At 42.8% G+C, this 140,814-nt stretch overlaps 2 protein-coding genes across 2 annotated transcripts in view; both read left to right on the top strand.

Annotated features, from left to right (window-relative positions):
• LOC120023430 (cytochrome c oxidase subunit 7A2, mitochondrial-like) overlaps positions 1–16,346 on the top strand; it is a 33,219-nt gene extending 16,873 nt beyond the window's left edge. The window contains exons 2-4 of the mRNA XM_038967447.1: positions 8,089–8,178; positions 15,822–15,906; positions 16,119–16,346. Of these exons, the coding sequence (XP_038823375.1) occupies positions 8,089–8,178; positions 15,822–15,906; positions 16,119–16,174 (231 nt within the window). The 3' untranslated portion in view covers positions 16,175–16,346. The remainder of the gene's footprint in view (positions 1–8,088; positions 8,179–15,821; positions 15,907–16,118) is intronic.
• A 4,212-nt stretch (positions 16,347–20,558) lies between these two features.
• LOC120023418 (collagen alpha-1(XII) chain-like) lies at positions 20,559–90,409 on the top strand. Its single transcript, XM_038967437.1, has 65 exons — positions 20,559–20,628; positions 26,508–26,624; positions 26,744–26,887; positions 27,296–27,352; positions 28,357–28,620; positions 28,888–29,052; positions 29,226–29,399; positions 29,579–29,869; positions 30,027–30,629; positions 31,614–31,892; positions 32,113–32,388; positions 32,515–32,790; positions 45,402–45,671; positions 47,986–48,252; positions 48,552–48,744; positions 50,030–50,151; positions 54,160–54,309; positions 54,475–54,594; positions 54,973–55,137; positions 55,417–55,563; positions 56,295–56,434; positions 57,087–57,216; positions 57,919–58,064; positions 58,758–58,887; positions 59,096–59,232; positions 60,984–61,113; positions 61,274–61,413; positions 61,577–61,709; positions 61,840–61,863; positions 62,058–62,197; positions 63,882–64,011; positions 64,286–64,425; positions 64,651–64,780; positions 66,388–66,530; positions 68,187–68,316; positions 68,423–68,565; positions 68,729–68,858; positions 69,434–69,553; positions 69,727–69,873; positions 69,966–70,082; positions 70,795–70,947; positions 71,146–71,220; positions 71,339–71,478; positions 71,641–71,764; positions 71,972–72,115; positions 72,414–72,578; positions 72,701–72,739; positions 72,906–73,044; positions 74,093–74,235; positions 74,741–74,850; positions 80,086–80,244; positions 80,610–80,687; positions 81,539–81,625; positions 82,183–82,236; positions 82,765–82,860; positions 83,217–83,270; positions 84,554–84,607; positions 85,050–85,103; positions 85,582–85,653; positions 85,992–86,027; positions 86,113–86,179; positions 86,280–86,462; positions 86,990–87,067; positions 88,419–88,589; positions 89,020–90,409. Exons 1-65 carry the CDS (start codon positions 20,559–20,561, stop codon positions 89,028–89,030), a joined length of 9,216 nt encoding a protein of 3,071 aa, XP_038823365.1. The 3' UTR covers positions 89,031–90,409.
• The last annotated feature ends 50,405 nt before the right edge of the window (positions 90,410–140,814 follow it).

The raw sequence follows: 140,814 nt of genomic DNA, 5'->3' as shown, positions 1-140,814 counted from the left end.
GGGGTGAGATCTTGCGTGGAGCCCCAGATCGAGGGAGATTATCAGTGGTCTTGTATGTCTTCCATTTCCTAATAATTGCTCCCACAGTTGATTTCCTCAAACCAAGCTGCTTACCTATTGCAGATTCAGTCTTCCCAGCCTGGTGCAGGTCTACAATTTTGTTTCTGGTGTCCTTTGACAGCTCTTTGGTCTTGGCCATAGTGGAGTTTGGAGTGTGACTGTTTGAGGTTGTGGACAGGTGTCTTTTATACTGATAACAAGTTCAAACAGGTGCCATTAATACAGGTAACGAGTGGAGGACAGAGGAGCCTCTTAAATAAGAAGTTACAGGTCTGTGAGAGCCAGAAATCTTGCTTGTTTGTAGGTGACCAAATACTTATTTTCCACCATAATTTGCAAATAAATTCATTAAAAATCCTACAATGTGATTTTCTGGAATTTTTTTTCTCATTTTGTCTGTCATAGTTGAAGTGTACCTATGATGAAAATTACAGGCCTCTCATCTTTTTAAGTGGGAGAACTTGCACAATTGGTGGCTGACTAAATACTTTTTTAGAAGTATTTGAGACACTGCCGATTTTGCAGGTTTTCCTACTTACAAAGCATGTAGAGGTCTGTAATTTTTATCATAGGTACACTTCAACTGTGAGAGACGGAATCTAAAACAAAAATCCAGAAAATCACATTGTATGATTGTTAAGTAATTAATTTGCATTTTATTGCATGACATAAGTATTTGATCACCTACCATACAGTAAGAATTCCGGCTCTCACAGACCTGTTAGTTTTTCTTTAAGAAGCCCTCCTGTTCTCCACTCATTACCTGTATTAACTGCACCTGTTTGAACTCGTTACCTGTATAAAAGACACCTGTCCACACACTCAATCAAACAGACTCCAACCTCTCCACAATGGCCAAGACCAGAGAGCTGTGTAACGACATCAGGGATAAAATTGTAGACCTACACAAGGCTGGGATGGGCTACAGGGCAATAGGCAAGCAGCTTGGTGAGAAGGCAACAACTGTTGGCGCATCTATTAGAAAATGGAAGTAGTTCAAGATGACGGTCAATCACCCTCGGTCTGGGGCTCCATGCAAGATCTCACCTCGTGGGGCATCAATGATCATGAGGAAGGTGAGGGATCAGCCCAGAACTACACGGCAGGACCTGGTCAATGACCTGAAGAGAGCTGGGACCACAGTCTCAAAGAAAACCATTAGTAACACACTACGCCGTCATGGATTAAAATCCTGCAGCGCACGCAAGGTCCCCCTGCTCAAGCCAGCGCATGTCCAGGCCCGTCTGAAGTTTGCCAATGACCATCTGGATGATCCAGAGGAGGAATGGGAGAAGGTGATGTGGTCTGATTAGACCAAAAAGCTCTATTTTTGTCTCAACTCCACTCGCCGTGTTTGGAGGAAGAAGAAGGATGAGTACAACCCCAAGAACACCATCCCAACCGTGAAGCATGGAGGTGGAAACATCATTCTTTGGGGATGCTTTTCTGCAAAGGAGACAGGACGACTGCACCGTATTGAGGGGAGGATGGATGGGGCCATGTATCGCGAGATCTTGGCCAACAACCTCCTTCCCTCAGTAAGAGCATTGAAGATGGGTCGTGGCTGGGTCTTCCAGCATGACAACGACCCGAAACAACACACAGCCAGGGCAACTAAGGAGTGGCTCCGTAAGAAGCATCTCAAGGTCCTGGAGTTGCCTAGCCAGTCTCCAGACCCGAACCCAATAGAAAATCTTTGGAGGGAGCTGAAAGTCCGAAACCTGAAGGTCTGTATGGAGGAGTGGGCCAAAATCCCTGCTGCAGTGTGTGCAAACCTGGTCAAGAACTACAGGAAACGTATGATCTCTGTAATTGCAAACAAAGGTTTCTGTACCAAATATTAAGTTCTGCTTTTCTGATGTATCAAATTCTTATGTCATGCAATAAAATGCAAATGAATTACTTAAAAATCATACAATGTGATTTTTGTTTTAGATTCCGTCTCTCACAGTTGAAGTGTACCTATGATAAAAGTTACAGACCTCTACATGCTTTGTAAGTAGGAAACACTGCCGATTTTGCAGGTTATCAAATACTTGTTCTCCCCACTGTATATATACACACACACACACAAGAAAAAAATTAAACTCTGTACGTAATCAGACACTGGTATCGGTTTCAACAAAAGAAAGAAAAGTTTGCCATATCTTAAAATAAAGTTGTGGATCCACGTAGGGTACATTTAGTTTTCTCCAAAGGGAGACTTTGTAAAATGCTATTGACCCATTGATTGTAAGCTGGTGAGTTTGGGTTTTTCCAGTTGGTCAAAATCAGGTTTCTGGCAATAAGCCCAGCATATGCCAAGGTATTTGATTCCACCTTTACTATTCCAGAACTACCAACAGTTGTCCCAAAGATGGCTATCAGTGGTTCAGGACTTATACACACGTCGCTATAGCCTTTCGGACACAACCAGAACATATGTTTATGAGTTGCAGTGTTATATTGGCATCATTCACATTTGCTGTCAACTTGGTGTCAACAAGTTCTATGTATCACTTCAAAGTGTGTAACAACATGCCTGTTACATATAGAAGGAACTTTGATCCCAACTATCAGTTGAAATTTCGATTCCTAAATCCTCTTACCAAGTTGGTCTCAATGATTGTAGGCATGGAGTGCCAACAATTAATAATTTTGAGTACACAGTTGATAGACATCCTTTTGCAGATGTTGGTTTTACTTTTGACAATATCATCCAAAATGATGTGAGATGGGACCTGTGGGAAATCAATTGGGCTCAAAAAAATGACAATCTCTGGCTGGTAAGTACATAAATAAATAGTTATTTGAAATATTTAATTTATTTAAAATATATTCAAATCAAATTTGATTTGTCACATGTGCCGAATACAATACAGTGAAATGCTTACTTACAAGCCCTTAATCAACAATGCAGTTTAAGCAACAAAAAAAATACAAAAAAAGAAATAAAAGTAACAAATAATTAAAAAACAGCAGTAAAATAACAGTGGTGAGGCTATATACAGGGGGTACCGGTACAGAGTCAATGCGGGGCACCGGTTAGTCGAGGTAATTAAGGTAATATGTACATGTAGGTAGAGTTATTAAAGTGACTATGCATAGATAATAAGAGAGTAGCAGCAGTGTAGAAGAGGGGAGGGGGGGGGCAATGCAAATAGTCTGGATAGCCATTTGATTAGATGTTCAGGAGTTATGGCTTCGGGGTAGAAGCTGTTTAGAAGCCTCTTGAACCTAGACTTGGTGATCGGGTGCCACTTGCCATGCGGTAGCAGAGAGAACAGTCTATTACTAGGGTGGCTGGAGTCTTTGACTATTTTTAGGGCCTTCCTCTGACACCGCCTGGTATAGAGGTCCAGGATGGCAGGAAGCTTGGCCCCAGTGATGTACTGGGCCGTATGCACTACCCTCTGTAGCGCCTTGCGATCGGAGGCCGAGCAGTTGCCAAACCAGGCAGTGATGCAACCAGTCAGGATGCTGAAAAGGTAGTGTGGAGTGCAATAGAGATTGCCTCATCTGTTGGGGCGGTATGCAAATTGGAGTGGGTCTAGGGTTTCTGGAACAATGGTGTTGATGTGAGCCATGACCAACCTTTCGAAGCACTGCATTGCTATAGATGTGAGTGCTATGGGTTGGTAGTCATTTAGGCAGGTTACCTTAGTGTTCTTGGGCAGAGGGACTATGGTGGTCTGCTTGAAACATGTTGGTATTACAGACTCTGACAGGGAGAGGTTGAAAATGTCAGTGAAGACACTTGCCAGTTGGTCAGCGCATGCTCGCAGTACACGTCCTGGTAATCCATCTGGCCCTGTGCCTTTGTGAATGTTGACCTGTTTAAATTATGCAAATGCAGTGGTGTAAAGTACTTAAGTAAAAATATTTTTAAGTACTACTTAAGTAGTTTTTGGGGGTATCTGTACTTGACTTTACTATTTATATTCATGGCAACTTTTATTTCACTACATTCCAAAAGAAGATTATGTACTTTTTACTCCATTTTCCCTGATAACCAAAAGTACTTGTTACATTTTGACAGGAAAATTATCAAATTCACACATTTATCAAGACAACAGTCCTGGTCCTCCCTACTGCCTCTGATCTGGCGGACTCACTAAATACAAATGCTTTGTTTGTAAATTATGTCTGAGTGTTGGAGTCAGCTATCCCTGGCTATCCGTAAAAAAAATATATAAATGAATGGTGCTGTTTGGTTTACTTAATATAAGGTGAAATTATTTATACTTGTACTTAAGTATCAAAAGTCTAAGTAAATTTCAGCAATTACATTTAATTGAGTACTTTTCCCACCACTGTGCAAAAGTAACACCTTTGTAGAGGTCATAGTAATTTCACATCATTTTGTCTCCATATATCATTTTGTCTGCAGGGGATGGTGGAAATAGATGGTTACAAACTAAAGGGGAGTAGGGAAGAATCTCTCTAAGTTCAGCCTTACATGCTGACTACACCGGGCACGTGGATGGTGATTTTTGTCCATCCACACTAGTTGCGATCAGGACACGCAGGCTGTAATATCAAAATGAACTCTGAACCAACTATACTGAACAAAAATATAAATGCAACGTGCAACAATTTCAAAGATCATATGAGGAAATATTTTCATTAGCCCCTAATCTATGGATTTCACGACTGGGAATACAGATATGCATCTGTTGGTCACATATACCTTTAAAAAGATGGGCCTCAGGATCTCGTCACGGTATTTCTGTGCATTCAAATTGCTATAGATTAAAATGCAGTTATGTTTGTTGTCTGTAGCTTCTGCCTGCCCATACCACGCAATGCGGCCGATGAGGTCAGCATGTTAGGTTATTCAATATCTTCAGAATTTGTCTGACCAGGTAATTCTTTCCAAAGGCAGTTGCAAGGGGAGAGCATACGATAGCTCTTAACGATGTGGCCATACAGCATTTGGATTCTACGATTGCCCACTCTGGAGTTAGAGTCATGAGGATGAATCCAAAACATATTACAAATGTTTGCAGCCCCATAATATTTCTGAAAATGAAGGAGCCCCAAACCCCCTAGTTCTTTTGGTTTTTGCAGTATGGCTTTACGGATTCGTGGCTTTTTATTATTCCATATAAACTCTGAGCTCATTGTGTCCAGCATCTTTAAAAATAGTTTTGGGTATAGCAATTGGGATACACCGGAAAAATGTAGGAATTTCAGTTGGACGTTCATTTTTATAAAATGTATTCGACCCATAACTGATATTGGTAGGGTTGACCATTCTATCAGGTCTTTCTTAGTCATTTCCAATTGCCGCATGAGCTTTTCCTTTAGGCATGACGAGGTTGGCTTAACGGTAATTCCTAAGCATCTAAAATGATCTGTAACGATTTTAAATGGGACATTTAAGAGTAGTATTAGACAGTAGTCTTTGTAATTGGGTACAGTTAACTTTTGCTTTAATTTAGTATGTATCCTGAGAGAGTAAAAATGTTAAGGACCAGTGGAATGGAAGCAACCGGTTCTGAAATGTATAAAAGCAAGTCTTCTGCACATACACTGCCTGTTTTGTCCTCTCTTTTCACTCCACTAATATTTATTGGCCCGGATTGAGATGGCCAGAGGTTCTATCGCAATGGCAAATAGGAGCCCCAAAAGTGGGCACACTAGCCTAGTTCCACATTTTAGTGAGGGAATATTGTGATTTGTGGCCATTCATTCTTACTGAAGCACATGGTAAAGCGTACAATACTTTTACCAAAGGAAATGAAATTGCAGCCAAATCCACATTTTCATAACGTTGCAAAGCGGTAATTCCATTTGTTGTTGTTGTATAAGTCAGATGGGAACCCGTCAGGTCCAGGTGACTTATTAGTTTGCATTGATTTAATAGCTTTTTTTTTCATTGACACTTAGCTCTTTGACAAGTGTCTCTCTATCTCGAGAATCAAGAGTGTGTAATGAGAGTTTTAAAAAAATAATTAAAAAAATGATTCAATTAAGGGAGTGTTTCCAATAGATTCTGATATAAATTAAAATATGTTTTTGAACACTCGGTTTATTTCATTGTCACAGGTGGCCATACCATTACTGTCATTTATTTGTGCAATTGTATGCGATGCGGCAGATCGATGTAGTTGTTGAGCTAGTATTTCACTGGCTTTTTCTACCTGATTCGTAATGTTAATGGGTCTTTCTATAAGTAATGGGGACATTGTGAGACATTGGGGTCAATGTTTCAAAATGTTTTGAAACAATAAGTGATATATATATACAGTGGGGCAAAAGTATTTAGTCAGCCACCAATTGTGCAAGTTCTCCCACTTAAAAAGATGAGAGAGGCCTGTAATTTTCATCATAGGTACACTTCAACTATGACAGACAAAATGAGAAAAAAAAATCCAGAAAATCACATTGTAGGATTTTTAATGAATTTATTTGCAAATTATGGTGGAAAATAAGTATTTGGTCACCTACAAACAAGCAAGATTTCTGGCTCTCACAGACCTGTAACTTCTTATTTAAGAGGCTCCTCTGTCCTCCACTCGTTACCTGTATTAATGGCACCTGTTTGAACTTGTTATCAGTTTAAAAGACACCTGTCCACAACCTCAAACAGTCACACTCCAAACTCCACTATGGCCAAGACCAAAGAGCTGTCAAAGGACACCAGAAACAAAATTGTAGACCTGCACCAGGCTGGGAAGACTGAATCTGCAATAGGTAAGCAGCTTGGTTTGAGGAAATCAACTGTGGGAGCAATTATTAGGAAATGGAAGACATACAAGACCACTGATAATCTCCCTCGATCTGGGGCTCCACGCAAGATCTCACCCCGTGGAGTCAAAATGATCACAAGAACGGTGAGCAAAAATCCCAGAACCACACGGGGGGACCTAGTGAATGACCTGCAGAGAGCTGGGACCAAAGTAACAAAGCCTACCATCAGTAACACACTACGCCGCCAGGGACTCAAATCCTGCAGTGCCAGACGTGTCCCCCTGCTTAAGCCAGTACATGTCCAGGCCCGTCTGAAGTTTGCTAGAGAGCATTTGGATGATCCAGAAGAAGATTGGGAGAATGTCATATGGTCAGATGAAATCAAAATATAAAACTTTTTGGTAAAAACTCAACTCGTTGTGTTTGGAGGACAAAGAATGCTGAGTTGCATCCAAAGAACACCATACCTACTGTGAAACATCATGCTTTGGGGCTGTTTTTCTGCAAAGGGACCAGGACGACTGATCCGTGTAAAGGAAAGAATGAATGGGGCAATGTATCGTGAGATTTTGAGTGAAAACCTTCCATCAGCAAGGGCATTGAAGATGAAACGTGGCTGGGTCTTTCAGCATGACAATGATCCCAAACACACCGCCCGGGCAACGAAGGAGTGGCTTCGTAAGAAGCATTTCAAGGTCCTGGAGTGGCCTAGCCAGTCTCCAGATCTCAACCCCATAGAAAATCTTTGGAGGGAGTTGAAAGTCCGTGTTGCCCAGCAACAGCCCCAAAACATCACTGCTCTAGAGGAGATCTGCATGGAGGAATGGGCCAAAATACCAGCAACAGTGTGTGAAAACCGTGTGAAGACTTACAGAACACGTTTGACCTCTGTCATTGCCAACAAAGGGTATATAACAAAGTATTGAGAAACTTTTGTTATTGACCAAATACTTATTTTCCACCATAATTTGCAAATAAATTCATAAAAAATCCTACAATGTGATTTTCTGGATTTTTTTTCTTATTTTGTCTGTCATAGTTGAAGTATACCTATGATGAAAATTACAGGCCTCATCTTTTTAAGTGGGAGAACTTACACAATTGGTGGCTGACTAAATACTTTTTTGCCCCACTGTGTGTGTATATATATATATATATATATATACAAATTAACCCATAACTCCACCCTAAACAACAACATAAGTCTAGGACTATACATCCTTTAAGCAGGACTCATCTACTGTATCTAGCAGAAGAAGTATTTATAGGCCACTAGTTGGTCCACATATTATTACTTCAGTAATCATTGACAAACATTTATGTATCTTTTCCTGATCACCTGTTTTTTTTCAGGGTCTTCAGCAGCTGTCCATGCGGACTATCTCCAGTAGTGCCCGCAGACAGGTGGACAACATGGTCAAAGAGAAGCAGAAGCTGTTCCAGGTAAGGCCTGGGTCGAGGCAAACGGGTGACGATGCAGCTGATGGTTCCCCTGAAGAGCAGTAGAAATGTGGAACTGAACACCTGTCTACCGAAGCTGAAATACTGTTTTTAAAAGTTAACAATTCTATCCTGGTTTAGTTTTATTTACCTAATTTGACAGTCAATGTGTGTTGAATCTTGTTTGACCAGTAATGGTACAGTAATGTTAAGGTTAAAGTTTGCACTTTATTCCCAGGTTCTGGAAACAGAATCTTATTTCCCCCCTTTGTAGCCTGAAAGATAAGTATGTGTTTGCTCATAGGGTTCACTCATAGTTTGGGCTGGACTAACACATTTTTGCATGCAGTATGATACGTTAACAGGCATCAGTCAACGCAAAATCAGACTTATGATATCCAATGCTTTGCTGATTCTTGTCTAACCTCTATGGTGTCCACAGCTGGCACTCACACTGCCTTAAAAATCATAGAGCTAAAGCAATGACTGCTTCTCGGCAATTTGTTGTTGAAATGCATTTTAGCCTAAGAAATTCCTGACCCTTTTAAGGGCACATGTTTATGATATGTGTTTCCGTTTGTATTAGGTTCAGCTATAACATCTCCCAAGCAGCACTTCGCTCTCCAAGAAGTAGCCTTGTTAAAACCATTTTAGTTGTTTTAATTGGGGTTATACAGTGTCTTTCGAAAGTATTCACCCCCCTTAGCATTTTTCCTATTTTGTTGCTTTACAACCTGGAATTAAAATACATTTTTTGGGGGGGGTTGTATAATTTTATTTACACAACAAAATAAAATAATTATATTCCCCACCGTCATTTTTTTATATTTTTTATCTTTGACCATCATACTATTTGTAGTCTTGCCTGATGTCTACTTTTATTTTAATTAGCATTTTCAAATCTGATGGTAAATAGATTTTGAAGATGCTAAATATTTTTTCTGAAACAAACAAGGAATAAGACAAAACTATTCACCCCCCCCCCCCCCCAAAGTTAATACTTTGTAGAGCCACCTTTTGCAGCAATTACAGCTACAAGTCTCTTGGGGTATGTCTCTATAAGCTTGGCACATCTAGCCACTGGGATTTTTGCCCATTCTTCAAGGCAAAACTACTCCAGCTCCTTCAAGTTGGATGGGTTCCTGTTGGTGTATAGTAATCTTTGAGTCGTACCACAGATTCTCAATTGGATTGAGGTCTGGGCCATTCCAAGACATTTAAATGTTTCCCCTTAAACCACTCGAGTGTTGCTTCAGCAGTATGCTTAGGGTCATCATCCTGCTGGAAGGTGAACTTCTGTCCCAGTCTCAAATCTCTGGAAGACTGAAACAGGTTTCCCTCAGGAATCTCCCTGTATTTAGCACCATCCATAATTTCTTAAATTCTGGCCAGTGTCCCTGCTGATGGAAAAACATCCCCACAGCATGATGCTGCCACCATCATGCTTCACTGTGGGGATGGTGTTCTCGGGGTGATGAGGTGTTGGGTTTGCGCCAGACTTAGCGTTTTCCTTGATGGCCAAAAAGCTCAATTTTAGTCTCATCTGACCTTCTTCCATATGTTTGGGGAGTCTCACACATTCCTTTTGGCAAACACCAAACGTGTTTGCTTATTTTGTTCTTTAAGCAATGACTTTTCTGACCACTCTTCCGTAAAGCACAGCTCTGTGGAGTGCATGGCTTAAAGTGGTCTTATGGACAGATATTCCAATCTCCGCTGTGGAGCTTTGCAGCTCTTTGATCTCTTTGTTGCCTCTCTGGTTAATGGCCTCCTTGCCTGGTCCGTGAGTTTTGGTGGGCAGGTTTGTTGTGGTATCAAATCAAAGTGTATTTGTCACGTGCGCCGAATAGAACATGTGTAGACCTTACAGTGAAATGCTTACTTACCTTTTTTGCACTATTGGTTAGAGCCTGTATTAGGTGAACAATAAGTAAGTAAAGAAATAAAACAACAGTAAAAAGACAGGCTATATTCAGTAGCAAGGCTATAAAAAGTAGCGAGGTTACATACAGACACCGGTTAGTCAGGCTGATTGAGGTAGTATGTACATGTAGATATGGTTAAAGTGGCTATGCATATCTGATGAACAGAGAGTAGCAGTAGCGTAAAATAGGGGTTGGGGCGGCACACAATGCAAATAGTCCGGGTAGCCATTTGATTACCTGTTCAGGAGTCTTATGGCTTGTGGGTAAAAACTGTTGAGAAGCCTTTTTGTCCTAGACTTGGTACTCCAGTACTGCTTGCCATGCGGTAGTAGAGAGAACACTCTATGACTGAGGTAGCTGGGGTCTTTGACAATTTTTAGGGCCTTCCTCTGACACGCCTGGTGTAGAGGTCCTGGATGGCAGGCAGCTTAGCCCCAGTGATGTACTGGGCCGTACACACTACCCTCTGTAGTGCCTTGCGGTCAGAGGCCAAGCAATTGCCGTACCAGGCAGTGATGCAACCAGTCAGGATGCTCTCGATGTTGCAGCTGTAGAACCTTTTGAGGATCTCAGGAACCATGCCAAATCTTTAGTGCCCTGAGGGGGAATAGGCTTTGTCATGCCCTCTTCACGACTGTCTTGGTGTGTTTGGACCATTCTAGTTTGTTGTGGACGCCAAGGAACTTGAAGCTCTCAACCTGCTACACTAGAGCCCCGTCGCTGAGAATGGGGGCGTGCTCGGTCTTCCTTTTCCTGTAGTCCACAATCATCTCCTTTGTCTTGATTATGGTGAGGGATAGGTTGTTATTCTGGCACCACCCCACCAGGTCTCTGACCTCCTCCCTATAGGCTGTCTCGTCGCTCTCAGTGATCAGGCCTACCAATGTTGTGTCATCTGCAATCTTAATGATGGTGTTGGAGTCGTGCCTGGCCATGCAGTCATGGGTGAACAGGGAGTACAAGAGCGGACTGAGCACGCACCCCTGGGGAGCTCTAGTGTTGAGGATCAGCGTGGCAGATGTGTTGCTACCTACCCTCACCACGTGGGGGCGGCCCGTCAGGAAGTCCAGGATCAAGTTGCAGAGGGAGGTGTTTAGTCCCAGGATCCTTAGCTTAGTGATGAGCTTTGGGGGTGCTATGGTGTTGAACGCTGAGCTGTAGTGAATGAATAGCATTCTCACGTAGGTGTTCCTTTTGTCCAGGTGAGAAAGGGCAGTGTGGAGTGCAGTTGAGATTGCATCATCTGTGGATCTGTTTGGGCGGTATGCAAATTGGAGTGGGTCTAGGGTTTCTGGGATAATGGTGTTGATGTGAGCCATTACCAACCTTTCAAAGCACTTCATGGCTACGGACGTGAGTGCTACGGGTCTGTAGTCATTTAGGCAGGTTGCCTTTGTGTTCTTGGGCACAGGGACTATGGTGGTCTGCTTGAAACATGTTGGAATTACAGACTCAATCAGGGACATGTTGAAATTGTCAGTGAAGACACCTGCCAGTTGGTCAGCACATGCTCACAGTACACGTCCTGGTAATCCGTCTGGCCCCGCAGCCGTATGTATGTTGACCTGTTTAAAGGTCTTACTCACGTCAGCTACGGAGAGTGTGATCACACAGTCGTCCGGAACAGCTGATGCTCTCATGAATGCCTCAGTGTTGCTTGCCTCGAAGCGAGCATAGAAGTGATTAGCTCATCTGGTAGGCTCGTTTCACTGGGCAGCTCGCGGCTGTGCTTCCCTTTGATGTCTGTAATAGTTTGCAAGCCCTGCCACATAAGACGAGCGTCGGAGGCGGTGTAGTATGATTCAATCTTAGCCCTGTATTGACGCTTTGCCTGTTTGATGGTTCGTCGCAGGGCATAGCAGGATTTCTTGTAAGCTTCCGGGTTAGAGTCCTGCACCTTGAAAGCGGCAGCTCTACCCTTTAGCTCAGGTCGAATGTTGCCTGTAATCCATGACTTCTGGTTGGGGTATGTACGTACAGTCACTGTGAGGACAACGTCCTCGATGCACTTATTGATAAAGCCAGTGACTGATGTGGTGTACTCCTCAATGCCATCGGAAGAATCCCGGAACATGTTCCAGTCTGTGATAGCAAAACAGTCCTGTAGTTTAGCATCTGCTTCATCTGACAACTTTTTTATAGACCAAGCCACTGGTGCTTCCTGCTTTAATGTTTGGTTGCAAGCAGGAATCAGGAGGATAGAGTTGTGGTCGGATTTACCAAACGGAGGGCGAGGGAGAGCTTTGTACACGTCTCTGTGTGTGGAGTACAGGTGATCTATAATTTTTTTCCCCTCTGGTTGCACATTTAACATGTTGATAGAAATTTGGTAGAACTGATATGTTTCCTTTGCTTATTTCCTTATACAGCTGACTGAGTGCGGTCTTAGTGCCAGCATCTGTCTGCGGTGGTAAGTAAGCAGCTATAAAATGTGTAGCTGAAAACTCTCTAGGCAAGTAGTGTGGCCTGCAATTTATCACAATATTCTCTACTTCAGGCGAGCAAAATCTAGAGACTTCCTTAGATTTCGTGCACCAGCTGTTGTTTACAAATATGCACAGACCACCCCCCCTCGTCTGTTCTATCTTCCCTGTGCAGCGTATATCCCGCTAGCTGAATATCCATGTCGTCATTCAGCCACGATTCCGTGAAACATAGGATATTACAGTTTTTGATGTCCCGTTGGTAGGATATTCGTGATCGTACCTCGTCTAATTTATTGTCCAATGATTGCACGTTGGCGAGTAGTATTGACGGTAGCGGCAGCTTTCCCTCTCGCCTTCTCCGGGTTCTGACCAGGCATCCGGCTCTTTGTCCTCTGTATCTGCATCCTCTTGCAAATAACGGGGATGTCGGGCCTGTGGGGTGATTGGAGAATGTCTTGTGTGTCCTCCTTGTTGTAGAAAAAATCTTCATCTAATCCGAGGTGAGTGATCGCTGTCCTGATATCCAGAAGCTCAGTCTAATCCGAGGTGAGTGATCGCTGTCCTGATATCCAGAAGCTCAGTCTAATCCGAGGTGAGTGATCGCTGTCCTGATATCCAGAAGCTCAGTCTAATCCGAGGTGAGTGATCGCTGTCCTGATATCCAGAAGCTCAGTCTAATCCGAGGTGAGTGATCGCTGTCCTGATATCCAGAAGCTCAGTCTAATCCGAGGTGAGTGATCGCTGTCCTGATATCCAGAAGCTCAGTCTAATCCGAGGTGAGTGATCGCTGTCCTGATATCCAGAAGCTCAGTCTAATCCGAGGTGAGTGATCGCTGTCCTGATATCCAGAAGCTCAGTCTAATCCGAGGTGAGTGATCGCTGTCCTGATATCCAGAAGCTCAGTCTAATCCGAGGTGAGTGATCGCTGTCCTGATATCCAGAAGCTCAGTCTAATCCGAGGTGAGTGATCGCTGTCCTGATATCCAGAAGCTCAGTCTAATCCGAGGTGAGTGATCGCTGTCCTGATATCCAGAAGCTCAGTCTAATCCGAGGTGAGTGATCGCTGTCCTGATATCCAGAAGCTCAGTCTAATCCGAGGTGAGTGATCGCTGTCCTGATATCCAGAAGCTCAGTCTAATCCGAGGTGAGTGATCGCTGTCCTGATATCCAGAAGCTCAGTCTAATCCGAGGTGAGTGATCGCTGTCCTGATATCCAGAAGCTCAGTCTAATCCGAGGTGAGTGATCGCTGTCCTGATATCCAGAAGCTCAGTCTAATCCGAGGTGAGTGATCGCTGTCCTGATATCCAGAAGCTCTTTTTTGCCGTAAGATACAGTTGCAGAAACATTATATACAAAATAAGTTACAAATAACGCGAAAACCCCCCACATAATAGCACAATTGGTTTTGTTCGCCCGTAAAACTGCTGCCATTTCTTCCGGCGTCATTTTACTGCCACTACCAACTAGAGGTCGACCGATTATGATTTTTCAATGCCGATACCGATTATTGGAGGACAAAAAAAGCTGATACCGATTAATCGGTCGATTTATTTAAAAAAAAATATATATATATGTATATATATATCATACACACACACACACATTTTTGTAATTATGACAATTGCTACAATACTGAATGAACAATGAACACTTTTATTTTAACTTAATATAATACATAAATACACACACGCACACAGCTCTGAAGTGACAATGATACTGAAGAGTCTGCTTAGGAGACAAATACTCTCAACTGTTTGAATAAAAATAGAGTTTAAGTTACCTGTGATGAATGTTGAAAACAAAAACCTTAATTTCTATATGCAGGAAATCCTATTTTAATAATGGGCATGGTAAGAATTGACAACCAAAGTGCGAGTCATAATTCCCATGACACCTAGCAAAATCTGAAAAGCGGTTCCTTCATTTATTCCATAGGATATTTTTAGATTCACTTAAAATAAGGTCTGTGTTTCGTGTAGGCTTACATCACCGTGCCAATTTTATAACTGTGTAGATATCCATAGGACAAGGTAACTCTGATCAATATTGGCTAAATATAAGCGAAGATAAAAAAAATTGTAGAGTGGATTTATGAAAATATGTTGACAAACGTTACCTTATCCTAGTGAGATTTACACGGGTATCAAAACGTCGAGGCGGTTTAAGTCTGCACGAAACACAGACCTTATTTGAAGTAGATGAAGACATTCTCTATGGAAGACATGAACGGTAAAATAACGAAGGAACCCCTTTCAAATTCAGCCGCAAGTTATTACAGGAATTATAACGCGTCGACTATTTCTCTCTAAACCATATAGCTTTGACTAATCCGGAAACTATCACCTCGAAAACAAAACGTTTATTCCGTTCTGTATTTTATCTAACGGGTGGCATCCATGAGTCTAAATATTCCTGTTACATTGCACAACCTTCAATGTTGTCATAATTACGTAAAGTTCTGGCAAATTAGAAAAAAAAAGATTCGGCAAATCGGCGCCCAAAAATACCGATTTCCAATTGTTATGAAAACTTGAAATCGGCCCCGATTTAATTGGTCGACCTCTACTACCAACAGACCTGTACTCAGGTGCCATATTCTTTCAATGTTTTTAATAATGGATTTAATGGTGCTCCGTGGGATGTTCAAAGTTTCAGATATTTTTTTTATAACCCAACCCTGATCTGTTCTTCTCCACAACTTTGTTCCTGACCTGTTTGGAGAGCTCCTTGGTCTTCATGGTGCCGCTTGCTTGGTGGTGTTGCAATCTCTGGGGCCTTTCAGAACAGTTGTTCTGTAATATACTGCGATCATGTGACACTTAAAGTCCACCTGTGTGCAATCTATTTGACTAATTATGTGACTTCTGAAGGTAATTGGTTGCACCAGATCTTATTTAGGGGCTTCATAGCAAAGGTGAATACAGACGCACGCACCACTTTTCTGTTTTTTATTTTTTGAAACAGGTTATTTGTTTCACTTCATTTCACATGAAATCCAAATAAAAATCCATTTAAATTTCAAGTTGTAATGCAACAAAATAGGAAAAACGCCAAGGGGGATGAATACTTTTTCAAGTCTCACTGAATATTTGGGGCTTTGCCAGGTCTAATTATAGTGCCGTGCTGATGAATGAAATGCATCAACCAACATATTCAGGTGGTGCCATTTAAAATACTACTGCCACCACCAGCAGACCTGTACCCAGGCAGAATCATTTAGCTTTTGGTTCATTTGTTGCCCTAAAGGGCTTGTCAGTATTCTGAATGCCGGATGATAATTTCCTCTTTGTGCAGGCAGATAACGGGATTCCAGTCCATCTGAAGGGAGGAGCCAAGGATGCTATTCTGTACAGGCTAACAATGGCCCTTACAGTCTTTGGTAAGTGCATTAACCTGAAATTGGGTATGTGAAATTGTACAGCCCTGATATAACCCTCCTTGATTGTAAGTGTTAATGGCATCTTTACGGCAGTTGATCAAGTAATCTTGACTGGAGTCATGTCTAACCACAAACAGTGGAGTCCAATGCCAGTTTCACACACATTTCTTGCTTTGCCTGTTATTTTCAAAATCTTTCCTATCTCTTCACAGGAAGTGGATTTGTCGTGTATGAACTCCTCAATGCAGCAATGCCCAAGAAGGCATGAGTGCCCTTGTCCATGTCCATCTCTACATTAATGCTCTCTGTTGTGCAGATGTATGATCTGGGAGATTATTTGTCCTGTCAGTAATGCCAATATGTTTCATGCCTGGGATCAATATTTATTGATTGTACAATTAATGTACCATAGATAATAAAACAACTACAATACAAAGTCATATCCATGTGTATGTCTTCATTTTAAAATCTAAATTAATCTGATGTTGTCATAAACAGAGAGCTTAAAATAAAAATATATAAAGCTTTGTATATGACAATAACGTTTTTAGCTGTGATTGTGCACATGAACCAATAAATTAACCGTTATATTGGATTAAAAACCCCTGGGCCTATAGCCTAGTGGTCACTACTGCACGTGGATGACTTTCAATGTGCTGTCCTATATGTATGTCCTGCTTTTAAACACTAGAGGGCCTCACTGACCAAGAAATGAGTGACATAATCTAGATTTGGTTTTAGGAAACTGGACTGACCATTTCTACTCCACGAAGATCCATTCAAAACGTTTACAATGAAAGGCAACACTGCCTCAATAATACCCAAACTATTCAAGGCTGTTCACATGGCCTACCTGACCTGTAATTACTTAATCAAGCGAAATGGTACTAAATAAGTAATATATTTTATTGTTTGTAATTTTCCTTAAATGTAGGACTGTTAGTGTGTTTTAACATTGGTGGCTCAACTTGGTTTACTACAATTTTCAATGCGTAAAAGTTGCCTGAGTGAGCGCATCTCGAGATCCACAAGAAAATCCACAAACGGATCTTTGGATGGTAAATTCAACAGATTTTTATTGATTGAACAAATACTTAAAATGAAATATAAAAAATATAGTTGACACCTATTTGACCATTATTTATTTATATATACACTAACGTTCAAAAGTTTGGGGTCACTTAGAAATGTCCTTGTTTTTGAAAGAAGAGCAAATTTTATTCAATTTTAAAATAACATCAAATTGATCAGAAATACAATGTAGACATTGTTAATGTTGTAAATGACTATTGTAGCTGGAAACAGCAGATTTTTAAAAATGGAATATCTACATAGGCGTACAGAGGCCCATTATCAGCAACCATCACTCCTGTGTTCCAATGACACGTTAGCTAATCCAAGTTAGAAAACCCTTTTGCAATTATGTTATTATGAAAACTGTTGTTCTGGTTAAAGAAGCAATGAAACTGGTCTTCTTTAGACTAGTTGAGTATCTGGAGCATCAGCATTTGTGGGTTCGATTACAGGCTCAAAATGGCCAGAAACAAATTACTTTCTTCTGAAACTCGGCAGTCTATTTTTGTTCTAAGAAATTATGGCTATTCCGTGCAATAAATTGCCAAGAAACTGAGGATCTCGTACAATGCTGTGTACTACTCCCTTCACAGAACAGTGCAAACTGGCTCTAACCAGAATAGAAAGAGGAGTGGGAGGCCCCGGTGCGCAACTGAGCAAGAGGACAAGTACATTAGTGTCTAGTTTGATAAACAGACACCTCACAAGTCCTCAACTGGCAGCTTCATTCAATAGTACCTGCAAAATACCAGTCTCAACGTCAACAGTGAAGAGGTGACTCCGGGATGCTGGCCTTCTAGGCAGAGTTGCAAAGAAAAGGCCTGATCTCAGACTGGCCAATAAAATGAAAAGATTAAGATGGGCAAAATAACAGACGCAGGACAGAGGAACTCTGCCTAGAAGGCCAGCATCCCGGAGTCGCCTATTCACTGTTGATAGTCCCACTAAGCGCAAACCAGATGGGATGGCATATCGCCGCAGAATGAAAAGCACCATCACACCTCCTCCATGCTTCACGGTAGGAACCACACATGCGGAGATCATCCGTTCACCTACTCTGCATCTCACAAAGACACTGCGGTTGGAACCAAAAATCTCAAATTTAGACTTGTCAGATCAAAGGACAGATGTCCACCGGTCTAATTTCCATTGCTCGTGTTTCTTGGCCCAAGCAAGTCTTTTCTTCTTATTGGTGTCCTTTAGTAGCAGTTTCTTTGCAGCAATTCGACCATGAAGGCCTGATTCACGCAGTCTCTGAACAGTTGATGTCCGTTACTTGAACTCTGTGAAGCATTTATTTGGTCTGCAATTTTCTGAGGCTGGTAACACTAATGAACGTATCCTCTGCAGTAGAGGTAACTCTGGGTCTTCCTTTCCTGTGGTGGTCCTCATGAGAGCCAGTTTCATCATAGCGCTTGATGGTTTTTGCGACTGCACTTGAAGAAACTTTCAAAGGTCTTAAAGTAGTGATGGACTGTCATTTCTCTTGCTTATTCAAATCAAATCAAATTTTATTTGTCACATACACATGGTTAGCAGATGTTAATGCGAGTGTAGCGAAATGCTTGTGCTTCTAGTTCCGACAATGCAGTAATAACCAACAAGTAACAACCAACAAATAACAAGTTATTTGAGCTGGTCTTGCCATAATATGGACTTGGTCTTTTACAAAATAGGGCTATCTTCTGTATACCAACCCTACCTTGTCACAACACAATTGATTGGCTCAAATGCATTAAGAAGGAACGAAATTCCACAAATTAACTTTTAACAAGGCACACCTGTTAATTGAAATGCATTCCAGGTGCCTACCTCATGAAGCTGGTTGAGAGAATGCCAAGAGAGTGCAAAGCTGTCATCAAGGCAAAGTGACAACTTTGAAGCATCTCAAATATAAAATAAATTTAGATTTGTTTGACACTTTTTTCATTACTACATGATTCCATATGTGTTATTTCATAGTTTTGATGTCTTCACTATTATTCTACAATTTAGAAAATAGTAAAAATAAAAACCCTTGAATGAGTAGGTGTCCAAGCTTTTTACTGATACTGTATATATAGTATGTATATATATGTATGTATGTATGTGTATATTTATGTATATATTTATATATATATATATATAGCCTACATGTTAAGTTCCTTAGGGTTGCCCATTAGGCACTTGTATAGGCACTTTAAGATCAAAGTGCCAAATTAATTCAGAAAAGAATGCAGTTTCCAGAAGTGTATTCCCACTTTGGGGGATGTTTCATATATCAAACCATTGCGAGGTTTACCAGTGGAGCTTCGTAAGAGCTTATTGTAAAATGAGAGTTGGGAACAGCCCCCTATTAAGTAGCAGATTGTGGAAAGATTCTTCCCACTTGGAAGGAGACTTTCTTTCTGGGACACATGCTGTTGGATCTTCCAGTAGCCAGCTAGAGAGAAGAGTCCACCCAGAGCTCCTGAAAGTTCTCTATCAGTTTCTAGAAGGGGGAGTCTTCAAGGCGGGTGCACCTACATTTTTTGATTTTATTCTGTTAAGATTGACCAGGTGAGCAACATATTTTATTTTCTTCTATCCTGCTGTGGGTTAGAAATAATATAAGATTTCTACAAAATAAATGGTTTTCAATTAATCAAACATTGTGCTTAGCTGTATGTGCTATATTTATGAGCTTTCTCTAATGAAAGGACTGATTTATTCTTTTTCTGTGAATAACTGCCAGACAATTGGAAGATTTTTTTGTGCTTGGTTAGTTCTTCAGCCTGTATTTTTCCCATAAAGGAATATATATGTTGGATTATGACGGTACCCCTGTGTGGAATCAATAAGTATACTGTATTAGAGTATGAACATTGAATTAGAATAGCCTAGCCAAAGTAACTAATAAATGAGTTGATTATTAGTAATTTGCTAATAGGCACATTGTTTTGGCAAAAGTTATTTATACTACATTGTTTTTCAAAGTTATCTATGGGCCTGATGTATATTAAGTTGACAATCATGATAGGATATATAAGGGCCAATTCTGAGGGTCTTGGGAGCTAAATGGGATAACTGAATGAAATGTCCTTCCAGTTTCAGTAGGCCTATATGAGCTCCTGTGCCACTAGGCGGGGTGCACAACCTGTAGGACCAGTAGCCTATTTCTGATATTCCAGGCAGGTTTGCTTTTGACGAAATTCTCAACCGTTTTCAATGTCGAGCCTATACGACAGGTCGAATTATGATTAAATTATTTACTAAAAGTACGTGATTTTTTTTTTTTAACTAATGGTTATTAACGAATAGAGTTATGATAATTCTTGAGACCATCATTGTAAATAAGAATGTGTTATTAACTGACTTGCTTAGAGGAAAAATGAAAAAATGTAAAAGTCAACGCATGCATGAGGTGACAAAAATTAGGTCGTTACTTTCACTCCTTTGAACCAAATTTTGCCTCTTCAGTCACGTTAATTTAATATATTCCCTTTCAAAGGCTCGTGACTTTTTGCCCATTCTCTTCTCAAAGCTAAACCTAATGGGTTTGAACGCAACTCTCTCCTCAGATTCATGAATGTGCAGCTGCTGACCCATAACTTCTAAAAATGAAGATAAGGCTGTCATTGGCCGTGTCGGCTTTCGTTGCAGTGTTATTCGCCTCGGTTGAAGCGCAAGGTAAATGTGCCTCCCTCCTGCCCTTTTCACATACCCCCCCCCCCCCCCCCCCCAACTCTGGCTCGCTTTCTCTATCTCTCTCCAGTTGTTTGATATAAACCTACAGGATTTAGGGTATTTATTGTGTGAGAACCATCACATGGAAACAACCATAATGCATTGTACAGTATGATTAATAAAATGATACCCAGTTGTGAGTATTTTACTTGATTTGACTTGCCCTGCACCCAGGGGCACCATGCACCCCCAAAATCTGAGGGCACAAAGTACATGTTGTAGGGGGTGGTCGGGAGAATTTCGAATTTTTCAAATAGCTGAAACAGCTTTTTCCTGGAATCAAGAGACATAATCATTATGCCTAATTTTATGTAAAAAAAGAGAAAGGGATAAAGCTATATTTTCTGCATAAGTTATCTAAGCATACTGCCTTCACCTGTTCAATTGTCATTTTAATAAACTGTTATGCCTTTAGTACAACTGCCACATGGGTATATAGTATCATTACACAATAATTAAAGCAATTTTATTCAATTGTGTATCTATTTGTCATTAGAGTGTTGAAAATAACAATCTAAATATCTGTCAATCTTTGCATGCATAGCTCTGTCTATTAATTTCAGTGGTTACATTTCCCCAGCCCCAGCCTGCATCTTTGCTAAAATATGGGTAAAATAATAGAATATGAGTCTTATTCAGTACATTTAGTAATTGCTTGCTTTTTTAAAGTCTAGCAACCTTGCCAGCAGGCATGCAATTGCCAGCTAAGATAGTTAGGCAAGGTAGACAATCTTGCTAAAACTTGATTGATAGCCTGAAATGGCTTCTTGGTAGCTCGTTATGAGTTTGGGAGATTGGTAGCCCATTTATAGATGGGCTACCAACTTGGCTAAAGCCAACTTGATAAAATTGCTAGCTAGCTGGCTAGAATTACAGAGAAACAACAAAACATATTAGTTTTATTTATTAATCAAGAGGGAATCTTGATCAAATTAATTTACAAACATACCTCCTGCGAGTTCTGCCCATTACATACAACGGTATGTGGACACCCCTTCAAATTAATGGATTCGGCTATTTCAGCCCCACTCATTGCTGACAGATGTATAAAATCGAGCATACAGCCATGCTATCTCCATAGACACACAATGGCAGTAGAATGGCATTACGGAAGAGCTCAGTAACTTTCAACGTGGCACCGTCATAGGATGCCACCTTTCCAACAAGTCAGTTTGTCAAATTTCTGCCCTGCTAGAGCTGCCCCGGTCAACTGTAAGTGCTGTTATTGTGAAGTGGAAACATCTAGGAGCAAGAACGGCTCAGCCGCAAAGTGGTAGGCCACACAAGCTCACAGAACGGGACCGCTGAAGCGTGCGGCATGTCCTCGGTTGCAACACTCACTAAGAGTTCCAAACTGCCTCTGGAAGCAACGTCGGTACAAGAACTGTTCATCGGGAGCTTCATGAAATGGGTTTCCATGGCCGAGCAGCCACACACAAGCCTAAGATCACCATGTGCAATGCCAAGCGTTGGCTGGTATGGTATAAAGCTCGCCCCCATTGGACTCTGGAGAAGGGGAAACGTGGTCTCTGGAGTGATGAATCACGCTTCACCATCTGGCAGTCTGACGGACAAATCTGGGTTTAGCAGATGCCAGGAAAACACTACCTGCTCCAATGCATAGTGCCAACTGTAAAGTTTGGTGGAGGAGGAATAATTATCCGGGGCTGTTTTTTGTGGTTCGGGCTAGACCCCTTAGTTCCCTTAGCATTACAGCATACAATGACATTCCAGAATATGTCTGTGTTTCCAAGAAATAGACTGGCCTGCACAAAGCCTTGACCTCAACCCCGTCGAAGACCTTTGGAATGAATTGGAACAACAACTGAGAGGCAGGCCTAATCGCCCAACATCAATGCCCAACCTCACTAATGATCTTGTGGCTGAATGGAAGCAAGTCCACGCAGCAATGTTCCAACATCTAGTGTAAAGCCTTCCCAGAAGAGTGGAGTCTGTTCTAGCAGCAAAGGGGGGGACCAACTCCATATTAATGCACCTGATTTTGGAATGAGATGTTCGACGAGAAGGTGTCCACATACTTTTGGTCATGTAGTGTGTGTGCGTGCAGCGTGTCACTATAGTCTACAACAAAGATGGTGGATAGTATACTCATACTCAGAATCACAACAACTTGCAGACTTCTGGCCGAATGAAGCGTCTGCATTGCTTTCGTGACGTTGTCAGCTAACCCATCTATAGAGAATGATAGAGAAAACATCTCTATATAGTTCCCATTATGGTGTATGTGAACACATGGGCAGCGCCATTGAGGCAATCTTCATTTTGAAGTCGTCAATTTTTTTCTAAATGATTAGGTGATCCCTTCTAATGACCCAGCTGGACATGACTCCAACAGGGTCATCAGGAGGGATCAGACAATAAAGTTGGAAGTCCCACCCAGTTGACTACATTAAAATGGTGGAAGCCCTCAATGGCACTGCCCATGCTAAAACTGCCTTTTGGCCACTAGATGGTAAATCTTTATTAAGTTTAGTAATTAATTTATAGCAGGACAAATCTGAGACGGAACGTGCCCCTGGGCGTGACGCTTCTGTCTACACCTCTTTCCTTTCTCTGTGATGTAATATGATGCCCCATTCTAGGAGTCCCATTCTAGGAGTCCCATTCTAGAAGTTATTTCAGGATAATTACAATTTTATTAATTTATTTGACATTTAGTCCATATTGGTATATGTGTGTATATGTATATATATTGGTACTGTGTGTATATGTATATATATATTCTCAATTTGGTTTTTTAAATGTCATATCCCAAATTTTGGAAGTGTTTTCCAACTTTACCAATGAGAAAACAGTGACTCATGTTGTCAACTGTAACAGTTGGATCTGACTCTTACATTGATGTCAGTGTCTTCACAAGGGCAGGTAACAATGTGTTACCTTAGTCTCATTGACGTTATTGTTTGGTAGAAGAATCCAGGACCCAATAGTCAGTCCTTTAAAAATTGGATATGATTGGGGTTTTCTTTCAATTATGTTTTCTCAAACAAAAATTAAGTAAAACTACAATTATTTCATGGTTTAGCTATTCCCCTCTGTAACTATGTTGTTACATTGACGTTACGGTAGCTGTTCTAGATGAGATTTTTTCTCATATTTCAATATCCAAACAAAATTAGTGGTCTTGATCATTTGTAGAAATGTGACATCATAGTTTCAATATCCTTGATGTTCAAAAACTGGAGCATTCAATTGTTCTCTTTTTTGCCCTGAAAGCTTTTTGGGGGAGTCCAATGTTTACTCCCATATATCTTCACTAACGGAATGGAAAGATGTAATATGAGAATCGCTAATTAATCCTCAGACAGGGCAAAGACAAAGAGCCTTTTTAGGCTTTTTACGGACATTCTCAAAACGCTGAGTTGCAATCCATATAGAAAGTTAATATGCAGAAATGTTTAATGTCAGCACATGTTGCGGAATTACTTTGGCATCTGTTCTGCCTTTTTGGGAGAGTCAGAGCTCTTTCTTTGACTGGCTGGCCTGGCAGTAGAGCAGGCCAGGATGAATGGCTGACTGGCCGCAGACTGAGGTTACTGACAGTAGCCAAAGTCTGGCCATGGGTAAGGCAGAGGTGTCCTCTGGTCGGGCAGGGTGCTGTGATGTGCATCCACCCCTGGCATAGGGAACGAGACTGAAAAGATATCTGCTAATGTTTATTATGATTATTTTATATCTTCAATGTATTTGTTTCAATATCTTGTTTTAGAAAATTACATTAAAACGCAACATGAGAAGACTGAAAAGAAAATGTGTGAAGTAACAACTCTGTCATGAATGATTCCAACTACTTGCGACTTTTTGTACAACGATGAGCGAGGTGACACAGCTCTTTGCTCTTGTGAGTGAAGACAATCTCCCTACCCAACTTTCCTCCCCACTGCCCCTCCCAACCCCCAAGTGGGTTTATTGATTCTTGTTCGAGAGACTTTGTTGGAGAGGAGGGCAGCTTACCCGGGCCCCTAAATTGATGTGGCAGGTTGGTGATCCTCCTTTACCGTGTACCAATACCAGCTTGGCTCAGGTCCTAGATGTTGTCTGCCTGTACATTCAGTGTGTCCTGAGCTGTGGCTTTTCTCAGCAGGTATTTTACAGTGATATTCTTGCATCCCATCCCAATGCCCCTCAGCAGCTTGCATGCCGTCCACTCGCTAACATAGTCTGAAATGCCAGCCTTTGTATGTATGTCTTTATCACATCCTCATCATCATCCTGGACTATAGTTTATAGCCATGAGAGGTACATATACAGCCATAGGCTACAGGAAGAATAGAAACTCATACATCACCTCATAGATATTAAGACTTTCTTATATTCTACGCAGTTAAAGCTTGTTATGCTGTTTACCCTTAAGTACACATTTGTCTGTCCAAAACAAAAAATAGTACTTTTTAAACACTTTGTTTCCACTCTCCTTTAACTGCACTCACATAAAGGTGAAAGGTCACCCAACACTCTGATCTAAATAGGTTGCATGTGAAACCCCAGTGAGGAAGAATATCATTGTAAAATACATTTATTGTCTCTATGTGTGGTCCCTCGTGTACATGGAAATACTTTCACCCAATTTGTCAAGTTGTTCTGAACAACTTTCTCATGTACACATGCATGGTGCCGTGGCAACCTGCTCAATGTGGACACGCCTGTTGTCGGACTGCATCTGTCGCAGTTTTTGTTTGTTTATTTTGAATGTGTACACTATTTTTCCTCTGTATCTTAACTCTCTCTTCATTTTGACTGTGTACGCAGTGTGCCTTCACCTCACGCCATCTTGTGCACTCTGCCAATGAAAAGAACATACACAACAGTCTCCTGTGACACATTGTGTATTCTTTTTGCAAGGTTTGCAATGGATCTATGCCAATGACTTGTGCTAGTCTCTCTCTCTCTCTCTCTCTCTCTCTCTCTATATATATATATATAAATATAAATATACATAAACACTTCATTTTGTCAAAATATGTATATATACTCTGTATTTTTATTTATTTAAACAGGGAAATCCCATTGAGGCCCCTTTTACAAGGGTGCCCCACACACAATCATACAAATTCACAATATTTACAATTCCAACACAATAAAAGCATACAATATTTACAAGTAATTTAAGATAGGTAACTTACAAAACACCATCATGAAAAACAAACACATTTCTCAGTAAAAAAAGTAATCAACCAGCTGTCTGAACTGCTCTAGCAAAACATCCATCTTTAGAGTATATATATAACATTGGGTGTTAAATTCAGCAAATGCCACCCTCAACTTTACCTGGCAATCTTGACTCCATTGTATAATCAATAACGTTGGAAGGAAAATGTTGCTGTACTTATGTGTTGTTCAAGTCAACGTGTTGGTGCTGGTTGGTTGGGCATGCGTGGTAAGGACTGCACTCAGCATGTATTGGATGGTTCACTCAATGTTTGCACTCAGGGGAGTTTTGTGTGGAGTTGGTCTGTATTAATGTTGTGTACTCCAGACTTCCGGTGCTTGAGTTGTTGACTAGGGTTACCTGGTTGTGCAACTCAAACAAATGCCATTTTGTTTTCCAAAATGGCTACTCACACTTTTTAAATGTTGTTGTGTGTTTCTTTTTTTGTCACTTTTACCATGGATGTTGGTTCTTCTTGTCTCCCTCAACAATGAACGTCTCAACTTCAGTCATGAAGTGTTTATCGTTGGGCTAAATGTGAATGCTTGATATAAAATGTCTTGCTGAAATACTTGATCAACATTTTTAAACTCATACACACGTTTTGTGATTCATGTATGTAAGTTAACATCAGTTCCTCTTTCCTTTGCAGTGGAGCCCCCCTCAGACTTGAAATTTACAATTCTAAATGAGAACACAGTGCAAATGTCATGGAGAAAACCATCGCACAGGATACGGGGCTACAAAATACAAGTTGTATCGGATACAGGTTTGTATTTATTGATCTCATTAGTTCATTGATGTTTGCCTGACTAGTTATAGCTTTTCATGCCAACCCGAATGATCATTTGCACCAATTCTAATAGCAACCCATTCTCTATATCCCAGATGAACCAGCCAGAGAGTTTAACCTCCCAGCCACTGCTACAAAGACGTCTATTACAGACCTGACTCCTGATCTGGACTACTCCGTGTCCATCAACTCCTATGATGGCACAGAGGAGAGTATACCCATCTTTGGGCAGCTCACTAGTAAGTGTTCAAGATTCTGATGCTGTTACAAGGTTAAACATAACTTTGGGAAAGTCTGATGGCTTTCTCAAAAGGCTGATATGGACTGATATGAAAAGGGTTTAATCTCAGATCAGATTCTTCTGTCATAGGACCCATAGGATCCACAAAGGACCCATTACATGGTTTCAAACCTCCAGCTTGTCTGTTAGCTTCTAGCAACATTAGAATCAAATAAATATTTTTTTGAAAACTTGAATCACACTCTGTTTATCGCTGATTAACCAGGACAAATGTGTTTATATGTCTGTGATTGGTATCCCATTGAAGAGGCTTGCTGATTTGTTGAATGTCTTGGATTTATTCCCCATACATGGCACATGGCACACAGGATGTCATGATAACAGTCCAAATTATTTTGTGTTTCAGTTCAGTCCAGTAACACAAGTGAAACAGAAAGGAGGCCACAGACTTCAGATGCAATCAGTAAGTATATTTACATCAATGTCAACCAATCTGCGCTATGCCCATTGCCTGTCCACATAGCTTTATGATCTTACCAGTCCATTTTTTGTGTTTTTCCAATCTAATCATAATATTGTTCCCTGGAATAATTTCCTCAGACTCAAATACCCCATCTGTACTGCTGAGTTGTTCATATTTGAGCAGACAGGTGGTTCCGACAGTGGCTGAGAATTAGTTTGCGATTGAAAACAGTCTTTACATCAAAATCTAAGAATGAGAGGTTTCTGTTATGCGTATAATCCAAGGAGAGTGATGACGTCACTGTCGTGCCAGCTCTGTGCATTTCCTTCTTTTTAAATGTTGAAAGAAGTGGAAAGGATTACTGCTCTGACCAGAAGTCCTTTTACTGGAGTTCTGTGCCTCTCTCTGTGAGTTCAGTCTGTGGATTGACAGGGAGACATGCTCACTTTTTCCCTCACCATGTACGCTTTGGGTGGAAATTGAAAAGTTCCTGATGGTCCAAAAACCTTTGCTCCTAGAAGCTATTTCTGGTGGAACGCTCATAACACTCTTTCACATTTGACCTAATTGGCCAGATAAATCCATAGAACTTGATATTTGATGTTTTGTCAAGAAATCTTCAAAAGACGTAATAACAAGATGTGAGAAGCGTGGAAGGATATTCAGTCAAGTGGACCTACGAGAGCTAAGATTTGAGACATTCACAGAAGTCCGGCCAATCATCTTGGATGTTCCAGAGAAACTAAACTATCCATGATAAACCAAAAAAATCACGGGGGTTTGAAAACATAAAACCAAACAATGCCGCTGAAAGTTTTAGTGATTATTTGGTCTATAAAAACACATTTTTGTCATCATGTCTGTTGAAATACCATCTGTCAGAGACCGTCTGTCAGATATACAGTATTCATTAGAGTACCGAAAAGTTGTGCCAATCTGCCAGATTGGGTCCAGACAGTTGATTGTGTTCCTGCTCTACCCCATCCCCCTCTCCACCCCTCCAGAGTGTTCAGTCAATGCCATAGCAGACCTGGTCTTCCTGGTGGATGGCTCCTGGAGCGTTGGCAGGGAAAACTTCAAGCACATCCGCAGCTTCATCAGTGCTATGGCTGGGGCCTTTGACATCGGAGAGGATAAGACCAGGGTGGCTGTGGTCCAGTACAGCACAGACACCCGCACTGAGTTCCCCCTCAACCGCCACTCCAAACGAGGAGAGCTGCTCAGAGCCATCAACACCCTGCCCTACAAGGGAGGAAACACCATGACAGGTATACATGATAGGTGGGACTAGACAGCATGGATATACAGTACTGCCGATATTTTGTAAATTCTTGCTGGACTGAATCCTAACTTGAGATCTGTGTGTGTAACTAGAACATTGGTGCAAGTCTTCCGTTGATTGAGGTACATGTTTTGGTTACGCGCTTGTTCTCAAGGTAGGCTTTCGCCCACAGACAGTAAATGTTATAATAAGCAACAATGTTTTAAGAAACGCTATTTTCTTAAAGGTTAAATATGTTACACTCTGTGTCTAGGGGACGCCTTGGACTATCTGCTGAAAAACATATTTACGGAGGCGGCCGGCGCCAGGAAAGGCTTTCCAAAGATAGCCATGATCATCACAGATGGAAAATCCCAGGACCCAGTGGAGGAGTACGCTAAACGACTCAGGAACATTGGAGTGGAAGTATTTGCCTTAGGTACTGTGTGTTTTACTGCTGAATGCTACTGCTGAATGCTTACTCTCTCTTGAGAACATCTCTATAATGCTTTTAGTTTTTGAATGCCTGGAAGTTCTGGAGATACCGTATTGGCTGATTTCCACAGTACTCCATTTCTCAGGCTAACTTCTGAGATGTTTTTCACCATTTAGGCATCAAAGGAGCAGATGAGGATGAACTGAAGGAAATGGCCTCAACTCCCCACAGCACACATGTCTACAACGTACCTAACTTTGATATGATCAAGGCAGTGCAGCAGAAGCTCATCATTCAGGTGTGCTCCGGTGTGGAAGACCAGCTCAACTCTCTAGTGAGCGGAGATGATGGTAAGACATTATAGATGATGCATTACATCACATTTCCGTTGTTTGAATTAAATCGTCACTTATTTCAAGTACATTGTCTATAGGCGGTATGTGTAATGAATCGACAACAACTATGTAACTGTAAATGTATTGTTAAAGTGTTTTCCAACCTCAACCGTGTTTATTTTTTGTGTCTCTAGTGGTGGAACCGGCTTCTAACCTCCAGGTGCTTGAGATCTCCTCAAAGTCCATGAGGGTGACGTGGGATGCCTCTCTGGGGGAGATCACCGGCTACAAGCTGACCCTGATGCCCATGATGGCTGGGATGAAGCGCCAGGTTGTATACGTGGGGCCCACCCAGACCACTGTCAACATCCGGGACCTGTCCCCAGAGACCGAGTACGAGATCAGCCTGTTCGCCCTGAAGGGTCTGACCCCCAGCGACGCTGTCCTGGCCATGGAGAAGACTCAGCCCGTCAAGGTGTCATTGGGTGAGATAAAGCTCTGTAACAGCATATCAGCGATCCAGTCCCTCACTCACTCACTCACTCACTCACTCACTGAAACATTACATTGTTGCTATAAAAACAAACAAAAATCACGATGTAGACCATATACAGATGGTATCTAATGTCCTTCCCTCCCCAGAATGCTCTCTTGGAGTGGACGTACAGGCTGACGTGGTCCTGCTGGTTGATGGCTCCTACAGTATCGGATTACAAAACTTTGCCAAGGTCAGAGCTTTCCTGGAGGTCCTGGTCAACTCCTTCGACGTCGCGCTCGACAAGATCCGGCTCAGCTTAGTCCAGTACAGCAGAGACCCCCACACAGAGTTTGCCCTGAACACTTATAATGACATTGCTTCAGTAGTCAAGGCTGTCCGGACGTTCCCCTACCGAGGAGGCTCCACCAACACGGGCAAGGCCATGAACTACGTTCGAGAGAAGATCTTTATCCCCACCCGAGGGTCTCGCGACAGTGTCCCGCGTGTCATGGTCCTCATCACTGACGGGAAGTCCTCTGACTCCTTCAAGGACGCTGCCACCAACCTGAGGAATGTAGATGTGGAGATCTTTGCTGTGGGTGTGAAGGACGCTGTGAGGTCCGAGTTGGAAGCCATTGCTAACACCCCGGCGGCCACCCACGTGTACACTGTGGAGGACTTTGATGCTTTCCAGAGGATCTCCAAGGAGCTCACCCAGTCCATCTGCCTGAGGATCGAACAGGAGCTCCTCAACATCAAGAAGAGGAGTGAGTAGCCATTTAACATACCCTTATAACAAAAGGCCAGGGTTTTCTTGGTCTGGGCATGTGGTCAACTCCTAGACCTACTCATAACACATACCCCTGTTTGAAGTTGAGCATGCTTACCATGGACCGTACATGTGCCTGTAACTATAGCTACATAGCCATACATTCTGGTTAACTTTAGTGGCAGCCGCTAAATGACCTCAAACTCCAGACAATCTATTGTAATCAGTTATTTGCGATGTGGTACAGCAGGTCAAACTGAGCTGTGCTACTGAAATAGTGATGTCACGATGTAACTACATCTGCACAACACAAAAAGGCTGAGTAATTATCTTCATCTCTTATTTCCCAATGCCTTGGGTCTGTTTCAGGCAGGCACAAGCGAGACATATTCATTGTTTTAACTTTCCCTGACTGATCACACTGCCTCAAATACCACAGAACCATATGCCTGCATCTCAGGGGAGCCCGTTACACCATTTGTTATCGTTTACTGTTTTTAAACACTATAGTAACTGACTGGATACTTTTATTCTGACCTAATTGTCCTGCTAATTTCAAAGGCCACCTGTCTCTGAAAGTCAGCGGGACTGTGGATGGTTTTCAACACCATGGTAGCATGACATGAGTTTCTCCGCTGCACATATTGGTAATGATCCCCCTGTCACAAGAACACAGAACATTTAGGCATTGGCGATGTCCAGGGGTTTGTAATATAAATGTGTTGCAACCCTGTCAACTGAATGCATACTGCTAGCATACGAGGAGTGTTTCCTATGGCTAAGACACTCATGAAAAATAAATGTTCAGAGATGGAACTGTGAACAAAGTTGAATGAGTTCAAATAATTGGTTCCATTCCAGCTTTTCTGAAGGAATGAGATATACAGCTCGGCTTAATGTTATCAAAAGCCATTATGATGACATTGTCTATGAGGACAAAACACAAACCGGCCATTTAATTGTGTTTTATCCCGCTCGTCAGGTCTGATTGCACCCAGGGACCTGGTGTTCTCTGAGGTGACGTCTAGAAGCTTTCGTGCCACCTGGGCCACCGATGCCACCAACGTCATGTCTTACCTGGTGCGTTTCCGTAAGGCCGAGGACATCACTGAGGATTACATCTCCCTGGCTGTGCCAGCCGACACCACCAGCACAATCTTGCCACACCTCACTCCCCTCACCACCTACGAGGTCAACGTATTCGCCCAGTACGACAAAGGAGACAGTTTCCCTCTGTCGGGGGAGGAGACCACGCTGGAAGGTAAGGGGTTGAAGGCGTACAAGTTCAGGGGTTTCACAGCATAAGCAAGTGAAGAGATTTATGTTTTAGTGCTTTTGTTTTTTCACAAGAAACTTACATGGCTTCTTCAAGTTGCCTCCTTTAGATGCATAATCATTCAATAGGTTATCTAGAATATTTATTCTTAAAAGTTATATTGACAAGCTACTGCTAAACAAAGCCTAAACATTCTCCATTCCAGAGCAAGGGACTGTGCGGGGACTGAGTGTGTCTGAAGAGACCACGGATAGTTTCCGGGTGTCGTGGCTGGCGGCGCCAGGGCCCGTGGTGAGGTACCGGTTGTCCTATGTCCCCTTAACGGGGGGAGGAGAGAGGCTGGAGGCCCAGACCAACGGACCTGACACCACCATCGTGCTCCAGGAGCTGTTCCCTATCACCACCTACCGCGTGTCTGTGTCTGCAGAGTACACCTCCGGCCTGGGGGACGAGATGCAGGTGGACGGAACCACCAAGGAAGGTCAGCAAGTTAGCCAGCATGGCTGCTAACATTTAAATTCCTTACCTGTAACTAATGCAGTTTTTTACTATACAGTACATAAGTGAAGATGCAGTAATTGGTTGACCCCTGTCTTTTCCCCCTCAGTCCGTGGTTCTCCCCGTGATCTCCGCGTCTTCAACGAGACCGTGTCCAGCATGATGGTGTCATGGCGGGCCGCTCCCGGGAACGTCCTCCAGTACCGCGTGGCCTTCAAACCAGCCGACGGCACCGGGGAGAGGAAGGAGATAGCTGTGAAGGGAGACACCACCGTGGCCCTGCTGAAGAACCTCCAGCCTGCTACTGAATATGAGCTGTTTGTCAGTGCCCGCTACACCTCTGGGCTGGGAGACCCCCTCCTGGGTACAGGCACCACCCTGGAAGGTACAGGAACAACTTTCTTGTGTCTGTCTTTATTATGACTGTCTGCTCTTTGGCTGCTTTGAAGAATGGGGTTGTGTTTCTTTGACAGCTGATGTGAGCGAGAGTGTGAAAAATAGCTTGAGGCCATCTTCAAAGGGAGTGTCTATACTGGCCATCTCTGTGTACTGCATTGTGTCCTTCTCCACTTTAAAGACTGAAAGAAGTATAGTGCCATTAATTGTGTATGCCTCTGTTTCTTAACCTTCCATTTTTTGTAAAGGGAAAATTGTCTTTTTTTATGTTCTTTGTTTTCGGAGTGCGATGTGAAAGTCTTTAGAAAAGCATACTGCCCTATAAATCCTTCCTAGATATCTCAGGATCCCTCTTCTCTGACTCAGTGTATAAGGGAAACTGTGCAAAAGCTGGAATGTGGAGCTTAATGTCATTCCTGTGGCACAGACAGACTGTAGGTTAGTTCTGCTTTACCGCCCATGAAGCTGGAAGAGATGGAAATGAGTGGGGGTACTCTCGTAAACATAAAAAATCTCCTGGAACAGCCAACACATGCCATGCTAGGCTAGCTCATGCAGTTTTATAAACTCCGGGGACGTATGGTTTATTCAAGATTATTTTATTTGGCACATGGGGAGTTGTTTAACAATTCTTCGATATCACTAACGATTTGTAAACCATTTGGATTAGCAATGCTGCTGAGCAGAGACCTCTGCTATTCTGCTAACTAAGATCCTCAACCATAGGGTTTGATGCATGCGTAGGCCTACGTCTTCAAGAATCTAAATGAGCAACATTAGCCAACATTTACCAAACCCTTTGAAGACTATACCACTCTCTCTAACCCTAGGGGATAGTGTTAGGAAACTGACCATTATTCAGGACTGACATGTAGTCAATTAGTGTGAGGGACATCTGTTAGTGCTATATAGGCTTTTCAGTAGGCAGCCCTGCCTAGAGGAAAACCTTCAGGCCATGGCAGCAGGAGGTTATGGTCCGGGTCACGCTAGCTTGGTTCCCAGGGCGCCCAACAACCACAAAGACCCCTGTATCCTACAAGCCAGAACTTACACGCCCCCACAATCCATTCTGCTCACGGCAGCCCAACCACAGGTCTCTGGATAGCTTTATGACATTAGTGGAGTTCCATCCTGAGGGTGGTCTAGGAGAGAAAGCTCTGGGGAGGGGAGGCTCAACTAGGACTGGGGTCAGGCACTCAGGAGGCTGTTGTGCTTTAGTTTGGTTTGGGGATCAGTAGTATGTAATGTTTGGACTAGAGATATATAGTCCTTGTCACTGGACGAATTAAAGATCACTCGAATGGAAATTAATTGAGGGCAGAGAGGAAAAAAGATTTAGCAGTGATATAACTTCAACCCTAACTGGCTCTGATCAGAATCCAGCCTTCTCCCTTTAGTGTCCCCTCTCTCATTCAGAGGCCAAGTTGAATGCAGGTAGTGGATACCAAATTTGACCCATTTCAGGAAACTGGGTGTATGTCGCAGGTCACAACTTCACAGGAGAGCCGCTTGAACATAAACTTTATTTTTTTAAATAAAGATGCATTTTTTGGGGCAGAAATGCCTTCTTGAACATGTGAACTTTCATGTGCCTTAATAACAAACGTGTATGCCATTTGTAAATATAAATACAATTGTTAAATTGCGAGCCTAGTTGGTCTAGCCAAAGAAAAAATCAGCAACCTTTCTCAGCAACCTTTCAGCCATGATTGGCTGAGATAATGAGTGGGCTGGACATGCCGAGAGATGAGTTTGGATTGGTCTGCCATATAGGGCTCTTCTGTCTATTTGAGCTGGTCAGTATGTCTAGGTAATTGTCTCTAACGAGGCTTTTTTTATGTATCGCGTAGGAAAACTGCACAAGTCTAATGTCAAGTTAAAGTGTACTGTTAGCTAGCTAACGTTATGTGTATGCTCTCCACTTTCTGGAGGACTGAGTTTTGAAATCAGTGGAATTCAAGTATGATAGCTAAGGAGATGGAAAAAACACCAGTCTAGCTTGGGTGCTTGACTGCCGTTGTGAGGTCAGAACACTTGGAACAACCCTACTCCTCGGCCAGAGCGTCCAGTGTGCGCGTAATGTCTTTGAGCTCTTCTTTCATATGTGTCTGGAAGTAGCTAGCAAGTTAGCTTGGGTGCTTGACTGCTTTTTATTTTTTTTTGTTATTATTATTATGAACAAAACAAATACAAAACAGAAATATACAAACAAGAGTAACTAAACCTAACAGACAGGGGTATTACATATCGAGATACATTTTCAATTTGTTAAAATTTTTTATGGTACGTATTGCTTTTTAATTGTTTTTTGCACTTTTTAATTGTTTTACACTTACTGATTATTTCAAAATAATATTTCAATTTTATCTTAAACAATGTGAAGAGGGGTTTGTTCTCCACCCACTTAATTTTATGGATAAAGAATCTGCCATGAAAAATAAACAAATTAACAATGAAAGTTAAATCAGGGTCCATTTAATTTGGATCAAAATAAAACATAATATCAGAGTCTTTCAAATTAACATTAATATTAGTTCATTCTTCTAACTCACATCTTCTTGCATAAGAACAGTCCCAAAATAAATAGTCAAGAGTCTCTGGGTCACAACCAGAAAATACACATTTGTTGTCAATAGCTATTTTGAATCTGTGTATAATAAAGGTTTTTACTTAGGTGCTTGACTGCTGTTGTTAGTACAGAACGCTCTGATCAACCCTTAAAGAGATGGGTGGGGCAAAAGCTTAAGATGGAGTGAACGATGCTGAATGGGTGTAGACAAAGAAGGTCTCTCCAGTAGTAGTACCAAAATATTCAAAGGCCATTTTCTCACAAGTGAGTTTATCAACCTTCAAAGCAAAACTACTTTCCCATTGTTCCTCAACTGTAGTGTATGATTTACCATTTTGTAGCTCTGAGTCTCTACTTTTATCCAATGTAAAAAACACAATTTCAAATTTTGTTTCATAAGACCAATTTGAGCCGGTCGGTCACAAATGGTCTCTCCTCTCAAAAGCAGTTTGAGCCCTCGACACATCAAAGCTTATATCATTCATCATGACCAAACTGTGGAGTCCTTGTCTCTCAATGTCACCTCCTACCTAAATGACAACATGTCTAGCAGATAAAATGGCTTCTACACAAGGGAATATCAGAAGCCTTCTCCTGCACTGGAGGACAATGGAGAGGTGTCCCGTGTGGTCCCGTGTGGCTCAGTTGGTTGAGCATGGCGCTTGCAACGCCAGGGTTGTGGGTTCATTCCCCATGGGGGGACCAGGATGAATATGTATGAACTTTCCAATTTGTAAGTCGCTCTGGATAAGAGCGTCTGCTAAATGACTTAAATGTAAATGTGTCCTGCTATGAAGTATCATGTAGCTAGTTTCAGTTCACATGCTGAATGGTGCACATTCATTCTTTCTCCATGGGACTATCCTGCTTGAGGCTACCTTCTCCCCCTTCTTTGACAACAAAACTGACCTCATGTGTCCACCTCTGGACCTCCAGCCTGGGAATGGTCAGAAGGTCAGAAGTCAGATGCTGAGATTCCATGACATGGTCAGTTATGCTGAGTCATTAGCCTTAGCCTCCCACCAGAATAGAACCAATGTCTGGGCTCCTCTCTGTGCTCCGTGACAAAGCATTTGGTCTGGTTACAGCAGCACAGCTTGACGTCAGAAAAACAGGCCAACACTGATCTCATTGTTTAGGGGGCCACAGACTTCCAGTCATCCACTGTGTGAGTTATCCTATGTAGGCGGACCTGGAGAACCCGGAGACACAGTCAGGCTGTATGGTAGAGAATGCTAACGGGCTGATGGAGACAATAGCGCCCCCTGTGGCAAGCTTAAGGTATGTTGAGCCTACCATATCCTGATTCCTGACCAATAAAGATTGGCTTGATTAATGGAGTCAACTCTGGCCCCGAATCATGTAAAGTGGAGCTGAGTAATTGCTGAGATTCATATTCCAAATGTGAGCCTTTAGAAAACAATATGGTGAGAATATGTATTAAAGCAGGGAGTCTTTCTCAACATGTGTTAGGTTTTACCTAGGAGATGCGTTACGTCAAAGCTGTGAGCGGTCGAGTACTGGCTGGTTCCTCCAGCAGATAACTGACTGTTCACTTCCTCCCAGGCCAGTGAGGGGCCCGAAGAGCATGGGGAGAGAAAGAGCAGATAGAACCCACTCCACACTAAGCGAAGCCCAGTTTGAAGAACAAAGAATACAGTTGAAGTCGGAAGTTTACATACACTTAGGTTAGAGTCATTAAAACTAGTGTTTCAACCACTCCACACATTTCTTGTTAACAAACTATAGTATTGGCAAGTTGATAAGGACATCTACTTTGTGCATGACACAAGTAATTTTTCAAGAAATTGTTTACCGACGGATTATTTCACTTAGAATTCACTGTATCACAATTCCAGTGGGTCAGAAGTTTACATACACTAAGTTGACTGTGCCCTTAAACAGCTTGGAAAATTCCAGAAAATGATGTCATGGCTTAAGAAGCTTCTGATAGGCTAATTTACATAATTTGAGCCAATTGGAGGTGTACCTGTGGATGTATTTCAAGACCTACCTTCAAACTCAGTGCCACTTTGCTTCACATCATGGGAAAATCAAAAGAAATCAGCCAAGACCTCAGAAAAAAATTGTAGACCTCCACAATTCTGGTTCATCCTTGGGAGCAATTTCCAAACGCCTGAAGGTACAACGTTCATCTGTACAAACAATAGTACGCAAGTATAAACACCATGGGACCACGCAGCCATCATATCGCTCAGGAATGAGATGCGTTCTGTCTCCTAGAGATGAACGTACTTTGGTGCGAAAAGTGCAAATCAATCCCAGAACAACAGCAAAGGACCTTGTGAAGATGCTGGAGGAAACAGGTACAAAAGTATCTATATCCACAGTAAAACGAGTCCTATATCGACATAACCTGAAAGTCCGCTCAGCAAGGAAGAAGCCACTGCTCCAAAATCACCATAAAAAAGCCAGACTACGGTTTGCAACTGCACATGGGGACAAAGATCGTACTATTTGGAGAAATGTCCTCTGGTCTGATGAAACAAAAATGGAACTGTTTGGTCATAATGACCATCGTTATGTTTGGAGGAAATAATGGGGAGGCTTGCAAGCCGAAGAACACCATCCCAACCGTGAAGCACGGGGGTGGCAGCATCATGTTGTGGGGGTGCTTTGCTGCAGGAGGGACTGGTGCACTTCACAAAATAGATGGCATCATGAGGAAAGACAATTATGTGGATATATTGAAGCAACATCTCAAGACATCAGTCAGGAAGTTAGAGCTTGGTCGCAAATGGATCTTCCAAATGGACAATGACCCCAAGCATACTTCCAAAGTTGTGGCGAAATGGCTTAAGGACAACAAAGTCAAGCTATTGGAGTGGCCATCACAAAGCCCTGACCTCAATCCTATAGAAAATTTGTGGGCAGAACTGAAAAAGCGTGTGCGAGCAAGGAGGCCTACAAACCTGATTTAGTTACACCAGCTCTGTCAGGAGGAATGTGCAAATATTCACCCAACTTATTGTGGGAAGCTTGTGGAAGACTACCCGAAAAGTTTGACCCAAGTTAAACAATTTAAAGGCAATGCTACCAAATACAAATTGAGTGTATGTAAACTTCTGACCCACGGGGAATGTGATGAAAGACATAAAAGCTGAAATAAATCATTCTCTCTACTATTATTCTGACATTTCACATCCTAACTGACCTAGACAGGGGATTTTTACTCAGATTAAATGTCAGGAATTGTGAAAAATGGAGTTTAACCTTTTATGGCTGCAGTCCCGTTAACGGACTAAGCCATGAGGTCGAAGGATATGCTCTTGGGGCAGAATCCGATCCAAGGAGATATTACGATATCTCGACACATTCCATCAGCCAACCTGATTGACCATTCTTTTCGTGATTTCGAGCCAGCTGTCTCTGTTAAATGTATTTGGCTAAGGTGTATGTAAACTTCTGACTTCAACTGTAAACTTTTGCTTATGTTTTGGGTCGGAGGGCGAAAATATGTTTTCGATAAAATTATTGAAAACATGCCCTTTTAGTGTAAGAGCTGTTTGAAAAGACTGCCTGAAATTTCAGCCTGTTGAGGTGGGATGTTTTGGCCTGCCTGGTGACATCCCCAGGTGCTAAATTAGTTCATAGTCCAAGAAGAAAGAGAGTTCAAAACCTCTCTACCAATAACAGCAAGTTTAACATTTTCCTGTCCCCACTCAGACAACTCCCAGACAGTCCTAGCTAAATTATTGCTTGAGAAATTGCTTGAGAAATTGCACTATATACAGTGAGCTCCAAAACTATTGGGAGAGTGACAATTATGTTGTTTTGGCTCTGTACTCCAGAACGTTGGATGTGAAGTGTGACAATGAGGTTAAAGTGCAGAATGTCAGCTTTAATTTTAGGGTATTTTCATCCATATCGGGTGAACCGTTTAGAAAATACAGCCCCCTTTGTACATAGTCCCCCCATTTTATGGGACCAAGATTATTGGGACAAATTCACATACAGTGCATTCGGAAAGTATTCAAACCCCTTTGACATTTTCAACAGTTTGTTACATTACAACCTTATTCTAAAATGGATTAAAATAAACCATTGTCCTCATCAATCTATACACAATACCCCATAATGACAAAGCGAAAACAGGTTTTTAGAAACTTTTCCAAATTTATTTAAAAAAAATTATTTAAAAAATTACGTACAGTATTTACACAAGTATTCAGACACTTTGCTATGAGACTCGAAATTGAGCTCAGGTGCGTCCTGTTTCCATTGATCATCCTTGAGATGTTTCTAAAATTGATTGGAATCCACCTCTGGTAAATTCTATTGATTGGACAAGATTTGGGAAAGGCACACACCTGTCTATATAAGGTCCCACAGTTGACAGTGCATGTACGAGCAACTAAGCCATGAGGTCGAAGGAATTGTCCGTACTGATCTGGAGAAGGCTACCAAAACATTTCAGCAGCATTGAAGGTCCCCAAGAACACAGTGGCCTCCATCATTCTTATATGGAAGAAGTTTGGAATCACCAAGACTATTCCTAGAGGTGGCTGGCCAAGCTGAGCAATCGTGGGAGAAGGGCCTTGGTCAGGGATGTGACCAAGAACTCACTCAGGTTCACCTTCCAACAGGACAACGACCCTAAGCACACAACCATGACAATGCAGGAGTGGCTTCGGGACAAGTCTCTGAATGTCCTTGAGTGGCCCAGCCAGAGCCCGGACTTGAACCCGATCGAACATCTCTGGAGAGACCTGAAAATAGCTGTGCAGCAACGCTCCCCATCCAACCTGATGGAGCTTGAGAGGATCTGCGGAGAAGAATGGGAGAAACTCCCCAAATACAGGTGTGCCAAGCTTGTAGTGTCATACCCAAGAAGACTCAAGGCTGTAATCGCTGCCAAAGGTGCTTCAACAAAGTGCTGAGTAAAGGGTCTGAATACTTATATAAATGTGATATTTAAATGTGAAATTAGCAAAAATATCTAATAACCTGTTTTTGCTTTGTCATTATGGGGTATTGTGTTTAGACTATATAATCAATTTTAGAATAAGGCTGTAATGAAACAAAATGTGGAAAAATTCAGGGTGTCTGAATACTTTCTGAATGCACTGTATGTGTGTTAAGTGAAAGTTTAATATTTGGTCCCATATTCCCAGCACACAATGATTACATCAAGCTTTTGACTCTATAAACGTGTTGGATGCATTTGCTGTTTGTTTTGGTTGTGTTTCAGAGTATTTTTTGTCTCTGTTATTTTTTTCACTCATCATTATTCACGATTCCTTCAGGACTATCCATAATCATGGTAGCATCCATATTAATGTAGAAGTGTTTAGAAACATATTCTGTTTTTATTTACAATAAACGTCACTCCAAAATGACACAATACATTATTTACCATTAATTTCTGTCTGGGCACAAAATAATCTGAAACACAACCAAAACAAACAGCAAATGCATCCAACAAGTTTGTAGAGTCACAAGCTTGATGTAGTCCTTGTGTGCTTGGAATATGGGACCAAATACTAAACGTTTACACCTAAGTGAATTTGTCCCAATACTTTTGGTCACCCAATATGGATGAAAATTCTCTCAAATTAAAGCTGACAGTCTTCCCTTTAACCTCATCATCATTGTATCATTTCACATCCAAAGTGCTGGAGAACAGAGCCAAAACAACAAAAATGTGTCACTGTCCCAATACTTTTGGAGCTCACTATAGGTTATACAAGCTTCAAAGCATGAAAGGACATAGCTAGCTGGTGTGCAAGTAGCTGGAGAAGCATTTCATGGGCCACAGAGTGTGGCGTGAAACCAGGTGAATTCCTAGCCATTTGAGTTGATTTCCTTTCATGACGATCCCTTTGGAAACTGGGCTCTTGGCGGAGCGGTGATTTGCCAGGCTCAGTGTCGCAGTGGAGCCAGTAGCGGCTGTTTTCCTCCAGACTGAAGGTCCTTCGAGGCGAAAGGGCAGAGCAGGGCATCCCTCACACGCAGGTGAACCCTGTGTCTTTACCATGGTCTGGCCTAGACAAATTCTAGTTGGACCAGGCTCCAGGGCAGTTACATGAAGGAACTGTAAATGGGAGTGCCAGGCCTAAAATGGCACTTTGGAGGAATAGTGGGTTTGATGGATCCTCTTTAGACCAGCCATCTGGAAAGAGCTGTTCTCAAATCAGACTGAACTAAACTGCTGATCTCTACATTTCAGTGAATATCTCCATTTCCAGTGGCGTTTCTTCTTTACCTGTGTGCTCAAGAAATAGAACAGTCTGTAGGCTGTTTGTCGGGCAATAAATCATGTACTGTATGAATGCAGTCAATGCATGCTATTATGTTACATTGACAAGACCGCTATTTGTGTCCACATGTGAGCGGAGAGGGTGAGCTTTTTATGAATGCTCAGCCTCATAGCAGGTAGCACACATGGTGTACTTTTCCTAGCACCTGACTCATCCTCTTGACACATTCCAATTCAAGCCCAAACTCACAAGCCTTTTGGCAGTCAATTTGAAGGTTAGGTACATCAACAAACGTGCCTTGGTTACAGGAAGCCCCTGGCTTGTCTACTCCTATACTTCAGTTAGGGAAGTATACAGATTAGGCTCTGTGTCTCAATGATATAGTGAAGACCCATTGTGTTTGTCAGATCTGTTTCCGTATTGGGCTATTGGAGATTTGGGAGATTACGATGATAACTGTTTAGCCAATTTGCTGATGACTATGTGCTCTAAGTCATCCTTGGTTGATGGCTCCTTCCTCAGTGCTTCCTTAAAACTTCTTGCCACTATAGGGGGTGCTGTTTCGCATTAGCATAATTTGCTCTACAGATTAAACTGCCTAGTACTCAATTCTTGCTCGTACAATATGCATATTATTGTTATTATTGGATAGAAAACACTCTCTAGTTTCTATAGCCGTTTGAATTATGTCTCTGAGTGGAACAGAACTCATTCTACAGCACTTTTCCTGATATGGAGTGAGATTTCAGAAATCTTGGCCACTGGTCCCAGGTCAGTTTTAAAGTCCCTGTGAATCCTATGAGGATACAAACACTGCCCACGCCTTCCTCTAGATGTCAGTAAGAGGTGACAATTTGAATGGAGTCGATTGCGCAATCAGGGCCTGTATAAAAGAGCACAAGGCGGAAGTGGCTTTCTTTTCCTGCTGCGCCTGACGCACGAAGGACGTCGGACTGGCTCTCTTTCCAAGCTTTGGTTTAGCCACTTATATATCGCCGGTCATGTTTTTACTCGTTATAGGTGTTAAAAACATCATAAGGTAGTTAATTTAAACCGTTTTATAGCAATTTATATCCGTTTAGTGCGATTTTGAGGCATTTCTTTGTGATGCACTTTGAAGCGCCGGGCACGTTTCCAGTACCGGTCGAACGTTAGTGGGCATTTCGACGGACAAGAGGACATCTTTCGACCAAAAGAAGATTAGACCCAAGAAAGGATACATTGCCCAAGATTCTGATGGAAGATCACCTCATAGTAAGAAATATTTAAGATGATAAATCGTTGTTCTGTCGAAAAATTTTAAACGCATATTCCGCCATTTTTTTTGGTATAGCTTCGCTTGGCGAACCCTGTATTGCACAGTAAGGATAATTTTAGAAATGTAATTCAGCGATTGCATTAAGAACTAATTTGTCTTTCGATTGCTGTCCACCCTATATTTTTTAGTAAAGTTTACGATTAGTTATTCATTACGCCAGATCACTGTCCAAAATGGCGCCCGACATTTTCAGGCTAGTTTTGCTAGTATTGTCATTGTATAACCACGGTTTTTTGTGGCTAAATATGCACATTTTCGAACAAACTCTATATGTATGTTGTAATATGATGTTACAGGAGTGTCATCGGAAGAATTCTGAGAAGGTTAGTGAAAAAATTAATATATTTTGGCGATGATTACGTTATCGCTCTCTTTGGCTTGAATCAATGCTCGGGTAACGTTTGCACATGTGGTATGCTAATATAACGATTTATTGTGTTTTCGCTGTAAAACACTTAGAACATCTGAAATATTGTCTGAATTCACAAGATCTGTGTCTTTCCATTGCTGTGAGCTGTGTATTTTTAAGAAATGTTTTATGATTAGTAATTAGGTAATACACGTTGCTCTCTGTATTTATTCTAGTCGAGTTGTGATGGTGGGTGCAATTGTAAACTATGATTTCTACCTGAAATATGCACATTTTTCTAACAAAACCTATCCTATACAATAAATATGTTATCAGACTGTCATCTGATGAGGTTTTTTCTTGGTTAGTGGCTATCAATATCTTTATTTGGCCGAATTGGTGATAGCACCTGATGGAGTAAGAAACTGATGGAGTTAGAAAAGTGGTGTCTTTTGCTAACGTGGTTAGCTAATAGATTTACATATTTTGTCTTCCCTGTAAAACATTTTAAAAATCTGAAATGGTGGCTTTATTCACAAGATCTGTATCTTTCATTTGGTGTCTTGGACTTGTGATTTAATGATATTTAGATGCTACTATTTAATTGTGACGCTATGCTAGCGATGCTAATCAGTGTGGGGGGGGTGGGGGGTGATCCCGGATACGGGGTTGAGGTTCGTGAAAGGTTAATGCTTTTCTTTGGTTCGCTACACAGAGGCTAGGCCCAATTATGTAGTTACAAATCTAAGTTCCGCTTGCAATTGTTGGTTTCAAATGCAAGTTTAGCTAATTCCAACTGATTCAACTTTGATGATGAACTCAAAATGGCGCCAGCTAGCTGTCTACGTCTGTGTTCCATGTGTTTCATGTGTGTGCTTTAGTGCTTGGTCAGACAGGGCCCTGTGACTGTGCTGTTCTCAAAGTACTGAGGGAAAGTGGGCCATTGTCTGCAGAAGTGATTATTGTGTGATCCGGTCCCTCTTGTGGGAAAGTCAGTGGCCTCGCTCCTCAGCGCTTGACAGCAGCTCGCTGCACACTGGATAGAGGGGACTTGGCATCTACAGGGGCCACAGCACATTATCCTGGACAGGTCCTCCAAAATCTATAATTCTCCGTTCATTCCTTGTTGAATTCATTACTCCTCATATCTGGAGCAGCTCTTTCTCTCTCTGTGCAACCCAAACTGCCTCGTTGGTGAATAGCGGTTGTATAGTGAACCCTGGATTATTCATTTAGATTTATGACGTTTGATAACACAGAGAATCATGCTAGCTTCACAGCCAAACCAGTCACTGAGGTGTCTCTTTACTGGCACACATTAACTACCTGATATCTGATTTGATATCTCTAGCTGTTCCCTCATTAGCAGTGTTAGGTCCAGGCTGTGTGCAGGTTACAGCAACAGCTCTGTCTTCTCCTGTCCTGTTCTGAGGTTGTGTGGGAGAGAGATGTGAGGTGGTCTTTCTCCCTGTGGTGAGTGAAACTTGTCTGCGCAGCCAGGCTGTGTTGAGAGAGCCCATCTCAGTAGGGGCGCCCAAAACAGCCAAAGATCTGTTGGCAGACAGCTGACACAGCTAACGCCACCACAAATCCTTCTCCCGTAACTCAGCGTCTGCTACTTCCCACCCACCCCAATAGTCTCTCAGGAAAGAGAGAGATGTAGAGAGACAGAGAGCGAGAGAGAGCAACATCTGCGATTGTAGCAAACACACTTTAATGGATCAAATTACTTCTGTTTCGATGGAAAATGAAAGTGCTGCTAGACGCTCTAAGCTGAGCTGAGGGCTGTAATCGTGTGATTGGTTTTGCAGAGCTTTTTCCAAACCCTCAGATTATGAATAAGGTAAATCACTGGTTTTAAAAACACCCCGAGGGGTTAAACAGAAACAGATCAGTGATTGTTGGTGGTTTATCGCTATACCAGCTCATTTCTCCTGCTCAATAGAACACAGTCCCCCAGACTGCATCTGTCTGCCTTCAAATCATCAGCACCCACATGCAGACAAACAACCACATCAACTAGCACCCTTGACACAAACTCTGCTGTGGTTCATTTGTCAAAGACTCTATGTACTAACACTGATATGTGAGATGATGTTTCCCAGCTTCCTAAGGTTTTAACTCTGTCCTTCTACCTTCACAGTCCTTGGCTCCCCTAAAGACCTGGTCACCAAAGACGTCACAGACAACAGCTTCGCTGTCTCTTGGACGGCGGCGCTCGGTAACGTGCGCTCATACCGGTTGAAGTGGAAGTCGCTGTACACGGAGGAGACAGGGGAGAAGTCCGTCCCCGGGGACGTAACGACCACTGTGCTTGAGGGGCTCACTCCGGAGACGCGCTACCAGGTCTCTGTGTACGCAGCCTACGGCAGGGGAGAGGGAGAGCCGCTTGTGGGTGCTGAGACCACAGATAGTAAGTCACTCCCTAATGTTTCCACCATACACACACTTACTGTGGGACCTCTCTCTCTCTCTCTCTCTTTCTTTCTTTCTTTTCACACCCCTGGGTCAATACTTTGTAGAAGCACCTTTGGTAGCGATTACAGCTATGACTCTTTCTGGGTCAGTCTCTAAGTGCTTTCCACACCTGGATTGTGCAACATTTGCACATTATTCTTTAAAAAATCTTCAAGCTCTGTCAAATTGGTTGTTCATCATTGCTAGATAACCATAACATGATGCAGCCACCATTATGCTTGAAATATGGAGAGTGGTACTCAGTAATGTGTTGTATTGGATTTGCCCCAAACATAACAACACTTCTTTGTTTTCAGGACAAAAAGTGAATTTCTTTGCCACATTTTTTGCAGTATTACATTAATGCTTTATTACACACAGGATGCATGTTTTGGAGAATTTGTATTCTGTACAAGCTTCCTTCTTTTCACTCTGTCAATTAGGTAAGTATTGTGGAGTAACTATAATGTTGTAGATCTATCCTCAGTTTTCTCTTATCACAGCCATTAAACTCTGTAACTGTTTTAAAGTCACCATTGTCCTCATGGTGAAATCCTTGAGTGGTTTCCCTCCTCTTCGGGCAACTGAGTTAGGAAGGACGCCTGTATCTTTGTAGTGACTGGGTGTATTGATACACCATCCAAATTGTAATGAATAACTTTGGAAAACCCCCCTGTTGGAAAACCCCCCTGTTCTTTGTGGTTGAACCTGTTTGAAATGTACTGCTCGACTGAGGGACCTTACAGATAATTGTATGTGTGAGGTACAGAGATGAGGTAGTCATTCAAAAATAATGTTAAACACTTATTGCACACATAGTGAGTCCATTCAACTTATTATGTGACTTGTTACGCACATTTTTACTCCTGAACTTATTTAGGTTTGCCATAACAATGGCGTTGAATACTTATTGGCTCAAGACATTTTAGTTTTTCATTTGTAGTTCATCTGTAAAATGACATTTGACATTATGGTGTAGTGTAGGCCAGTGACAGAAAAATCTGAATCGTATTAATTAATTTAAAGTTCAGCCTATAACACAACAAAATGTGGAAATGGTGTGTGATTACTTTCTGAAGACACTGCAGGTCATTATATAACTGGAATGTGCCTATGTAGAGCACCAGGAATGAAGATTTGGGTACAGACCTTATTTCCATAAATAAACCATGAACGTATGTCTTTCATAGCCCGTATAATCCACAAATAGAACCTAGACATGGTAAGAAAAAAAACATTAAATGACTTCACTCCTATCGCCTTCTTGGGCGTGATGTGGAAAAAGTGAGATACGGTGACAGTTACGGCTCATTCTTTGAGCTTGCAGATAACGTCACCGCTTCTGGCAGTCACCTGATCCATCTAAAAGGCCACTGAAATGCTTTTGTAATCAGGGTGACGACGTGTGTATTATATAGTATATGGCCATGACGCAATACGCCACACCTGCTACCAGTTATCAGGGGAGGTTGTGGATTCAGTTAGACACAGGAGTAGACAGTGCTTCCCCTCTCCTTGCAATACAGCAATACAGTGAGAAAAGCACATTGACGGAAACTTGCCCCGATTGGGGAATTTATCCGCTGCTTAGCGAGACAAAATGTGCTAATGGAAAAGTGTGTCGCTCCATCGTTGTGCTTATTGATTCTGGGAAGCGGGACATGTGCAATTTACACCAAAAACAACCTTCAGGCACCTCCAGAGGCTTGTATGGTTTATATCCGTGGTCACTTCACCCTGCTGGTTCCTCCACCAGAACCACAAGCTCTCTCTCTGTCTGTGCTAACAGGGCAGGTCCATTTGGGTTGAGCCACACACTGAAAACTTGGACAGGCTGCTTTTTTTCCATCCATAAAACTCCTCCCTCTGAAGTCTAGCTGTCTGAATATTTTCCTGAGCTCGTTAAGGGTTTTGACAATTCACACTTGTCCTTCCTGCACCAAAAACATACTGGGGTCATAGTATGGAAATCTGCACAGTGGGTCTGGTCAGTGTATGTTCTGACTGGGATATAAAACAATGTTTGGGTGGATCTGTGTTCACAAGCGTATGAAAACTGAACCGATACCTCAGTAAAAATCTCAGAGCTAACCAAGCATGTCAATGTTTAGATTGCCCACAAGCAGTTATGGCTTTGTACCATTTGGAAATGTCGGCAGCAATTTGGCATGCATTTCAATTCTGCTCTCTGCTCAAACTCAAACACACCATGATACCGTTATCAATCCATCAAGCATTGGTGTTTAATTTTCCTTCTTTTGTGCTCCCAGTGTCTGCAGCCGGAAAAGTTGTGGTGGTTTCCGAGGAGACGGAGAAGAGCATGAAGGTGACTTGGCAACCTGCACCCGGAAACGTTGTCAACTACCGGGTGACGTACAAGCCAGCGTCGGGAGGGCGACAGCTGGCCGCCAAGGTGCCTGGTGGTACCACCAACACCATCCTGAGACGCTTAACGCCCATGACAACCTACGACATCACGGTGCTGCCTGTGTACAAGCAGGGAGAAGGAAAAGCAAGGCAAGGAGTAGGAACCACACGTACGTTGGTTTGTCATTAACCACAACTGAACTGTGCTCTGTGCTGCTTGCGTTAGCTTAGAGGAGTCCTGTGCAGTAGCTAGTCGCTGGAGGGTTATGCAGACTTGTATCATGTACTCATCATCAATCATCATCAACTACTAAATCTACGATAGGCCAGGAGAAAATGTGTCTCCAGAGGCCGCTAAGAACTAGCATTTTACCTGTAATAATCTAATATTTAGCCTAAAGTTTAGCCTAATTTTACTTTCACTTTATAGTCATCTGTTTATATCAAATCTTCATGTTCTCTGTTCCAGTGTCACCGTACAAAGCCCCTAGAAACTTGCAGACCTCAGAGCCTGCTAGGACCAGTTTCAGAGTGACCTGGGACCCCGCTCCAGGGGAAGTCAAGGGCTACAAAGTCACTTTCCACCCCATTGGAAATGATATAGACCTGGGAGAGCTGCTGGTAGGACCCTATGACAACACTGTGGTTCTGGAGGAGCTCAGGTAGGTCTATCTTTGGAATGTAAAGTACAGTGCATTTGGAAAGTATTCAGACCCCTTGACTTTTTCCAAATTTTGTTAGGTTACAGCCTTATTCTAAAATGGAGTAAATTAAACAGGTTTCGCAAATTTTAGCTAAGTTATAAAAAATAGAAAACTGAAATATCACATTTGCATAAATATTCAGACCCTTTACTCAGTACTTTGTTGAAGCACCTTTGCCAGCGATTACAGTCTTGTTGGGTATGACGCTACAAGCTTGGCCCACCTGTATTTGGTGAGTTTCTCCCATTCTTCTCTGCAGATCGTTTCAAAATCTTGTTTCTCATGGTCTGAGAGTCCTTTAGGTGCCTTTTGGCAAACTCCAAGCAGGCTGTCATGTGCCTTTTACTGAGGAGTAGCTTCCTTCTGGTCACTCTACCGTAAAGGCCTGTTTGGTTGAGTGCTGCAGAGATGGTTATACTTCAGGAAGGTTCTCCCATCTCCACAAAGGAACTCTAGAGCTCTGTCAGAGTGACCATTGGGTTATTGGTCACCTCCCTGACCAAGGCCCTTCTCTCCCGATTGCTCAGTTTGACTGGGCGGCCAGCTCTAGGAAGAGTCTTGGTGGTTCCAAACTTCTTCCATTGAAGAATGACGGAGGCCACTGTGTTCTTGGGGACCTTCAATTTTGGCACCCTTCCCCAGCCTTGACACAATCCTGTCTCGGAGCTCTACGAACAGTTCCTTCGACCTCATGGCTTAGTTTTTGCTCTGACATGCACTATCAACTGTGGGAGCTTGTATAGACAGGCATGTGGCTTTCCAAATTATGTCCAATCAATTGAATTTACCACAGGTGGACTCCAATCAAGTTGTAGAAACATTTCAAGGATTATCAATGGAAACAGGATGAACCTGAGCTCAATTTCGAGTCTTATAGCAAAGGGTCTGAATACTTATGTAAATAAGGTATTTCTGTTTTTCCAAAAATCTGTTTTTGCTTTGTCATTATGGGGTATTGTGTATAGATTGCTGACAAATTGTTTTTATTTAATCAATTTTAGAATAAGGCTGTAAATGTAACAAAATGTGAAGAAAGTGAAGGGGTCTGAATACTTTACGAATGCACTGTATGTCAGATGGTTTGTCACAGTTACTGTATTTCCTTGCAAAGATAGAATGAGCTATGCTACTTTTGCATTATTTCGCGAGTTTGTTGTGTCCGTCTATCAGTAATTTCTCTCAGACAAACTGACAAACTTGTTGAGATGAATGAAGTGTAACTGATTTATGTTTTTTCTCATAGGGCTGGTACCAAGTACACAGTGAGTGTGTTTGGGATGTTCGAGGGGGGAGAGAGCCAGCCATTGGCTGGTGAGGAGAAGACCACTCTCTCTGACGCCCCTGAACCACCATTGTATGATGGAGGTAATGCCTCCTCTCAAACTCCTCCTACATAATTAATCATATAGCCAGCAACACCAGCCACACAGCACTTGTTACACAAGAGACTACATTGTAAAGTACTGTATTCACCTTATGCCCAGCCAATTAACAGGCACGGCAGCCATGTTGAAAAGTAAAAGGTCATGCATAAGGTGAAAATAAGTCTGTAGGAATCGTATAAACAAGCTGTGATCCATTTTATAGAGGCAAAAGTGAAACAACACATTTTCCTCAAAGAACTCAACAGCCCTACCCACTGGGCACACACTGGTTGAATCAACGTTGTTTCACCGAAATGTGTCAATGTTTTGTGATGTGGAATCAATGTGGAAAATACATTGGATTTGAAAAAAAGTCATCAACCAGTGTTGTAAACATTGAAATTAAGGCTCACCTTCAACTTAAATACATTGACTCAACCTGACTAACAGGTTTTAACATCAATCTGATTTCAACATAATCATCAAAACTATGTATACGTTGAAATTGAGTTGAAAATTCCTCATAGAAATGTAATTTTTTTTCTTCCTATATCCTATATTCAATATACTGTATATTGATTGGGTGGTTGAAATTATGTCGAATTTTATAGTTGGTTAGACATTTTATTTGGCCTTGTTTCAATGTTGATAGTAAAATGGTATGTTTGATTCAACGATACAGTTTTGCCTAACAGTGACTCCTACTGGTGTATGAAGGGTAATGCAAACAAGTCTACCATCCAGATGCCTATCCTCTATGTACACTGCTAAGCTTTGGAAACAAGCTGTGTTCAATTCAGCTGAACTATCATGTCAACACTTATCATGTCAGACACCGATCAGCTCCATACTCATTAGCGTAGACTACCTAAATAACATTGAATAGTTTAAAGTAACTCCTCTAACTTTTCTTACACAAGCTGTATGTGAAAGTACACTGACACGGAACCCAAACCGGCTGCGCGCGTGCGCCATTGTGCGCTATCGTGCATAAATGTATTTTGTCCCCCTACACCAAACGCGATCACGACACACAGGTTAAAATATCAAAACAGACTTTGAACCAATTACATTAATTTGGGGACAGGTCGAAAAGCATTAAACATGTATGGCAATTTAGCTAGTTAGCTTGCACTTGCTAGCTAATTTGTCCTATTTAGCTAACTTGCTTTTGCTAGCTAATTTGTCCTGGGATATAAACATTGAGTTGTTATTTTACCTGAAATGCACAAGGTCCTCTACTCTGGCAATTAATCCACATTTCGTCTTTCAATCACCCACGTGGGTATAACCAATGAGGAGATGGCACTTGGGTACCTGCTTCTATAAACCAATGAGGAGATGGGAGAGGCAGAACTTGCAGCGCGATCTGCGTCAGAAATAGGAATGACTTCTATTTTAGCCCTTGGCAACGCAGACGCTCGTTGGCGCGTGCGAGCAGTGTGGGTGCAATAATTGAATAACATGGATTTCTAAATGTACGACGCTCGCGCACGCGACGTGTCCGGTCGGGTCAGCATGTGAGTGTACAAAACATCAGGAACACCATCCTAAAATTGAGTTGCACCCACTTTTGCATTCAGAACAGCCTTAATTCGTCGGGGCATGGACTCTACAAGGTGTCGAAAGCGTTCCACAGGGATGCTGGCCCATGTTGACTTCAATGCTTCCCACAGTTGTGTCAAGTTGGCTAGATGTCCTTTGGGTGGTGGACCATTCTTGATACATACGGGAAACTGTTGAGCGTGAAAAACCCAGCACCATTGCAGTTCTTGACAGACTCAAACTGATGCGCCTGGCACCTACTACCATTCCCCATTCAAAGGCACTTACATTTTTTGCCTTGCCCATTCACCCTCTGAATGGCACACATACTGTACACAATCCATGCCTCAATTATCTCAAGGCTTTTTACCTGTCTCCTCCCCTTCATCTATACTGATTGAAGTGGATTTAACAGGCTATATCAGTAAGGGATCATAGCTTTCACCTGGATTCACCTGGTCAGTCTATGTCATGGAAAGAGCTTTGTTTTGTACACTCGGTGTATATTTGGAGTGCGTTTGGGGTTATGTTGGTTACATTGACATCTGATTTGCCCAACAAAGGACCCCATCGTTTCGAACCCAATGTATTTTCCACGTTAATTCCACGTCACAATAGGTTGACAAATTACATTGAAACAATGTTGATTCAACCAGTGTATGCCCAATGGGTAATAACCAATATGATTTTAAATTCCATTTTTAATCTCCCTCATCATACTTAAGAACTTATACAGTACATATATTATATGTTGTGACTTCTGCGGCCATAACCGAAGTGTGGGACATATATCACGCTGTCCATTTTTCGTTAGGAAAATCCGTTCTAATCCCTCTCCCCATAAAAACAGATGAGTTGCCCTAAATGCCTTTCCTCAAAGCTAATTGTCTCACCAAATAACAGATGTAACTACTATTCCATCTGTTGGCTGCTCGCTTTTTCATCATTTCGTCACTTTGGGTTCCTTTTTCTTTTTCTGGATCCAGCAGCAGCTAAGAGCAGCAGAATTGACAAAAAAAATGTAATCTGTTTGCAATTATAAATGTTTTACAACCTCACGGGTGTGAGCGCGCAGCACGACACAGGGCAGTGAGTGTTAGGAGAGGAAAGAGAGAGAGGAAAATGTTATGTGTTTTAAGGAAGGCTCCAGAGGCTATTCCTGACCCTCAGCTGCCTGGAAGGCCTCCTCTAATAGAGAGCAGATTCAGTGACAGACCCTGTCAGTCAGTCGCCCACGATAATATAATTTAATAGAGGAGGCAGAAAACCTCTTCTCCACCCCATTACCCCCTTCTCCTCACCCAGTACTCCTCAATTTAATCCCCCATCCTGATCCTGAAGGAGGACTGAGAGTAAGAGAGGAGAGGGGATTAGGTGCACTAAAAGAGCCTAAAGTAATCTGTACATCAGCCTCCCTCTCCTTTGAATTTTTTTTACAAGAGACAGTAATGAACATTTTTGTCTCCTGGTTTCCACTTTTAAAGTTTTTTTCTTCTTCCTGTAAATAAAAGATAACCTTCTCTTGAGTGACAGATACGTATGTGCTGCAATACACAAGTTGTAAAGCTAACGTTGAATTTATAGTGCCATTAACAGGGACTGGACGTGAATTTATTTACTTGGCGAAATATATATTGCAGTCAAAGGGCAAACATCTGGCGTGGCCAATAAATCTTCCCCTCTTGTCTCTGTCCGATAGCCTTAGATAGTTTTCTTTATTACGACTAACTATAACAGACTGTAGTCTGAACGGCACATGGTTCAGCCACTCTAGGACCCTCACACTCCGCTGGGCATCTGTTTATCTGTGGGTCGCATGGGGAGGGAAAGAGAAGTCTGTAAATCAAACATGTAACAGTGGCAGATTGCGCAATCTGTGCGTTGCTGCCGCCCCTGCGGTCTTAACGGACTGCGGACGAGTCCTTCTTCTCATCATGCAGGTGTCCGGGAACACAGCGAGAGCTGTGCCAGTGAGGAATGCACAGTAACTCTCACCAAGGAGACCCTTGTATATATCACATCAGGAGGGCTTCTTCTTCTTGTTCCCCGGGAGAGGCTGAGGAGTGGCCAGAGAAGAACACTCCTCAGACACAGAGAGCGAGAGATCATCTCGGAAGAAAAGAAGACAACCATCATATTGACACCTGGAAATGAAATGTGTGATGATGAAAATGGCTCGTAACCCTGAAAATGAATAGAAAGTGTTTTTACTGCTGGCTTGTAAAGAGACGGATATAGATGTGTTTGGGAAGTGTGTGTGATGTTCTGTGAATCCATGTCAACAAGGTCACATGTCAATGACTTCCTTTCTTTCCTACTCCTTCACTTCCCTTCTCACTCATGCATTTTGAACCCCTCTGCCCTCATAACTCCAGCTGTGTTATACCTGAAACTGCATGATAATAACTAGTGCCCCATCACTGTTCTGTACTGTCTCGCTGACCTGTAACCTCTGTCCTCTCAGATGTGGTGTGTAAGACCAAAGCCCGGGCTGATATTGTCCTGCTGGTCGATGGCTCCTGGAGTATCGGCCGTCTGAACTTTAAGACCATCCGCTCCTTCATCTCTCGCATGGTGGGAGTCTTCGACATCAGCCCTGACAGGGTCCAGATTGGTAGGTTAAACTTCAGTGTGCCTGAAGTCTCACAGGACATGCGCATTCCTGCAACCTGCTGCAGATAACACTATTATGTCTCCACTCTTTAGTCAATTTCTAGGATCATGTTGGAGGGTTATACAAGGCATCTGATCTGACAGAGGCTCTGTGTGTTTCTCTTAGGTCTGGCCCAGTACAGTGGTGACCCCAAGACTGAGTGGCACCTGAACGCCCACAGGACCAGGGCTTCCCTGCTGGAGGCTGTAGCCAACCTGCCCTACAAAGGAGGCAACACCCTCACTGGTACTGTACTCAATCTACAACCACAACCTCCATTCAGAGACTGTTGTATACCCTTAGTCCCATTTAAAGGTCTATCATGTTCAAGCTTCTATTGGCTATTTAGACGGGTAATGAAAGAAGTTCCAGGTCATAAACTTCAAAATGAAAACTGTGCCTCTGCTTTGGTTGTTGGCGGTTGAGCTGTTTGTGGGATAGCCAGAAGGTGGAGGAAATTGAATTGTATGCCCTATTATGCGAATAAAACTGAGTTGTTCCTAATAGGCTCACAATGTATTTTATCATAATCTCCTTGCTCTTTAGCTGCCTTGTTGGAAAGGCCTCCGAGAAATGATTAAACCAGATAATCAGTGTGAATAATTGTTTTTGCCCTCGTTGCAGGTCTCGCTTTAAACTACATCCTCCAGAACAATTTCAAGGAAAATGTTGGGATGAGACCCAATGCTCGTAAGATCGGAGTGCTGGTCACTGATGGCAAGTCTCAGGATGACATCATTGCCAACTCCCAGAACCTGCGTGACCAGGGCATTGAGCTGTATGCCATTGGTGAGTCTCAGCCATCGTCTCATCGTCTCAGCCATCGTTTTACCTATGCTCTATTTTGACTAGATAGGACATCTGAAGCTCCTTGTATCTATCTCAACAAAGATAACTGCCTTATTCGAGTTATCTTGAAGTACAGTGTGAATGCTCAAGTTGCCCCAGAATAATTCCTTACACACCTTTGCCATTCTCCACTTATCTTCCTCGTTAAATATCTGTAATGTATCCTCGACCTGCTCTGAGGGGATAGCTGACTTGATGTCCCCGTTTGACTCCTCCTAGGTGTGAAGAACGCTGATGAGAATGAGCTGAGGTCCATCGCCACTGACCCGGATGAGATCCACATGTACAACGTGGCTGACTTCTCCTTCCTGCTGGACATAGTGGACGACCTGACCAACAACCTCTGTAACAGCGTCAAGGGACCAGGTACATTCAGGCCGGCATTACTGTACATTCCCTGCCGTGACAGTTAAGGTGGCCGTCTAAATAGGCTATGTAGGTTATCAATCAGTCTTATTACTAATGCCTTCAAGGCTCATATTCACAGTGTCTCAGAGTAAAAGTGCTGATCTAGGATCAGTTTTGCATTTAAAATCATAATGAATAAGGGGGGGACCTGGGCCCATATTCTCAAACCATTTTAGAGTAGGAGGGCTGATCTAGGATCTGTCCATATAATTTTTATCACTATGATCTAAAAGGCTAAACTGAGCCTAGATCAGCACTCTTACTTTGAGACTCTTTGTGAATACGGGTGATGATCTCTGCAGCCAGCTGTGTTGTGTGAGGCTGTAGTTATGTAAACAGGGCTTAGGTCATGGCTAGAGGAGACCCTCAGTAGAGTAGCATGTCTGGTGCACCAGGGGAGACAACACAAGGAGCTGAAGGCCAGCCAACCACTGGAAATAATTTAGAATCTAAAGCCCTCCTTTCCCCACTGATAGTTTATTTTTTCCTCTCTAAAATTAGAAATAGTCTGCTCCTTAATCAAATTCAAAAGATGTAACTGAATACTATGTAGGGTACATTTTTTAGGAAAGGCTTAGACTGTCTATATGTCTGTCTCCTGGATTTTCTGCTAGGGAGCTGTTTCCATATCTGAGAAGGATGCAATGAGATCCTATGCTTAGGGTCGACCCCCCTCTTTTCCCTGATAGGTGGTGGCCCCGATGCGCCCACTGACCTGGTGACCTCGGAGGTGACCCACTACTCGTTCCGTGCCAGCTGGACAGGCCCTGAAGGTCCGGTGGAGAAGTACCGTGTGGAGTACATGACCTTGTCTGGACGCCCTCAGAAGGTTAGTACCCCTAACGTCCACCCGACCGGTAACCACGACCAACCCCAAACTCCTCTGCCGATCCCCCTCGATCAGCCTCCCAAACCCGTCTCACTCCAACCCTGGGCCTGAGGATGGAAGCAAGTTGTAGTAAAGCCTATGTTCTGTGACTTACTTGGCTGAATAAAGATTAAAGAGATTACATTAGAATTCATACTTACCCCACACCTAACTTTGACTGCAGGGTATTGGCTCCAGTGTGCTAGAATGGGGTAAGCTAGCTGCTAGATCCACTTCCAACTCCTTAGACTCCAATTTCATTTAAAAAGTGTTTTAGTCCAGCTCTCATGGTTTGGTGAGGCAGTGGTCTAGTATGTGATCTATGTTGTTTTTGTGTTTGGCTCTTATAAATAGAAACGCACACTGGGTTGAAACCGGTAGAGTTTGGTCAGAGTTCTACAACTTAATTTGTGGTTCAATTGAAACCAGATGCATCAACACAGGAAACACTTATAGCTGTAGTTTGTTGTATTGTTTGTCTTGTTTGTCCGCCAATAGAAACAAACCTTTCCAATGCAAGTGAATGGGTTACGTAAAATAGACATTCCAAGTCATTCTCCATATTCATGCTGTGTTCGCCTGGTTCATGTGCACTCTTGTTGTCTGATTGTAGATGTTTGTTGATGGCTCAGTGACCACAGCCATGCTGCCCAACCTGAACCCTCTGACTGAGTATCTGGTCAACGTCTACTCTGTCATCGGAGAGGAGAGCAGCGATCCGCTGAAGGGGACTGAAACCACCTGTGAGTCTTAATTTGTTTTTCTGTGTTATTCTTTGATCCTCTATACCCCCCCCCCCCCCCCCAGCACTACACAGCTGATTCAAATAACCAACTCATCATTAAGTTTTGATTATTTGAATCAGCTGTATTGTGCTCGGGCAAAAAAACAGTCCAGGACTGAGTTTGAGAAACCCTGCACTATACTGTACCTGTCCATTACTGTGCTTCAACATACCTGTGTCCCAAACGTAATCCCTGTGGGATCAACTAATGGACATCTTTGGGACTGTAAAACAAACATTCTTCCAGTATATTTAGCACACCCTGTTCCTGTGATGCTTGTGTGGTCCCTGTGTTCAACATTAAAGAAAGAACAAAACCGTTTTGTTTATGATACCATATGAGGCTTAAAGACAGCATCATTGTAATAACAAAGATATATATATATGCTCCCACTCACTCTCTGCAGCGAGAATTAAGTGTTTCTTTAACATCGTTCTTCAGCTTTACTTTATTTGTCCTCTAGAATAGCGTGATTTTACGAAGCAAGTCATTTCTCCATAAAAGCGGCCATAAAATAACTCATTGTTTAGTTCTCACCACATGAAATCTGCATGGCTGCGTCTCACTGTGAACATGCCGTTTTGGATGGTATTGTGTGTGTTTGTGTGGAGGTGTATTTAGAATCTAACAGTGTTCAACTCTCCCTGTTTCCCTGTCCAGTGCCCCTCAGCGCGGTGAGGAAGATGACCATCTACGAGGAGCGTCCCACCACCATGAGGGTGAAGTGGGAGGAGGCAGTGGGCGCCACGGGCTACATGCTGCTCTACAGTGCCATCAATGCCACCGAGCCCTCTGTGGACAAAGAGGTGAGAAGGCCGGGCCAGATAGAGAGAGAGAGAGAGAGAGAGAGAGAGAGAGGGAGGTCTGGCTGGGACTCCAGGCTAGACCAGCTGTGGAACTGACACAGTCAAAGTCTCCACTACACACACACGTACACACGCACACGCACACGCACACACACACACACACACGCACACGCACGCACACGCACACGCACACGCACACGCACACGCACACGCACACGCACACGCACACGCACACACACGCACACGCACACGCACACGCACACACACACACACACACACACACACACACACACACACACACACACACACACACACACACACACACACACAGCCAATGACCAAATACACCGGTACCCTGCCAATGTCTCCTGACAGCATGCCGATGTCACAGAGCAGTGATGAGTTACAAAGTGAGCCGTGTTTTAACTCTCGTTTTACGGACGCCGAGTCAACAAAACACACAATTATTGAGACTCAGAGGGATGTGAGGATTATTAGCTTACTGTGGCAGGATATTAGTCCCGGAGGTGTCAAATCCAGAGGGTAAGATCGTCTGTAGTATTGGCAACACTTAGATTGTTTCAGCACACTGGACACCACCAAAGATTTGTAATCTGTTCATCTAAACTGCCTGTCTGAATAACAGTAAGCCTTGTAAACTAAGGTTTGTTCCGTTATGGTCCTCCCCTGCAGATAAGAGTTGGAGAGGACACGACTGATGTCCAGCTGGTGCAGCTGATCCCCAACACGGCTTACACTCTGTCCATCTTCGCCCTGCATGGAGAGTCAGCCAGCGACCCCCTCACCAAGCAAGGAGTCACACGTACGTGCAGTGAAGAATTCCTCTACATTCACATTCATGTTCATGTTTTACTCTCTGTGCTTCATGGACGGTAAAGGACGACAGGTCCTTACTCCTACAGAGTAAACCATGGCTCCTCACTACCAAGTTTATGGAACTAAAGTGATTAAAGGAATAAAATATGGAATTTAGTAATCCTCATCTTTCTGTCCCTCTGTCCCCACCATAGTGCCCATGCCCCCTGCTGGAGAGCTGAGGGTCAGAGACGTTACCCACAGCGCCCTGAAGATGAACTGGGACGCAGCACCTGGAGCCGTCCTCAAATACATCATCACCTACAAGCCTGACGAGGGAGAAGCCAAAGAGGTGAGACTCAATGGTCACAATACATCTGTTGGACACAGACAGTAGTGAAAGCAATACTCTTCACCCTGGGGCTGAAGTATAGGCCTAGCAAGCCCATCTACTGGTGACAGCAGAAACCAGCTCCTGTGCTTAGCCCGTTCTCTGTTTATGCCATAATAAGCCATGATAGTGATCCTGGAGAGAGCTAGCAGATTGATACTTTTTACAGATCATTTGAGGTATGACATTAGACAGCATAATGGGAAAAGCAGCTGGTGAGAGGGGTATGCAGGGGACCTCTGGGGCTTTGCTATTGGACCGGGTACCTGGTGGAATGATCACACCACTGTCGGCAGGAGATGGGGAGAGCAGGTCCCTGCCCCGCATCCTGGGGTATAAATCACATGGCGGTGCGCAAATCACATGTCCCTCCATTGGACTTAAGAGATGAAAAGCACATCCACTCGTCTGATTGGGATGCTGTGGCAGCGGTGGAGGGGAGGGGAGCGGTGGCTAACCTCATGCCCAGAAAGTGGCAGCGTTCTGGGCTAGCTGATGGATGATGACGCAGGCCTGAATTAGCAGTTCCAGCTCTGTTCCTGACACTGAGAAAACAGGAAGGGCTATTCTTCTGCATCCAAGAAAGAGCGTTTGCTGTGGATTTATGATCCAGAGCCCCTCGCAAAGAAGTTTCTCCCCGAACAACTCTGAATGCAAAAACAATAAGCCTAAAGAAAGACAGAGATTTCGGAATGGCGTGATCATGAGATTCCAGCAGTGGTGGAAAAAGTACTCACTTGTCATACTTGAGTAAAAGTAAAGATACCTTAATAGAAAATGACTCAAGTAAAAGTGAAAGTCACCCAGTAAAATACTACTTGAGTAAAAGTCAAAAATTATTTGGTTTTAAATATACTTAAGTATCAAAAGTAAAAGTATGAATAATTTAAAATTCCTTATATTATGCAAACCAGACGGCACAATTTGTATTAATTTTTTATTTATTTACAGATAGCCAGGGGCACACTCCAACACTCAGACATCATTTAAAAACAAAGCATTTATGTTTAGTGAGTCTGCCAGATCAGAGGCAGTAGGGATGACCAGGGATGTTCTCCTGATAAGTGTGCGAATTGGACCATTTTCTATCCTGCTTAACATTCAAAATGTAATGAGTACTTTTGGGTGTCAGGGAAAATGTATAGAGTAAAAAGTACATCATTTTCTTTACCAATGCAGTGAAGTAAAAGATGTCAAAAATATAAATACTAAAGCAAAGTACAGATGCCCCCAAAAAGTTGTACTTTAATGTATTTTTATTTAAGTACTTTACACCACTGGATTCCAGAGGCATGAAAAGCAATGGAGAAGTTAATGGTGCATTATGAAGAAACAAAAACATACTACTGCTTCTACTTTGACAGAATATTTGTTTTGTTCATTGTTTATCCCTCTCCACCTCTGGATGTGCTGAGAATTTAAACATTTCCTGTGAAGGAAGTGAAGTTTACAGACTGTCTCGCCGGATGTTTACAAGGTCGCCCAGAGTTCTCTCACAGATTCTTTGGAACTCATCATTGAGACCAGAATGAGACTTTGGAAGCCATTCAACGTGGCCTTGATGATGACATTATTACTCATTATTACTAACCCTAACCCTTCATTTACAAAAAAAAGTAGTCATTCAGCTGTTGATACAAGCACGCTTTAAAACCTAATATCTGTGACACAAAGAAGCTTAATTTTAACAAGGATGTTTTCTTGGTCTGCAGCTTGAAGTGGGAGGAGGCGTGACCGCCAAAGCCCTGGACAACCTCATCTCTCAGACTGAGTATGACCTTGCTGTTACACCCATCTACGACGAGGGAGCTGGCAACCCCATGCTCAACACAGCCATCACAGGTACAGTACAGTTACACAGCTTAGTACAGGGTTAACACACTGGGGTTACACTCCATGGAAGTCCTACTCACTACTATACAGTAGGTAAGACCTGACCAGGAAAAATATTATTGATGGCATGGCAATCTCACCAATATCATTTTCCCTTTCTTCTGTCTAGATGTTGTTCCTGCTCCTAAGAACCTGCGTTTCTCTGAGGTGACCCAGACCAGCTTCAGAGCCCACTGGGACTATGGGGCCCCTGATGTGGCCCTCTACCGTATCGGCTGGACCAAGAAGGGAGAAACCAACTTCCAATATGTAAGAGCACTAGTATTACTGGTTCTCATCTTTTAATATTCAACAAAACATTAGGCAACAAATGTCAACAAACCCTTACAAGCAAAGCAATTGATGGCTTTGGGTAGTTTAAAGTCTTACGGGTGTTCTAGCTCCTTAAGGTCCATCGTGTTGTGTCTCCCAGGCCATCCTGAACAGTGATGAGACCAGTAATGTGTTGGAGAACCTAGAGCCAGACACTCTGTACGACGTGTCCGTCACCGCCATCTACCCTGACGAGTCTGAGAGTGAAGACCTGCTTGGCAGCCAGAGAACATGTAAGACAAGTCCATCATCTAATCTAATGCCATCACAATACATCAATCAAGATACATCGTTGTAGATTCCCATCAATGCCTGATGAGATTTACTAATAAGAGCTCATTATATTTCTGTTTCTCTCTCCAGTGTCCAAGGTCATCATCACGCCTGGTAAGTTTGTTTGTTGCAATCAAGCAAAACCCATACAGCACTCCGAGAGAGCATGCATTTGAATCAAATACATTCCATTTTGTTCAGCAAATTTTACACAGGTGATCACTATCCAGAAGGTAAAATGTGAAGATGATCTGTTTTGGTTGGATGTGTGTTTAAGTGGTTGTTTATGTTGTTGTGTTCGTTCCCAGCCCCCACAGGCCCTCCCCAGAACCTGCAGGTGTTCAATGCCACCACCACCACTCTGACCGTCAAGTGGGACCACGCCCCTGGTCGTGTCCAGACCTACAAGATCACATATGTCCCCACCGCCGGAGGCAAGACCCAGTCGGTAAGAACCAGTCAGTAGCCACATGGCTCAGCTTAAGCATCACAGTCCCAAGTCCCATGCCTTTCATAGTGCTAACGTCATTGTTTAATTCTAACCATCCTCTGGATGATGAAAGGAAAAGGAACACTTTGAGGATCATGTCCATGGAGGCCTTGTAGCACGACACACAATCACCTGGTTCGTGTGATAGAAAGATCATATAAACCTATGAGAGTCTCCCACCGAAATCCCCCCAGTAAAACATCAAGATGACAGGGTACATTTTAGGAGCACATGTGGGTCAGGGACATTGACCAGAGCCTCAGGGGAGTGAGTGTTATCAGTGAGGAAAGAGGGAGAGGTGGAGGACAGGGGAGAGATGGAATGCCTGGGCTCAGCCGGGTTGTGTGTGTGTGGGTGGATGTGTGTGTGTTTGTCTGCATGTGTGTGTTTATGTAACAGGACGGGAGTGTGGTACCAGGGGTCGTTGACCTCAGACTGTTACAGGGTTACACAATGCTGTCTGACCTTGCTGCTGCTCCACTAGAGCTGGATAGTAGTTTAGTCAGACAGGCTTTTTTCATCAGGCCAGATGTTTAGGCGCTTAGAGTTTGCGTGATGTAAACGCACACAAAGAGAGAGAGATACAGTAAATGGATGGAGGCAGTTTGAGATGTTTCCTCTCTCGTTTCAGACTTGTCTGTAATGTATGATAGGTCTGCCATGTTGGAGTTCAAGGGTAGCTAGCGTAATGTCAGTTATTTGTCCATTCAGAGTTTCCATTGCAATGCGAGATGGAATGTTTTCCATTTCTTAATTAGAGGAGGGGAAACCTAGTTCTGTCCAGCGGCCATCCGTCCACCGGTTTCTGCGATGATGTCACACGCTAAACGTTGAGGCATTGTTGAAAAGCTGGAAGCTAATGAGCCAAGCTCAGCCAAGTGTTTCTGGTTCACTGACAGCTTTTCAACAAGTATGGAGAGCTCAGGAGGCCGCGCTTTGTTTCATTTGTGACAACAGGTCTGTGTAGGAAATGGGAGACACACGCTCCATGCTTGTGTACAAGGAAAATTGTCTTGGTGCCAAATAACATGACTTCCATCATACAGTTTCCCATTGCCTGCTGATAAGCGTTTTCCCCAGGCAGCACAAAGCTTAACTTGAAAACCCACACTCACGCACGCACACAGAGTTTACTGAGTCAGCCGTCTCTGTGAGGCGATGCAACCCAGAAGTGTTCCTTTCAATACAGCGTCTCCCTGGTAAAAAATAAATAAACGATGCACTAAATTCACCACTCATACCTCTAAGACAACACATCCCGCTGGAGAATAGATTTACCTTGGCTCTTACAATAACAAAGTGCAAAAATGCTCGCTGCATCCTCAGACAAAAACATTGACAGTCTGCTATTGCTCAACCCGAATTCTTTCGATCAAGTTGCTGACACTGACAGAAAACTGTCAAGGGAGAGAAGATAGAATCAGAGGCATCCACATCCAATGAGAAAATAAGTATTTTTTTCCTGTTCATGTCTTCTGAGGCCACGCTGAAGAAATTATTTGATGCATTTGTAATCTGAAGGGAATATAAGAACCATTCATGTTTGATCCAATCATTTTAAAATGAGTCAGCCCTTAGGCCCTTAGTGCAATCATTGACCAGGTGAGAACAGTCATTTGAATCTGTCTTCATCCCCCAACAGACGCAGATCGGAGGGAAGAAGAACACGGTGCTTCTTCCCAAGCTGACCCCTGACACTCCCTACTCCATCACCGTTGCAGCCATCTACGGCAGCGGGGAGAGCAAGGACATCTCTGGCAACGGAAAGACAAGTGAGTGACCTTGCTGTGGCCTGTCGAAGGCCTTCGTGATTACATCATGTTCCCTTTTGGCCTCTCAGCTGCACCTTCCCTCCTTCAGGGAACCCGTGTTACATTTGATACCTAGATGAAGATGTTAAAGATGCCCTAAATACTGTCTTTGTAAAACATAGATTCACACCTACCATATGCCACGTCTGTACCTCCACATGCATTTGAACATCAGAACCTCAGGGTTCTCATTCCACATAGTATGAATCCTATGGCCTCCCTTCTCTCTCTCCAGAGCCTCTGGGAGGAGTGAGGAACCTCCAGGTCACTGACCCCACCACCAGCACCCTGAACGTCCAATGGGAGGCTGCCGAGGGCAACGTCCGCCAGTACAAGATCTACTATGTACCTGCTGCTGGAGGAGCTGAGGATGTGGTAGGCTGAGCCACCTCTAACCAATCACTACTGAATTTCACTATGGAATGCACACACATCCGTTATCAAATCCATGATCTACTGCTAAAAGAATACTACACTGATACTTGGCATATTCACTCAGTCAAACACACATGCAGAAATACTGTTCCTTTACCAGATGTTTTATATCAGATCAGCTCTGTGTAGCTAGTGTGACTGTTGTGTGGGTATGTGTATTTACAGTCCCAGGTCTCTGGTACTACCACCAACACTGTGCTGAAGAACCTGATGTCTGACACCCTCTACACCGTCACTGTGGTCCCTGTCTACCCCGCTGGAGAGGGCAAACGCATGTCTGAGAACGGCAAGACACGTGAGTCCACATACAGGTTTACTGTGAGGATGGTTCATGTTCTGTAGTACAGCTTCAACAACCCTTTTCTCATGGTAATTGTCATGCTATACCATGGTCACTGGAATATAATGAAGAACCGGTGTTCAATACGACATGATTATATTTCTACCATTATTAGTTCAGACTTTCCTGAGGAGAAGATTGTACAGTATGCTAAGGCTACAATATCAGATTACGAGTTGGGAGTTTGTTTCGTCGTTCTTTGAGAGCTGGCTTATCTGTAGAGCATACACTCCCGGGCCTTGTATTGGCTTGCTTACTCCTTATGCCAGTAAACTCTTGGATGTGCCCAAAATATGTCCCAGTCTTATTGTACCTGAATTGTCCTCGTAAAATAAGCCAACCCCTTTTATATCTGAAGGCAATGCCAAAAATATCGAACATGGTTTGTTTCTCATCTGAAATATCCACTTCAATGCTTGATAGAGGGATTCACTGTAGACACTATATTTAGTTTTCCTTTCCATTTTGAACACTTTCTCCCACAATTATAAGGCTGGGCCTCCCCTCAGTATGACTCAATCTTTAGTGGTCTGATTGCACAGCAAAGGAATTCCTCTGCGTTGGCAACACTAGTCGTGTCTCCAGCCTTACGGTAACGGGGTCCGTTTATGGGGTGTAATGCCTGGTTGTGGTGGTGGTAGCACAGCGGGGGGGGGGCTGGCATGACGTCTTTTTTCGACATTCAACTCAGCAGTCTTCTCTAGACTGGTTATATTTCTGCCATTACTGTTACTGGAACCCTTATCCCCCCCCCCCCCCCCCCCCCCCCCCCCATCAGAACGTATCCCAGGGTACACCGGGCAATAATAGTGTTGAAGTTTTTGATCTCTATCAGAAGTGTGGGACTCTACATCTGCATTCTCCATTCTCAGTGTAATCTATGTCTCTTCAGGCAGTCTGACAAATGTTATTAATCAAACTTAACAGATACATTTTACCGTGGCCTTGGGTCATCTCGTTCAATTTCAGGGATTGATGTATTGCTCTGACAGAAGCTATCGATATGGACTACCTGTTGATGATGTGCTTTCAGGGTGAAGTCCTTTCATTCTGGCCAATACTGTCTGGTCTCTAAGTAAAGAAGCTTGCCATGTACTTCCCACTCTGTCTTTATGAGGGTACATTGCTGAGTGGTACAAAGACTGGAAACATCTGCTTTAGTTTTAAAGGCAATTTTCAGGGGGCTACAGACCTTCTCTCCTCTTCTTCTGAGCAACCGTTAGCTACTGTAGGTACCCTAGTGTTGTTTACTGAAGGTGTACAGTGTAAAGCTGATGTATGTTTAGAGCAGAGTCTGTGTGGTATTGAAGACTGGCCAACTATGTTGTGTTTTGCTGCAGTTTTAATGGTTGAGTCAACTAGTATGTATTGTACACAGGCCCAGTGAAAGCTTTGATGGCTTCAAGGCGAACATTCCCTAGTGTCTCATTCAGGCACCAATAAATCTTTAGTCAGACTCTCTAATTGATGTTTTCAGCTGCTGTTCTCAACCCAACTCTCTTATTTTCCCCCTCTCCCCTGTCCCTCTATCCGTCCCTCCATCTCTGTGTCTCTCTCTATAGTGGAGCGTATTCCAGTGAGGAACATCCAAGTCTTCAGCCCCACCACTAACACCCTGAACGTACGCTGGGAGCCTGCCTCTGGCGAGGTCGTGCAGTACAGGGTTGTCTACGCCCCCCTGAGCGGCACCAAGCCCTCCGAGTCGGTGAGTCACCGCCAAGGAGACCCACAGGGCCTCTGATTGACCCCGCCCCAGGTCAGAGGTCAAATGTTAGAGTCCAGGGACTTGGGGTGTGTGCAAGGGTGGCCGAGTCCAACGCTTCAGTTCATTTGCAGCACTACAGCTCTTTGTGAAGGAACGGAACGGAGCAACATCAACCTCAACCTCGCCCCTGACTTACTGTTAGTTAAAGAAAGCTCTCTCTGTCTGTGCTCCACATGGACTGTCTCTCTGGTGGCAGTTTTATTTAACAGTCTAGTACTGGTTTAAGGCGAGCTGTTCATGTTTATTAATTAAAACAGGAAACCCCGTCTGGGCTTTTCCCCTCCTTATCTGGCATGGCTGTGCCCACCTCTCTGGAGTTATGAAGTATGTATGGAGAAGCCCCACAAACAACTAATAGAGTGTTACTTGACACTGCGCAAACAGCCACATCTGTGAGAAGCATTGAGACACTGAGACCCTGTTTTTATTTAAAGTCAAAGAACATTAGTTCTTTGAAGAGTGATGCCGTTCCATTTTATTGATAGCTAGAGGTGCTCTCGTTTTTTTTATAAAGTCATCACATTTTGTTTCTTGGGGAATATTTTGATGGACTCAGGGCTGGGCTTTTCCAGTGCCAGAGCCAGCTTTCCAGGTCAGCATGTGGCCAGTGTCATGATCTACCATCAAATTGAACACTGGGATATTTGGTGTATGCTTAACCAGATTAGGAAAGCAGCTTTGTAATATTGGGTTTACCTCGAGAGGAATATGTCGCTATTAAACCCAGAGCAGAGACCGAAGTAATGGTTTGATAGCGCTCGTTAAAAACAGTCATGTGAAGCAGAGAGATAAAAAAAAGCACACATTGAGCATGATGCAATGGTGCTTTGGGTCAGAAGTGAGAGTGAAACCAGATGGCTGTGGACAGGACTCCTGTATATTTTGTATAGTATGGGACATGGCAGGTAGATGAGAAGAGATTAGTTTCCCTTTGAGATCATGTTGGCAAGACACAGACAAGTGGGGTCTGGTATCCAGTATGGGTGAACTAACACAGACACACGCAGGCGACTGATAGTCAGTCAGATAGGTCATAAGAGCCAGGCGGCTGTAAGCAACTGTCACCACATTACGTTAGTTACTCAGTGTGTTATTTCCCTGACCATCTGGATGGGTCCTACATCATTGACATCATACTTTTGTTCCTCCTTTCAGTGAGCACTGAGCAGTGACAACACAAGAGGTTGTTGAGTGAGGTGAGGACGAGCTGTCAGGGTTGTCACATGAAACAGCTGTCAGGCTGGGAGGGTCATAGCTGCTAGGACCATGCGGGTCATAACAGCATAATGGCATGCTTGTTGTTTTCCCCATACAGCTGACACATTTTTAAAACAGGAAGGACTCCTCCCCGATCTGGATATTGCAGTGTAGGCTAGCCTAACTGATCACTGTTCTTCTACAGATCTCCTTGATATTTCTGTTCATTCTAGTCCTGATCAGTGTTTTTCCAGTTTTCAGAATCAAACATGTGGGTATGAGGGTAGTAATTTGATTGAATCCATCCCCCTGTAAGGCCTGCTGTTTGCTTCATCCTCCCATTGGGCCCAGTCCTTCAGCATTGACTCCTGTGTCTCTGTCCTCTCTGTCCCTATTCAGGTCCTGGTTCCTGGGACATCCACCACCATCCTGCTAGAGCAGCTGGTCCCAGACACGTCCTACAATGTGGGAGTGGTCGCCATCTATACTGACGGAGAAGGACCGCCGGCCGAAGACAACGGCAAAACACGTAAGATCCACTAAATCATACATAAGATCCTGTGGCCTTTACAGGTTTATCCACGTTCACCTACTCGCTTGATATCGTGCTAACTTCCTTATTATCCCGGTCCCAGTTCCCCGCAGTGGCCCAAGGAACATGCGTGTGTTTGATGCCACCACCAGCTCTCTGACTGTGGCATGGGAACATGCTGAAGGTCCAGTGCAGCAGTACAAGATCACCTACGCCCCCACCACTGGAGACCCCATTGAGGAGCACGTAAGCACCCATATTGCTGATTTGTCTAATGAAATTCTCATCAAACACCACCAAAGTTGTATGTGGCCCAAGGCACGTGTGGCCCAAAGTCCTTATTTATCCTCTGGTTGAAGTAACTGTAGTTTCAAATAGTCATGCAGTGTCCTGCCTGTGTGTCCTGTAGACTATGGTTCCTGGGAACAGAAATACTGTCATCCTGCCCAACCTGGATCCAGACACTCCCTATAAGATCAACGTGCAGGCCATCTACCTTGATGGACCAGGAGGAGATCTGGATGGAGACGGACACACAGGTATGCTAGCACATTGTATGCTTGGTCCTCTATGCAACATGATAGAATAGCAGACCCACACGGCGCTCCACAAACGCACAGTTATTACATACTGGAAGTCATAGTCGCACGCACGCACACACACACACGCACGCACGCACACAAACACACACACACACATACACACACACACACACACACACACACACACACACACACACACACACACACACACACACACACACACACACACACACGCACACATACAGTACAAAGTTAATGGAGAGAAAGAATTACCAGTAGAGGGGTTTTATAAACTCAGACACTGATTATTATCCTAGATCTAAGAAACAATAGAAACGGCATGACTTGGCTTCAGCTCAGACTGCTTGTTTGTGCCAGAGACGTGAACTGGCTGTCCTCCAATGGGAGATCTCATACGGGAGCTGCCCAATACCCAGTCGCATTTCCCCTAACAAATTACACCACATCAAAGCAAATACATGGCTTAGGATCGCATGGCTATGATATTCATGTTCAAAGCGTTTAAATATGTTGTTAATATGTTTTGAATGTCTGTGTTTCCTTCCCCACAGTTGGCATGCTGGGGCCTCAGAACCTGAGAGTGTCAGATGAGTGGTACACTCGCTTCAGAGTGTCCTGGGACCCCGCCCCCTCCAGAGTGGTGGGCTACAAACTGGTCTACTCACCTGCAGGTCAGATAGCTACTGTTCTATTCTATTCAGCCGTGAAAGAACATTGTCTGACGACAAATCACTTGACTTGCTTAATATACCTATCCTGCTAAAGAAGAAAGTGACATATCTTTTGAAGATGTGATTGCTTGCCTGCTGTTATTGACCTGGAGTGTCCCTGTCTGTGCTTGAAGGTACTGATCAGACCATGGAGACTTTCGTTGGAGATGTGACCACCTACCAGCTGCACAACCTGCAGCCAGGAACCACCTATGACCTCAAGGTGTTGGCCCAGTATGACGCTGGCCTTAGCGGACCTCTCATTGGACAAGGAACCACATGTAAGTGATTGATTGGTTGTTTGATTGTTTTGGCTGATCAAATGGTTGATTGATTGGTTAGTTGATTGATTGACTGTTCCTGTCTTTCACAGTGTACCTGAACATCACTGACCTGACCACCTACAATGTTGGTTATGACACCTTCTGCATGAGATGGACCCCGCACAGGGCTGCCACTTCCTACAGACTCAAACTGAATCCCTTCGACTGTAAGTACTATTCCTGGCTGGGAGCCAGACGAGGCTGGTGGGAGGAACTATAGGAGGACAGGCTTATTGTAATGGCTGGTATGGAATAAATGGAACAGAGTCAAACGTGGTTTCCATATGTTTATGTGTCTGATACCGTTCCATTATTCCGTTCCAGCCATTACAATAAGCCCGTCCTCCTGTAGCTCCTCCCACCAGCCTCCTCTGCTGGCAGCCCATTCATAACATTGATCCCAATGGGAGAGGATTGTTTCTATACATTGCCTCTTGTTTTATATTTATTTCAGAATGTCTACTGTCGATCAGATATGTAGCCAAAGTTACCAACCTATCACAAAGGTGTAGTTGATAAAAATGACTTAAGAATGTTAGATACTTGTATTTTATTTATGCCCACTGATCCATCTGTTTCTTATTAACTCTCCGACGCTAGAGTTATGTAAGAGGAAAAAAGATGGGAAGAAATGTTGGAATATTTAAGTCTGTTTACAGTATGGTAGCCATTATAGATGGAAGCAGTGCACTTTGCCACATTAAGTGAATTCTTGTTAATTTGAAAGGGTATCTGTTGAATAACAGAAATCACTGTGTAAGCCCACTGCTGCCTCAGTACCACTGGCTGTAACCCCTCTGAGGGAATACGTTTAGAGTGTCTGGGGATAAATCACGTGATCCACTACCGATGTGGGTAACTCTTTCCTCTTCCCTGCAGCCTCTAACAAGGGAGCTCAGGAGACCACCATTACTGGGTCTGAGAGCCACTACTGCTGGGACGGCCTGACTCCTGACGCCCTCTACAACGCCACAGTGTACACACAGACCACCAACCTGGAGGGGCCCGGAGTCAGCGTCAAGGAGAGGACGCGTAAGAAACCCCAATAACCATCAGTCCTGTAACATGTCACTTCCATTGTGTTCACACGCATGTATACCCCCCCCCCCCCCCCCCCCACACCACCACACTCAGGGTGTAAGAAAACACCTGTGTCTTTGCAGGGGGCTAACATGGCATGCTAGTAAAAGCCAAATGGTTTGACTGTTTATGTTCTGGTCTTTGTTACAGTGATCAAGCCCACAGAGGCCCCAACTGAGCCCCCCACCCCACCCCCACCTGCCACCATCCCCCCTGCTTTGGACGGTAAGGAGAGGCTTCAAGTCAGCAGGCTGTGGAGTGACGTGAAGCTAACACAGAGAAGAGACTCTTTATACGTCTCCTACCTGACATGTCCGTTGACTTTGCTCTGTGTGTTCCACAGTGTGCAGAGGAGCCAAGGCTGACCTGGTGTTCCTGATTGATGGCTCCTGGAGTATCGGAGACGAGAGCTTCAGTAAAGTGATCCAGTTTGTCTTCAGCATGATCGGCGCCTTCGACGTCATCCACCCTGGCGGCATGCAGGTACATAGCCATGCAGACTATCCTCTGAGATATAACGCTTCAAAGCGAAAGTGATGAGTCTGCTTGTTTACAGCATATTCTCTTCTCCTTTCCTTTTTTAGAGTGGATTCATGTCAATGATTTATGTTCTCCCTCTCTCTCTCTCTCTTCTTCTGGAAACAGGTGTCTTTTGTGCAATACAGTGACAGTGCCAAGACAGAGTTCAAACTGAACACTTACCAAGACAAGGGAAGGACCTTGGCTGCGCTGCAGCTCGTCCGCTACATGGGAGGAAACACCAAAACAGGTACGCCCACAGACCACTCTGACTGGCTGCCAGTCTCAATGTGACTGACTGACATCCTTAACCCTCAATGCATAATGTTGAGTTAATAGAAAAGTTGAGATACATTCACTCAGCGGCAATGTCATCATAGTGTCTTCATCATGCTGGTGGAGTTGAATGAGTCCATAGTTAAAGGTTGAGACTGATGTCTGACCCCTCTGTGTACAGGTGCTGCTCTGAAGCACGTTGGCGAGAAGGTGTTCACCTCAGACAACGGCATGAGGAAGCACGTGCCTAAGGTTCTGGTGGTCGTCACCGATGGTCGCTCCCAAGACGAGGTCCAGAAGAGTGCCTCCAACCTGATACACTCTGGTAAGTGTTCAAAGTTGGGATTTGTCCTTATAGAAGTCAGAAACTGGATTTTTTTTCAGTCAGGGTTTAGTAAACCTTAGTTGACTTTAAACGTCATTTTAGTGTAGCTAGCTATGTAACTTGTTTTGAGGTATAACATTGTTTACCTCTTTTGGGGGGTTTTCGTTTTTTTCAAGTTGGAGTGCTGTACTGGCAGATCTAATCAGCTACTGTGAAATAGATGTGAACAGCCACTAAGGTTTGATTAGGCCATGGCGTATGGATTCTAAAGGTTGTCTTTGTACTCATCTCACTCCAGGTTACAGCGTGTTTGTGGTCGGTGTGGCCGATGTGGACATGACAGAGTTGAGGAACATCGGCTGCAAGCCAAGTGAAAGACACGTCTTTGTTGTGGATGACTTTGACGCGTTCGCCAAGATCCAGGACAACCTCATCACGTTCATCTGTGAAACGGCCACATCCAGTAAGATTAGCATCGGCATGACGCAGTACCTTAAGACACAAGTTGAACCAGATTGACGTTTGCTGTCTGTTGTCCTCTAGCCTTTAACAGCTCATCATGTTGTTTCATTTCTCCCTCTTCAGCTTGTCCTTTGATCTACATCAACGGGTTTACTTCACCTGGTAAGTATATATTCTGAATAAACTGACAGATACTGATAACACCTACGGGCCAGTCAGTATCTGTCAGTTTATACAGAATCAGTACTGTCAGTACTGTACAGAATCTTCCTTTGTATTAACTTGTATTTTCTCATGATTGTGTATTGACCTGATGTGTATTCTCCAGGCTTCAGAATGCTTGAGGGCTTCAACATCACAGACAGGACCTTTGCTGCCATGAATGGCGTGTCCATGGAATCTGGCTCCTTCAACAGTTTTATAACCTACAGGCTTCACAAGGACGCATTCCTCTCTGCGCCCACAAAGTAAGTGTGTGTGTGTGCTCGCAGCCTGTTTCCTTCGTGCGCGGCCTGCTCCTCTCCTGCGTACTATAATGCTGGCCTGTGTAATTATTTTTAATGACCTTCAAAGGCTCGGCAGCCTGCAGTCCCCCCAGCGCCCATCCAGCATCTACAGAGCCCCTTGCCAGTTCTGTTTGTTGTTGCAGCTTGTAGAATATGAAGTGTTAGTAAGAGAAAATAATTTAGTTCGGAGTGTAAAGCTCTCAGGGTAGGGCCCTCTTCCACATATGTCATAGAGGGAGCAACCAAAGCAGCCACAGGTCAAAAGCCCAGGTCTTTATTGAGCCCATTAAAATGTCTTCAAGCAATTGCTGAGCTGCTCAAGAATTCTGTTCTAACCTCTAAGGCGTCGTTCCCTCTTCAGTGTTTGTTGTGGTTTACCTCGCATGCTTTGTTAATTTGTCCATAATGGTTTGTATTTATGCGTGGGTTAGCCATTGACTCAATGTGCACATGTGAAAACACTTCCAGCCGTAAAGTAGGGACAGAAAAATATTTCAATATGTCAGTAATTTTTCAAGGCTGGGCTAAAACTGGCAACCATTTTCAGGTTGTGTGGCCAACATGACAGGGTGGATATTGTGTCTTTTTGGTTTATGGTGTGGTTTTTAAGATGCCAACATTGCTCTCTGTCTTTGGTCTTCCAGGAGTTACAAAGAATCTAGTGTTTCATCCTGACCAAAGGCTCTATAGGTTACGATTTGCCATCTTAATCCAAACAGGTTTTTGTGAACTCTCTCATGTTGCTCAAAGATGTATGATTATCGGATGATCTATACCCACTAGGCACACACTGGTTGAATCAACATTTCCATGTAATTTCATTGAAATTACATTGAATCAACGTGGAATAGACTTTTGAATTGACATCTGTGCCCACTGGGTAAACTAGTGATCAGATATTCTCAAGGCTGGTGTCTATGAAGTTGACCGTCTTACAAAAGTAGAATCCTTTAGCTCCATGAAAGATGTCTGCCATGACACCTGTATCCTGTATTTTTGTTCCTGCCAGGGAGATCCACCCAGAGGGTCTTCCTCCATCCTACACCATAATCCTGCTCTTCCGTCTCCTCCCCGACACCCCCAACCAGGCATTTGATATCTGGCAGATTGCTGACAGCAACAACAACCCTGAGGTTGGGGTCACCGTCAACCGTAAGCCCCCGCCATGCTTTGTTTCTCTTATAGGGTAAGCTGTGGCTGCCCAACAGCTATGGTCTGATACCCCTCCTTACTGCATCAGATAACAGTGTTTAGAAACTTAGACCAGTGTAATGACCTGTAAGCCACTACGGTCCATTGATCCTCTGTTGGTAAATGCAGGATAAAGGAGATTCAGACCTCTGAATGCAAAAGCATCAACCCCCAGACTTGGCTGTATCAAGTTCTCTCTCATAGGAAAGTGTTTTGGTTTGACACTGACTTTTACGCTCTGTGTGTATTTCCAAGTCCATAAGTGTTCCCTTGTGTGCCTAAGTTTGTGATCAAGTATTGTACCTAAGTATTCGCTAGTTACGTAAGTGTTTAGTTGTTCATAAGTGTTTACTTGTGAGGGCTATCTCCCCTGTAGCTCACTCTCTGTGTCTGTTTCCATGTGTGTTGCGTGACTTCTCCCTGTAATGTATGGGGGCCATCTGAAACCATCGTTCCCTCTTTTCAGCTTCCAGCAAAACAATCACGTTCTACAACAAGGACACCAGAGGGGAGATCCAGAGAGCCACGTTTAATGAGGATCAAGTGAAGAGAGTTTTCCACGGAAGCTTCCACAAGGTAAACACCATTTCACTTGAATGACATTAAGGCTTGGCAAAGGAATCACATATCTTGGCTTATTTTTCTGGTTGAATTTCCTGAGGACATACAGATCTGCAATAATTTGGGATAATTACTTCCAAAACACCAGGGTCCAAAGAAGCCTTTTCACATGAATAATGGATTTCTGTGGTAAAATGTTTAGATGAATGATTATTCCTGTCTGGGATGTGTACCCTTGATATGGTCACCTCCTATGATAGATGTAATTGTCTGTTACCAGTCTTTATGAGCGGTCATGTCTGTTCATAGTTGACGTTTCTGTGGATTAGTGTTTTGCCTCATTGAGTTCACCTACTGAGGTGATAATCAATGCCAAGACTAAGGTCTAGCTAGGATCTGGTTACCTACCTCTCACGACATTGAATGCGATATGGATTCGGTGCCAAAGTGGAGTTCAGGCCTTTTTACAATCTGGCGTTCAGCTTTGTTTTCGAAGACTTTAGGCAGTTATTTTGATGAATGGTTTGGAAGAACTATAAATATCTTTCCAAAGGTTGGAGGAGACCTTTGTGACCCATGGTCACCTTGCACAATGTGCAACCAGTTAGCCTAGCGATGGAGGCTTACAGTGTGCTGATTGGCCATTGTCCTGGCGGCGGTCAGGTGGGAATTCCTGAACATTCTGAGGAAGTGGGCTGTTATTGGATCAGTGTTTGTTGTGGTTTAACTCGTTTAAAATAAATAAAACCTGATACATTGGGAAAATGACCAGGTCGTACTTTTACCACGCAAAACAGAAAGCTAGCTGCGTGTGCACTATGAAGTATTTTCAAGAGTATTTGCTGCTTGAATCAAATTATCTGTTAATAACATTAATTTCCTGCTTCAACAGATGGTTTCTAAAAGTCAGAGTAAAATCCTCTCAAAGTATTATCACACGCCATGTTTGCAGCCGGGGGAATAAACTGATGTAATCGACCCAAAAAATTCAACAAGCCCAAAGAGACTTACAAACATCTGTAAACATGAATGGAGATATTTGGAGATATATTGCATCTCCTATACTTCACATCTTCCTGCCTCTGAGTGTGGATTCCCATTGCCGCCCTATTACTTTCCTATGGTGGGATTACAATGTCAAGTCTGAGTGGGGGTCATTGAGTACATACCTACAGTCATTAGCCACTCAAGGCTTTTCAACCCTGTTGAAATAACACTACAGACAATGCCGTAATTGATATTAAAAGCCCTTGTTTCTCTAGAATGATTTTGTCACAAGCCAAGTTTTAAAACCGTCATATACAGTGTTTCTGCCACATTCTGGGTACCGCAATGTCACAGCAGGAGTAGAGGAGCTCAGATGGGACATCAAACGCTAGGCCCAACTCAAAGCAGGGCACAACGTAAAACATCCTCTGTTATGCTCAGCTATCATAAGATGAGAAGGATTTAAACAATGAACGTCAGTATATTTTCATATTATTTTATGAATGTTTCAAGATGTAAGATGCATCTAAGATGTAGATGTTACTGTTTCCAATGGACTTGAAGAATGTTTCAAGTGTATCCATGTTTCTGAGGACCCTCTCGTGTAGTCTACTCTGATCTGACATCAAATGTACTTCCTAAGGTCAATGAGTCCACTCTGAACACTTAAAGGTTATGAGGGAGAAGGGTTTGCCCATAGAACCTCAAATGAAAGTATTTTCAGTCAGACCACTAAGCAGCAAAGCTAATTACAGGACAGTGTTATGAATGGGACCCTGGAAAATGTTGGGTCAGGGCTATATCCGATGACGTCAGTGACATCAGCACAATGACATCATCAGAGCTCTAGTTGGGTACCAGCCTACGTGTCTGTGTTTCTTGTCTATTGCTGTGGTGGTGCCTGCAGTCTGACTGTTCTGAGTGGCTAGTATGTGGTGCTGTGGTTACTGCGCTGAGGGAAAAGGAATCTACAGAGGTCTACCTACCAGATTAATTGCTGGACTGGTGCATGTGTATATTGTAGTTACTGACTGGTGTTTTTGTGTGTATTGTGGTTTCCCAATGGTTCATCCATGGGTGGTTTGGAGTGACCTCAGCATATGGCGCTGGAACCTATCTGACTAGTGAAGTCAGAAAGGACAGCTGGACTTAAATACAGCTGTTACACAAATGCTCAAATGTAGCCCTTAGCATGGATAGTGTGCCCTACCTCAGAGCACCTCATATCTTTTGATATGAACTCAGAATAGATTGTTATGAGACTCATAATACATTTGAGGTTTTCCCCTCCTCGCGACTATTTCACTCACAAAATGAATTGTTAATTCTAAGATTAGACATGTCCATGGGAAAATATGAGACAATAATCCAAACCAACCCTCATCTTTATTTCTAGTCTGACCCATGCTCTCATTTGAACTATAGTCCTGATGTTTGCCAAGTGTAGTAAAACGTGTAGGGTGTAGCTACTTCATATAGTTTAATAGCAGGGTAAATGTTTTTTCATCAACTCATATATTGTATGTATCATTGGGGGTTTTGCATTTTGTTGCGATCAAGTGGAAATATTAACGTTTTTAGTGGTTTTTGTCATAGCTAGATGTATTCAGTCCACCCACTCTGCAGTTTCCCCATACTTAAAGCTTCACAAATGCAGCTATTATTCTCTGAGAGGACCCAAACTCTCTCAAACTTTCCATTCAGGGATTGGGTGGTTAGGTTTTGCCAGTATTTGCATGCACTAATTGAGAATGAGTGGGAGAAGAGAATGCTCCAAAGAACCCAAGTTGTTTAAAACGTTGGTCTTTGGTCAATCTCTAACTGATACTTTGCCAAATCCCTGACTGCCCTCTTTGTACTCTCGTTATTACAGTGTTTTCTCTGATGCATTCTTTTAAAAGCCTTCCATTCCGTGAGGTAGTCAAGCAGATTTAATGATGTATACAACCATTCCAGCCCCAGAGGAAGCCACTCGGAAATGAAATGGTGACTTTACAACCAAGGCTAAGCAAGCTCCTTCGGAAGCCTGGATGGGAATATTCCATTGTCCTCCAGGACTGGACATGGGAGCATAGATGTCTGGAATGATATGGTGGCAGTAGTATACCTAAACTAGGATTTTGTCTCTTCCTGAAAAAAGTTGAGATCTGTGAATGCAATTTAGCATTGCATCAAAACATTTCAGATAAGTGAGAGAGATATGTCAATCTAATTAAGGAATCCTATCTTAGGTAGCAAGGCTGGATGTGAACTGTGATTTCATGGCCATCAGGGCTCAGGATGAAGAAAAAGGAGGAGCCGTGAAGACAGCCAATACTAAGAAAATGGAGTCCGATAGAAATCATGAACGTATGTCAGGGGAATCAGGGGGAAAGAAGGCAACAGAAGCCAATATATGACTATATGAACTGTTCCTGTACTGTCTGTGGACTGGACACCTAGCTCTGATATAGCCTACATTATGGTGTCTACAGTATACCAATGGGAGAATCCATACTAGTGTGAATGGAGTGCTGAGAAAGAGATGTGTCCAAGATGTGTCAATGTCCAGAAGAGCTATGGGCAGAGGAATGGAGGATTAATTGAGTGTAATTGTGACTTGGCTGGTCACGGTGGAAGTCGAGGTCTGGTCTGTCTTGACTCCTGTGGTTTTTGATCCATTCAGAAGATGTTAATCATCTGTGTCAGTGTGATAGTTTTCTCAGGCCTTTGTTAGAGAATGAGCCATTGTGCGATTCAATGATTGGGTTCCAATTGAATAAGCTTCCTGTTCACCAACATCAGCCTATTTCAGTTGATGGAATTCTATTTTGCTTTCAAATGATGAGAGAAAACACTGACCGTTTTATGGTGAATCCTCATTTTCCAGTAACATTTTCCAGTAACATTTTCCAGTAATATTTTCCAGTAATGTATAAGTTCGCATTCTTTGCACTTGCAGTACACCATTGAGCGTTATTTTTGGTAAGCCCACAAGTGCATCATAGTATCTATGTCCATGCCAGGATCCTGAGGTATCAGACCCCTCTCCTGTGGTTGGCCAGATAGTCTGTTCTCTTGCCAAGAAAGTCCACTGTAATTTTGTGAGTGGTTGCCAAGTGCGGTTGTTATTGCTCTATAGGACAGTAATGTTAGCCTGCTCTCTCTGTCAGGGTGACAGCTTGTCAGACTGTTAAAAAAATCCAACTGCATAGGGAAGTATGTAAAGTATAGCACTTTTGATGGGTTACCACAAACAACATCATTTCAAAGGCCTGTATTCTGACACTGTGTGTTGTTTCATATATAGCCAGAGCTTGTTTTATCTTTTAGATTTTTTTATGTTCTGAAATCAACTTTCTTCCAAGGGACCTACAACCAGAATGTTCTTACGTGATTCTAAGCTATTGCCTTACCTCCTTACTCCATTTGCACACACTGTATATAGATTTTTCTATTGTGTTATTGACTGTACTTTTGTTTATCCCACGTGTAACTCTGTGTTGTTGTTTTTTGTTGCACTGCTTTGCTTTATCTTTGCCAGGTCGCAGTTGTAAATGAGAACTTGTTCTCAACTGGCCTACCTGGTTAAATAAAGGTCAAATAAAATGTATATATAATAACTTAATTATAAGGAGGACTGAATAACAAATCATGTTAATAGTGGTGATTTAGTGAAATACATTATCAGCATCTTAATAGACATCAGTTAGACTTTAGGTGTTTCGACTCCACGTGGGTTCAACTGGGTTCTTAGTTTCAAATCAAATAAAAAAACTGTAGTTTATGTTACGAGACTATCGAATCATGTTGCTTATTAGGTCTTTCCATTGTAGATAGAGGATCTTTTTTAATAGGGAAACGGCATGTCAAAAACTCTGGACGCTCTCAGTATCTCACGCAGGCCTGGATGTCCAAACATTGTAATGAAATAATAATAATAATATGGCGGGTGCTTATATTTGGCCTACTTCACTTTGGAAATGTGTTTTTTTACATATCCCAACTCTCCCTGAGACGCACTCTGAGAGTATAGGGTCACGGCCAGGGTCTGCCATTATTAAGGTGCCCCTGGAGCAATTAGGGTTTAGTGCCTTGCTCAAGGGCACATCGACTGATTTTTCACCTTGTCGGCTCGGGGATTCAAACTGCGTCTTTTTGGTTACTGGCCCAACGCTCTAACCGCTAGACTGCCTGTCTCCCGTTGTTGTTGCTGTCGTAGTTCATATTGAGATTAGAGTGGTCTTGACTAATAATCCTCTCCTCTTCCTCCTCCTGCTACAGCTTCACATCAGTGTTTCTCCCGAAAGGGTCAAACTGAACGTGGACTGCCAGGAGGTGGCAGAGAAACCCATCAAGGAGGCCAACAACATCTCCACAGACGGCTATGAGGTGCTGGGAAAGATGGCCAAGTCAGGAGGATCAAAAAGGGAGTCGGCAACGGTGAGTGGAAAATGTACAACACTTATTCAAACTGGAAAACCCCTAAGGAAATGCATCCGTCACTCACACACCAGCTATTGGTGTTAAGTGTGAAGTGCAAAGTGCCCAGGTTTTACACCTAGCTCCTCATCTGCTGATGCTCAAGTAAGAGCTACAACTCACAGTCATTGCTGGAGGAATGAAAGACGCTGCTCTCTCTCTCTCCCTCTCATCTCACCTGTGTTCCAGCTCTCTGTGGGTGCTGGTCTGTGTCTGGAGCCGTGCCGTGCCGTGTTGAGTCAACGCTGGAGCTCAATGGAAGCCATGTGTAACGCCCATCTGTGTTCTGATCTCTCTTTTTCTCCTCTCTCTGTTCTGTTGTACAGTTCCAGCTCCAGATGTTTGATATTGTGTGCAGCTTGAGCTGGACCAGCAGAGACAAATGTTGTGACCTCCCGGCCACGGTAAGAGCAGTTTAGTAAGGCCTCATACCTGTACAGTACCATCCAGCCTTGGCACTTTGACTCGCCCTCTAGCACGTACTATAAGTTAACAGCGCCATTATATTCTTACATGCATGCACGTGTCAGAGGTTATATGTTATTTCTAAAGTGTGCATGTGCTGTATAGACTTTGTCTGAAGCCTAGCTGGGAAAAAGTTTAAAATGAAATGATTGCATTGGCAGGCCTGAATAGACCATTGTATTCCTCTTTAATTGGATTAATCTCAGTACAGTTTTACAATTCCAGTCCCACCAAAACAACTGGTCCTTTTGATCATGTGGTGAACAGACGAATCATTGTACTCATCTGTGATATGTTTATTGCCAGATACATGTGCACTTACTTACTTGACTGTAGCCAATTACCCATCTCTCCCTCTCTGTGTAATTTGCATGATATATTCATATATCATGGCAAAGAAGGCTGTGTTGTGTAAGATGTCACATATTTCCTTCCACAAAACAGTTGGGTTTCAGTTGTCAAAGAGTATTTGTGTGTAGGCCATGCACTCCACTAGGGCAGCAGTTATATTTCAGTATGCACCCCAGTTTTATTAAAACTTTATCAGCTTTTCCTTAAGGAAAACTTCAAGGCACCATTTTATGGTTTGGGTTGTCAGAGCAGTGGCACTCATTTTCAAGACAGATACTCCTATCTGCACTTATCTGTATTTTGTGGGTTACCAGAAAGGCCCACAGATGTCAAGAGATGCTCAATGGGTCATTCTATTAATATTGTATTTTAGTGAAGTATTTTTTACATTCTGATTATCTTCCATTCCCTCCCCCTCTCCTTCCTTTCTGTATTGCAGAGAGATGAGCTCAAGTGCCCGGCTCTTCCACACGCGTGCACATGTGCACAGGACAGTGTTGGCCCTCCGGGGCCACCCGGCCCCTCGGTAAAGACATTAACCATACCTCCATCCCTCCATTTCGTCTTGTCTTGGTGCAGGGTTCTCTCTACTTCGGTCTGTCCTCGCCTGGCAGCAAAGCTCTCTGTCTACTCTCTCATATAATGATGATGATGATACCACTCTGTCTCCACTATGATGATGATGACATATAGGAATAGTGTTACAGGGGTATTATTTTTTCTTCATAATTGTTGCCCTGCTCTAAAGTTTAAGCATGTGGATATTAGAGTGGGGACATCCCTCATCTGTGTTTTTTCCCATGGAAAACAAAAGAGAGGGGGATGAGATGAATGGCATGCGATGAGGTGTGGGCTATCAGGCTTAGAGATGTGTCAAAAGATAAATGCCCATCTGAAGAAAAAAAAACTGGAAAAACCTTGAAGAGGAGTCTGGAATATGTATGCTTCACTTTGCAACCTCACTACGCCCCTGTGGAGATTCCTGAAGGCTTGGGGTTTAGGTCTGGACGCAGCTCCTGTTGTGGGGATGGCTCTGATTCTCCGTCTCTGACTCTGTCTTTCATTCTGTCTTGACTTTCCCAGGGTGGACCAGGTACTAGAGGAACCAGAGGAGAAAGAGGAGACTCAGGCCAAACTGTAAGTCAAGATTTTGGACCATTGTCAAGCCATTTAACACACACTTGGATCCAGAGCGATTAATGAGTCTGAGTCATTGGATATTATGGTGTTGTGTGGTCCGAGCCGCAATCAAACGTTGAATCAAGCCATATCCAACTGAGCTAGCTCGGCTGCAGTCCAAGGCCCAACTCATTTACAGTAAAGCAGAGTTCAGCATGATGCAGTAGGGATCTCAAAGCAGTTACCACTGAACAGTACAGTCCACCATTTGCATGCCCCATCAGACAAAACAGATTGCTCACATCTGAACTCACTTATTGAATGTTCTGTATATTCTTCAGCTTGATTTGTACGGTGTATTTTTCCCCAGTTTGATTTACGGAGGCCAGTGTCGAGAAGTCTGATGAGAAATAGAACTTGTTTCTCACCAACAGTTCATTCTCATTCTCTCAGCCCTGCTGTGGAGAGGTCTACAGGGAGATATGGTGTGAATAGTTTAAAAGTAATGGGACTATGTTTGGTTTTGTCATTCCGCTTCAACCATAGGGTTCAATGGGCCCCCGTGGAGAACAAGGACTTCCAGGACAATCCGGACCTCCAGGTCCACAAGGTCCTAACGGCTTGTCTCTGCCAGGAGAACCTGTAAGTAACACCCCCTTAGGTTACGAGGAAAACCGGTGTCTTAGGGGTTTATATGAACATAAAAATACAATTGCTGCAGCTATCCTTCATCTGGAGTGTTCTGTAGGATTCACAGTGTGTGGAGACTGTAGGACGTCCTCCCTGACTTATGATTTACACACACAGTCACCGAGTGTTAAGATCTTATTTATTCTAGAAAGTTCTTCCTCCTAGAAATTCTCCTAAAGCTGGGTGTAAATTCACTCTCAGTTACAGACTACATGACAAAGAGAAACACCAGATCCCTGTAGTTGTTCAGGGTTGGACTTCCCTTTGTACTCATAGTTCTAATCCTCTCCTTCTCTTCGTCTTCTCAGGGACGCCCCGGACCAAAGGGAGATCCCGGAGACTCAGGCCTGACTGGGCTGAAAGTGAGTACAGCTCTCTTTTTCATTAGCTGTGGTTTGGAACAGGAAACCGGAGGCGATTCACTGAGAGAAGCAGCGCTACTGGAGCCTGGAATCTGTCCACATGGCAACGCTGCAACCACTTTCAAAGTAGGAGGTAGACCATACAGTCCCCAGAGTGGGGTATACTCTCCAATCAACCTGCTGTTTGACACTCAGTGGACGGCCACCAGTTAAGATATTATGGGAAACAGAATGGTCTTGCCAATGGGAGTGGAGGATTGACATGAACTGTACATGTTCGTGTAGGCCATCATTGTAAATAAGAATTTGTTCTTAACTGACTTTCCCAGTTAAATAAATAACATTTTTTTTAAATCTAAAAAATCCACTACTATCCTTCAACTGCGCTTACTCTAAACCCTTTAGTCAAGGCCAAAAATAGATATTTGCAGACTATTCGTTGCTCTACTTGAGTACCACTAATTGGATTGAAATAGCTGGGAAAGAATGTGTTGAGAAGACAAACAACCTCAGCATTGGATGAGTACATCCCTCAAGGTTGCCAATGACCACATGATTATGTTCTCAAAGTGTATTTGGAGCCTACATTGCATCAAATGCCCAAAGAGTGATTTCTGGAGACAATGGGACTAAAGATCAAGAGTTTTCTTGGAAGATATCCTTCATCTTCTCATAGATGGACTCCTTGCCCATCTTAGAAGGGGACCACAACATACTGTGATAATTCTTTGATACTGGTCCTCCACACAACATCCACCAAGGCCAGGGACTTTACAAACTGAAAACTCCAGTGCTGAATGATCTGAGACTCCTTGATTCCAACGATCGGAGGGAGTATTCTGTAACGTCAATAATGAGCATCATTTACGTAGTCATTTCGCATCCCATCAAGGACGACTTTACTTTGGGAATATGAGACTCCCCTGAACCCTAACAATTACCCTGCAAAGTTAATAAAACTAAAGAAGCATTTTGTTGAGAATTTCTCATTGTGTTATGATTATGGCTATAGCAGCCTTGTCTGTCAAAAGCTCCTATTAACAACATGTATTTCAACAGCCAATACACGTATCCTAAGGTACTGGCACTAAGATGCATCAGAAAAGTGCATCATGTTCTCACTAAATCACAGGGAACCTAGAGAGAAACAGAGAGAAAACGAATACCTATAATTTCTGGCAATATGAAAATGCAATTATGGGCCATTGGGACAAGTCCGATGTGTGTGTGTGTGTGTTATTACTGGTTATCACAGTTTGATTGAGTGTGTTGTTTTACTGCAGGGTCCTGCTGGTGCTGCTGGTCCTATGGGTCCTATTGGACCAGGTGGAGTGAGGGTAAGATCTGCCTCTCTGCACCTCTACACAGAGCTGCTTAGTGTACACGCTCTGTTGAAAGGCCATGAATCTAGCCAGCACCTACTTAAGCATGTGATCACCTACTTAACTCAATGTGTGCAGTTAAAATGTTGTGTGCTCATAGTTTTCTGTTGCATGTTAATGATGTTACTACCTATGTCAGATAACATAGTTTGGCTCCGTTGGACTGGTGCAGTAAAATACACTACAGAGATGGGTTGCTAGGGAGATTAGAGAGGTCCTGGTTTATTTCACTAAATCTTTATATACTCATCTCTTGGAACGACACCATAACTTTGAAACAACAACAACTTTATACCAACAACTTAATGACTGCAACTAAATCTTAATGCCAACTTATTTTTAATGAAGTGTAACTTTTACTGTTGCCTGTTTGTGATTGCCCATCTTCTTTCCCCAGGGACCACCAGGGAAGGAAGGACCCTCGGGACCTAGAGGCCCAACTGGACCGATGGTGAGTACTGGATTTCAGTCAAGAGAAGTTAAACCTCCTGGGAGTGTCTTTTAATACCTGATAGTTAGCCTGTTAGTTAGCCTGCAGCACGTGGTCAAAACACAAACAAACTCAGTCCTTCAGTAAGTATTGACAATAAAGCATGCATCTCATTCCCTATACAGTGGTGGAGGCCTGTCTCCAGTTAATGAATGGCCACACCATTCCAATAGGAAGAGGGCCTACTTTACCGTAAGGACTGATCTGAGGACCGTTAAGCATCCTATCCCTGTTGGGAGTGTTCCCACCCACTTTAGTGTTCTTGGCACAGTACACAGTATACCTACTATACTGGATATACAACACAATATAAGGCTGGACCGTATTTTACCACATGTTATTTAACAGAGACCGGGAGTGGTTGTTGTTCTTGTATTTACTCCTTGGTAACTTTGGTAAGTGGATGTAACAGTAACGCTGTTATCTTTCCATCATCCAGGGAAGTCCAGGATCTCCAGGAAACACAGGAAACACAGGCAACCAAGGAAAACCAGGAGACACAGGAAACCCAGTATGTACAAATACAAGTGGTCATATGGTGATTTGCATGGGTCATCAAGGAGGCAATCGCAAAGATGTGCCAAAATAGTGCAGAATTTCCTCCCACTCTTGAAATTAAGTTCTAAACTTCATTTGTGGAAGTATGAAGGGATGGTTTGGTTAAAAACATTGGAAACTACAACAGTTGATTGCATTGTGTCTTGGATTTTACTCTGGTTCTGACTGGACGACCTTATTCGGAACATTTACCCCTGATTGCATTCGATTCAGTTGGAAAACGTTGCAAATCTCATGCAAATGAATGCCATTCCTGTTACTGAGAAAATCCATGTTTCCTCTCTTTCACAGGGATTGGCTGGAATAAAGGGAGAAAAGGGAGAGAGGGTATGTACAATACTGTATCTTTGGACACTTCATAACTTTTCAGAGTAGCATTACCTTGTCTCACCAAAATGTGTCTGTTTTCCAGGGAGACTTTGCATCTCAAAATCTGATGCGCTCCATTGCCAGACAAGTTTGCGAACAGCTTGTGAACAGTGAGTGACCGTTTAGAACTTCATAAGCCAGCATTGGTTGGGTACACAAACACAGACTGGATTCATTGTCTGACATCATATCTTTATTCATTTCTCTCAGGTCAAATGAGCAGAATTGATAATATGATCAACCAGATCCCCACTGGTTACCGTAGCAACAACCCGGGCCCTGCCGGCCCCCCTGGTCCTGCCGGCAACACAGGTCCCCCTGGAGAACCTGGACAGACTGGCCGAAACGGTTTCCCTGGAAACTCCGGCTTACCTGGAAACCAAGGAGAGAGAGGTGAGTGTGATATGTGTTGTTTTTTGTTTGCCTGTTGTATTACTTCCTGTCTGTTTTTGGATGGCTAGAAAGTCAATTACAAGTTCTACAGAGATGCAGAACTTCAAGTTGTGACTTACATGTAGGACACAGTCTGTGCTCTTGTTCATCCCATGTAACCTCATAGCAAATCATCTGGAGTAGCATTGAAACTTTTACAATGATGGTATAATTAAATAATGACGAGCTCAAAGATCAAATGGCAGTTTTGATTGCAAGCGATTGTGCATAACCCCCCATCTACAGTAGTCTGAACATATAGGGTTGAAGTTGGAACCTGACATCATGCTAAGACCTGAGGGTCATCTGCCATCATGCTTCACTTCCTACAGTAAATCTGATCTATGCTACAATTTCCTCCATCCTCAAACATGCTCATTTGTGGTTTCAAGAGCAGTTACTTTCTGTTCCAGATACATTGTACCATACAATGGGACTTTTTGTCATTGCTAATAACCCGTTCTCTGTGTCTGATTGTGTTGTTGCAGGGACGTCAGGAGAGAAGGGCGAGAGAGGATCCCCTGGAACAGGACAGAGAGGACAGAGAGGACTCAGTGGTCCGCCTGGTAAGACCTCGGACATCACTTCTCAAGTACAATAACCTATTGCACAGCTATGCCTCTTCCAAGGTACCCCCCCATCTCACGAGAAAACAGGGACCATTAATGCAAGCCACTGACTCTGTAATTCAGCTCATGTACCTTAACAACGAGGCATGGAACATAAGAATATTCCCACATATTTACTCTAAACGGTCATTTTCAACAGCTGGAGACATTCTGTTCCCATTCATTACTTCCTGATCTACAGTTCTAACCTAGTTTCACCATGGCAGCCATTTTGTTCTACATCCTATACTTGGACCTCTCTTTGTGACCTTTAGAACTGAGAACCTGAGGGGCAGGCCAAGATTTGCCTAGCTGTGTCTCAAGAACCTTCGTTTGGGCTGCTGTGCTTCATAAATTCTTAGTGAACGATCAAATGTATTTCCAGCAAAACACTTCTCCTTTCTAGAGAGAATGTATGTTTCTTCTTCATGGGATCGGTCCGCACAGATGTGTTCACACGTTTGCCATGGGAATTAAAGTTCCTCTTGATCAACATACCACAAGTCTGACGATGCAAGATCAACATACAGTATAATACATCAAATGACTGAGGGCCTAGGTCTATTTCTGAATGAAGGATTTAACATGTGCTGATGCATTATAGATGCTATTTTCTATAATCAAAACAATCTTACTCCTACCTCTAATCATTCACCAGTGATCCCAAACCCATTCTAGAAATGGCTGAGGATTAGTCTCTAATAGCCGTCTTTTTCAATGTTGATATTATTCTGTCTTCACGGAGGCCCCTTTAACATAGCATTCCCCTTTAATTGAAATTCAGCATGTGAAGGCCCTGAGTCCCCAGAAGCTTTCCTATCACGGGCTAGTGGAGATATCAGGCCAGTCATTGATGTCTACTTTTCCCCTTCAGTCGAACACTGCCAAGTCTGTTTCTGTGAATGAAGTGAGACACAACCTAGCAGCAGAGGGAGGAAGGTAGCTAGCGATGATTACTCATTGTTGAGTGGGAGAATCAGATTTTTGTACAATGAGCATTGCTTTGGTGGCTCATTCATTGACAACACATGTGCTCACTTAAGCGAGCGAGAGAGAGTGGGGGGAAATTCCATCCTTGGTTTGTACTGTCTAGACAGACTGGGGCAGGGGGTAACTCCACAGTCTGACTGGCTTGCTTTTTTTCAGACTTTTAATTGAGCTGTCTAAATATCTAAATTACAGTGGTAGAAACCAATTCCTCCCCTCCACTTCCAGTTGCGATTTAAGGGTTATGTCAGTGGGGTTTCGCTCTGAGTCTGAGTATTCGTTATTTAATTCCCACACCCTACCTTCCTTTATCTACTCCCAGGGCCACCAGGTGAGGCTCGGACTGGCCCCACAGGTGCTACGGGCTCTGCTGGGCCTCGTGGCCCTCCTGGTCGCCAGGGAACCCCAGGAGTGAGGGGACCACCCGGGCCCCCTGGCTACTGCGACTCCTCCCAGTGTGTTGGCATTCCTTACAATGGACAAGGCTACCCAGGTATGTCCACGACTGACTGAATCTCTATCTGCACGGCAGGGTAGCTGAATACATAGTGAATGTACGAATGTAACGTATGCACACTAATTTATTTACAACTTACAGAGAGATACTGTACTCAACAGCTAACTTTCTGCTCTGGTTCAATGTATGGAGACCATGGGTGTCAAGGGTTTCTAACAAAAGTGCAATGTTGATATTCAGTATAAGTACCCAGTTCCTTTTGATCCAACAAACTTTATGCAAATGGCACAGTGGATTTATCTTAGTGCTCACATCAGGCTTTTCACAACATGATAAACCCTTTACTTCCAAGGTCTCAATATGTTTGTCATAGAGTTAATATTCATAATAGCATGTAAAACAAATAGAAATGGCAAATAACTTTCTCCAACAGAGGGATCTAACCCCCTGTTTGAACTGTTTCCAGGTCGGTCCTAGTAAACTTTCTAAGCCGCCTTACACTTTGAAGTCCTGTTTCTGAGATGTTAGCTCACTGGCTAATGACCCCGTAAGGATAACCATCGTGGACATAACTAATGAACAACGTTAAAAACCCAAAACGAGAAAGAAAGGAGTGGACTGGCACTAACACCACTTCACAGCTTCTATCAGACAAGCTGCAGAGATGGCAACCCTACTGGCCTGTTTGCATCTTGAGCAAAAACCCCAGCAAACCGAGAGAGAGAGAGGGCTTCTCTGCGCAGGAAGGAGCATGTAAAAAAACACTCAAAAAAACCCTACTAATAAATTGGATCTCATAACAAAAGAACAACAGTGTTAACATGGAGACGTGATATCTGTAAATAAACTAATTGTGCCTTGTAAATGATGTTTGAACCACACAATCCACTAAAATCAGTTGACATCTGTATTGAGCTCGTGCCTTATAACCCGCTTCTTACTGACTTACTTCCAGCATACCCCTCTGTTTTATTATGATGCCTGAGTGATTTACACAGCTTGTACTCCGATCCAAACTGAAGCATGTGCCATTTGTACATTTAATAATGATGTTCTTTGTATGTTTGCCTAATCTATGCTAAATGTTATTTTCTTGCCATTTTCTTCATTTAAAACAAAAAACATATATATATACACATCATATTAGTTCCTTTGCTGTAGAACATTTGTTTTCTAATACCTCAGTGGGTTTTAGGACTAGCAACGGGATATAGGCAAGAGCTAGACACTAGTGGCAGTGTCGTCTTAGGGTTTTGATGCAAATTCCATCCCAGCTTTATTACTTGTATTGGTATTTATCTTCATTTGGGGTATGTGTTCCATATGGTTGATAGTTGTCAATAACCTTAAGTGCTAGAGTGCATGGAATCACGAACATTCTTAGAAACAGAGAATTTAACAGATAAATAACAGTTCTTAGGTCCATACAGTGAATACCGTGGTTGATTATTCACATTTAGGAGATAGTCAAAAGTTTAGGTTGTACTTTGTGCATGTCAAGTCTCAGACTGCCAACTAAAGTCCTGCTTGATTGGCCAAACAAATATTTCTAGCCACCGGCTACGAGCTCGATCCTGAAACCTACATAGTCCCTATACTCGAGGAAGAATCAGAAGACGAATCTGAGGCTATACAGTCGCCTGGTTACTCACGAAACCAGAGAGGAAAGAGGTCACTATCAAGAGATGATGCAGAGAGGATATCACAATAAACAAAAACAAAACAAAGAATTGTTATTTTGAATTTATCTACATTTTTACATGAGCGAGTATTAGTGAAATTCAGATGATAAAATCTATGGGTTTGATACCCCTAGCTTTATTGTGCATATCTTTACACATAAACAAGCTATGTTTAGGAAGATTAAGTGAAAAATATAAAGAATCTAGACATTATTTCATTACAAATCTGTGTGCTTGCTAACTGTTCCCTTAAGTGTCTCTGCTTGTAATATAACTGCATTAAGTGTTTATGAGAGGCCAATGTTTAATGCACTAATCATGTCAAAGTCAGCAAATACATTGGGGGAAGTATACAGTGGCAAGAAAAAGTATGTGAACCCTTTGGAATTAACTGGATTTCTGCATAAATTGGTCTGATCTTCATCTAAGTCTCAACAATAGACAAACACAGTCTGCTTAAACTAATAACACACAAACAATTATACGCTTTCATGTCTTTATTGAACACACCGAATCAACATTCACAGTGCAGGGTGGAAAAGGATGTGAACCCTTGGTTGACCCTCCTTTGGCAGCAATAACCTCAACCAAAGTTTTCTGTAGTTGCGGATCAGACCTGCACAACTGTCAGGAGGAATGTTGGACCATTCCTCTTTACAAAACTGTTTCAGATCAGCAATGTTCTTGGGATGTCTGGTGTGGACTGTTCTTTTGAGGTCATGCCCCAGCATCTCAATTGGGTTGAGGTCAGGATTCTGACTGGGCCACTCCAGAAGGCATATTTTCTTCTGTTGAAGCCATTCTGTTGTTGATTTACTTCTGTGTTTTGGGTCGTTGTCCTGTTGCATCACCCAACTTCTGTTGAGGTTCAATTGGCGAACATATAGCCTTACATTTTCCAACAACTCAACTTTAGTTTCATCGGTCCATAGAATATTTTACCAGAAGCGCTGTGCAACATCCAGGTGCTCTTTTGCGAACTTCAGACGTGCAGCAATGTTTTTTTTTGACAACCGTGGCTTCTTCCGTGGTGTCCTCCCATGAACACCATTCTTGTTTAGTGTTTTACGTATCGTAGACTCGTCAACAGAGATGTTAGCATGTTCCAGGGATTTCTTTGCCTTTAGCTGACACTAAGATTCTTCTTAACCTCATTGAGCATTCTGCTCTGTGCTCTGACAGTCATCTTTGCAGGAAAGCCACTCCTAGGGAGAGTAGCAACAGTGCTGAACTTTCTCCATTTATAGACAATTTGTCTTACCGTGGACTGATGAACATCAAGGCTTTTAGAGATACTTGTGTAACCCTTTCCAGCTTTATGCAAGTCAACAATTCTTAATCTTGGGTCTTCTGAGATCTCTTTTGTTCGAGGCATGGTTCACATCAGGCAATGCTTTTTGTGAATAGCAAACAACAATTTTGTGAGTGTTTTTTTTAGGGCAGGGCAGCTCTAACCAACATCTCCAATCTCGTCTCGATGATTGTACTCCAGGTTAGCTGACTCCTGACTCCAATTTGTTTTTGGAAGTGGTTAGCCTAGGGGTTTACATACTTTTTCCAACCTACACTGTGAGCGTTTAAATGATGTATTCAATATAGACATGAAAAATACAATAATTTGTGTGTTATTAGTTTAAGCAGACTGTTTGTCTGTTGTTGTGACTTAGATGAAGATCAGATCAATTTTTTTTATCAATTTATGCAGAAATTCAGATAATTCCAAAGGGTTCACATACTTTTTCTTGACACTGTATGTATGTATGTTTCTGTACCCATCCACATTACCCCTGTCCCTCACAATTCATTGTAAATTTCACAATGTCAAGCGGTCTGTTCTATTGAAATCACGTAGTTTGCCACCCTCATCATCAGAAAGAGGGTTACTGGTTCCAGCTCCATTAAAGGTTCTGGTGAAAACGACTGGTAAATCCGGCTTTCAATTAGTTACTTTAAACCGAATGTGTGTCTGTTTTTATAATACCAACTCACAGCTGATTTTTTACCAAAGGTGGAATTGCATGTCTGTGTTTATTTAGTAAAGAAAAAAAGAAAAAAAAAGAATATAGTTGTTGTTTTGTGTCAATACCAAATGCAGTTGGAATTTGTTTGCAAGACTATGGACATAGAATTGCTTTTCTCATGTTTTAACTGCACATTGTGAATTCCACAGCCTTATTTTCTTATTTATTTCTGAAACAGAAGAGGCATTTTTCAATAAAACTACTGAAAATGTATATTTTGTTTCAGTCTCATGTCTGTGGTGTGCACTGTAGCTGCAAACATTAGATACAGTATGATCACATGGCAGATGCCAATCCCTCCCAAAATGTATTTAGTAGAGTGAGTATTAATACACAGGTATAAGAGCAGTCCCAAATGAATTTCCAAGGTTATAGCTACACATAGACCTATAGGTACAGGAACACTTAGTATGCAGAGATCACATGGAACATGCAATTGAGGGAGAAGGTCCACAACTGTACAATATTTACTGCACTATTAAGATTGGCACACATACTGTACAAGAACAGGCATACCATACCGTACCACATGAGTAGAAAATGTAGGGACCATAATCGTGACCATATAGTGGCTATATCCAGAAAAGTTCCCAAGGCCAGGCCCGAAAATAGTTTATAAGAAATCATACAACAATGATTCCTATGTTCAAGATGTAAAAAATATTTATTGGTCAGATGTGTGTAATGAGGAGCGTACAGTGGCTGCACGTGATGCTTTTATGAAAATGTTTCTTCCCAGTTATTGATAAACATGCACCATAAGAAAATGACTGTTAGAACTGTTACGACACCATGGATTGATGAGGAATTTAAAACATTTGTGGTTGAGAGAGATGAAGCAAAAGGAGTGGCTAATAAGTCTAGCTGTACAGCTGATTGGCAAACTTACTGTACATTGAGAAATGATGTGACTAAACTGAAAATAAACTGAAAATAATAAGAAACTGGATTATGAAACTAAAATAAATGCTATAAAGTATGATGGAAAAAAGCTTTGGAGTACTTTAAATTAACTCTGTGAAGCATTTATTTGGCCTGCAATTTCTGAGGCTGGTAACTCTAACGTATCCTCTGCAGCAGAGGTAACTCTGGGTCTTCCTTTCCTGTGGCGGTCCTCATGAGAGACAGTTTCATCATAACGCTTGATGGTTTTTGCGACTGCACTTGAAGAAACTTTCAAAGTTCTTGAAATTTTCCAGATTGACTGACCTTTATGTCTTAAAGTAATGATGGACTGTCATTTCCCTTTGCTTATTTGAGCTGTTCTTGCCATAATATGGACTTGGCCTTTTACCAAATAGGGCTATCTTCTGTATACCACCCCTACCTTGTTACAACACAACTGATTGGCTCAAACGCATTAAGAAGGAAAGAAATTACACAAATTAAATTTTAAGAAGGCACACCTGTTAATTGAAATGCATTCCAGGTGGCTACCTCATGAAGCTGGTTGAGAGAATGCCAGGAGTGTGCAAAGCTGTCATCAAGGCAAAGGGTGGCTATTTGAAGAATCTCAAATACAAAATATGTTTTGATTTGTTTAACACTGTTTTGGTTACTACATGATTCCATATGTGTTATTTCATAGTTTTGATGTCTTCATTATTATTCTACAATGTAGAAAATAGTACAAATAAAGAAAAACCCTTAAATGAGTAGGTGTTCTTAAACTTTTGACCGGTAGTGTATATAAATATATTTATTTACAAAAAATATATTTGGGGTATTGGAAATGATGAAGACAATTACATTGATGGAAGCTACAATCTATCTGCAATATTAAAGCTGATCTACCCCCTAAAAAAACACACAAAAAAACATGCAGACTTGGAACAGGGATGTACCTATCAAAGACACTTAGAATTGAAAGCAAAGTTAAGAGCAGTGCTTGGGTGTGTGTTTAAACAAGGTGCTCTTTGGAGTTATTAGAGCTTACTTCAGTGTTCAAAACATTTCCCAGGCACTCTTTAAATTGTGGAACGTTTAAAAGCCTTTATTATATTGGCATGAACATAAGGTTCAGGTTAAAAACTTCAAACATGGTACACTAAGAAAAACACTGTGAAATGCAACATGGGAGTCCACCAAAGGGGGCTGTCTAAAGATTAGAATGTTCAGAATGCAAGATGACCTAATTTTCTCTTAACTAAAAACGGAGGCTCTTTCAGAGTACAGCAATGGTTGATGAGTTTAATGATCAGAAATTGATTTACGTGTTTCTTAATAATAACTATTTGATAGTGATCTGGCTGTTACTCCTATGAATTTTTGGCTCAAAGAGCACCTGGCAAATTCCTGCAGATCTCTATCCAAAGAAACGAACTCCATGTGAGTGCCTGAATAAGGTCAGAACTGTGATGTAAGGAACAACTGAGATTATTTATATTTATCATGATGAAGAGAAAATACCTTACAGGGGGTTCTATAGAAGAAAGGCCTGGAGAAAGAGTGGGAGAAGAGGCATTTGGAGGTCAATATTGCTACCCCAGCAGACATGGGAAACTGTTAAAAACACTCAATTCTCAGCAGTCAAAGGATCCAAGTGTTTTCACACTCTCCGCAAACATTAACGGCTGTAAAACGGCTTATTAAAAACATTTTATTTGCTTCTTGGATCTTTAAATAAATTCGATACAAGCTTTTTATTTGATAGAGCCCTGCATATAACAGTGAGTGCTAAACTGCCTGCAGGTAGGGTTTTGTGACCAGATGATATGTGTTAGCCATGATATGTGTAAACCATATCCACTAATGTACGTAGCCTAACCCTTTAGGGGTTTTAATCTTTAGCTATCAAAGGAAATATGAGAATCAGAATAGTGGAACTAAAGTACCTTTGTTTATAAGATATTGTTAAGTGCAGTAAAAACCAATCCTCTCTGCTTTTAAGATGTCAACCGCAGTATAAACATACAGATTTGTGTCAAAAGCAACTGTTTTTTGAAGCCGATACGTACTACTGTTCTGATTAGGAAGGGAGTATACTATGGAGATAAGTAAAACAATCTATACAAAAGACCACATTCCATGCACTTCAAAGCCTGACCCCTCAGCATTTCTGAATCATGACTACTAATAGTAGACTAAACAATGACTATTTCACTATTCTTCATAAAACCATCATAGCCAACCATAGCCCTAAATCAGGAAATTCTATTGTCTATACACAAATAAGTCCAACTCAGTTGTGGCAACATCCTTTCCTTCTTTTTTTCCACAGACGACAACCATATGAGGACTGATAGGTACAGTATGTGGTTAGATTAACTTTCTATTGAATAAGTAACTTGATATTACATTTTATTCCAAACAGTCTACCACACTGCTTTGATGTGCCCTCTTACAAGAATAACATCATCACTAAGATGCCTGCCTTTGCATGTTTCAAAGGCTTTTCTCCCTGGTGTGATATGACAGTACTAAATTCACATCGACCCCCCGAGGACAGATCCTAGCGGAGACATAATGTCAGACACATTGCCTAGTCAAAACACCCTGTCTGTCTGTGTGTACGGAGGTTCAAAGAGAGGGAACCATAACCACAGTGGTTCCCACAAGTTTCTGATTTACAATCAAACCACTAAGCTGAGTACAAGTTTAAAGAACGTTTGAGAAGTTGTCTTTGTATCTTTGTTTAACAATTTACAATTATTTGTAAGCTATTAATCAAATGGTCAGATTTATAGTGAGTCGTTGCATAAAGCACCAGACATGATTTTAAGCCAAAACAGGCTAAAATAATTGGAACATGCAAGGACATTGGATAGTCCATGAGCGAAATGTACCAAGTATTGAAACATTTATTAAAAGTGATTGAGAAGCAAACTCTGGTCAATGAAAAGGCTAGTATGAGGAGTTGTTGGAAATAAGGCTCAGAAAAGGAAATTACTCATAAAAACGAACATGAGAACATTCATGTGGAAAATCTTTATATTTTCATGAAACCGTGTTAATGGTCAGTGCCTTTTGATGTCATACTGTAATGTGTTACGGTTGTTGTAGGGTAAAATGCACACACTTATGGTCATTTTAAAAGAACCACATGTCACGCCCTGACCGTAGAGAGCTTTTTATGTCTCTATTTTGGTTTGGTAGGGGTGTGATTTGGGTGGGCATTCTATGTTCTTTTTTCTATGATTTGTATTTCTGTGTGTTTGGACGGGTGTGGTTTTCAATCAGAGGCAGCTGTCTATCGTTGTCTCTGATTGAGAACCATACATAGGTTGCCTTTTCCCACCTGTATTTGTGGGTAGTTGTCTATGTGTAGTGACCTGCGAGCACTACATAGCTTTACGTTCGTTTGTTATTTTCTTGGTTTTTGGCGACATTAAATAAACTAAAATGTACGCTCACAACGCTGCGCCTTGGTCCATTCCTTTCGACGAGCGTGACAGAACTACCCACCACCAAAGGACCAAGCAGCGTGGAAGAGAGGACTGGACATGGGAGGACATCCTGGACGGCAAGGGATCCTACACATGGGAGGAGATCCTGGCTGGAAGGGATCGCCTCCCATGGGAACAGGTGGAGGCAGCCAGGAAGGCGGAGGCAGCTAGGAAAGGGGCCAAGGATTACACGGGAACACGGCTGGCAAGGAAGCTCGAGAGGCAGCCCAAAAATTTTTTTGGGGGGGGCACACGGGGTGTCTGGCAGAGTCAGGTTGGGAGACCTGAGGCAACTCCCCGTGCTTACCGTGGCGAGCATGTGACTGGTCAGGCCCCGTGCTATGGGGTGATGCGCACTGTGTCTTGGCCGAGCATTCACAGGCTGGTGTGCTCGGTGCCAGCGTCCCGCATTTGCCGGGTGGAAGTGGGCATCCAGCCAGAACGGGTGGTGCCAGCTCTGCGCTCGAGACCGCCAGTGCACCTCCACGGCCCAGTGTATCCGGTGCCTCGACCAAGGAAGAGGCCTCCTGTATGTCTCCCCAGCCTGGTGAGTCCTGTGCCTGCGCCCTCCAGTCCGTGGCTTCCAGAGGCGCCCTTCAGTCCGTGGCTTCCAGAGGCGCCCTTCAGTCCGTGGCTTCCAGAGGCGCCCTTCAGTCCGTGGCTTCCAACGAGGGTCCCCAGTCCGGCCCCCGCAACGAGGGTCCCCAGTCCGGGGTCGGCGGCGAGGGTCCCCGCTCTAGAGGCGCCACCTAAGTGGGCCAAGCCAGAGATGGAGCGGTGTCTACGTCCCGCACCAGAGCCGCCACCGTGGTGAAATGCCCACCCAGACCCTCCCCTATAGGTTCAGGTTTTGCGGCCGGAGTCCGCACCTTTGGGGGGGGGGGGGGGGGGGGGGGGTACTGTCACGCCCTGACCGTAGAGAGCTTTTTATGTCTCTATTTTGGTTTGGTTTGGGTGGGCATTCTATGTTCTTTTTTCTATGATTTGTATTTCTGTGTGTTTGGCCGGGTGTGGTTCTCAATCAGAGGCAGCTGTCTATCGTTGTCTCTGATTGAGAACCATACTTAGGTTGCCTTTTCCCACCTGTATTTGTGGGTAGTTGTCTATGTGTAGTGGCCTGCGTGCGCTACGTAGCTTTACGTTCGTTTGTTATTTTCTTGTTTTTTGGCGACATTAAATAAACTAAAATGTACGCTCACAACGCTGCGCCTTGGTCCATTCCTTTTGACGAGCGTGACACCACAACAGATTAGAAGTGGAAAACTCTTGATTGTTTTGTTGGAAAATTATGAACACTGCTCTTGTCAAAGATGTGTGGTTGGAGTTAACCACCTTAATATCATCATTGCTCTCTGAATGACTGTTTTAAGAAGTCTGTAGTTACTTTTGTCCTTTTGTAGCACCCATATTACGTTATATGCCTTAGTCAACTCTGCTTTTGATCTTGATCACTATGTGGATATCAATACGTTGTTTTCTGTATCCTTGTTACGTTACCACACAGACAGCAGCTCCAAGTATCAGACTGTTTGTGTTTTGCTATGGGATAGACTGACAGGCTCCACATTTATGAAGGTTTTATATAAAATCTGTCTTTTGTATTGAACCATGCCATTTATAATTTCATAATCTGAAAACACTCTGTAAACTACAGCATATCTAACTCATGTTAGTTTTCCTCTACAATTTAGGTACTAAATACGTTAGTTTTAATTCAAGAATTTGGTTTGGAATTTATTTTAAAAACACATTTCTCTTTTGTGAGTTTCAAGACTGGAAATGTGAAGAAATACCCAGTAATGCATCAAATATTGGATATTGAAAGGATTCAATCTTTCTACTATTGTTTAATGTGGAGGCAATACAGAACACCATTTTTCCAGAGGAGGACAATGGAAGCACTTATTAAATTCACTTGATACCTTTAGAATGGAGGAACCAGAATGAAGTTACTGAACCGGAATTCCTCATCCACTTATACTGAGGTTACTGCTTTGTGTAAAATCTCCTTACAATTGCATTCTCTATGCAGCCTTACATCCGATGCGTTCCTGATGTCGTAACCTTTTCCATGTGTACTCTTCATCTCGACACAAATACTGTTTCTGGAAAGTTTTCGATGTAAAACAAAATGGTCAGAACCACCAAAAACACACAAATTGCTTGACTTAACTGAAAATGGTGCAGAAAGTCTTTAATTCATAATCTGCCAAGCAACACTTCAGGAAGGAATGAAGTGGTCTTTCAGAACTAGAAGGGGGTTGTCCTCAAAGGTCAAGCATTCAGCATTCAGACACTAGTTTTCCACCGAGGTTCCAAAACCAACAGGAGAGCAGCAACACCAATTGAATGAGTATAAGGAGGAAGGTCAAGAGCTCTCCAACTGACTCATTAAAGTGAAGCAGTCGGGTTCGCAGTCATGAATTAAAGCCTGTCCTCATCTGCTCCTGTCATTACCTGTCCCTCCCATGTCCCAGACACTGGAAAAGAAAAACATGAGAATACTGTACAGTGTACAGTATATGGTGGTACAGTATGCAGATAACAGTAGTTCCAAGTCATTGAATTATCATTTCCTACTTTTATTTTCCCATGTGAATAGTCACTATAATCCAGTAATAGTATCTGAGTATAGATCGTCTGTAATGTCAAGTGTTGTTTAGCCATGCTGGGAGGCTTAGTAACACAGATTACACTTACAGGAAGCCTCGGAATTGACAACTGATTTTAATTGACCTTTGTCATAAAAGTGTACCTCATTACTCTAGTAGTCTGTTAATTCTCTCAGTCTTAAGTCATTAGAGTGTTTTACACCCGTCTTGCTCCTGCAGGTAAAGGAGGCGAGGAGTCTCCCTGTGTCCTCCATCTAGGCTCAAACAGCTTCCTCTCCAGCAGGAAGCACCACATGGAGTCTGAGAGACACAGCTGTGCAGATAGCTGATACTGAGCCAGCCGCTGTTTAGATTCTTCTTTCCCATAGAGGAACTGTTTATATTTGTGACACAAACGTCTGATCTTGTCTAAGTGTGTTTTCCCTGAAGTGAAAGTCTTCCTCGATGTTTTGCTATTTGTCCAGTGTTGTGTCTGGAGGGTTTTTGAGGTGAATTGTCTTGGATGGTTGGCTGTTGCAGGTTTCAGCGGCTATTTTTAGGAGAGGTCAGATTTCAAATGATTGTTCATAATTCAGATTTTGCACTACATGAACAACATACATTTTAAGAACTCTATACATTTTAAGAACTCATAAACCATCAAATCCTTGGCGTAAATGGTCAGGATCTTAGTTATTGTCCAAAATATGTAATAGTCAAACCCCATCCATTTCAATAGTCCTCCTTGTTATCCAAACTGTTGACACGTTTATATGTTTATTATGCCTTTGTTGGAGCCTCCAAATACCGCCAGGCAGCTGTGAAATATATTATTACTACAAGTCATCTCCAATGTTTGCAGGGGCGAACTGGGATAAAAAATCAACCCTGGCATTGCTAACACACAGGCCCACTATTTTCTTTGAGGCCCCCACACCGGCCCATTCTTTTCCTTCAAGCCCCCACACTGGCTCATTATTTTCCTTGAGGCCCCCATTATTAGCCAGATAATGACAATTCTGCGCAAAAAAAACGAAATTAGACAGGCCCACTGGGCAAGAAATGGACCAGCCCATCTGGCAATTGGCCAGTCCGCCCCTGAATGTTTTTGGCATGGTTCATCAGCTTCCATTAAAACATGCTAATTTCATCCCAACTTCTTACTTAGCCCATTTGATGTGTTAATAATAAATGATATACATTTTGTTTGGCAGATGCCTTTCAGGACACTCAAGGAAATGTTACATTAAAGTAGGCCTAAATAAAATCAAGTGCAGAAGTCTGTTCAACAGATTTTTTTAAAACAATACATTGTTGACATTATTATTATTTTTTAAATATAATGTTTAAGTGGTCTATTTTATATATGTGCCTTCATTTTCAATACATTGAATCCATGATGCTTGTGTTATAAGACAATATCTTAGCGGTCACATTTGGAAAATGCAGTGGATATAATTTATTATATGTATTTAATCCTAGCAGATTAATTCTTACTTTAGTAGATTGAAGTTGAGTTGGGTTATGGAAATACTTGATCAAGATGATCTTACAGATGATTTTACCATTAGCCTTTAGATATGTTTAAATCAGTGGTTTTATAACGACAGAAGGCGAGACACAGATGCAGACACAGGAGGCAGATGGTTCGAGTCTCTGATATTTAATGAACAACGAGGGGCAGGCAAGAGGCAGGTCGAGGACAAGCAAGAGTTCATAACCAGGTCAGAGTCCAAATGGTGCAGGGCGGCAGGTTTCGAGGTCAGGGGCAGGCAGAATAGTCAGGCAGGCGGGCTCAGTGTCAGTGCAGGCAAAAGGTCAGAACCGGGAGGACTAGAAAAGAGAGACTAGGAAAAACAGGAGCTTGGAAAAACGCTGGTTGACTTGGCAAGACTAGATGAACTGGCAACAGGCAAACAGAGAACACAGGTATAAATACACTGAGGGTATTAGGGAAGATAGTTGACACCTGGAGGGGGTGGAGACAATCACAAGGACAGGTGAAACAGATCAGGGTGTGACAGGTTTTGACTGTAAAACGTAATATTTTGTTATTTCAGGGGGAATTGGGCATGTATAGACCCAACAATGAGTGGTTTGAAAGGAATCAGTGGCTATCTGCAAGTTTTGCGAAGCAATCACTAGTCTGCTATTCACTGGAGTGGGTGTGTGGTCCAAGTCTGGGTTTAAAGGTCTCTTTACCAAGCTTAAAAGGATAAACATTTACATGCCATGGGCAAAATAGGTTGAATACATTGGCCATGCTGTCAATCCAGCATGATTTCTGACATCATGATTCGACCTAATTTCCCAGTTGTCTTGAAAGCACCATAAATCCAGAGTATGCTAGACTTTGATGACAAAATTTGCCCACAAGAAGGACTGCTGCGCCACCTTCCTGTTCAAGTGAGCACACCACAACAAGGTCAGTCCAAAAATGTGTTGTATGCTGCTGCATAAATAATGTAATATGCCAAGGAGACATGTATTCTGTAGCTAAGAAAGTAATATGTTGTGTAGTAAGCTGTTAGTAGCCCATGTGCCTCACCCTAATAATGTGATCCCTTTCCCCATCATAATTTTGCCTGCTGTTCTGACTTGGTGGTGTACAAGTAGCCTATAGCCTGTTGTAGAGAAATGTAATCATTGAATATTGTAAGATTTCATTGTCTACTTATATGCCCCCTTTATTTATCCTACGGTTCTGACTTGGTGTAGAGGGAGAATACTGTAAGAACAGCCCATGTTCTGAATTCTGTCGCTGTACATTTCAAAAGTGCTGAACAAATAGTTATATTGACTACGTCCGTCCTAGCTCGCTCATTAATGTCTTAATCGAAATGACAGATTGCCTCTTATCCGCTCATCGTTCCCTTATGCCATAGTTTGTACATCTCAATTGTCAGTAGAAACCACATTTGTTTAAGCAAGTCAGCCATATCAGCTATGTTTTTTTAAAGGGAGTAAATGAGACTGAATGAACTGTTTTGCTGCCAGACAAGGCTCCACTGATAGCCAGGTTTAGCGGTGGTAAGGATTCACTCCATGGTGCTGAAAATAAAGCTCTTCTTTTGGGACAGCTTTATGTAGGCCCTAACAGTTTGTGCGCTCCGTTTGTCACCATTATAGTGCAATTAATGTATTGTTTAGTGTTGTGTTGTGTAGTGTAGTGGCTTGCTGGCATGCATCCCAAACATTTTTGGGGAGTTTGCTCCACCAAGATGTACATGCTAAAATCGCCACTGGTAAGGTCCCTCAGTCGAGCAGTGAATTTCAAATACAGATTAAACCACAAAGACCAGGTTTTCCAATGTCTAGCAAAGAAGGGCACCTATTGGTAGATGGGTAAATAAAATTAAAAGCAGACATTAAATATCTCTTTGAGAATGGTAAAGTTATTAAATATACGTTGGATGGTGTATCAATACACCCAGTCACTACAAAGATACAGGTGTCCTTCCTAACTCAGTTGCCAGAGTGGAGGGAAACCACTACCATAAGGCCAATGGTGACTATAAAACAGTTACAGAGTTTAATGGCTGTGATAGGAGAAAACTGAGGATAGATCAACAATATTGTAGTTACTCCACAATACTTACCTAATTGACAGAGTGAAAAGAAGGAAGCCTACAGAATAAAAACCATGCATCCTGTTTGAAATAAGGCACTAAAGTAAAACTGCAAAAAATGTGACAAAGAAATTAACTTTATGTCCAGAATACACTCTTCATATTTTTCAAGCAGAGTTCCTCTGTCCTGTGTCTGTGTTCTTTTGCCCATGTTAATTTTTTTATTCTTTATTATTGGCCAGTCTGAGATATGGCTTTTTCTTTGCACCTCTGCCTAGAAGGCCAGTATCACGGAGTCGCCTCTTCACTGTTGACGTTGAGACTGGTGTTTTGCGGGTACTATTTAAGGAAGCTGCCAGTTGAGGACTTGTGAGGCGTCTGTTTCTCAAACTAGACACTCTAATGTACTTGTCCACTTGCTCAGTTGTGCACTGGGGCCTCCCACTCCTTTTTATATTCTGGTTAGAGCCAGTTTGCGCTGTTCTGCGAAGGGAGTATTACACAGCGTTGTACGAGATCTTTAGTTTCTTGGCAATTTCTCGAATAGAATAGCCTTCATTTCTCAGAACAGGAATAGACTGACGAGTTTCAGAAGAAAGGTCTTTGTTTCTGGACATTTTGAGCCTGTAATTGAACCCACAAATGCTGATGCTCCAGATACTCAACTAGTCTAAAGAACGCCCATTTTATTGCTTCTTTAATCAGGACAACAGTTTTCAGCTGTGCTAACATAATTGCAAAAGGGTTTTCTAATGATCAATTAGCCTTTTAAAATGATAAACTTGGATTAGGTAACACAACGTGCCATTGGAACACAGGAGTGATGGTTGCTGATAATGGGCCTCTGTACGCCTATGTAGATATTCAATAAAAGATCTGCCGTTTCCAGCTACAATAGTAATTTGCAACATTAACAATGTCTACACTGTATTTCTGATCAATTTGATGTTATTTTAATGGACATTTAAAATAAAATCTTTCAAAAACAAGGACATTTCTAAGTGACCCCAAACTTTTGAACGGTAGTATACAGTGGGGCAAAAAAGTATTTAGTCAGCCACCAATTGTGCAAGTTCTCCCACTTAAAAAGATGAGAGAGGCCTGTAATTTTCATCATAGGTACACTTCAACTATGACAGACAAAATGAGAAAAAAAAATCCAGAAAATCACATTGTAGGATTTTTTATGAATTTATTTGCAAATTATGGTGGAAAATAAGTATTTGGTCAATAACAAAAGTTTATCTCAATACTTTGTTATATACCCTTTGTTGGCAATGACAGAGGTCAAACGTTTTCTGTAAGTCTTCACAAGGTTTTCACACACTGTTGCTGGTATTTTGGCCCATTCCTCCATGCAGATCTCCTCTAGAGCAGTGATGTTTTGGGGCTGTTGCTGGGCAACACGGACTTTCAACTCCCTCCAAGGACTTTCAACTCCCTCCAAAGATTTTCTATGGGGTTGAGATCTGGAGACTGGCTAGGCCACTCCAGGACCTTGAAATGCTTCTTACGAAGCCACTCCTTCGTTGCCCGGGCGGTGTGTTTGGGATCATTGTCATGCTGGAAGACCCGGCCACGTTTCATCTTCAATGCCCTTGCTGATGGAAGGAGGTTTTCACTCAAAATCTCACGATACATGGCCCCATTCATTCTTTCCTTTACACGGATCAGTCGTCCTGGTCCCTTTGCAGAAAAACATCCCCAAAGCATGATGTTTCCACCCCCATGCTTCACAGTAGGTATGGTGTTCTTTGGATGCAACTCAGCATTCTTTGTCCTCCAAACACGACGAGTTGAGTTTTTACCAAAAAGTTCTATTTTGGTTTCATCTGACCATATGACATTCTCCCAATCTTCTTCTGGATCATCCAAATGCTCTCTAGCAAACTTCAGACGGGCCTGGACATGTACTGGCTTAAGCAGGGGGACACGTCTGGCACTGCAGGATTTGAGTCCCTGGCGGCGTAGTGTGTTACTGATGGTAGGCTTTGTTACTTTGGTCCCAGCTCTCTGCAGGTCATTCACTAGGTCCCCCCGTGTGGTTCTGGGATTTTTGCTCACCGTTCTTGTGATCATTTTGACCCCACGGGGTGAGATCTTGTGTGGAGCCCCAGATCGAGGGAGATTATCAGTGTTCTTGTATGTCTTCCATTTCCTAATAATTGCTCCCACAGTTGATTTCTTCAAACCAAGCTGCTTACCTATTGCAGATTCAGTCTTCCCAGCCTGGTGCAGGTCTACAATTTTGTTTCTGGTGTCCTTTGACAGCTCTTTGGTCTTGGCCATAGTGGAGTTTGGAGTGTGACTGTTTGAGGTTGTGGACAGGTGTCTTTTATACTGATAACAAGTTTAAACCGGTGCCATTAATACAGGTAACGAGTGGAGGACAGAGGAGCCTCTTAAAGAAGAAGTTACAGGTCTGTGAGAGCCAGAAATCTTGCTTGTTTGTAGGTGACCAAATACTTATTTTCCACCATAATTTGCAAATAAATTCATTAATAATCCTACAATGTGATTTTCTGGAATTTTTTTCTCATTTTGTCTGTCATAGTTGAAGTGTACCTATGATGAAAATTACAGGCCTCTCATCTTTTTAAGTGGGAGAACTTGCACAATTGGTGGCTGACTAAATACTTTTTTGCCCCACTGTATATATATATATATATATATATATAGCCTTCCACAAGCTTCCCACAATAAGTTGGGTGAATGTTGGCCCATTCCTCCTGACAGAGCTGGTGTAACTGAGTCAGGTTTGTAGGCCTCCTTGCTCGCACACGCTTTTCAGTTCTGCCCACAAATTTTCAATAGGATTGAGGTCAGGGCTTTGTGATGGCCACTCCAATACCTTGACTTTGTTGTCCATAAGCTAGTCTGCCACAACTTTGGAAGTATGCTTGGGGTCATTGTCCATTTGGAAGACCCATTTGCGACCAAGCTTTAACTTCCTGACTGATATCTTGAGATGTTGTTTCAATATGTCCATATAATTTTCCTACCTCATGATGCCATCTATTTTGTGAACTGGGACTTCACCAGTCCCTCCTGCAGCAAAGCACCCCCACAAAATGATGCTGCCACCCCCGTGCTTCATGGTTGGGATGGTGTTCTCCGGCTTGCAAGGCTCCCGCTTTTTCCTCCAAACATAACGATGGTCATTATGGCCAAACAGTTCTATTTTCTGTTTCATCAGACCAGAGGACATTTCTCCAAAAAGTACGATCTTTGTCCCCATGTGCAGTTGTAAACCGTAGTCTGTTTTTTTTATGGCGGTTTTGGAGCAGGGGCTTCTTCCTTGCTGAGCGGCCTTTCAGGTTATGTCGATATAGGACTCGTTTTACTATGGATATAGATACTTTTGCACCTGTTTCCTCCAGCATCTTCACAAGGTCCTTTGCTGTTGTTCTGGGAATGATTTGCACTCTTCGCACCAAAGTACGTTCATCTCTAGGAGACAGAACGCGTCTCCTTCCTGAGTGGTATGACGGCTGCGTGGTCCCATGGTGTTTATTCTTGCGTACTATTGTTTGTACAGATGAACGTTGTACCTTCAGGCATTTGGAAATTGCTCCCAAGGATGAACCAGACTTGTGGAGGTGTACCATTTTTTTCCTGAGGTCTTGGCTGATTTCTTTTTATTTTCCCATGATGTCAAGCGAAGAGGCACTGAGTTTGAAGGTAGGCCTTGAAATACATCCACAGGTACACCTCCAATGGACTCAAATGATGTCAATTAGTCTATCAGAAGCTTCGAAAGCCATGACATAATTTTCTGGAATTTTCCAAGCTATTTAAAGGCAGTCAACTAGTGAATGTAAACTTCTGACCCACTGGAATTATGATACAGTGAATTATAAGTGAAATAATCTGTCTGTAAACAATTGTTAGAAAAAATACTTGTCATGCACAAAGTAGATGTCCTAACCAACTTGCCAAAACTATAGTTTGTTAAGAAGACATTATTGGAGTGGTTGAAAAATGAGTTTTAATGACTCCAACCTAAGTGTATGTCAACTTCTGATTTCAACTGTAGTTATATTGACTACATCCGTCTTAGTTCGCTCATTAATGTCTTAATCGAAATTACGGAATGCCTCTTATCCGCTCATCATTATTTTAGTTTAGTAGCCTAAACCGATCGATGTTGCATTGAACTGGGTGAATGAATATGAATGACAGTCAACCAATATGCTGTAACTCCCAAAAAATAATCGTACTCCCTCATCTTAAGCCCGCCACTGATCTGAATGTGTGTGAAACTTTAATAAGGCCGGACCACTGAGGTGACTTCTTGATATACAGGGAACTGCCAAAATAATGGAAACACTTGAGTAAATGAGGGATACAAAGTATATTGATAGCAGGTGCTTCCACACAGTTGTGGTTCCTGAGTTAATTAAGCATTTAACATCCCATCATGCTTTGGGTAATGTATAAAAATGCTAGGCAGGCCATTATTTTGGCTACCATTGCTGTGCCCCCATCAGATGACAATACCCCCAGCCACAGGGCACAAGTGGTCACTGAATGGTTTGGTTAGCATGAAAATTATGTAAACCATATGCCATGGCCATCTAAGTCAGCAGCCTGTGTCAGAGATGAAGGCTGTGTCTAGAGGGAAACACTGAAAAGAGAATGGATGCCTCTTCATGGATGTATTATTTTGAGGAATAAATACCATAGATTTCCATCCTGAAAGTCATTCTTCTCAATGTGAACAAGACAATGAAATATATTAGAAAATACACATTCCTATTCAAATCACCTTGATCCAAGTAAAAAATATGATTCGTGGAGCGTATGAAAAATGCAAGAAAATCTCCAGGAAGGTTAGTTTTGTCTGATTGAAGCTTTTACAGTGGCTTGCGAAAGTATTCACCCCCCCTTGGCATTTTTCCTATTTTGTTGCCTTACAACCTGGAATTAAAATATAATTTTTTTTTTTTTTGGGGGGGGGGGTTGTATCATTTGATGTATACAACATGCCTACCACTTTGAAGATGCAAATTATTTTTTATTGTGAAACAAACAAGAAATAAGACAACAAAACTGAAAACTTGAGCGTTTAAGTTATACCACAGATTCTCAATTGGATTGAGGTCTGGGCTTTGACTAGGCCATTCCAATACATTTAAATGTTTCCCCTTAAACCACTCGAGTGTTGCTTTAGCAGTATGCTTAGTGTCATTGTCCTGCTGGAAGGTGAACCTCCGTCCCAGTCTCAAATCTCTGGAACAGGTTTCCATCAAGAATTTCCCTGTATTTAGCACCATCAATCATTTCTTCAATTCTGACCAGTTTCCCAGTCCCTGCCGATGAAAAACATCTCCACAGCATGATGCTGCCACCACCATGATTCATTGTGGGGATGACCAAAAAGCTCAATTTTAGTCTCATCTGACCAGAGTACCTTCTTCCATATGTTTGGGAAGTCTCCCACGTGCCTTTTGGCGAACACCAAACGTGTTTGCTTATTTATTTATTTTTTATATTTTTTTTCTGGTCACTCTTCTGTAATGCCCAGCTCTGTGGAGTGTATGGCTTAAAGTGGTCCTATGGACAGATACTCCAATCTCCGCTGGGGAGCTTTGCAGCTCTTTCAGGGTTATCTTTGGTCTCTTTGTTGCCTCTCTGGTTAATGCCCTCCTTGCCTGGTCCGTGAGGGCGGCCCTTTTGGTGGGCGGCCCTCTCTTGGCAGGTTTGTTGTGGTGCCATATTCTTTCCATTTTTTAATAATGGATTTAATGGTGCTCCGTGGGATGTTCAAAGTTTCAGATATTTTTTTATAACCCAACCCTGATCTGTACTTCTCCACAACTTTGTCCCTGACCTGTTTGGAGAGCTCCTTGCTCTTCATGGTGCCGCTTGCTTGGTGGTGCCCCTTGCTTAGTAGCGTTGCACACTCTGGGGCCTTTCAGAACAGGTGTATATATACTGAGATCATGTGACAGATCATTTGACACTTAGATTGCACACAGGTGGACTTTATTTAACTAATTATGTGACTTCTGAAGGTAATTGGTTGCACCAGATCTTATTTAGGGGCTTCATAGCAAAGGGGGTGAATACATATGCATGCACCACTTTTAAGTTAAACATTAAAAAAATATATATAATAAAAATAATCTTTTTTTCATTTCACTTCACCAATTTGGACTATTTTGTGTATGTCCATTGCATGAAATACAAATAAAAATCAACTTAAATTAAAGGTTGCAATGCAACAAAATAGGAAAAACGCCAAGGGGGATGAATACTTTTGCAAGGCACTGTAGTATTTGCACTGGCACCATTCTGGGACTAAGGGAGAACATTTCAGTTGGTCATTTCAAACTGGGCTCATTTAGACGTAGCTGAGCTTAGTATGGGTGGTGGTGAGGGGGCCTAGAAAGTTAATGTCCGGCCAAATGAGTTAAAATGCCTCTCTCTAGAGAGGCAATGAGGAGAAACAATCAGTGAGGAGAAACACTCACTGCAGTCTGGAACCAACACACCCTGAACAGCTTACCCCCAAGCCATAAGATTGCTAAATAGTTAGTTAAATAGTTAACCAATAGCTACCCGGACTCTCACGCCCGCTCCCGCTCTTCCTCCCCCTTGCACTCGGGGGCACCAGGATCCCCGGCATGAAGCACTCAAGCCACCATCAGTACGCACACCTGTCTTCCCCCCGTCACGCGCATCAGCGATCATTGGACTCACGTGGACTCAATTACTTGTGTCATTACCTTCCCTATATCTGTCTGTTCCCAAACTCTGTTCCCTGGTTCGGGATTAATTGTCTCTTGTCCGTGTTACCCGTGGTCTGATGCTGTTCCTGTCTGTTCCCGAATAAAGGTCTGACTCCCCTTACCTGCTTCTCCTGTCCGGCGTCGGACCCTTTTTGCACTCTTTTGACACATCACATACGCTGCTGCTACTGTTTATTATCTATCCTGTTGCCTAGTCACTTAATCCATACCTACAGTGTACAAAACATTAGGAACACTTGGTCTTTACATGACATAGACTGACCAGGTGAATTCAGCTGAAAGCTATGATCCCTTACTGATGTCACTTCAATCAGTGTAGATGAGTGGGAGGAGACAGGTTAAAGAAGGATTTTTAAGCCTTGAGACAACTGAGGCATGGATTGTGTATGTGTGCCATTCAAAAGGTGAATCGGCAAGACAAAAGATTGAAGTGCCTTTGAACAGGGTAGGTGCTATGTGTACCAGTTTGAGTGCTGGGTTTTTATCACTCCAGTGTTAATCTGCTAAATTGTAATTATTCGCTCCTATGGCCTATTTATTGCCTACCTCCTCATGCCTTTTGCACACTCTGTATATAGACTTTCTTTTTTTTCTACTGTGTCATTGACTTGTTTGTGTTATTGGCTTGTTTATTGTTTATTCCATGTGTAACTCTGTGTTGTTGTCTGTCACACTGCTTTGCTTTATCTTGGCCAGGTCGCAGTTGTAAATGAGAACTTGTTCTCAACTAGCCTACCTGGTTAAATAAAGGTCAAATAAAAAAAATAAAAAGGTCCATGCCCAGACGAATTGAGGCTGTTCAAAGGGCAAAATGGGGTGTAACTCAATATTAGGAAGGTATTCAGTGTATGTACATATCTACCTCAATTACCTCGTACCCCTGCACATCGACTGCAACCCCGTGTATATAGCCAAGTTATCGTTACCCACTGGGTATTCATTCCTTGTGTTATTATTTTCTATTATTTCTCTATTTTCTTTCTCTCTGCATTGTTGGGAAGGGCACGTAAGTAAGCATTTCACTGATAGTCTACACCTGTTGTGTAACGCCTGTCGTCGGAAGGAGTGGACCAAAGCGCAGCGTGAAAAGTGTTCATGATTTTATTTATTATCAAAAAACACTCGAACAAAGTAACAAAACGAAAGCGAACAGTTCTGTCAGGTAACAGAGACTAAACAGAAAATAACTACGGCTCTCTAAGGTCAGGGTGTGACAGTACCCCCCCCCCCCCAAAGGTGTGGACTCCCGGCCGCAAACCTGAACCTATAGGGGAAGGTCCGAGTGGGCATCTACCCTCGGTGGCGGCTCCGGTTCGGGACGTAGCCCCCGCTCCCTGCGCTGATCCATCCGCTTTTGTGGAACCGGACCGTGGATCGTCGCCGGAGACTCCGGACCGTGAATCGTTGCCGGGGGAACTGGATCGTGGATCGTCGCCGGAGGCTCTGGACTGGGAACCCCCGCTGGAGGCTCTGGACTGCAGCTCGTCGCTGGAGGCTCTGGACTGCAGACCGTCGCTGAAGACTCTGGACTGCAGATCGGCGCTGGAGGCTACGGACTGGGGACCGTCGCTGGAGGCTCCGGACTGGGGACCGTCGCTGGAGGCTCCGGACTGGGGACCGTCGCTGGAGGCTCCGGACTGGGGACCGTCGCTGGAGGCTCCGGACTGGGGACCGTCGCTGGAGGCTCCGGACTGGCGACCGTCGCTGGAGGCTCCGGACTGGGGACCGTCGCTGGAGGCTCCGGACAGGGGACCGTCGCTGGAGGCTTCTAGCCCTGGATTTTTACTGCAGGCTCCGGGCCATGGATCATCACTACAGGCTCCGGGCCATGGATCATCACTGGAGGCTTCGTGCCATGGATCATCACTACAGGCTCCGGGCCATGGATCATCACTGGAGGCTTCGTGCCATGGATTATCACTGGAGGCTCCGGGCCATGGATTATCACTGGAGGCTTTGTGCCATGGATCATCACTACAAGCTGCGGTCCATGGATCATCACTGGAGGCTTTGTGCCATGGATCATCACTAGAGGCTTCGTACGTGGAGCCGGAACAGGTCTCACAGGACTGAGGAGACGTACTGGAGGCCTGGTGCGTGGAGCTGCCACAGGGCTTACCAGGCTGTGGAGACATACTGGAGGCCTGGTACGTGGAACCGGAACAGGTCTCACCGGACTGGGGAGAAGCACTGGAAGCCTGGTTCGTGGAGCAGGCACCGGATACACTGGGCCGTGGAGGCGCACTGGAGGTCTCGAGCGTAGAGCTGGCACAACCCGTCCTGGCTGGATGCCCACTTCCGCCCGGCAAATGAGGGGCGCTGGCACAGAGCGTACCGGCCTGTGAATGCTCACTGGAGACACCTTGCGCATCACCGCATAACACGGTGCCTGACCAGTCACACGCTCCCCACGGTAAGCACGGGGAGTTGGCTCAGGTCTAAACCCTGACACCACCAATCTCCCCGTGTGCCCCCCTCCCAAGAAATGTGGGGCTGCCTCTCGAGCTCCCGTTGTTGTCGTGACCAAAGCGTGGACCAAAGCCCAGCGCGAAAAGTGTTCATGATTTTATTTATTATCAAAAACACTCGAACAAAGTAATAAAACGAAAGCGAACAGTTCTGCCAGGTAACAGAGACTAAACAGAAAATAACTACCCACAAAACGCAGGTGGGAAAAGGGCTACCTAAGTATGATTCCCAATCAGTGACAGCGATAGACAGCTGCCTTTGATTGGGAACCACACTCGGCCAAAAACAAAGAAATAGGAAACATAGAATGCCCACCCTAATCACACCCTGACCTAACCAAAAAGAGAAATAAAACGTCTCTCTAAGGTCAGGGCGTGACATGTTGTTTACGAAGTATGTGACAAATCATTTTTACAGAATAGTATTGTCTTGTGTCAAAATCCTTTCTCAGTTCTCCATGATAGGCATCTAGTTCTGAGCAGCTGGTAGACTGTTGGTCATCATGTCCTGGGACCATTGGGATGTGGTAAGCAGGGGGAAACCCCCAACAGAGGAAGAGAACCATGATTACAAAGCTCCCATGAGTGTTTGTCTGGGTGAGGGGGAGGCAGTGTGGGGCTTATGGGCCGGCTGATGAGAAACACCTGCTGTTGTTCAATGGAAAGCGAAGACTGGTCATGATGAAGAATGTTGTCTGGTGTTTTCATTCATTCTTTGCCAAAGAAATAGTGAGTTTTCCCAGATGAAGACATGTGGGTGGATGTAAATAAGATTTCAAGATTTAGGATGCAATAAACATGCTCACATGGAGTGAATGAGAGGAGTGGAATTGTGTTTGTTTTTGGTATGAAATTATCTGTATTTTGTATCTCCACTTGTATGGAGTTCTGGTAGAATGTGATATGCATACATTTTAGTTAGCAAACTGTGAATTAATTAGATAATAGACATGATTGTCAAATGAGACCTCACAATGTTTTTCTAAGAACATGTACTCTACTGCCAATGTGAACATGTGTAGAAAACAGTTACATGTGTCCCTTGCTAGTCATTCCTTTTCATGCTTAAATTCCTCTTGTCCTAGAGGTAATGCGAGCCAGTCACTATTTTATGGTGAGAGCACGGCTTGAAGGCACGAACACCCTCGTAACCCTTACAGTTTTTACACTGACATCGTCACCAAACGTCCCCATGGAACATATGTAGGTTTTAGGTTATGGAACATACATCAAGGTTAGGTTCCACCACTTGGTCTTTCACTCACTGCCATAAAATAGTCAGTTATGTGGAATCCTATTATGTGGCAGAGATGGGATGTTATACTGTCTACCAGTGTGTCCCACCTTAGTGAATTTCCCAAAATACAAGGTAGTATGTCTCATGCAGTTCCCAGCATGCATTTCATAATAGATTATATGGTGCGATGGCTGGTATGTGTGGTTCCATAGATTATACTTACATGGCTGTTTATATGAGCTGTATGTGTGAGTAAAGTTGTCCTCGTAATAAATAAATAATATGACACTCACAATATGACCATGTTGTATAAAATATCATGTGTGGGTGGGATATTCCAAAGGGATGATAATGGACTTTAATAATCCCAGTTTTTATCATTGATGATCTTCACAGATGTCTGTTTTGGTTAGTGTACACTGTGCAGGTCCCATGCTACAGCCTAACGTGATAACCCCTTGAGAAAAAACATTTCTCAAAGAACTGTTGTATCCCCTCCCTCAGAAACCTTGTCTCCTACTGTAGTAATGTGTATGGGCAACACATGGAGCGCCACAGAAGTGATGGTCCTGTTTCGCATTTGAGGGTGATTGAGAACATTTCAGCACGTTTGCTTTAATGTAAGCCAGAGAGCTGTACACGTGAGACACTGTATGCCGTGCAGCCTCCGAATACAGCACCAGTCTTCACGCTGAGATCAAAGAGGATCAAATATAAACTATGCTATTTATTGCACATAAACAATATCTTCATGACATCTAAAGTGGTCCATTGTTATGTTTACAGCAAATTAACATTTTGGTTTGATTGAAGAATTGCTGTTGGTGAAGAAATTGTTAAGACATTTTTTGAACTAAACAATCATAGTGGCAGTATATGATATATGGTGCAGTACCGTATATCCTGTAGTGTTGTATTTGGCTCTACACGTGTGAGTGTGAGTCATGTGTTGTAATGCATTTTCTCCTGAAATCAATGTTGATACATTGGATTCAGACCTTAAGCCTGTTACTAACTGTAACTAATGAAGGCCAGGACATATTTCAGCTCTAGGGAATTTGACCAGGTTTCCCAAATAAATTGCAAACATTTGTCTTCTTCCACATGTCTGTTTGGATTCATGTACTCTGCAAAAAAATGTTTATGATACCAAAAGTAAACCAACTGAATATTAACTTAAATAGCCAGACATTGCATCATAAGTGTTATTTCTGACATTTCCCGGGTTTGATTGAAAAGGGCCTCATATCATATTAGGGGAAAAGCGGATTGAGTGTCTACTGTCTAGCCATGGCAAAGTTGATAAAACATTTCTTCATAAGTTTAACAGTGGAGCTAAACAAAATGGTCTAATCATCTCTCCACATATTGGTTTCAACAGGAGTGATGAAGGAAAGTTTGTGGCACTCGATAGAAGTCGTAACGTTCTGCAACGTTTACCCAGAGAAGACAGCTGATAGACAGTCATTGGGTTCCCCTAATTGTCCCCATGTCAGGGAATAAGATATTTGAAATTCTAGGTTCGAAATAAAATAAGTCACCAAATACTGTTCCAAAATGTTTTTAGTTTTTTTATTGAGACCTTATGGTGGCACTCTAAACATATGCAAATTCCCATAGGAACTCAGCCATTTTAAAAGCTCAGGGCTTGTGCAATGTGTCATGCCTTCATTTTTTGTTTTACATGAATGATATACTGTGTATTCACACCCCTTGACCTTTTACACACATGTTGTTGTGTTACAGCCTGAATTTAAAAGGGATTAAATAGAGATTTTGTGTCACTGGCCTACGGGCCTACTGGCCTACTGGCCTACTGGCCTACACATAATGTCCAAGTGGAATTACTGTATGTTTTACAAAACAAAAAAATCTTAAAATTAACAAGTCACATAGTAAGTTGCAGGGGCTCACTGTGTGCAATAAGAGGGCTTAACATGATTTTTGAATGACTACCTCTTCTCTGTATCCCACACATGCAATTATCTGTAAGGTCCCTCAGTTGAGCAGTGAATTACAAACACAGATTCAACCATAAAGAGCAGGGAGGTTTTCCAATGCCTCGCAAAGAAGGGCACCTATTGGTAAATGGGTAAATTCATTTGCCGGAGAGGAAAGGAAAAGTACCACTCTTCATTATTATGGGTATGCTTGTCGTCGTTAAGGACTGCAGAGTTTCTCAGGATGAAAAAGAAACTTAGTGGAGCTAAGCACAGGCAAAATCCTAGAGGAAAACCTGGTTCAGTCTGCTTTCCACCAGACACTGGGAGACGAATCCACCCAGCAGTGAATGTTCCTGAGTGGCTGAGTTACAGTTTTGACTTAAATCTGCTTGAAAATCTATGGCAAGACCTGAAAATGAATGTCTAGCAGAGATAAACAACCAATTTGACAGAGCTTGAAGAATTTTGAAAAGAATAATGGGCAAGTGTTGCACAATCCAGGTGTGGACGCTCTTAGCGATTTACCCAGAAAGACTCACAGCTGTAATCGCTGCCAAAGGGGATTCTAACATGTATTGACTCGGGGGGTTGAATACTTATCACTTTTGGTAACTTGACCTACATTGCATACGCTATATGACCATAGCGCATGATTTATGGCGGTGGGGGGAAGATTCTTATGACAGTGCCAGCAGTAAGTTTGCAGTAAGGTTGTAGCTTTCAAATGATATGTCATGTTCTGTACTTGCCGGGCCCTGTACATGGCCCAAAACAACCGCTCAGAGTTTGTTGAAGTGGCAGCACTCAAACCTCCTTTCACACTGAGTCACTGACATTTGGTGGCCGTTACTGGGCTTAGCCCAAACTGGCAAACATGACAACACTGCCCATGTAAACTATGAGGATCAGGCATGCTGTCAGTAATTACATTGACAAAACATTGTCAGACCATGTTGGGTTGGGTGGCAGAAATGGTTTAGATCCTTTGACAAGGCACATAAAAGCAGACAATGCATCAGTGTCTACAGCAGGGCTTTAGTAACTGTGCAATTGCCTTGTTGTTAAATTTAGCATTTGACATAAGCAGAGATGGGACCAAGTTACAATTTTGCAAGTCCTAAGCAAGTCTCAACCTTCGAGTCTCGAGTCAAGTCCCAAGTAATAATGGGCAAGTCTCAAGTTCCCCAGCTTAGGTCGAGTCAAGCCACACGTCCCTAATTTAGAGGTTTTGAGTCCTCAAGTCAATGTTTAAGTGTTTTATGCATATTTCATTGCAATTGCAATGATTCAGTGATTTTGGACCCACATGTTTTACAAACTGCATCCCTCACCCCCCCACTACCACATACTGTAGTCCTTGAAACCAAACTCAAATATTTTTGGGTTGTCTAGCAGTGATCAACAACCAGAGTTGTGGGGCAACAAAAAAAAACCCAGGGGCCCAGAGGTTTTCCTAACTCTATAGGGTCTGACAGCGATTCATTAGATGTAAAAAGCTTTTTATATGGGCAATCAGACCAGATTTACATTTTAATCATTTAGCAGACACTCTTATCCAGAGTGATTTACAGGAGCAATTAGGATTATGTGTCTTGCTCAAGGGCACACCAAAAGCTTTTTCACCTAGTCGGCTCTGGGATTCAAACCATCAACCTTTGGTTACTGGCCCAACTCTCTTAATCACTAGGCTACCTGCTGCCTAGGTATACAGATATGTTCTAAACAGGTCACATGGTTTTAAAGAAATTCTGGAAAAACTCCTGGCTCTAGGGAGGATGAAAACCCTGTCAAACTGCAGCAACCTTGTACTGAATTATATTTTAAAACGTTCCTTTACACAGACACACCCACTGCAATTTGACAATAAAACACACAGGGCTGAGCTTACTTTATGCAGTTTTGCATCGTGTAGACCTGTGCAACTGCAATTAAAAAGTACGTCTATTTATGTAATCTGCATTGTGCTGTTTGATTAATTTCAGTTAATAATTTTGGGTTGAAGAGGTAGCCTAGCCAGCCTGCCCAAGTTTGAATATAGCCTACACCAAATTTGCTCACATTCACATTTTCTCCTAACAGAAATTCATGGGCTCTAAATAGGCAAAATTATGTATTTTCCGGATGTTGAAATCAGGTAAATTTTTTGTTCTGACTGAAAGTTGAAAAGACGTCATTTTTGGACGTCTATGTTAGGACCAAAGCAAGGCTGGTCCAGACCGGACAAAATCTGAATCAAACATAAACTTCTATGATTGGTTCCGATTTAGTCCGGACCGGACCAAAAATCAATGTCGGTGGACGTTGAAATAGAGTTTGGTCCGGACTGCACCAAAAAAAGACGTCCAAAAGGCGTCGGTGTCGGTCCGTGCTTACTGAGATGCAGCCTACACTGTTGCCTGAAATTTAATTTCATGAATGCCCATCTATGTGGTAAGCTTACCGTTAATAAAACAAAAAAAAGACATCCAGTCCAAAGAAAGTCATCCAAAAGAAGTTGACTCGTGCTTACTGGGGTGTAGCCTACCATGTCGCCCCCCAATGGATTTTTTTCTGAATGCCCATCCATGTGGTAGGCCCACCATTTGTAAAACAGGCCGTTGCATTGGCCTTATTAGTCCTGATTCCCGTGACTAATCAATTTGGCGATTTTAAGCTCTGAACATCAGCTACCCAACTTTATCAGGAGTTATCAGTGAGCCTATTTGCAATGTGTTTACACAGTGGGAAATGCAGAAGCATTTTCTTTTTTGCTATGATCAGCTTTTCAAAAATTGACAGATACAAACTTGAAACCACTGATCATGACAATGAGGTGCCACTCCTGGACAACAGTTGTGATTGATTGACCATTCCATATTGTCCATTTTACTTTGACCTGTCCTGTTTTTAGTATATGTTGTTTGTTAACATGACAGCACATTTTTTATTTGAATGAGCACCATTTAGGTAAGGCTATTTGATCAGAGAAACCTAAATGATATAAAAAGTGTCTCATTACATTGTCATACATTTTATCTCTAGCCGGTAGCTACAGAAAAGGCCACGTACTCTTTCGACAATATACGATTTCTGCTACAGGATTTATGTTAGATTATTTTCTTTGATGGCATGTTGGTGGAGCATGGCAGCGATACGTCTCTCCAAAAGCACCCTGGAGAGGCGCGCTGGGAATGGACAAGCAAAATATTTTGCGCCCCTGACTTTGAAAAAGTAGGCACTGCTTATCACAGGGCAGCATCAACTCCCACCTAAAAAGCCCTTATGCCACTGGTTGAGAGAAATTGTCATTGTTTTGGGACAGAATTATGTGAGGTTTTAGGTGTTGTTGTTGGAGGGGCGTCTTGGTCAGTTTAGCTCAGAAAATGCTGCCCTCCTCAATCTGCCGCCACCGGCGGCCACCTAATCCTGCCTAATGAGCGGGCTGGCCCTTTTTCTTCCTATACAGTTTAAGTGTAGGCTGCTGCAACATTTCTGTGAAGAGTTCTTGCTTGTGTCTTTACGGAGTGATGTGTTATCACATTTGCTAAATAAATACCGGAGGACATTGGAGCAGATCGCTTTGCTAGATGACATGCATTGTGCCCAGCCTGCACAACCTGTAATTTCCGTGAATCTGATTGGTCAAGACACAGAACGCACAGAACCTGCAGCACTCCGTTATAAAAAAAACAACAGTGGCGACCCGTCATTCAGGGCAGAGCCCCACCTGTTTGAAGCCCCACATGTCTTTTTTTGTGTGCCTGTTTTGCATGTTATTTTGGCATTAATTGTGTCACATATCAGTTTGCAAACAATGTAAAAAATAAAATAAATAATTGAGTTAATAATAAAGCTGCATACAAACTTGGTCTCGTTTTTGCCTAGCTCAGTGCTTTCTGTGGTGGTGGGACAGCCAGCAGGAAATACGGATCACAGGGGTTCTCTAGTTGTGCTGTGATTGGTTCAGTGTTCTGTCACTCATGGGGACAACCCTTGGGTGCTACCAAAGAGTTACATTAGATGTGCCCATCCAAGAAGGCTCAAGGTCATTGGCCACAGATAAAATGACATCAAATCCTGTTATATCTACAGTAGCTTTAAATGGATTGTCAACATCATACTTTCAAAATTTAGCTAGCAAACTAGAAGTAATCATCATGAATCAAGTTAACCATCTACTGGCAAATCCTTTTCAATCCTTGTCATATGAAGATAAATAGTGAAGAGAAATTATAGATAAAATGTATCGGTGCTCATCGGCCATTGGACATAAACATTACACAACAAGTTGGAAATCGCAAATTCAACAATGAGTGGTTTGGAAGGAATCAGCGGCTCATGGTCATCCAACTTGGAATTGCAAGTCAGGAACTCTGGGCTCTTTCTAGATCACTGACATGATCATGATTCAACCTTGTTTTCTCCAAGTTACCAGTTGTCTTGAAAGCACCATAAATCCAGAGAATGCCAGAATATAAATGAGAAAGTTTGATGACAAAATTTGCCCATGAAGGACCGCCGCGCCACCTTCCTGTTCATGTGAGCACAGCACAACAAGGTGTCCAAAATGTATTGCTGCTGCATAAATTATGTAATATACCAGGGAGATATGTATACTGTCTGTAGCTAAGTAAGTAATACTAAGTGTATGTTGTGTAGTAAGCTGCTAGTAGCCTACAGCAACTTCCGGGTTGGAGCGAGTAGTCGCACTTCGCTTCGCTCCACAGGTAATATTACATTTCATTACAGTACAACGGTTTGATTTGTTTGATCTGAGCAATTTTTCTTAGCTAGCTACATAGCCGTCTTTGTATCAAAGATAATTGTGTAGTTTAGAGTAATTATCGAGGTTAGCTAGCCAGCTATTTTCGTCCTTCTAACGTAGTCAACACTGCTAGCTAGCCAGCTAGCCAACTTCTACCGAATAGCAGCACTGTAGAAACTATTACATTACAACGGAACGACTTGATTAGTGTAGTGTTAGCTAGCTACATAGTTGTCTTTGCTGTCTTTGTATCTAAGATAATTGTGTAGTTTAGAGTAATTATCGAGGTTAGCTAGCCAGCTATTTTCGTCCGCCGCGCCGCGCCACCGTTCTCCTACTGAGTCAACAACTGCTAGCTAGCTAGTCAACTTCTACCGACTAGCAGCACTGTAGAAACTAATAATACATTACAACGGAACGATTTGATTAGTGTAGTGTTAGCTAGCTACATAGTTGTCTTTGCTGTCTTTGTATCTAAGATAATTGTGTAGTTTAGAGTAATTATCGAGGTTAGCTAGCCAGCTATTTTCGTCGCCGCGCCACCGTTCTCCTACCTAGTCAACAACTGCTAGCTAGCTAGTCAACTTCTACCGACTAGCAGCACTGTAGAAACTAATAATACATTACAACGGAACGATTTGATTAGTGTAGTGTTAGCTAGATACATAGTTGTCTTTGCTGTCTTTGTATCTAAGATAATTGTGTAGTTTAGAGTAATTATCGAGGTTATCGAGGTTACCTAGCCAGTTATCGAGGTTACCTAGCCAGCTACACTTTCAAACAAAGTCAATAACGCAGCCACTGCTAGCTAGCCTACTTCACCAGCCAGCAGTACTGTATCATTTTAATAATTTTAGTCAATAAGATTTTTGCAACGTAAGCTTAACTTTCTGAACATTCGAGACGTGTAGTCCACTTGTCATTCCAATCTCCTTTGCATTAGCGTAGCCTCTTCTGTAGCCTGTCAACTATGTGTCTGTCTATCCCTGTTCTCTCCTCTCTGCACAGACCATACAAACGCTTCACAACGCGTGGCCGCTGCCACTCTAACCTGGTGGTCCCAGCGCGCACGACCCACGTGGAGTTCCAGGTCTCCGGCAGCCTCTGGAACTGCCGATCTGCGGCCAACAAGGCAGAGTTCATCTCAGCCTATGCTTCCCTCCAGTCCCTCGACTTCTTGGCACTGACGGAAACATGGATTACCACAGATATCACTGCTACTCCTACTGCTCTCTCCTCGTCTGCCCACGTGTTCTCGCACACCCCGAGAACTTCTGGTCAGCGGGGTGGTGGCACTGGGATCCTCATCTCTCCCAAGTGGACATTCTCTCTTTCTCCCCTGACCCATCTGTCTATCGCCTCCTTTGAATTCCATGCTGTCACAGTTACCAGCCCTTTCAAGCTTAACATCCTTATCATTTATCGCCCTCCAGGTTCCCTTGGAGAGTTCATCAATGAGCTTGACGCCTTGATAAGTTCCTTTCCTGAGGATGGCTCACCTCTCACAGTTCTGGGTGACTTTAACCTCCCCACGTCTACCTTTGACTCATTCCTCTCTGCCTCCTTCTTTCCACTCCTCTCCTCTTTTGACCTCACCCTCTCACCTTCCCCCCCTACTCACAAGGCAGGCAATACGCTTGACCTCATCTTTACTAGATGCTGTTCTTCCACTAATCTCATTGCAACTCCCCTCCAAGTCTCCGACCACTACCTTGTATCCTTTTCCCTCTCGCTCTCATCCAACACTTCCCACTCTGCCCCTACTCGGATGGTATCGCACCGTCCCAACCTTCGCTCTCTCTCCCCCGCTACTCTCTCCTCTTCCATCCTATCATCTCTTCCCTCTGCTCAAACCTTCTCCAACCTATCTCCTGATTCTGCCTCCTCAACCCTCTTCTCCTCCCTTTCTGCATCCTTTGACTCTCTATGTCCCCTATCCTCCAGGCCGGCTCGGTCCTCCCCTCCTGCTCCGTGGCTCGACGACTCATTGCGAGCTCACAGAACAGGGCTCCGGGCAGCCGAGCGGAAATGGAGGAAAACTCGCCTCCCTGCGGACCTGGCATCCTTTCACTCCCTCCTCTCTACATTTTCCTCTTCTGTCTCTGCTGCTAAAGCCACTTTCTACCACTCTAAATTCCAAGCATCTGCCTCTAACCCTAGGAAGCTCTTTGCCACCTTCTCCTCCCTCCTGAATCCTCCTCCCCCTCCCCCCCCTCCTCCCTCTCTGTGGATGACTTCGTCAACCATTTTGAAAAGAAGGTCGACGACATCCGATCCTCGTTTGCTAAGTCAACCGACACCGCTGGTTCTGCTCACACTACCCTACCCTGTGCTTTGACCTCTTTCTCCCCTCTCTCTCCAGATGAAATCTCGCGTCTTGTGACGGCCGGCCGCCCAACAACCTGCCCGCTTGACCCTATCCCCTCCTCTCTTCTCCAGACCATTTCCGGAGACCTTCTCCCTTACCTCACCTCGCTCATCAACTCATCCTTGACCGCTGGCTACGTCCCTTCCGTCTTCAAGAGAGCGAGAGTTGCACCCCTTCTGAAAAAACCTACACTCGATCCCTCCGATGTCAACAACTACAGACCAGTATCCCTTCTTTCTTTTCTCTCCAAAACTCTTGAACGTGCCGTCCTTGGCCAGCTCTCCTGCTATCTCTCTCAGAATGACCTTCTTGATCCAAATCAGTCAGGTTTCAAGACTAGTCATTCAACTGAGACTGCTCTTCTCTGTGTCACGGAGGTGCTCCGCACTGCTAAAGCTAACTCTCTCTCCTCTGCTCTCATCCTTCTAGACCTATCGGCTGCCTTTGATACTGTGAACCATCAGATCCTCCTCTCCACCATCTCCAAGTTGGGCATCTCCGGCGCGGTCCACGCTTGGATTGCGTCCTACCTGACAGGTCGCTCCTACCAGGTGGCGTGGCGAGAATCTGTCTCCGCACCACGTGCTCTCACCACTGGTGTCCCCCAGGGCTCTGTTCTAGAACCTCTCCTATTCTCGCTATACACCAAGTCACTTGGCTCTGTCATATCCTCACATGGTCTCTCCTATCATTGCTATGCAGACGACACACAATTAATCTTCTCCTTTCCCCCTTCTGATAACCAGGTGGCGAATCGCATCTCTGCATGTCTGGCAGACATATCAGTGTGGATGACGGATCACCACCTCAAGCTGAACCTCGGCAAGACGGAGCTGCTCTTCCTCCCGGGGAAGGACTGCCCGTTCCATGATCCTGCCATCACGGTTGACAACTCCATTGTGTCCTCCTCCCAGAGTGCTAAGAACCTTGGCGTGATCCTGGACAACACCCTGTCGTTCTCAACTAACATCAAGGCGGTGACCCGTTCCTGTAGGTTCATGCTCTACAACATTCGCAGAGTACGACTCTGCCTCACACAGGAAGCGGCGCAGGTCCTAATCCAGGCACTTGTCATCTCCCGTCTGGATTACTGCAACTCGCTGTTGACTGGGCTCCCTGCCTGTGCCATTAAACCCCTACAACTCATCCAGAACGCCGCAGCCCATCTGGTGTTCAACCTTCCCAAGTTCTCTCACGTCACCCCGCTCCTCCGCTCTCTCCACTGGCTTCCAGTTGAAGCTCGCATCCGCTACAAGACCATGGTGCTTGCCTACGGAGCTGTGGGTGGAACGGCACCTCTGTACCTTCAGGCTCTGATCAGGCCCTACACCCAAACAAGGGCACTGCGTTCATCCACCTCTGGCCTGCTCGCCTCCCTACCTCTGAGGAAGTACAGTTCCCGCTCAGCCCAGTCAAAACTGTTCGCTGCTCTGGCACCCCAATGGTGGAACAAACTCCCTCACGACGCCAGGTCAGCGGAGTCAATCACCACCTTCCGGAGACACCTGAAACCCCACCTCTTTAAGGAATACCTAGGATAGGATAAAGTAATCCTTCTAACCCCCCCCCCCCCCCCCCTTAAAAGATTTAGATGCACTATTGTAAAGTGGTTGTTCCACTGGATATCATAAGGTGAATGCACCAATTTGTAAGTCGCTCTGGATAAGAGCGTCTGCTAAATGACTTAAATGTAAATGTAAATGTACAGTATGTGCCTCACCCTAATAACTTGGTCACTTTTCCACTTTTCATAATTTTGCCTACTGTTCTGACTTGGTGGTGCACATGTAGCCTATAGCCTGTTTTAGAGAAATGTAATCATTGAATATTGTAAGAGCTTACATTGTCTGCTTATATGACCACTTTATTTATCCTACGGTTCTGACTTGGTGTACAGGGAGAATATTGTAAAAACGGCCCATGTTCTGAATTCTGTCTTGTTTCAAAAGTGCTGAACAAAGTTATATTGACTACGTCCGTCCTAGCTCGCTCAATAATGTCCTAATCGAAATTACGAATTGCCATTCATCCGCTCGTAGTCCACTTATGCCATAGTTTGTACATCTCAATTGTCAGTAGAAACCACATTTGTTTACGCAAGTCATTCATATCAACTATCAATTTTTTAAAAGACAGTAAATGAGGCTGAATGAACTGTTTTGCTGCCAGACTGCGCTGATAGCCAGGTGTAGCAGGTGTAAGGTGTTGGGACTGCTGTTAGGACTCTGCTGTTGGGACAGCTTTATGTAGGCTCTAACAGTTTTTGGGCACCGTTTGTCACCGTTATAGTGCAATGAATGTATTGTTTAGTGTTGTGTTGTGTAGTGGCTTTGCTGGCATGCATCTAAAACAAAATTGGGGGAGTTTGCACCACCAAGACTTACGTGCTCAAATTGTCACTGAAAAACAGATAAGCCTACATTGTGTGCGAGATGACAAATCAAGTCTCTTGAGTCATATAGCTCAATTCCAAGTTAAGTCACAAGTCATAGAAGCTTAAGTCGAGTGGCAAGTGTTTTTATTTTTGCCAAGTCAAGTCTCAAGTCTCACATGACTTGAGTCCACATCTCTGGGCATAAGTGACCACAGGTATTGTTTCCTAAAGTATAGACGTGAGAGACTGGCCACAGTTCCTTGTAAGTGACATGAAATTCAATACTTGGGGTATGATAAGCAATTGAAAGCCAGTTGTGCATGTGAGTTGATGAATAGCAGTAATATACTGTAGCTACCCTGGTTCATAAGCACGGATATCAACTGTCAAAGTGAAAATAATATTTAACCTCTACGGGATCAGTGTCCCCCCCCCCCCCCTCCGAGCAGGACGGTTGAGTTAACGTAGGCTAATGTGATTAGCATGAGGATGTAAGTTTAAAAAAAATATCCCAGGACATAGACATTAATCTAACTGCACTGTCCAATTTACATGAGCTATTAGTGAAAGAATGCCATGCTATTGTTTGAGGAGAGTGCACAATTATTGTAGCGAGTGCTCTAAGAGTCGGGAAGCAAGTTCAGGGAGTGAGTGTTTTAATAAATAAATGTAACATAATACAAAACAAGAAAACACGATCAACGCACAGACATGAAACAGAAACAGAAACAATGACGCCGTGGGAAGGAACCAAAGGGAGTGACATATAGGGAACGTAATCAGGGAAGTGATGGAGTCCAGGTGAGTCTGACGACGCGCAGGTGCGCGTAACGATGGTGACAGGTGTGCGCCATAATGAGCAGCCTGGTGACCTGGAGGCCGGAGATGGAGCACACGTCACAATTATGAACTTGCAAATGTATTCATAAACAAATTAGGCATATTTGGGCAGTCTTAATACAACATTTTGAACAGATAGGCAATGGTTCATTGGATCAGTCTAAAACTTTTCACATACACTGCTGCCATCTAGTGGCCAAAATCTAAATTGCGCCTGGGCTAGAATAATACATTATGGCCTTTCTCTTACATTTCAAAGATGATGGTTCAAAAAAAGAAGGAAAAAACTTTTTTTTCCTTTGTATTATCTTTTACCAGATCTAATGTGTTTTATTCTCCTACACTCTTTTCACATTTCCACAAACTTCAAAGTGTTTCCATTGAAATGATATCAAGAATATGCATATCCTTGCTTCAGGTCCTGAGCTACAGGTAGTTAGATTTGTCATTATAGAAAAAAAAGGATTGGATCCTTAAGAGGTTGCATGCTCAAGTGGTAGAGTCGATATCAGCACTTATAAACCAGGGTCGCTACAATACATTCATGGACTGCATACTATAAAGATCTATTTTGCCATATCTCCACTGCCTGATGGGGCAGACGTGTTCTGGTGTGGTAGTTAATCATTTATCGATACTGCAGACCCTCAGCCAGCACCAGCTACAAGCTGAGGAGAGAAACAGAAATAATTCCACAGTAGAGCATCAGTTTTCACTCTACCTTCCTCCGTCCCTCAAAATCCATCACTTTTCACTCTCAATTTCCCCAAAAATTCCTATGCATTTAAGTGTAGTGGATTTTCAATTTGTGTAACTGTACTTCTAATACCAGTTGTTGATAGAATGTTTGTGTTGAACGTCCCTTGACCAATCAGAATCAATGGAGGCAAATCGTTAATGGAGGCAACTCTTTTTCCCCTTATCAAAAAGGGACACCGGGGCCTCCCAGGTAGTGCAGTGGTCTAAGGCCCTGCATCTCAGTGCTAGCTGTGCCACCAGAGACTCTGGGTTCGAGCCCAGGCTCTGTCGCAGCCGGCCGCGACCGGGAGGTCCATGGGGCGACGCACAATTGGCCTAGCGTCGTCCGGGTTAGGGAGGGTTTGGCCGGTAGGGATATCCTTGTCTCATCACGGACTAGCGACTCCTGACCAGGTCGCTAGGTGTACGGTGTTTCCTCTGACACATTGGTGCGGCTGGCATCCAGGTTGGATGCTCGCTGTGAATCAGCGCTGTGAATCAGCGCTGTGAATCAGCGCTGTGAATCAGTGCGGCTTGGTTGGGTTGTGTTTCGGAGGACGCATGGCTCTTGACCTTCGTCTCTCCCGAGCCCGTACGGGAGTTGTAGCGACAAGACAGTAACTACTAACAATTGGATACCATGAAAAAGGGGAGAAAAAAAAATATTATAATAAAAAAGGGACACCGGATTTGCATCCTTCTGCAATAATACTATTTGTGTAAATGTTCCACTGGCCTTCAGAAGTAGGTAACGTTATATTAGTGTTAACCGATAGGTGAGGACTTCATGAGACACCAGAGACTCCCAGTGGAGAAGGTAATTTTCTCTTCAGCAGACTGGGTCTTTCCCTGGCCATTCCTTAGCTGGGAGGAAATTTCTATCATCCCCTGGGACGGCTCAGTTACATGTCTGCCGCATCCATTCTAGAAGTTTGTTATACCGATTACAAGGAGAAAGTGGTGTGTTTCAGCCGACAGACAGATTGTCGCAGACTGGGATTACTACAATACTGACGGTTTGTTTGGAGATGTTGTCATCAGGAGCAAACTGTTAACCAGCGGACACGTCCTCCCTGCTCAGGTCACAGGGTCTGAGACATTTTATGGGTCTGAGCTGCTTCCTCAGCACAGTTTATTCTGTTGTTTTATTGACCCATTCCTCTTTCTAGAGCCCATGATAAGAGCTTTAACGACCGCCTCCTACTGTACTGTTCTCACAGTTCTCAAAGCATGAAAAACAATCAGGGACTAAGAGATGCCCCCTTAACTTTGTTGCACCCTTCCAGCTTTTCCTCTGCAAACATATCCCTTCAAAGTTGTTGCACGCTGTATAGTTAATGCAAGGGAATGGGCTCTGTAATGTGAATTTACAGCACTGGAAGAGGTCCATGACAGGATGAATATGGAAGATGTTTCTGGTTTCATGGTTAAGTTTGATGGGGTTTTAGGAGCTCAGGTGCTGCCAACATCTCTGTGCAACACAGCAAATACAGTACAATGAACAAGGGTGCCCCTTGGGTGCCACTTGTGTTGCTGTATGCAGGCCAAGATGAGCCGGAGCTGGGCCACGGAGTGATGGTGACAGCCATGGTGTTACAGTCCAACTCCCAACCCCACACTAACTGATTCCAGTTCCATTTAAGTCTTGGAACGCAATACTAAAAAGGTAGACATCAAGCACGTACTGCTCATAGTATCCCTTGAGCCTGTCATGTTTGCCTACCCATCTATAAAATCTCCCTCTCGCACCCATGTGGTCCAGATTAGCGCCCCATCATTGAAGTATTTCACCAGTATGACTGACTGAGGGTCCGGCCAGGTTTCAGCAGATGTCTTCAGTTTCATCCACCTCCCTGTTCCCTTCCCTTCCCCCCCACTGGCTTTCCTTTCCACAATAGCTTGGATTAGGATAGGAGAAATAATTATTGATCCGTACAGTATTTCCCCTTCTGTTTTCACTTAGCCAGCTAATTATCGCTCTCTCCCCCAGATCGGATTAACCTTTGGGGGAAATACAGAATAATTGAAGGCTTCTTGCGTGATTCAGAGTTGGGTCAGAACTAGTCCTTATGACTTTCCCTGAAGGTATCCCTCTCTCTCTCTCTCTCCTGGTGTGGTGGTTTCAGCTCCAGACCTACTCAGTGCTCACAGCCCCACTCACAGCCCTGTGCACGATGACAAGGTGATGTCTTTTCCTGTTTCCAGACTAGAAACCCATAAAGGCAGAACGGTCTCCCCCCCCACTCTCCCTAATTTCCTTCTCTATTCACAAGAGTTAACTACTTTTTGGTGGAGACTCAAGTAGCTGTCTTTTGTAGAAAGTGTTCAGACATTTAACAGTGACTTTCCCCTTCAGAAAATGTCCCATTTCTTTGTGCCTTAATAAAGCAAAATGGGGATTATTTCATTGTGGTGTTTTTTTTTTTACTATGATGATGACTGTACTTTGGCAGATACTCAGCAGGGCCCAGCTAGATTCATTGTTCTAGGGCCATTGCATCAGCCAATACACCAATAGTGCCAAAACAAGCCATGATATACTGTGCTGTATGTTTTGAACAGAACTGTTACAACAGGCAGAGGTGATTTGTTGGTACAATAGTGATTATTTTACTTGGCTGTCAAGTTCAGAGCACAACCGCTGTTGTGTTTTCCTTTTCTGTCTGACCCACCTTCCCTAGGCTTACACACATGCACATTTTAAACACTATCTGTAAACCATGTTTCCCATATATGTCAAATGTGCTAGTTTGAAAGGCACCCAGCTAGCACATTTGGTTCCTTGGAAGTTGTGGGAACGTATGTTTTTTGTTTCACATTGGTTGCGGGAATGAAGCCATATGTTTCCTGACCGGTAAAACTTAACATGTTTTAAACGTTCTGAGAACAGAAGTGAAGTTCCGGGAACATTTCACTTTATGTTTCATTAAGACTTTTGAAAACACTACTACCTTATTTTGGGTTAACTTTTTTGAAGTTCAAGCACAGAAAAGCATTAATTATGCAAACACATTAATATTTCATTGTGACACGGCATCAGTGAGATTCAAACTTACACAGTATACTCTTCTGTCTCTAAACACAGAATTAGTCCACTGCGCCACTAGGATGGAGCAAGCACGTCATATTTTTTATGCATACAAAGCTGTTAATTTTCGTCTATTCAAACAGACCCCATTTCAAAAGGAAACTAGTACTCATTAAGATCAGGTGTGGCCAATTAGTGGGCACGGCCAACACACCTGAACACACTTGAGAAAAGAGAGAGTTTTGTTGATGCCGAGAACGGAATGTATCTGTTTTTAAATAACATTCTCTGAATGTTACTAAAGTTTTCTTGTGGTTTTTATGGAAAGTTTTAACATTCTCAGAACAATTTGAAACCATGACTTTAAATAGAACTGTAGGAAACGTTATGCTGAAGTACTGAAATTCCCACAGAAGAACATTGTTTCTTAACATTCTCTGAACTATTTGAGGACATTTGCAATGTCAAACCAGTTGGAGAACATTCCAAGAACATTACCAATATTTTTATAAAATCTAAGCATGTTTGGAACTTTTAGGAAACGTTCTGTTAAAGTAATGAAATACCAACAAATATTATATATATTTTTTCACCAAGTTCCTTAAATGTGCTGAGAACGTTCCAAAGCCAAGTAATTATCCTGCACCATTCTCAGAAAGTTGTGGGAAGGATGTAAAATAACCATAGGACAACAACGCTATCATCAAGCTCTAAAAAACATATGGTTCTCAGAACATTATAGATGCAGTAAAGGAGTCAATGGAAAGCAGATGTTCCATTGAGCAGATTGGTGCACATTCAACAAATCTGATCTAACAAAGTGGATATTTGTCAAATCAGTTATGATTTATGTATTGTAACTGTCCCACAATGTCGTTACTTAAGTACAATTTGGAAATATTTGTCTGTTTTCACTGCATAACATGTAGAAGTTTTTTCCTATTCAGGATAAGAAAAAGTGACCTCCAAATGCTAACTCCCGTTCGTATAAGATGGTTAGCATAGCTAGCATACAGAAATTGGTGGTGGTAGTCAAAGTCTTTCTTTAACTGTAATGCAGGTGATTGGTAACGATGACATCCATACAAGCATTATGCTCTGATTTTTACCTCAACATGGAGTGAAATACATATGTAGACAGTAGCTTAAATGGAGGCTAATTTTGCCGGGGGCCAATGAGGCGACTCGGATTCTTTCCCCCATGGCCCTTTCCACCAAGTGTTTCCATGGCAATTCCATTGTTTTTGGTCGAGTTCGATTGACCTCCTTAACACATCTATGTGCTAGCTGGGAGAGCTTTATTAGTTCTCAGGTGTCTGAGTAACACAATGCCCTAGAATATTGCATAATGGGATTATTATTCATAATTGTAATGGGACTCTCATAATTTACCAGAAAAATATATTAAAATATATGAATCATACAATTAAGTTGGATAATTCATAGTCAACGGTCAGTACACTACAGACTATTTTTGTGTAATGAAAGGGTTTTTGGCAAACGTGTTTGTACAAAACAGTAATTCTACTAGATTAGAAGTGAGTAATGACTCACACTATAATCTTTCAGAGGTACATCGTGATCAGGAGTACAGGATTGGGTGTACAGCACTATTCAGGAAGTCATGACCTTCGAGAGGGATGCTTTGACTATTACTAATATGGGTCTGCTTGCTTTGGCCGTTATCATGGACACAGAGAAAGAGAGAGATCCCCAGTTTGTGTTAGAAATCCTCCAGTGAGTCAGCCGGCCAGGCAGCCTTCCATCAGAGCATGGGGTCCTCTGGCCGTACGCCATGCTGTTTAGGCCACAAGGCCAAGTTTACTATCGGACCAACACTGCTATGCTACGTTACCAACACTGCTCTGCTACGCTATGCCTGGTTGGCTGGCTGACTAGCTATAAGAGGAGCTGTGCTGTGCTGCCTGCCAGCCTTGGGCCTACTTTAAACATCCAGTCAGACTGACAGAGACAGTCAATGTGATCTTAGTGTGATCTGATCAAACACCAGACTCCCCACCCATCACCACTGACAGCCCCCTAAGTGAGCAGGACCAATAAAAGTCTCAGCTGCGCTCCCAAGCTTATATAGGCCAGACAGTCCAGAGCAATGAAATGAGAAAAAGAGATAACCATTGGAAACAGGGAGAAGACAAAATAAAAGAGCCAAAAAACATTATTCTAAAGGAAAAGGTATGCAGCATGTGCACGTGAAGGATGATATGCTGATGTCATTGAAAATACTGGTTTTCTTTTTCATCCGGAGTATCAATTTGGACACAGCCAATATGATTCAAAAGGTATAGAGATATAAATCTTGTCGCGTTCAGTGTGTGCATGTTTGAATTGGTAGCATTCTGTTTAAATTACTTTGTCGTTATCATTCTGCCAAGTGTTGCTAATGTACAGTCAGCAGCATTCCACCCTGCATCCCACTGCTGGCTTGCTTCTGAAGTTAAGCAGGGTTAGTCCCTGGATGGGAGACCAGATGCTGCTGGAAGTGGTGTTGGAGGGCCAGTAGGAGGCATCTTTTCCTTTTGTCAAAAATAATATATCCCAATGCCCTATGTAGGGCGCTGTCTTTCGGATCGGATGTTAAACGGGTCACCTAATCATCCCCAGTTTACAATTCGCTCATCCCTCTCCCCTGTAACTATTCCCCAGGTTGTTGCTGTAAATGAGAACGTGTTCTCAGTCAACTTACAGGGTTAAATAAATATCCCCAGGTCTGAAGGATTTATGTCGATATGTCCTACTAAATTATAGACATAGGATTATGAACTGAGCCCGCTTTGTGCTAATATTTTAGTTATTAATTGTTTTATTTTTTATTTAACCTTTTTTTTTAACTAGGCAAGTCAGTTAAGAACAAATTCTTATTTACAATGACGGCCTACCCTGGCCAAACCTGGACGACGCAGGGCCAATTGTGCGCCACCCTATGGGACTCCTAATCACGACCGGATGTGATAATTATGATATAGTTATAATCTTGTAATTTGTACTTGCTAATAGATAAAAAAATATATATATTATTGACACCATATTCCATGGGTTTACTGGCCAAAAAGGCTGCCCAGTCTTTAAGGTAGAGTAAACTTTGCATTAAACATAAAGCTTTGTATTAAGCATTGAACACTTTTTCGCTGCCCAAAACATTTCAAAGATTCAAGTAGGGCTGATTCAAAACAATGCAAACTGACTTGACTGAGAAATATCAGCAAACAGCAAACACAGAACATCACATCTGACTAAAGACTTAGGTTGCCTAGCCAAAAGCCATTTCAAAATTGTTCACTTGCCATTTAGGCAAGGGTTTCCCCCAAAAAACATCCTCTCCACCTCAAAAGTATATTTCAGTTGTTTGGGGTAGCTTAGTTTGTGTTGTGGAAAGAACAGCTGCTTTCCCCAGTAACATGGACTCTTTACAACATGATTAAACTGTGTTGCTCCTTGTTTTAGCAAGGTTTTGTAGCAAAATGTATTGTTTAATGTGGGCACTCGATCAATGGCTTACCAAAACAAAAATAGAACATAGTGACTTGATTAGAGAAATACCAGCAAAATGTAAACACAGAACAGCATACTGATACAGTCTCTGATTTGAGTCTTCGGTTGCCTAGGTGAAAGCTGCATCTACAATGTTATATGCTTGCCATTTAGGCCAGCGTTTCCCAACCACTAGAGTTTACTACTGGGCCTTGGCATGACAAGTAAAATAAAAAATCCCCAAACACATGGGGTGGGTAGATGGTTTCGTGAACCCCCGATTTAGGTGAGTAACTTGGTCCTAAGAGTTTGGATCTTGTGGGAGGCTTTCAATGTATCTATTTACAAAAAGTCTGTTTGGAACATCTCAAAGTTGTATTTCCATTTTTTGAGGTAGCTTTGCTGCCCATAGGCAAGATGCAAACGTGCAACACTGGGAATATCAACTAGGACCGTGGCTCCTTCGATGCAGATCCCTCACCACGAATACCTTCAGCACATGCTGAGCGAGGTCCTCCTGGAGAATGTGGTCGTCAGCATCCTCAGAAGTTAAAAACAATAAAGTACATAGACAAGGTCAACTAGATCCAAGCTGTGCAACATGAGGGTGGAGAGAGAGAAGAGGGATCATACTTAAATAAATAAAGCTATGAAATGGAAAATAAAATAACCTTTACCTTGTAAACCTTGACAAGGTCCTCGACCCTTTTGCCGAGGTATATGATCAGGCCACAGATCAACCAGTCTCTTCTTTCCTCTATGGTGTTGTCACTGTCAAAATTGTTGAATATACTACATACATGCAACTAAATAAATGTCACCAAATGTAATTATTGACTGTACTGTGAATGTCTCTTGACTGCAAACGCTGCACTGCGCTTCCAGGATGCCCTGCAACTCTTCCTTTACAGCACCTCCTTTTGACTTATACAAGGACAACAGACTGGTTGTGTATTGGTCCACATTCCCCATGAAGGTGGACTGAAGTCAGACGGTCGTGATTCTTTGGAATTCTTCCTCAATCTGTGAGCGAGAGAACAAGAGAGGGAGAAAAAGAGAGAGACATGTTACTCATTACCAATCTTTACATTCCTGATTTACCATTATAATTCAACTGGAATTGTACCTGAATAGGCTGGAACAGCCTTTGAAGGCATTCACGTGAGGGCTCTGCACAACATCTTGTCTTCTATGTGAGAAGGTCTTGGACATTTTTCACTCACACTGTTGAAGCACATAGTCCACAAAGCTATAAAGGGTACAAATGCCTTTATCAGTTGCAGGTAATGATCAATGAAATTATGCGTCGGGTTAAGTCTTTCCTGAGGGAAAACCTCGAAGAATCAATGCCTGTGCTCAGATATCTTTGTGTCAATGTACCAAATAGTATCCTCTGTGTGAAGTGCGGCAACCAAAAGTTCCACAATATCTTTGGCAATATATCGGCTCCTACGAGATGCAATGGTTCCATAAACATTCATGCTGAAATCACACTTGTCAAGTACGCAGAGGACAGATTCGTGCCTCATAAGATGGATTCCAAAATGTTCAAAATAATTATTTTCAGTTGAAAAACTGCGAGAGTTGCACACTTCACATCTAAAAGAGAAGACATCTCCTCGCCTTACTGACTGGTCAGTTAGATGTTGTCTGGACAGATGTGACTTGAGAGTACTCCATGTTTTGAAGGAACAAAAACAATGTTCATAGAGGCAGTGATTGACTGTGTCCATGCCTCAGCCTATAGTGCTGAAGAAGTTTGTTGTTCAGATTGTTTGGATGCGACAAGGTCTACATCTCATATGCTGTCTGAGCCCTACAGGAGGAAGAAAATGTGGACCGTCAAATAGGGGGAATGCTATTTTTTTTTTTTACTGCCTAAGCAATCATGTATTGTGTAAAATACCAAGATACCTTGTTAATGTTGCTAGCCCTAATATGAACTACAGTGACAGACTGACATGATCTGAATTCACCCACATACCATAAAATGAATTCACGATAGCATGGACAGATGGAAGCTCACAGCAACATCCTTGAATGGGTCATCACCTGGTGAAGAAATGTTTTGATTAAAATCAATGAGAATGTTAGGACACCGAAGTGCTCAGTTAGCTAGCTAGCCACTGGTAGCTAGCTAGTTCAAATAGCTTCCTGATTTATGCTCTACTAATACTATTAGTAATAGCTAGCGTGCCCAAGCACATACATTGCAAGCTACAAGTCGCCAAATATACACTACCGTTCAAAAGTTTGGGGTCACTTAGAAATGTCCTTGTTTTTGAAAGAAAATCTATTTTTTTTGTCCAGTAAAATAACATCAAATTTATCAGAAATACAGTGTAGACATTGTTAATGTTGTAAATGACTATTGTAGCTGGAAACGGCAGATTTTTTATGGAATATCTGCATAGGCGTACAGAGGCCCATTATCAGCAAACATCAATCCAATGTTCCAATGACACGTTGTGTTAGCTAATCCTCGTCAGTCTATTCTTGTTCTGAGAAATGAAGGCTATTCCATGCGAGAAATTGCCAAGAAACTGAAGATCTCGTACAATGCTGTGTACTACTCCCTTCGCAGAACAGCGCAAACTGGCTCTAAACAGAATATAAAAAGGAGTGGGAGGCCCCAGTGCACAACTGAGCAAGAGGACAAGTACATTAGAGTGTCTAGTTTGAGAAACAGACGCCTCACAAGTCCTCAACTGGCAGCTTCATTAAATAGTACCTGCAAAACACCAGTCTCAACGTCAACAGTGAAGAGGCGACTCCGGGATGCTGGCCTTGTAAGCAGAGTTGCAAAGAAAAAGCCATATCTCAGACTGGTCAGTAAAAATAAATGATTAAGATGGGCTAAAGAACACAGACACTGGACAGAGGAAGATTGGAAAAAGTGTTATGGACAGATGAGTTTGAGGTGTTCGGATCACAAAGAAGAACATTCGTAAGACGCAGAAAAAATGAAAAGATGCTGGAGGAGTGCTTGACGCCATCTGTGAAGCATGGTGGAGACAATATGATGGTCTGGGGGTGCTTTGGTGGTGGTAAAGTGGGAGATTTGTACAGGGTAAAAGGGATCTTGAAGATAGAAGGCTATCACTACATTTTGCAATGCCATGCCATACCCTGCGGATGGCGCTTAATTCGTGCCAATTTCCTCCTACAACAGGACAATGTCCCAAAGCACAGCTCCAAACTATGCAAGAACTATTTAGGGAAGAAGCAGTCAGCTGGTATTCTGTCTATAATGGAGTGGCCAGCAAAGTCACCGGATCTCAACCCTATTGAGCTGTTGTGGGAGCAGTTTGACCATATGGTACGTAAGACGTGCCCATCAAGCCAATCCAATTTGTGGGAGATGCTTCAGGAAGCATGGGGTGAAATCTCTTCAGATTACCTCAACAAATTAACAACTAGAATGCCAAAGGTCTGCAAGGCTGTAATTGCTGCAAATTGAGGATTCTTTGACGAAAGAAAAGTTTGACGGACACAATTATTATTTCAATTAAAAAGTATTTATAACTTTGTCAACGTCTTGACTATATTTCCTATTCATTTTGCAACTAATTTCATGCATGTTTTCATGGAAAACAAGGACATTTCTAAGTGACCCCAAACCTTTGAATGGTGGTGTATATCAAACTTTTCAAAACTATTCCCAAAAAATGTGTTGATGTTAAATGATGCCAAAAAATGTACGACACAATGTACCACACAAATACCACACAATGTACCACACAATGCTAGTTACAACGACAGGAACAGTATCTGGCTCTATTTCTATCAGCGTGGTTGGTTAGCCAGCTAGCTAGCTAGCTAACTGGCCTCAGACTGTAACATTAGTCCTATTTAGCCAACAAATTGTTAACATTAACTACCCATAGACAGGCCATTTCCAATTTCAATAAAATAGCTATGTTTAAAATACCGCATCTGTTGGACTGCAATGCAATAACTTGGCTTTAGGCTGAAAGACGGTCCTTACCTGTGGCGTGAGCTTGATTCAGTCAGGATTTTCCCCGGGCGGGCTTGTCTGTTGGTTCTTGTCCACTGTCCAAACTCAAGTTCCTCACAAATTGTATGTCTGTACAGATATGAGAAAGATGCAACATGTAAATCGTACATACTTTTTTAGGTTGTTATATTCACAAATAATCATTTAGATTTGAGAGTATATTGAATTGCATTTACATTTTTTAATAGCATGCTTTTTGAACACATACAAATGAAGTAAGCTATTAAAATAAAACCAGCAACATGCATTGTTATGTGAAAATCATAGATGTTTTGGGGTAATATTTAGATAATTTTTTACAGTGTTCAAACTGAGCTCCAAATTACCTTTGGCCCTCTACTCATAGGAGGGTTAAAGGGCAGGGGCTCCAGCACCCCTAGACCCCTATCTGTGCATGTGCTGGTATGGGAACCATTTAAGACAGCCCCTGGACCTGAAAAACATGCTGTGGATGGCGTGACTGCTGAAGACTTCCAGTAAAAGCCTCCTGCCTTTATGTTACTTGGGATGAGGAACGGAAAAGGTAGAAAAAACAGACTCACCAGATATTGGGAACTGTAACTGTACCTTAGAGTTTGGAAAGAAAAAAATGAGTGATTTTGGGCAACTTTGCTGTCCAGAGATTGTAAAAAGGGAAACTTGTTGTACTTTGTTTGCAGAAACATTCCCCTCTGGGCTACCTTTAGGTATCCTCTCAGCACATGACACTTGAGTTAGGAGGTAAATGATGAGTTAAGACATTTTCTTAGAATTTTCTACAAGAAGATTCCCTTTTGAGACTGTTAAAAAAAATATGATGCCTGCTTTTAGTTATGAGGTGGCCATGAAATGTCTGACTTGGCAAAAGAGAGGATTTTTTACACCTTTAATTTGTTATTGATTTATTTATTCAGAAAATGGAATCCTTGTCTCTGTAGTCAAGCACTGTCTAGTTCAATTAGACATGTTCAAACCATCGGTACTGCTTTTTCCAATGTTTGCGCTTCATTTGGTCACATTTTCCATTTGCTTCGAAAGCCTCGGTTCCAATGTTTTCAGCAGAAATTCAAGGCACTTTTCCTCTCTTTGCTCTCTGTACTGTAATACTTCTTAGATAGGTTGAAGTGGGGGGAGACAAAATCACCTGTGCAGCCTGAAAGCCCCATCCAAACTGGCTATTTCATTCTGTTTGTGTGTATGGTCAGTGGGAGTTTAACATGGGTGTAGTCCCTTCAGTTCAAGTTTAAAGTACATTTTTGAATGTTGTCATTAAAAGCTTAAAACAGCAACCACAGTAGCTGACAGTTTTTATATTTGATAAATTATGTAATTAAACTAACTTTGTCTTCTTACTGTAAAGGCTGACTAACATTTGTCCTGTCAAGCATTTGTCCTGTTTACTGGAGTGGTTTATTAGTCCGCATTCCTTCCCCTGTTAGACACCTCTTTATTTAGGTTTTATAGCCTCTTTGTAATTACCCCATATCACATTATACATCAGGGAAAAATCTGAATCATTGGAAACCATTCAGATGCAGCTTGCTCATGTCATTTCCCACAATCATTCCAGTGAAGCCATTTTGGGAAACCAAAAATAGTGAAGGAGTGAGTGATTCTCTGGCAACAGTCTTTAAAGGCCCAGTGCAGTCCAAAACTAGATTTTTCTGTGTTTTATATACACAGAGTATACAAAACATTAGGAACACCATTCTAATATTGAGTTGCACCCTCTTTTGCCCTCAGAACAGCCTCAATTCATCGGGCCATGGACTCTAAAAGGTGTCGAATGCGTTCCACAGGGATGCTGGCCCATGTTGACTCAAATGCTTCGCACAATTGTGTCAGGTTGGCTAAATGTCCTTTGGGTGGTGGATAATTCTTGATACACACAGGAAACTGTTGAGCATGAAAAACCCAGCAGCGTTACAGTTCTTGACACACTCAAACTGGTGCGCCTGGTACCTACTACCATACCCCGTTCAAAGGCAATTAAATATTTTGTCTTGCCCATTCACCCTCTGAATGGCACACACACACAATCCATGTCTCAATTGTCTTAAAGATCCTTATTTAACCTGTCAGTGACGTTTAAGATGAGGGAGGACTGTTATTTTTTTAATGAGCATGGCCTTATTTCAATTACAACATATTGGATGACTATCATTCATATTCCATTCATCCAGCTTAATGTAACATCGACAGGTTTAGGCTACGACATGATACTCACATTTTCCATACAACCTATGAATTAAAGTTTACAACATAGGTCCACAGGTTGAGAGAACATTTTGTGTACACTCTTGTAAACTCTTACCTGCATCTAGCTGATCTAGGGTGTAATCATTAGTCCAATAGCTGTATTCGAGAGTTTCTATTGGACAAATTCAGATATGTTTATCCCTGTTTTGTTCCGTTCAAGAAACGTTTTTTAATAGAATCGGCGGAATGAATACACCCCTGATCACACGCAAACACAGTTCACTTTCATAGCAGCCACATACAAACAGCATGATCATTTTGCTCCTATAATTCCTTCTCGCATCTACGCGTTCTCCTCTTCTCACCTTTTCCCTTCGCTTGTGGACTTCAGCGCACAACACATCACTGTCTGTGACCAGGCGAAAAAACCTTCCCAAGCCAAACGTTCATATCATAACCGCTAACCGCCACACACAGCCTACATTGTTGTCACCATATTAGCTAATGTCAACATAGCGACTAGAACTAACGCGTTAGAAAACCTGCTACAATCATGCAGTACAGTGTACAGTCAGCAAGCAGTTTAGCAGTTACACCGGAGGGCCTCGGTGGCAATACATTTCTAAAACCAAAATGTTACCTTGACTTGGAAGAGTTCCAATGTTGGATAGCCATAGCCAGCTAGCTAACATAGCATCCCTCTCTGTTTGAGCCGGGTGTTTGAGTAGGCTAAACTAGCTAGCTGCATTTGCTACCTAAGTGAACGTGATGAAAATACAACAAAATATCTCTCTCGCTCTCTCTCTTGCTTCTCCTTCATTTTGAAAGAAATTATTTTGTTCAAAACTGTTCAATTATTGTCTTTCTCTTTGAGTCAACTACTCACAGCATTTTATACACTGTAGGGCTAGCTAGCTTTAGCTTATGCTTTTACTACTAGATTCATTCTCTGATCATTTGATTGGGTGAACAACATGTCAGTTCATGCTGCAAGAGCTCTGATAGGTTGGAGGACATCCTCGGGAAGTTGTCATAACTACTGTATAAGTCTATGGAAGGGGGTGAGAACCATGAGCCTCCTAAGTTTTGTATTGAAATCAATGTACCCAGAGGAAGACGGACCACTAGCTATCCTCCGGCTTAACCACGGTGCTACCCTACAGAGTGCTGTTGAGGCTACTGTAGACCTTTATTGTAAAACAGTGTGTTTTAATCAATTATTTGGTGAGTTGAATATATTTAGTATAGTTTTAACTAAAAGGGATATCATTTTTTATGTTTTACTATTTAAAAACAATAATGGTCCTCCCCTTCCTCCTCTGAGGAGCCGCCACTGCAGGAGACACTCGGGGTGTTGTGGTGGACTGTCATTACAATTGCTTCACAGGAACCTGGTAAATGTATGTTTGTAGTGAGGCTAGCCACAGAATGGCTCTGAATTCACTGTCAGGTAGCAGTCAAAGTCGTCCCCACTTTTGGAACTAACAAGTGCTCTAAAAGCATGTATTGATATCGACCGCAGATGAGAGATGAGAGTTGTGTTCATTACATGGCTAACTTAGCTAGCTAACATACACTTAGAGAAAACAAGTTACATTAAGTGGCTAGCTAGCGTTAGCTCCGTTTGGTGGTCAATGAGACTGAGAGCTAGCTAACCAGCTGAGCTAGCAAACAATATAACAAATTGTATCACTTCATGTTCGAAAATAATCGATCAACAGGCTCTGCATTTCAGGAATCACAGTAGCAAGTACCGCTGGTGCACTGTTCAATTATTTAGCCATTCCCCCCCAAAAAATTTAAACAAAACTCTCTGTTTTTACCATTGCCCTC

This window comes from Salvelinus namaycush, chromosome 28, assembly GCF_016432855.1.
Source record: "Salvelinus namaycush isolate Seneca chromosome 28, SaNama_1.0, whole genome shotgun sequence".
In the NCBI taxonomy this organism is placed as follows: Eukaryota; Metazoa; Chordata; class Actinopteri; order Salmoniformes; family Salmonidae; genus Salvelinus; species Salvelinus namaycush.
The sequence above is the reverse complement of the archived record's forward strand: the minus strand, read 5'-3'. Positions and strand labels throughout refer to the sequence as shown.

Coding starts and splice junctions, on each gene's coding strand:
- LOC120023418 (XM_038967437.1), top strand. CDS start 20,559: ATGAAGATAAGGCTGTCATTGGCCGTGTCGGCTTTCGTTGCAGTGTTA. Junction 54,310..54,474: donor CCCTGACAGGGTCCAGATTG/GTAGGTTAAACT, acceptor TGTTTCTCTTAG/GTCTGGCCCAGTACAGTGGT. Junction 80,688..81,538: donor GTTGTGACCTCCCGGCCACG/GTAAGAGCAGTT, acceptor TCTGTATTGCAG/AGAGATGAGCTCAAGTGCCC.